Genomic DNA, 133160 nt, shown 5'->3' with positions numbered 1-133160 from the left:
GGAGGAAGTTTGAAAAAGGACTGAGGGAACTGGGCAGAACTTCCCTCACCTCCCCTGCACCTGGGTGTGGGTGTAATACTGGCCAGAGATGGAGACCCACACCCTGCCCCACCCTGTCCCACCCTGCCCCACCACACCACACCCCACTGCCACAACTGGCTCATGAACCATTTGCTGGAATCCAGCCCCATTGCTACTCCATGCTGGAGAAAGTAATTTCTGAGCATTGTTGACTACTTTCTGTAACAGCATTGTTCAGGTGCTTAATTAGCCAAGATAATTCCACTATGAGTGACATGCTGGTCACTTATCTCCTCACTATGACTAGAATGTGAGACAAAGCAAGTTCAAGGAAGGAAGGGCCTGTTGGGCTCATGGTTTGCTGGGCAGAGTTTCACACACCATTGGACTTTAGCTACGAGGCAGGAACTCAGAGATAATTATGAAGAATTTGGCTGCAGAGTTGCCTCAATGGTTAAGAGCATTGGCTGCTCTTCCAGAGGTCCAGCTCAGTCTACGTAAGTTCTGGAATAGCCAGGGAAATGCAGAGACACCCTAAATCCAAAAGCAAAAAGAAAGGAGAGAGAAGAAGAGATAGAGAGATCCCCACAGACATGCCCGCAGGCCAGTCTGATGGGGGCATTTTTCTCAGTTGAGGTTCCCTCTTTCCAGATGACTCTAGCTTGTGTCGGGTTGACAAAACACTGACCAGCCAGTACTCTGCAGCAGGAAGAGTCCCAGGCCTCAGTTTCCCCATATGTGTGTGAGGTTGTTGTGTCTATGCTCATCCTGCACGATGATGTCAGTTACTTTCCTAAAAAGCTAAAACACACAGGAAAAAGTCGGGCATTACTGTGTACCTCTGTGCATGGATAGGACATGTCCCTACCATGTTGGCTCTGTTGTCATTATCCAAATCCTAGGGGCAGGTGATTCAGAAAATAGTCTTTCTCCAGCAGGGAGTTGGCTTAGCAGGTGGAAGCAGAGAACAGACCCCCACAGGCTGTCTCCTGAACTTCACATGAACACACACACACACACACACACACACACACACACACAGAGAGAGAGAGAGAGAGAGAGAGAGAGAGAGAGAACATGTAATAAAAATAATTTTAAACTTTTCTCATATTGTGAACAATTCTTTTCAACTATGAAAAGAGTTGGTTCTTTATGAATCCCCTGGCTAGCTGATTCTGAGGATCAATCAACCTTCTCTGTGTATTTGGAATCTTCCAGCCCCTGCACACCCATTACCAACCAGGTACCAGAGAACACCATGATATGAGTCCTGAGACCCCAGAGTGAGTGTTCTCATTATTTTTCAGATTTATGATGCCTTGGCCAGTTTCCTGTGAGAGACCTAAAATAAGGCTACAGAGTTGTGCTGTTTTCTGGGGCTTGAAGGTGGCTATATACAATAGAATTGTATCTTCTGATAGTCCTAGGGGCTGAGAGACAAAAATCAGGGGATGGCTTCTTCTTGGAGTCCTAGTGGGTAAATCTACCCCTGGACTCTCACCAGTGGCGTGCAGTAACCCATGGCAGATAGAGACAGCATTTAGACCAACAACTCAACTTTCTTTTCATTTTATTTGAATTAGTTAATCAATTCATTTATTTATTCCTGCTCTCAAATGAGGTCCCCGTCACAGGTAAATGGTCTGAGACATGTGAATGCCCCTTGGCACTGGATCTGTGATTGGTGCTCTTAGAAGCTTCAGGAAGACTTGGGCTCTGTCTGTGTCCTGAATGGCTGTTCTTGCCCAGCCACAATAGGTTTTTCAGGACAGTCATGGACCTTCTCTAGGTGATAACAAAAGTGGCTTTTAAGCCAGCACCCATGGGTGCTGAGTCACCAGGCATAAGCAGGTTTGCAAAGTACTTACTCAGTTCAGCATCCCTGATGCTAAAAGTCTGAAAAGCCTTCTGTCTTGGATGTGGATGTCCAGTGCATTGTGGGAATCTCAGAAGTATATTCAGCCAGTGGCTCTGGATGTTAGTAGCACCTCCAAATTGTAACAACAGCAGGGTACAATTCTACATACTGCCAAATAGCCCAGAAGAAGCAAGATTCACCATCACCAATGTGACAGGTTTCACCATCATCAACCTTGGCTGAAAACCCTGTTTAAACATTCAAAGTCTTCAGGAACCTATTAAGGACCTTTGTGTACATTGCATTCCAGAACTTTCTGAGCCTGAGATGTCATGATAGTTTATTTAATTGTCAACTTGAAGTATCTAGAATGGGAGATAAGCCTTTTGGTATTCCAGGAAGCAATGATCCAGATTAGGTTGAGGTGAACGTGGGGGGGGGGCACCATCCCATGGACTGGGGTCCTGAACTGGATAAGAAGGAGAAAGTGAGCTGAGCGCCAGTGTTCATCTATCTGCTTCCTGACTGAGGATTTGGCGTGACCTCATAGTCTTGATCTCTACCTTCAAGCTATGAGCCAAAATGAAACCTTCCCTTCCTAAGTTGCCTTGGACAGGTATTTTGTCATAGCAATAAAATAGAACAAAAATAAATACAAGTTGCCTAATAAGGATGTAGCTATGTGAAAGATGTGTTGGGAAGTCACAGTGTACACCAGAGCCAAAAAGTAGGTACTCTATCAATGGCCTCCCAGGTACTGTTTTCACGTTTTGAAGTCAGGTGTGCATGTGTCATTTTTGTGTGCCCTGTGCCTAGCACAGCACCTGGCCCACAGAGGATGCAGGTGGGTGAGTCTGCCCCAAAACACTTTGTAGCTTGGGTCTGCCCTGGAGCCAATCACCCCAACCATGGGCAGGTCTAGTCCCTCAATCCAGGCTTCAGAGCTTGGATGCCTTTTCTAGACTTAAAGGGGCTTAAAAGGAAGCAGACACACTTCACACAGACCCCATGTTGCCTGGGTTTCTACCTCAGCTTCTTACTTTCACTGTCCATTTGAACAGCTGTTTCTGGAATGTTCTAGGCTGGCAGGGAGCCATACTCCCACTTGGGAACTGGCTGACACTACAACATGGGTAAGGGTCATGGGCAACCAAACCATTCAAGCCAGTTTTGAACTTGAGCCATGCATATCATTTTTAGAGGGATGTGGGGGGAAAGGAGGGTCTGCCTGCCTGCCTGTCTGACTGACTGACTGTGCAGTGTCCTCAGAGGACAGAAAAGGGTGTTGGATCTCCCAGAACTGGAGTTACAGATGGCAATGAGCTGCCATGTGAGAGCTGGAAACAACCTGGGTCCTCAGCAAGAGCATCCAATGCTCTTAGCCACTGAGTGGTCTCACCAGCCCCAGGGGTGTTTTGTTTTGTTTTTTAAAGACAGAGTTTCACACTGTAGCTCAGGATGGCCAGGAACTTACTCTGCAGCCAATGTCATTCTCAATGTTCCTGCTTCAGTTTCTCAAGTGTTAGGGATTACAGGCAAGACAAACCACACCTGACTTTATATAAATCTTGAACATGCTCATTCATGCCACTCTGTGGATTCTGGGAAATCTGGGATTAGCCTATGCCCCAGTCACTGAATTAAAAAAGACAAGAGAAAGATATAAATGTTCCTTAAGTAGAAAAATTCAGTGCCCTCATACTAGATGAATATTTTCTCTCTAAGTTTTACTTTCTTTTGCTGCTTGCTTATTTTGGGTCTCTCACAGTCAGGGACCTGAGCCTTTTGTTCCAGGCAATTCCTCTATCACCCTCTGGTGAGACACATGGGTCTTGCCTGGGTGTGGAGGGCTCCCTGTGCCAGAAGCCAGGCCTGTGCACACAGCATAGTTTCATTGCTTTAAACATTCCCAGGGCTCTGCCTGCTCAGCCCTCCACTCCTCACACCCTGGCAACCACGGAGCCTTTTGTGTTTCCATGCCTCTCTGGACGACTGTGCTTTGTCCCTTGATATGAACTTTAGATGCATGGCTCAGGAACATGCCCTTTTTGTCACTGGCTAGGAGCCTACTGTATCAACCCAGATAGCTTGCTTCTTCTTTTGGGTGGTTACAGACTGGCATCTTGGTGGCTTCTGGCCTTGGTGACAAGGACCAATTATGTCACCCATGAGGAGACAGTGATTTCTTTTCCTAATTTTCAATCTCTTTATTCTTAGTTCATCTGTTTTATTGTAGTAGATGGAATTTCAATATGAAATAGGATCGGAATGAAAGAGGGGCCAGCGATATGGCTCCATAGGTAAAGAGCTTGCTGTGTATCCAGACAAGCAGGCTCCAGTTTCAGGCAGGGGAAGACAGGGTCCTAGTGCCGCCTTCTCATCTGCTTCTTTGGTAAGCTCAGTGCATCTCACACTGAAAATGGACCATAGACTCCTTCCTTCCACCTATGAGAAGAGGAGGGTGGACAGAGGGAAGGTCTCCTCCTGCGGGCCTTGTGCTTCAGCACAGCTGCAGCTCTGAGGTGACAGGCCGCCCAGTCCAGCCTGGCTCTGGACCTATCAGCACCCAGTAAATATCACAGCTCCCTGGACAGTCCTTCATCTGTGTAGCTGCTGACTCTGTTCATTACATACCCATGGTGCTGGCCAGGCAGCCACCTCACCATCCTCTACATCACAACCTCTTAAAGTGTGGTACAGCAGTCACACAGCAACCACAAATAAATGCAAGTGAGTAACAGATTCAGGGTGCTGCTTGTCCTTGTCACTGCTCATCTACATCGCGTTCTGCAACCTTCCTGCCGCATGTTCCCTGTGCCCTGAGCAGGCCCCCATGCCACACAGAGCTAACTCTGCTGAAACACCACGGCTCAGAGTCAAGACTACTCTGTGTTATGAACTACAATCTTTTCACTGCACATACAAACACCTCTGCTCTTGTAGAGACACGATGGCTCACTTATGAAAACAAAGGCCTAATTTTTCTTTAAGACTTTATTTTTTAATTATGTGCACGTGAGTTTGGGGGGAGTAGGTTATGCTTGTGAGTGCAGGTCCCCACAGAAGCTTGCAGAGGGCCTGGGATCCCCTGGAGCTGGTGTTGCAAGCCTTTGTGAGCCACCATGTGGGTGCTAGGAATGAAACCCAGGTCCTCTGCAAAAGCAGCACATGCTTTTCTCCACAGATTTGCATTTTACCCTCATTCCTCAGCACACATCAAATTAACACAGCTTTGGGTCACATAGTGTCTGGGTATCTGATTTTAAAAATTGCTACCTTGAGTTCTTGTTCTGGATTGTTTTATGGCAGCTTGACACAAGCTAATGCCATTTGAGAAGAGGGAACCTCAATTAAAGATCCCATTGTGGGTTATGCCACCCCTAGGCAGGTGGTTCTGGGGTATATAAGAAAGCAATGTAGGACTGGAAAGATGGCTCAGCAGTTAAGAGCCCTGGCTGCTCTTTCAAATGTCCGGGGTTCAATTTCCAGCACCCATATGGCAGCTCATAATTATCTCTAACTCCAGTTCCAGGGGATCTGACAACTTCACACAGGCATACATGCAGGCAAAATGTCATGCACATAAAATAATAAATCATTTAAAATGCTTTTTTTAAAAGAAAGCAATGCAAGCAAGCAGCATCCTTCATGGCCTCTGCATCAGCTCTAGTCTCCAGGTTCTTGCCTTGAGTTCCTGTCCTGACTTCCCTCAGTGATGGATGGTTACTGGAAGTAGAAGAGAAATAAATCCTTCCCTCCCAAAATCACTTTTGGTTATTGTGATTGTTTGAGTGAGAATAACTCCCAAAAGACTCCTGCATTTGAATGCTTGGTCCCTGGTTGGTGAACAATTTGGGAAGAATTAAGAAAATTAAGAAGATCCAAGAAGTTGAAGTTGCTGTCTTATTGGAAGAGGTATGTCACTATGGGCAGGTTTTGATTTCAAAAGCCCACACCAGGTCCAGTCTCTCTCTCTCTCTCTCTCTCTCTCTCTCTCTCTCTCTCTCTCTCTCTCCATCTCCATCTTGCAGATCAGATGGAAGGAAGCCTTCAGCTACTACTCTAGAACCCTGCCTGCCTGCCTGCCACCATTTCTGCCACAATGATCATGGACTAGCCCTCAGAAACTATAAACAACTCCCCAGTTAAATGCTTTCTGATGGGAGATGTCATTCTGTAAATATGTTTCTCATACTGGTTAATGAATAAAGCACTGTTGGCCAATAGGAAAGCTAGATAGGCAGGACTAGGAGACAAGGAGGAGAGAGGAAGTAGTAAGGAGGAATTAAGATGGAAAGACTGGGGAGAACACAACGCCAGCCCATTCCCCGGTAAGATGAAACCACATGGAAATACATAGATTAACAGAAATGCACTAATACTTAAGACAGAGCTAGACGATAAGAAACAAGTAACTGGCCAACAGCATTATATCAAATACAGAGTCTTCTCAGTGTTTGGGGCTGGTTCGGTGGTGGGACAAGACCAGCGGTGGGAGGAAAAACCTTACTCATTACAGCTTTCTTTAATAAATTGCCTTGGCCATGGTGTTTCTTCATAGCAATGGAACAGTAACTAAGACAGCAGTTTATACCAGGGACTTGGATGCCACTATGACAGGCTTGACTAGGCTGTTGCTTTGAGGAATATGGATGGCTTTGGGGCTTTGATCTAGAAAAGCAGTTGAATACTTTAAGTGGAACTTAATGGGACATCCTAGAAGGAGCATGGAAAACAGCAGTGCTGAGAGGCATCTGGACTGTGGGGTCCAGGTCAAGAGGTTTCAGAGAGAACATTAGCAACTGATATAGAGGCTATTCTTGTGATATTTTGGCAAAGAATGTGGCTGGTTTTTGCCTTTCTCCTAAAAATCTGCCAGAGGCTAAATTGACTAATATCATTAGCAGAGGAGATTTCAAGACAGCCTAGTATTACCTGTGTCACATGGCTGTTAGTTATCACTCTTATACATATCTACAATGGAAAAAGCAAGAAGAGCAAAGAGAAACACAAAATGTACAGTTTGAGCTAGGCATGGTGGCTCATTTCTTTAATCACAGTATTCAGGAGACAAAGGCAGGCAGATCTCTGTGAGTTTCCAATATAGTGGGCTCCAGGACAACCAGGGATAAATAGAAAGACTCTGCCTCAAAACAGAAAAACAGACGAGCAAACAAACAAACCCTGTACAGTTTGAGGAGGGGAAAAGGAGCACTAGGAACTATAATGTTGAAGATAAGACCTGTGCTCAAATAGAAAAGAAATTTAAAGAAAGGCCTGATAAAATATGGAATAGAGGGAATGGTGTCCTTAAGGTCAGACCCAACCCAGCTAATCCTGTAAGATGTGAAAGGAAAAGGCCCCTCCAAAAGCTAAAAAAGCATCAAGTCAAAGGTTCCAGCTCCAAGAGGCAGCAGAACTCAGCAGCTTCAATCACATGGTTCTGGCTTTAGAGTCACGAAGGATACAGGAGTAAAGTGAGCTGAGGAATCTTCTCTGAAGTTAAGGATAACTGCCGAGATCAGACGTGTGACAGAGGAATCCTGTTCCAAGGCCCTGAGAGGCCATTGTGCAATGCTGTGAAGGTGAAGCCTGGATTACGTTGGAGACTACAAGATGTTGGAGAAGCCAGAACCATGGGATGACTGCCAAGGAGATCTACTAACAGGCATGGAACCATCCCAAGAGAGAGAAGTGCATTGCAGTCAGCAAAGCTAGAAGGAAAGAGCTAAGTCCATTGATATCATTCATACAGATACAAAATTTGGAGCTTAACCTTTCTATGTTTTGGTACTGTCTTGGTTCAGTATTTCCTATTATCCCTTTTGAAATAGCAATACATATATAGCCTGTGCCATTGCATGTTGGAAGTATTTAAATTTTCTTTTGCTTTTATGTAGGGTTATAGTCATGGAGACTGTGAAAGACTATGGAGGACTTTTGAAGTTGGACTAAATAAGTTTTACAATATGATATGTCTGCAAGCCTGTTGGAGCCAGGGAGTGAAATGGTTTGAATGAGATGTCCTCCATCAGCTCATATATTTAAATGCTTGGTCCCTGGTTGGTGAACAGTTTGGGGAGGATTAGAAGGTGTGGCCTTGTTGAAGGAAGTGTGTCACTGGGGTTGGAACTTGGTTTCAAAATCCCTCACCAGACCCATTCTCTCTCTCTCTTTCCTCCCTCTCTCCCTCCCTCTCCCTCTCTCCCTCTCTCTCCCTCTCTCTCTCCCCCCCCTCTCTCTCTCTGCTTCCATCTTGTAGATCAAATGTAAGATCTCAGCTACTGCTTCCCATCATGATGATCACGGACTAATCCTCTGAAACTGTTAAAGACGCTCCCAATTAAATGCTTTCTTTTATAAGCTGCCTTAGTCGTGGTATCTCTTTACTATAATAGAACAGTAACTAAGACAGTTGATAGTTTCCTATTGAAAGACTATACTTCCCAGCTTCCCTTGCAGACTACAGAAACTGTTTCCACCCTTACAAGGGGTGGAATCTCATCTACCCATGTAGGCATCCTCACTGTGCATAAGTATGGTCCTGCCTAAAGTCAGACCCAGCCTCTCTTTCTTTCCACCTTCTGTGTCTCTACAACTGCTTTTTGCCAATCTAACATATGATGCCAAAGACCCAGATGGGAAATCTGAGGCTACAACCCACAGACAAACCTTCCTGACTCTCATATGCTCCCCAGCCCCTGCACAAGAATGCCAGGCAGAGCCACCCTTTGCTCTCAGACAACATTTTCTTTTCACTCTGTTTCTATCCTTTCTCTCTCGCCTTACTGTCTCACTTTGACACAGTCTGACATAGGTGAGAGGCCATGCTACATTTGAGCAGAACACACATGCAGCATAGCAAAACAACACAACATGACAAGCGTGGTTTCCAAGACAGTCCAGAGATGCCCTAGTTAGGTTTCAGGGCTCACTGGAGCTTTCTTAAGATTCATTTGCCCCAAGGCCCTGGAGATGAAAGCTCTGACAACCTTCCAGTGGTTCTGTGGTTCCTTAATCCCGGGATTTTATGGGTTGGGGATGTCCCCTTATCTTCCAGGCATTTCAAGAGGACACTCTGAGAAACTAGATACTGACCTCTGTTCTTTCCTTTGTCCCTCGTCCATTTAAAAATTTTTTGTAGAGACTTGCTTGGTCCAAGCTGAGTTTTCCACTGGCTAAGACTGACAAGAATTCCTGGAATTCTCCACTGGCTCATAGACCAAAAACTCTGAGAACCTTCCACTGGCTCACAATCTTAGGTCTGGAGTTCGCTGGAGCTCCATAATTGAAATGGCTATGGCTGTCCCAAACTCAGAACTAGCAATTTTTAATATTAAAACTGATTTAAATAATTTCATAAGAAAGAATGACAATGTGGTCCAAGGCTTCCTCCCCCATAAAACTCCCAGCTTATCTTCCAGCTTACCTTCATCTTTCTCAAGAGTCTGACTTACAGCTATGCTCATAGCCATTTCTCCCGGGCCCTTAAACTTGCATCTTTTCTAGCATAGATAGCATAGAATTCTTTTGCCTTATGCTTTTGGCCTACTTGTGTTTCTATCTCTCCAAGCCTGGAAAATCCTGTTTGTATCTTCAACAACTGAGCTATAAAAGCATTTCAGGTTGTCTGCCCCATCTGCAGACAGACACAAACTGGTTATAGATATGTAGATCAATGGGTTCAGTCTTACAATGGGATATGGATAATATTGAAAAGTTGTTTCATGCTGTTCTATTCTACTGAGAAGGCTGGCTGATGGGAGATGCCATTATGTATATATGTTCCTCATACTGGTTAATGAATAAAGCACTGTTGGCCAATAGGAAAGGAAGATAGGAGGGACTAGGAGACAAGGAGGAAAGAGGAAGTAGTAAGGAGGGGTCAACATGGAGAGTCTGGAGAAAGCAGAACCGCCAGCCGCCTCTCCCTGGTAAGACCACGTGGAAATACATAGAAATGGGTTAATAATTAAGACAGAGCTAGCTGATAAGAAACTAGTACCTGGCCAACAGAATTATATCAGAGTCTTGGTGTGCATTATTTGGGGTTGGCGCAGCGGTGGGACAAAACTGGCGGCGGGAGGAAAATCCCTACTCCCTACAGCTGGCTCTGGAGTTGGATTTTGGACCATCTGCCCCAGACCCAAGCATGTTAGTTTATGAGTTTCCTTCAAAGTCTCTGTCCTGGGTCAGGTTGACCACATGACTGTGACAAGAAGAGCAAAACCGAGCAGCCCAGGAAGACACCTTGAGCTTGAGAACAGCTAAGAAGTAAACTACTTCCCATAGAGGTTACAGATACCAAGGTGTTTAACTCTGGATTCTCTCCCCTTCTTCTAGGTTTTGTTTACTACCTTTAAAGCTTCTGTTGGAACTTTAACTTCCCGTAGTTTAGGATTTGTTAGTTCACTGAGTGTGTCTTACCATGTGTGTAACTTGAACTCAACCTTTGCTTCAGAAAAGGGGATGTGCCTGATGGACTCACTTGGAGTACTGTGTGACTTGCCACCATCATGGCTGATGTCGTAGGTTCACAATGGAGTAAATAACAACCTGTGGTTTGCCACCATCTATCCTAAGGCTAAAGGAAGGGCATGCTGTGTGACCTCACTGCCATCTTAGTTACCGTGACCACGTGGTATAAATCAACTAAAACAGCATCCAAAAAACAACTAGACACACTGAGCCCTCTGCTTATCATTGTGTCTCAAAAAAACAAAACAAAACAAAACAAAACAAAACAAAAAACGGCTAAGGAGTTAACACCAGGCCTCCAAGCAAGATGATTTGTTTTATCTTATTTTCCCTACATTAAGGAGGCAATGCCAGGTCTCCAATAAATTTTGGATTAGGATGGACTTTTTATGTGATCATTTTTGCCTTGAGAATGAAAAAATAAAAGATAAGGACAAAACCATGAGCAAGATCTATCCAACATACATTTGATAATTAAGGTTTATAAATTCTTAATTTAATGGCCTAGTCAAGCTCACAGAAACTGACTTAAAGATGCACATCTGATCACTTATGTCTTTGCTAATTTTGTTAGTTTTAGATATTTGGTAAAATGGAATCATATTTTTTTAAAATGGCATTATTTTATAAAAGTACATTATGAAAGAATCAGGAAAACGAGGTTCCCAGTGTCTGTGGGCTATTATGGTTTAAAGTTTATTTTTATACAAAAGGACCCGTAGTTCAAGAATTATAACTTTTTTTAAGGCTCAAATTTAACAGGGATATAATTGTGAAATCCTAATCTTACAAAAGAGTTATTTCTAATTACAAACTGTTAAAGATAATTAACATATACAAGTTAATGGTCAGTCACGCTAAGAACAAATGACACTTATTTAAAGAGACAAGTTTGGAGAGAGAGACCAATTTTTACTTCATATCATATAGTCTTTTATTGCCTCCTAAAACTAGTAAAGCAATACAAGTTTAAAGTAAACTTATAGTTTATTTAATCTAAAATAATATTTTTAAAATTGGTTATAAAAGATTGAATGCACTGGGCAGCAGTGGCACACACTTTTAATCTCAACACTGGAGAGGCAGAGGCAGGCAGGTTTCTGTGAGTTCAAGGCCAACCTGGTCTACAGAGCAAGTTCCAAAACAGGCTCCAAAGCTACATATAAACCCTGCCTCAAAAAAAAAAAAAAAACAAAACAAAACAAAATAAATAAATGCTTGAGTAAAATGGATTAAATTTGTAATACACTTGCATGGCAGGAAACCTTCAGCTTAAGCAGTTCCCCTGGATAGAACTCAAGTTCCCTTGTGCTCTATCCCATCATAGTTAAGTTGCAGGTTAACCTCCTTATAGGACAAGGATACACGGGAGAAAAGACCTGCCAGCCTGCTGCTTCTACCTCTGGCTGCATAGGCCTGACCAACTCCAGCCATGTAGGCCAAACCGGGAAAAAAAAAAAAAAAAAAACCAACTCATTAACTACAGAGAAAAGAATGAATTACTCATCGTGTCTCACATGACAGGGACATGGATTCTCTTGCCTAGTGGAAGATCTTAGAGTCTGCACCCACACCCTAAATGTCTAAACAACAGAGAGGCAAATAGCAATTACTCTGCCCTCAATGTCCCCCTAACTGACATGTGAGGATGCTGTGAACAGGGGAATCTTGTACCTAAACTGCCACCACCCAGCTGGTATAGGACCTTCATGATCGTTCAGTTGTCATGCCCTTTACTCTGACATTCAATTCTTCCTCTTAGCAAAAGCTAATTCCAGGGTCCATGCCCTAATCATCCATATTCCCTCATTAAAAGAGGCTGTCAGACACTCTGTCATCAAACTCACAGCTTTGGAAAGTCACTCAGAATATCTAGGTAGTGTCTTTGACAGTTGGTTTTATGTCTGGAAAGTCAACAAATTATTCCCTTCAATGATAGATATCCCAAACCTTTAGACTTTTCAGGGGACGGTGACTTAGATGAAGATGACTCTCTCCAACCTGAGCTCACCTGTGATTCTTCAAGACTATAGTCTCTACCCAGACAGAGAGCTCCAGGACCAGAGCCTGCACTCTCATCTTGAAACTTACAAGGAATATGTAGGTGTTGACAGTGATGCTTGTAGATGTTTTCTGAGAAATTCCAAAAGCCCGTATTTGTTAAAGCTGTCTTATCTTGCTTAACAAATTATGTCTCTAAACAACTCATCTATTTTTAAACAAATGTTGAGAAAAATACTTACTGCTGTCAGTAGGTGATGGCCTAGAGATTTGTCCATCAGCAGGAGGAGTCAAGGGTTGGCTTTAGCCTTCTTTGTCAATTCAGTGTGTGTTACCTATAAGTTATTTATTACAGATTTGACATGACTGACTGCTCTCATCTGTCGGTTGAGTGTATGGAGTGAACATTTCATAAAGAATTTTTAAAGGGCTCTGTTAATAGGGTTAATTGTATAAAATGGATCGGTCACTCAGGAAGCAATTTAGGATGTTCCAGAGTGCTTTAGAGAAGTGCCTGTTGAAGAGAAAGCTAAAAAATCACTGTCTCTGATTTTTTTTTTAAATTGGAAACTAAAAATAATTTATTTGGATGAAGTACAATTTATAATTAAACTGCATCTTTAAGTAGCATGACAATATAAAATATATTTACTATATAATCTTGGAATATAGGCGTAATAATCTGATATTAACAAAAGTATATACTGCCATATCTTCAAATACTAGATATGTCCATTCTTATAAGGTAATAATCCCAATTCCCAATTTTTAAAAATGTATTAATTTTTATTTTCCAGGATGGGATTTCTCTGTGTATCCCTGGCTGTCCTGGATCTCACTCTGTATACCAGGCTGGCCTCGAACTCACAGAGATCTGCCTGCCTCTGCTTCCCAAGTGCTAGGACTAAAGACATGTGTCACCATCACCCAGCATAATCCCACTTTTTAAAATTTCACCCTATCAAAAATGTTTCTAACCAGAAATTTTGTTTTCTTGAGATACTCTGTTTTTGTTCATTAAATAATAGCTGGTATTGTTAATATCCAAAACAAATACACAAAGTAAATCATATGTAAAGGCAAGGAATATCAATACACATTTGGTTCAGATTCATTACCGGATGCTAACTGTAGCTGACTTCTTTTACAAAGCTTCCAGCTGCTTGTTCCTTATGCAAGAGTCTGGTGTAACAAACAGCTAAGTACAGTTGCCTCATTTCTGTAGAACTCTGGGAGGTGTTTCAGCCAGTTGTACAATTGCATTTAACTCATGTTTACCTTAATGTAAAAGTTTTCCTCCTGCAACATTGCCACTTAATGTTCCTCACAGAAATGTACAGTTATTACCTCATGACTGATGTTCTATTACCTCCTGACTGGATCTGTGCCAGCTGTTGAGTTTATCATGCCCCCTGGGTGGATTCTCTTCTGAGGTATTCTGACTATTGTTGCCCTCATCAACCATACATCAGATAGAAGCTGATATGGAGAGATCAGCACCCTCAAACACCTAAAAGCAGTTTGGGTGGCCTCTGAAAAGTGCACTAATGGGCCATCAGACTCAGCCTTCTTTTTGCCACTCTGGACGTTGTCTGGGGGACTCAGAGTTAAAGCAGTAGGACTGAAGCCTCCTTTCCATCAGTTAACCTGTCTCTCACCAGCTCAAATCAACTTAACATCCGTTAGGACCAGCTCGACTCCTTAACTGTTACAGTACTCCACCATTAAAAAGGACCAGATCTGACTGTTGCTAAGGATGGGCTCTGTGTCCTCCTCCAGAAACAGTGCTGCTTCCAGGCCAACAGATCCTAACTGGCTTGAAATGGGGCCCAAAGGTTCAGGAACCAGGAAAGTTCCTTCTGGTCCCCTCCCACTCTGACTCCTCCCCAAGATCACCCTTTTCCTCTTTATTATCTTGAACCTCTGTTTTCACCCATCTTTTAAATGTTTTACTTACTGAACGATCCCCATACCCAAACAAAATGATCCATATAAGCTCTCCCAATGTTTCTCATCCTACAACAGCTCTATTTGTTACCAATACATCTGAAAAGAGACCTTTTAAATGCTGTGAGAAACTTTGACTAAAAGGGACCTTCATCCCTTTCACCTCAGGCCAGATACAATTCTTTACACCGTCCTCTGTTTTCCCCTGCCCCTTCTTTTGATGCTCTGCACCTCCCTCCTATTTCTGCTGGCTTATTTTGGTGCAACAGTCCTGGCAATAGAACCGGTCACTGTCTGTCACCCTGAGTCAACTCTGTGCCCACTCCTCTCACTAGCCTATTTTGTTTCCTCTGGCCTCTGCTCCTCCCTATTCCTCAACACTTCTGGGAAATTTCACAGTTTTACTCTGTCACCAAATCATCTGCTTAAAGTCCTCTAATAATTATTTCCCAAGTCTCTTCAGGAATACCGCACGGCAATCGCCTGATCCATCACAGCTGATCAAGTTAAGACTCCCCCTGTTACATGACCAGAAGATCCCTCTTCAATGGACCCACAGCTACCCCCTCCAACAAAGACCTTCCTCAGAAGAAAACAGCTGTAATGCCCCTGCTCTGCATTTCTTATACCCTCTCAGAATTAGGGACAATAGTTTCCCGCTGGAAAACTGTACTTCCCTGTTTTCCTTGTGGGAAGGGGCCCAGCCCCACACATGGGTGACAAAGATGCCCCCTTGCCGTGGGTAAATACAGTCCTGCCTAAGGTTAGATCAAGCCTCTCTTTCTACTTCTGTCTTTCTACAGCTGCTCTTTGATAATCTAACAACACCCATGCTGTTTCATCACAGACAGAAACCCTAACTAAAATAGTTCCATAATAATCATTAAATTAATTCTGGCTCATGATTAAGTTAGAATTTCCAACAGTTTCTGAAAATATTCCTGCCATTTTTAAAACTACATTATTTATTTGGAGTGGCATTCTCAGGTCTGGCAAGTATAGAATAAAAATATAGGTCAACCCTTAAAGAACGTTGAAGACTGTGTCCAACAGTATCAAACTTTCACCGAGACTTAATTCTTTATGTAAATGTAACAAGCCGGTTTATCTCATTAGTATGCAAATTTGCTTTCATTTTAACAAATGTTTATATGTATATATGTATGCATTGTTTTAAAATAAATTCCCATGAAATTTATCATCTGTAGACATTTGATTTGTATACACATTTCATAAACCATAAACACAGAAAATCCTGTAGAAATTACTGGGCAAAAGTAAGTCATGAATGGAAGCCCTGTTCTCTGTGTCTGTCCCCTGGCCCCATGCTCTTGCAAGAGGAAGGGAGCCTCCAGTGTCTCTTGAAGATTGATCCAGACAAGATGTCTGGCTGTGGTTACATGGGCAATCAATGCAATGGCTCTGGGGAACTGGTTTCAGGTGCAGTGGAAGGCACAGGACAACTTGTCCCCCCAGGAGACGGAAGTATGGGCATTACAAGAAGCATGGGCCCTGAGGTCAGAATCCATCTTTCTGTCTGACCTGAGAATGTCATTTACCCTCTCTGCCTCCATTTTCCTACCCCCACGCCACCCTACTCCTGAGATTGTACTGTCCTCTAGCAATGTCAGATGATGACATCTGTACGGAATGCTTGGTACTTTTCTGAACCAATACCTGGGCTTTAGTGCCTTCTAAGAGTCAGAGTTAACTAACACTGAACCAGTGAGGCCCCACGACTAGGATGTCCAAGTGGCCCTCAGTAGGTCATACTGGAAGTCTTGGTGAGGTGAGTCAGGCCATCTTGCCCTTCTTATATTGACAATTTTGGGGATGTCTTTGGCCCCAGTGCCTCCCAGAGAATAACTCCCTCCTCATCTGCAGAGCTCTGGAAGAAAGCACAAATCTAATGTACAAACTCACCACAGAGACAGGGCTGGCAGCAAAGCGGGGACCTGGAGGTGACTGGATTTTAATTGGCTTTCGTGCAAGCGCAGCACAGATTGGATGTGTCTGACGTGGGTGACTTCTGTGCAATTAGGCAATCGATGCTGGACTATGCATTTGCCTCTGAGTTTAATTAGCTCTTTCGTACAATGTATGTATCTCCATCAGCCTGTAAGGGAGAGTTCCAAGCAGGAAAAGGCAGCCACCAGCGGCTCATGTGTCTTTTTCTTCCCCTTCCCTAGCCCTCTCATCTGACACAAAGCTGGATACTCACAGAGTCCTAAAATCAGGCTGGAGGTTCCAGGGTCACCTGAGTCATACAGACTCTCTCAGTGATGTGACAGGACCACCCAAACTCACTGGGTCAGTAATTTTTTGTCTACATGACACAAACCAGAGGTTCTTGGGAAGAGGGAACATCAACCGAGCAACTGCCTTCATCAGATTGGCATATCTGTAGGGTGTTTTCTTGGTTGCTAATTGATGGAGGAGAGTCTAATCCATGACAGGTGGGGCTACCCCAGGCAGGTGGTTCTAGGTCATATACACAGGTGGAACAAGACATGAGGAGCAAGCCAGTAAGCAGCATTCCTCCATGGCTTCTGCTTCAGTTCCTGCCTCCAGGTTCCTGCCTTTAGTTCTGGCCTTGTCTTCCTGGAAGAGGTCTGTTACTGTAACTGGAGAGTTTACAGCCCCACATACCCCTCCGCTTCTCCCTCCTTCCTGTGTGTGGATGAAAATATAGCCAGCCAGCTCCCTGTTCCTGCCCTCTAGAACCAGAAGTCAAATAACCTTTTCTACCTAGAGTTGCTTTTGGTCCTGGTGTTTTACCCCAGTCGAGGGAGAGTAACGCTTGGGGATGTCTTAGTTTCTGAGACTCTCAGAGGGAGTCTTCCTCAGCACTTCCCCTAGTCCTCAAGCTCAGGCCTAAATTAAAATAGCTTTACTAAAACCAGCTTTGCTTCATAACAACTACTCATGAAATTCTTTTCGATCTAAGGCACAAATCCTGCTTTGGCCTGAGTTGAGGTCATTAAAAGCTTACTGAGCTCCTCCAGTTGCTGAGGGTGACCACATGGAAGGGTGCTTCTGTCCCTTCTTTTTTTGACAGAAATACTTTGGGAACTTGGTGGCAGGGCCTGGAGGCTAACACAGTATGCTGGTTCACCTTAGTCACTATCCCAGGCTAGTCAAGACTTAGGAGGAGGGGTGGCAGCAGAGAGGTGACCTTAGCAATCAAGGGGGCTTGGTTAGGACGCTGGGTGATTCTCAGGGCACAGCATGATCACTCCTGATCCTTCTCTCCTGGTGGAAGGGACTAAGGCCACAGAGTGGAGCTCAATTCACAGAGTGCTGGCCTGCACAAAGCTGGGGCCCCATGCCCACCACCACAAAACCAGGTACAGTGGCATACAACGGTAATCCTAACAGAGGTGGAGACAGGGGGATGGGAAGGTCAAGATCACTCTTAGCTATATAGAGTTAGAGGTTAGTCTAGACTACATGAAAACCATCTCAAAAGAAAAAAGTAAAAGTAAAGGCTATGAGGCATATGGCCTCTGACCCAAAGACTGGTTCCCATCAATATTGGGTACAATGGGCCATGGTTTCAAAGAGGCCTGAGGACAGGGAGGAAGGCATGGTGGCCCTAGACACAGAGCTGGGAGTGATGTCAAACCTGGGGTTGGGCCCTGTGTCCTAAGGGCCCTGTGCCTTACTTTCCCCCATTTGTGAAATAGCCCACACACACCATGCTATCCACTGAAAGCCTTCCCAGCAGGATGGACTGCACTCCAGCCAGTACACAGAGAGGGATGGTGCCACCTGCTGAGCCCAGAGAAGACCCGGACACCACAGGGGTCCTATTCTGTCCACTCCTACCCATTAGCCAGTCTCCTGCAGCTTTCAGGTTCCCCCAGGTCTACTCCACCTCGGCTCCTTGCAGGGAAAGGCATCAGGCAGGCCACATGCTGTTGCCCCCCACACCAGAATCAGGAGCCTGGAAGCTCTCAAAAGGTGACTCTAACAGGGTTCACAAGCCCCTCGCCACCCCAGCCCCCACTACAGGGACCCACTGCCTCCTTCCCGAGACAACCCACCCAATGGCCAGTGTAAATCAAAGTCACCAGAAAAAAGAAAAGCCGCAGGTGAGTTTAAGATGCTAGAAGCCCGATGGCCAAAGCTCACATTAAAACCTGGCAGACCAGAACCAAATTACCTTGAGCTATTTTCAGCCCCTTCAAACACCATCCATCGCCCACCATGTCCAACCTAACAACTTTGTGATTATCAAAACCTCTCAAATGTCTCCTTAGCAGACCACTAGCTTCCACTGACCCCAAAGCTAAGAATGTGGCCAAATAGCATCTGAGGCCTATAGCAGAGAATGCCCTACTTTGCAGTAACCTAATGATGCTAAAATTGCCTCCAAGGGGAGACATAGGCAACATCTACCCCTTCTCCCAAGGTCCCAATGGCAAACCGAGGCACAATTCTGCCAAAGTTCACTCTGGGGACCCAATGAGTTCACTGGGCTTTCTTACAGGGATAAGTGAAGGGTTACTTACAGGAGTGTGGGTGCTCCCCCACCAAAAGGCTGTGTCTGGAAAGCCTTTACCCAGCAGAAATGATGGCTTTCCTGTATCCACATGGATGGAACAACAGTGTCTAGTCTTCTCCAGCCTATGTACTCCAACAATTAGGGCAGAGTTGCATACAGTAGGCAGTAGGAGCCGCTGGCTACTCAGGTGAGGGCCCCCTCATAGGGATGATCAGACTTGGCTCTGGGTTCCCTCCAGAGGGAGAGCAGTTTGAATGCTGCTACCAGCCTGGAAGCCAAGGTTGGGGCAGGAAGTGCTAGTCTCTGGGGCCACCTCCCTGGTCACTTTATCCACTATCAGCTCTTGTGGGTGAACAGTGCAGAACTTCAGACTGTGAGGCAAGTGGCTGCTCCTAGACATAGCCCATGTGTCCATTCCTCAGACTATCTTCTAGGGTCTGGTGCTAGCAGGAAAAGTTGGGGTTGTAAGCCCAGACTCCAGCTGGGCTCTCACCCCCTAGTCTTGCCAATGCAGCCTAGGGTCGGGCAGTCCTGGCCTGTGGCTGCTGGTCCAAATCCTAAAATCTACCATCTACAGACACAGAACAGCCAGCCGGCATTGTGGTCAGATGTTGGGAAGCTCTGCTGGGCATTAACTTCAGCCAGCTAGCTGTCCTCTGTGTGCAAATCTATGCTGGCCTGGTAGACAGCAGGGACCTGAGGCAGGAAGGGGACAAACTCACTTTGCAGCCGCCCCCTGAGAATAGCATAGTGAGTGAAGTGACTTCAGATCACCCTCAAAGCAGCCACCAAGGCCTCAGGGAGGGAAGTTGACTTTAAGCAAGGAAATAAGGCAATCTCAACAGAGCCTGAAGCTTGGAGAACTGTCGCAGAGACCTCTGGGCTCCAATGTGACTATTACCTTACCATATGCAATCCTAAGGAGGTCAGCTCCAGGACAAAAATGAGATTGGCCATTCTAGCAATCTAGTGGGCTTGGTCAGAAAGCAGGGCTGTGTGGAGAACCCCCCCCCCAAACAGTTCCACCAACTATGTAGAGTTCTAGAAGATTGCTAGGAGGGTGGACTCGAGGGAGCCTGGGACTAGGATGGGTCTCAAGAACATCTGCAAAGGAAGCAACTGGATACATAAACATTCTGGGAGGCCATGTCCAAGTGCATGGTGCAGAAATAGCCACACCTCCTCCTCTGTAGTGTGGCCATTGTCCTCATGGTTTGGGAGCAAGGATGAACATGTCGATAATTACAGCTGAGCATGAGGCTCCTCCTGTCCAGCATGTGTGAGGCCCTGGGTCCATCCCATAGCACTACAACATAAATAAATAAAAGTGGCACCCACGTAACAGGTGTAAGGCAGGATAGTCCTAGCAGGTGGGGACATACGGCTGCTGGCTTATCCATGTAATCAACGAAGTCCTGGGAGACTCTTACACCAGAAAGGTCCTATTACCTGGAGCAGCCCTTTGCCAGACTTTGGAATTTGTCATCACAGATGTCGGATGCTGCCATCTGTAGCTGATTCTCTCCACAGTGGCACCTGGCCATGAGTCCTGCCCCTGGGCTCTGTCCCCCGCCCCCACAGAGGAAGGAACTGGCCTATAGCCCACCACCATGGAGCTAGTTTGCATAGAGGAGCATCTGGGGAGGAAGAATGGAGCTTTAGGCTGCAGCCCCATTTGGGATTTTATTGAGAAAGTGTTTCACATGACAGCATGGGCAGGTCTGGAACACACTATGGTGCCCACCTGTCATGAACTTTCAATTTTCAGCAGTCCTGCCTCAGTATCCTGGGTGCTAAGTTTGCCGCTATGAGTTACCACAAGGGGCTGTAGGTAGGAAAACCTAACAGATTTCTGTTTTCTCACTTGGACTCTGTTTTCCCCTTACCTCAGACTAAAGAAATCTGGAAAATGAGCCACATGGTCGGGGCAATTCCCACCAGTCCTTGGGACTACCATGGTCTTCTGTGAACAGGACAAGGGTCCTCATCTACCTGATCCTCTATTGAGGACCAAGGAGCAAACATCACAGAGTGGGCACCTATGGAGGAACAGACGGGCAACAGGAGCCATGGGAGACCGCAGCATGTTGAAGTACTTGCTGGTGATAATCTCCTTTCTGTAGGAGGGAAGGTGTGGCTGCAGAGATGGGCTAGTGGGTTAAGAACTTGCCATGCAAGCATAAGGGTCACAGTTTGATTCCCCAGAACCCACATAAAAAATTCAATCACAATGGCTGCTGCAGCTTGTGATCCCAGCGCTGGGGAGGCAAAGGCAGGCAGGGCAGTGTACAGCCTACTAGGATGGCATCTGAAAAATACCCGAGTTTGCCCCCAACACACACACACACACACACACACACACACACACACACACACACACACACACACACACACGGGGGGGGGGGGGGAGGGGATGTTAAGATTTTTGCAAAAGGAACCAGAGAGATGGCTCAGAAGTTTAGAAATCTTGCTGCTCTTGCTAAGGATCTGGGTTTGGTTATCAGCGACCACATTCTACAACTCACAGCTGCCCCTAATTCCAGGCACTGCATTGCACACACACACACACACACACACACACACACACACACACACACTCTCTCTCTCTCTTTTTTAAAAGACTTTGCAAAAGCCAGAGATGGTATCCCAAGCCTATAAACCCAGCACTCTGATGGTAAAGCAGGGGCAATGAAAGCACATTTTACATAAAGGCTTTTTTCTCTGGGAAGGGTTGCCAGCTAGAACACAGGAGGACTATTGTATAGGCCTCTCAGGGGAAAAAAAAAAACCAGATTCTTTTTTTGTTTTTGTAAGCCTGAGTTTGTCCTGTGCAGTATTGGGGCATGCTTGGACTAGGGACCTGTGTTTGTTCACTGGCTTCATCTGGTCACCTGGCCCTAGGTCTGCTTGGAGCAACTGTGATATGGTTGTCCCTGGGGAGACCTGAACAAATATTTATTGCCCAGATTGGGGTGTGTGAACGACCAAAGAAAGGATTCCCCCTGGGTCTAGTTTGGTGAACTAGCTTGCCTGGGCTTATTCACAGGCTCATGTGAGAAAGTTTACAGGAACATGGGTGACTCTAAGTTCTCACCGAAAAACACACCCCTGGGTGACAGCTGGAGCTCTTCATACAACTTGCAGGCAGGTCCACCATCCAGTGTCCTCTCCCCAGCAGCCTTCACTGCTTTTCAAATCTGTGCAGGGCCTTGTGAGTCTTGAGCATTTCTTGTACCATGAGCTTCACTCTGTTCTGTCCAGGAGAGCAGCCTTCTGTCTGAAGTAAATGGCTACAAAATAGCCTCTGCCTCCTGAGTGGGTTTGGTTCTGTCTGGGAGCTCTGCTGGCCCTGAATGGGTCTCCAGCAGGCATCTATGAGCAGCCATTTCTGTAGCTGTTGAAAGCACTCTGGTGCTCTAGAATGCCCATCCTCTCAATAGCAAAATCAAAAGCATCCCCACGTACTCAAACACCCGGATTCTGGCAGGCAGGAAATGCAAACACCTGCCTGGATCATTATGGGTCATTTTGTGTTCTGAAGAGCAGGTTCACTGTCCCTGCCTGCTGCAGCCTTCACCAGTCCAGCCCATTATGTACTTTACTGCAGTCAAATCATTTTCCAAGAGGAAAGGCATTCGCTTAACAAGTGTATCATCCCAGCCCCCACTCAGAAAATACCCAAGTTTCTTATCAGTTCTAATGCATTACCAGGAAAAGCAGAAGGAAGGAGACAGCTTCCCGAACACCTGTGGTAGGAGAGTGAGGCCAGCAAGCACAGGGCATAGTTTAGGAGCCTGAGACTCCCCCTGGCTTGCACTGTGCACACATCGCCTTGTTAACAATGTACCTGGCAAACTGTTAGCAACCCAGGACTCCCTCCTGCATCATGCTGCATGTAAACTCCCCATTGCAACACCTGAAGGCTTTCTTTCTTCTGTGTGTACCACCTGGGAATGCCTGGCTCAGACCTCAACCATAAGAGGGCAGCTGCCACAGGTTTTCATAGCTATGAGGAAAACCAGGGTCCCAATGCTAGTGAACCAAACGTCTGCCCCCTGGGCTGCCTCCCAGGCTGGTGGCTACAGAGACTCCAACATGACATGCCCATCTATGAGCTTCTAGACCTGAGCTCCATTCCCTGTGCTCCTCTGGGAGCCTCGCAGGCACTGAGCTGCCTTAAATGAAATGCCTAGCTGGATAGTTGTCCCCCAGGGTGTTAGGTTAATTGTGGACATTGTTCACAGCCTCTGTTCGGTATGGTTGTTTTATTAAGGATTTCATAAAATATGTAGAGGTTTGTTCCAAAAATGGCCTCCTGCTAAGGCTGATGGGGATGTCCAGGGACCAGGTTGTGGAGAAGGCTGTGAGCTGTCTGCTGCTTGCTGAACTGGAATGATCTTCTGAGGTGGAGGTTTCTCGTCTTCAGCTAGTCTGTTCAAGAGGTGTTTGTAGCACACAGCCAGATGCTGCAACACTGGAGACTTCCAGGGGTCTTTGTCATCTCAGCCATTGCCTGAGCAGAGAGCTACTTTACAGAACCCCAATCCCACCTGGTCACTAATGAACAGATGTGCAGAGATCCCAACCCCTGTCCCACAGCTGCAGTCCTAATCTTCCCACCCCACCTGTCCCCAACTTGCTTCTGGGCTTTCTGGGTAGTCAGATCACATCATCCACACCCAAAAACAGTTTGTTCCCTTACATGGCATCTCTGAACTGCTTTCTGTGAGCTTCCAGGGTCCAGAACCTCCACCCCGAAAGGAACCAGCCAGGAAGTTGGGCTGAACTATCCCATCTACCTGGTAAACAAGTCCCACTTCTCCCTACCCTCCCCATCCATGGAGTATAGGGGAAGCAGGCTGTGAGGTAAGGAAGGAACAGGTAACCTGCTAATAACTGAGAAATGAGTTCCAGAAATATCTGTGAGTCACTAGCACTAGGGACAGAGTCTGTGCGGTGGGAAGTGTTTTTGTTTTTTCCTCTAGGGCATAAGGCCCCAGTTTTTCGGGAAAGTTCTCAGTCTGTGAAGGGAGGACTGCTGTGTAGGGAGAGAGGACTCAGATCTGGTGAGAGAGTTCTGGGGGTCTGGGGATGGAAGACTAGGGTGTGGGAGGAAACACTAGAGATGTGGAGGGGGAGGACTGGAGGTCTTGGTTTGTACAGGCTCTTGGTGAGTCCCCATGACATTCAAATCTGGAGTGTGCTCATTCAGAGAGAGGGGCTGAGGCTGTCAGGAATGCCACACTCACATGTTAGAGATAACTCCAGGTGTGCAGGGGGAAGGACAGGAGGACATCGAAGGTCACAGGGTCATTAATTACGGGAGAAGGCTACCTGTCACCAACCCACACCTGCTTCTTCATACGACCTCTCTCACTCCCATTCTGCTGTTTATCTGGGGCTTTTGCTTGTTTGGTTTGGTTTTGCTTTGAGATGGGGTCTAATGTAGCTCGGGCTGGCCTCAAGCTCACTATGTTGCAGGGATGGCCTTGAATTTCTGCTGGAATTGCAAGCGTGGGCCACCATACATGGGGGTCCCTGGGGCTTTCCCAAGAGTAGCCTCAAGCTCCAGCTCCCCACTCCCTGTTCCCTGAGGACTGGTCACCTCTAGAGTGGACATGCCTTCCAGGCAGGAGGAAAGCAGGCATGCTGGCTCAGACTGCCCTTTGCAGCCACTTCTCTGCCCAGAAGCTCCATCCAAGAACACCCTCTCATTTGGGCTCATCTCACTGTACATAGCAGAGCAGGGGCCAGGCTCTGCAGAGGCAGCTGCTGGGAAATGCAGACTTTTGGCTGGGCAGCAGGCCACCCCAGACCAGCCCCAGTGTTTTTGTTTTTGTTTTGTATGTTCATGGATAGAAGAATGTTTGTGTTTGTCTGTGTATTTATATTTATTTGTTGTATTATATTTATATGTTGTATTATATGTATGTTTTTTTTCCTTCTGAACTCAGAACACACCTGCCTACCCCCAAACAGCTACAGAAATTTCTGGGCTCTGGCCAGGTTTCCCTACCTTCACCTCCTATGCCTCCATCTCCCACATCTCTCAGACTCCACACCCCATGCTGCCCTGCCCACCCCTGCTTGCTCAGTGCTGGCCACTGAGGCTGACAGCTATTACGAGGCACAGCAGGACTCACCACAATCTGAGCTTCCAAATTCAGATTCTTGAGCTGCCACTGTCGGTGGGGTGGGGTGGGGGGGACACCTCTGCTCACTGAAGTGTGATTTTGTCTGTACACTCACCTTTGAATAAACTATCGCATCCAGGGCTTCCTCAGTGGGAATGGAGAAAGCTGAAAGAAAATTGTGCCAAGAAGAGAAGTGAGTACGTGGAAGGTTTGGGAGGGGGGAGCTCACTCAGGTTCTAGAGCCTTCCACACAGACATATCAGCCCTCTCCACCAGCACACCCAGAGAATGGGCTCCATGCCCACTGTGCAGAGAAAGAGAAAGTCAGTAGTGTATAGGACACTGAACTCTGCCATACCAAACTAATAGGGAGCTGCAACTCTGGGGACCACAATGGATGCACCAGCAATCCAAACCCATAGTCACTTGGCCAGAAGACCAAATGTCTGAGATCTCAGCAACACATCAGAAGTCATGGTCATAAATGTCCTCCACACCAACATCCTCCCAATTCTGGGAGAAACAGATCTTTGCCTTTGTTTCTTTTTTGTTTTTATTATTATTATTATTATTATTATCATTATTATTATTATAGAGTTGAGGCTGAAGTTGTAACTCAATCGATAGAGTTCTTGCCTAGGTCTGCATAAACTGTCCCTGGTGGCACATGTCTGTAATCCCCACCCACAGGAAGCTGAGGCAGGAGGATTGAGAGTTCAAGGTTATTCCTGGTTACATAGCAAGACTGGGGAATACGTGAAATTATGAAATTCTGTCTTAACAAACAAACAACGAGAGCTGGTGTGTGTGTGTGTGAGGGTGTGTGTGTGTGTGTGAGGGTGTGTGTGTGTGTGTGAGGGTGTGTGTGTGTGTTTGTGTGTGTGTGTGTGTGCTTTCATCTACCCACAGTTATGCCTTCCCTCACTTCTCACAGCCTCACCTCATTGTACCCCAGAGCCAGACTCATCAAGTACATCTTCTCCATTTCCCTTGCATCCTTTCTTCTGGGATTCTCCCTCCCCATTCCTCCACCACCCACCCCCACATCGATTTGCTTCCATCGGGTTCTTTCTAAGCCTGAGGACCAGGCTGTATACTAGGTGGAAGAGCAAGACCCTTGAATGGGGCAGTCCCCTCAGTGTGCAGCTGCTTCAGCCCCGTCAGAGCATCACTTCACCCCTACCTCAGCCTTTTCCCTTTGCACTGTTTATTCCAGGGGCTCAGCTCTATCCCCACACAAAAAAAAAAAAAAAAAAAAGTTTTTGAAGCTCTTCAAAGAATGCCAAGATCCATGCAGCCATGGTTTCCCAATCCTTTGGTCTTGCTGCACTCACCTGCCCCCTTCCCTCTCCGCTTCCTGCCTGTGTTTGTCCCCACTCTGCCCCTGCTCCCTACATTCCTTTTCCCTTCCCTGCAGAAGTGACTCTGCTACTTACCTGGGTCTTTACCTGTCTTTGGAGTGGCTCCTCCCATTCAACCTACCTCCACACCCCTGAGTGGTTTTCCCATAACTGCACACCCCAGTGTGGTTTCAAATTCCTTTTCCTCTATCAGAATAAGCCAGAATCCAAGTAGCTCCTTCTCAATTTTCCATCAAAGCCAGCATTTAATAAGTATGTTATGAAGGATGATGGACATCCTCCTGGGGGATTATCCCCCCTCCCCTGGCATGAGCTTGAGAGCCAGCCTCCCTGCTCATGGCTTTATTTGGCCAGTGTTAACTCTGTAAGCACTCCTAAATAAAGCCAGGTCTCTCAGGGAATGTCCATGAAGAGGAGAAACTGTCACCCTGAGTGACAGACCCAGGGACCTCCTGGTTTTCAGACGCTTATTGCTTGTCTTCAGCAAAAGACTGTACCTTGCTCTTAGGTGTTATTGACCAAGCACTCATAAAGACATTTAATTTCACTTGTTTCTACCAGAATTTCCCCCAAACAGCATCTAGGTTTTGTGTGTCAAACCAAACCCGGGACATAACCCTCCCTCGCTCCCCAGCTAAGTGAGGGCTATACTTGTAAACAGGATCATTCTGCAGGCCAGCCCCAGCATCCTGCCCTGAGGCTGCTGGCAACTACTGCTTCATCTTTAAAGACAATTTAGCCAGTTCTTCTCTTCATTGAGTTTGAAGCACTTAAGAGAAGATCCCAGCTTGTAGTTACTGTCTTGGTTCATGACTCTAGGGGTTTCAAACTGCAACATTAGGGACTTTTCTATTTTTATGGCCCACTTCTCAAAATAAGTGGGAACAACTCCCCATCCCACATCACCCACCCACAACCAGGGCCTCAGGTCTGAGATAGTACAACCTGAGCCTAGACATTTTGCCTGCCTCCACTCCCCACAGCCTGTGAAGGACCAAGACACTTCAGCAATCACTAGAGCCCACATGGCCAGACTGAGGTAAAGGATACAAACAGGGGCTTAGAAGAAAGGCACTCAGTCAAGTTCTATGAAAAATCTTTGAGTAGGAACTGGAGAGATGGCTTTGTGTTTAAGAACACCCAAGTTTAGTCTCAGGGTTTCTTTGCTCCAGTTAACGCACTGCAACTGAAGATCTCAGGGTGTGCTGACCTCTGTCATAGTTACACTTGGAAGAACTAGAATCTACCTCATCACACATGACACTACCCCCAAATTAATTCAACACAGACTACAGACTTAATTGTGCAAGCCTGACCTGTCAGTCTTAAAGCCAAGAGAGACAGAATGTTTCTTGGATGGTACAAAAAAAAAAAAAAAAAAAAAACCAAAAAAACACTTAAATTTGAGTTTATTAAAATTAAAAACATTATTGACTAAAAAGTCATCATTAAGAAAATTATCAAAGAGGCAGGAGAGATGGTTCAGCAAGGGAGAACTGGCTATTCCAGAAGACATGAGTTCAATTCCCAGAACTCACATAGTAGCTCAAAACCACCTGTAATGGTAGTTCCAGGAAGTCTAGTGCCCTCTTGTGGCCTCTGTGGGCACTGCGCACATGTAGTACATAAACATACATGGAGACAAATAGTTGTGTACATAAAGTCATTTTTTAATTATTAAACAAATTAAGGCAAGCCACGGACTACAAGAAAGCAATCATGAAATACATGCCCAACAAGAGACCTCTGTCAGCACCTATGAAACTTTTCATTACCCTATACTAAAAAGAGTCAAACTGTGGTTAATCTGAATTGTCAATTTGACAGAATATGAGAATGGACTAAAAGAAAAATCTCTGGGTGAGTCTGAGAGGGGAGGGTCTTGGAAGGATTAACTGAGGGGAGAAACTCCTGCCCCAGAGTGGGCAGTAGCTTCCTGCTGCATTCCAGAAAGCTCGGAGGTCCCAGAGAAATTAGATCTCACTTGTTGGTCTCGCATCTCTGCAGTGAATGTGTTTGTCATATGGTTGCTGCTACTGTCCTCTTTAGCTTCAGGTTCCATTGTGGATTAAAGACCACCAGCAATCCAGGAATCCTGCAGGCCTTCAGCACCATCCTGGGCCTGCAGAGGTGTCCAGCCTCTTGACTGAGCAAGTACCAGATTCTCTGCTTCTTCGGTGTTTGGGTGGCCATTGTTGGACTACCTGATCCATGTTGTGTGAGCCAGTTTAGGGAGTCCTTTTTTATAGCACATATTCATTCTACCCATTCCATTCCTCTGTAGACTCTTGATGTAGGACCCAAGTAATGATAGCAGGGCCACAGGAAACACTTGCATACAACCATGGATAGCAGGTTGATCCTTATCACTACCCCTGAGCATCCTCTGGCTTCTGATTGGTACCAGTCCTCTTTACTTATCCACCTTGTCCCCACTCATCCTCTGTCCACAGAATACATGGGGTCCCCTCTCTTTTCTATACCCTGAAGACCATCAAGAGCTCTGCCTTCCACCAACAGTGATACCATTAAGTGTCTATAACACAGTTCAACAATGGGAGAAGACCCAGTCAGAGTCACAAAGGGAAAATTAAGGGGCTTCCTTGAGAATAGAAGTAAGAGATAAACTTTCACCCCACTGGATAAGGTTTTAGTGGCCAGGCTCCCTGAGCTATAGGTAAGAAGCTCACTGGGCCCCAGAGTGAGTCATCTGAGAATAGATAACCCAGACAGAAGCAGTCAAGCAGGCAGTGAAACAAGTCCCTAAGATGTTGCTAAGTCCCTAGAACCAACCTAGCCTGAAGCCTGAAGCTAGGTTGCAAAAAAGGGCCACACATTCTTTCCTTCTCTTTGTTCATGAGCCATGTGTCATTTTTTATTTTTTGAGCCACTCCAGGTAGAGAGGGCACAAACAGACCAAGTTTAGCAGGTGAGCCAATGAATTTACTGAGGTTACATTCAGGAGCAATGGTCAATCAAACAGCTACATCAACAAGGAGACCCAGTGAGTGACTTATTAAGCTATATCACCAAGAAGCCTTACCTGCACCCATCAGTGATTTAACTCAGATAATCTCAGTGTGGAAGGGACCTTGTGAGTCTTTCAGAAGGCCCCAGATATTTGTGAGCACACTGAACCCACATCCATGAGGGTAACGTAAACACCTCCAACCTCATGACGGTCTAATGTGGAGCTTCACAGCTACTGAGACTCAAGATGGTCATAGTCACGTCCAATCATAGCAACAGCATTTTGTGCATGCTTCTTTGCATTGTGGCTTCACAGAACTCCCTCATGAAGGACCAAGTCCTTCATGCACCTTAACCTATCATTTATCTTTCATCTGTCTGTCATTTTCTATCCACCCATCATCTGTATGTCTACCCAGCCACCTCATCATCTATGCATCTGTCTTTCAGTAATTCTTTAGATTGACTTAAATTAGCATATTCAAGGCAAATGTCCCCAGGAATGGATTAAACAAGCAACAATGTCTTAACTTTGCCTTGGGTACCATCTCTCATGGTGCCTGACCCTTTTTGTCTTCCACCACTGACTCTCACTCAGACTTGCTTCCTGGTACTTTCTGGAAGCTTCTCCCCATTGGCTGGTGACACATGCAAACTCAGAAGAGTTATGCGCCTGCTCTGGATCAGGGCCTCCAAGAGTGACCCACTTCCTCTCCAATTCTGGAACAAGGCATATTCACCAATTAATCTTGGTGACTGCTGGTGCCTCACCCTCCTCTGACTCGGCAGAGAAGGGTACCATGTCCAGCTGGGAATCTTCCAGCCTTGCAGTCTGCAGCTCTTGCAGAGTGGTGGCAGCCTCCAAGCTCATGTATCAAGGCAGAAACTGGGCCTGGGGTGCTTGCAGGAAGGCATCTGCTTCCCTCTCAGAGGTTATCTCCCTAAACTTAGACAGAGGGTTCTCCCTAGGACCCACAGAATCTAGAAATCAAAAGGAGGCCATCCCCAGAAACTGAAGGGCCTGTCCAAGAGCTATCTTCTTTGAATCTGGATGATTAAGGTAGGCAGGAAGTGGCTGGCAAATGTCCCTAAGATCAGGGCTAGGTTGTCCGGAGATGCCCACACAAGGAAGAGATAACTAGAGGCTTCCAGGGTCACAATGATTACCACCTGTCCCCTGCATTTCCTCCAGGCACCTACATTTTGGGTCAGAACATCCCTTTGGGTCTGGTCTCCAGTGAGGTGTACAGCAGTAGCTCAGAGCCAGGCCTCTTCATGGGCCTGTGTGACTGGCCAGGCTAGTTGTGATCCCTGGCTATCAGGAGAAGGCAGGGGCTACAGGCAGCTTTCTGTATGAAGCTCCAAAAATGACTGGCAGTTGGGCTTGCCAAGAAGGCTTCCTTCAGCCCCCCCCCAAAAAAATTCAGAAGCCAGGCATAGAAATCCACTCTTGTAGGTCAGAAACACATTCTCTAGGAGTGCTGGGAACATATGACTGGTACTGGGGTCCTTCATGCCCCACTCTCCTTCAGAGCCCAGATGCCCTGCACAGTCTCTACATGTCCTCACCTGGGACTCACTACTGTTCTACCTCCATACCACAGGTTTGTCTGCTCTGAGGCACCACAGCACACTTGGGTGGGACCATTTGTTCAAGTTGGTACCCAGCCCTCACCCATAGAGTAGAGGGGGCCCTCCCTCAAAGAGTCCTGGATAAGCACACAGAGGTAGAACTGAAACCTCAACCCACAACCCTTGAGATGTTGGGAGGAAAACCCCCATGCCAAACCAAGAGATCACCCTTCTGCATTCTGCTCATTGGAGAGACAGCCAGTGCAATGGTGGACAGACAGCCCAGCTTTCCAGAGGACCTTCCCTGGAGCTGAAAATCTTATACTACCCTCAGGATGCTTTGGGAACTTTGAGCAGGGGACAAGGAGGAGGACTTGGGACCTGCAGGCACACATTCCCCCCAGGAAGTCTGTTCTCCCATCTCTATCTGCAGCAATAATTACTGTGACCCTTGGGATGTGGTGGGATAGGATGGACCAGTGTGCACAGCATGCACCCCAGTATCATGACACAGTCAACAAGCAGAAATTAACACCACTAATATCATCTCTATCAGTATCACCATCTTTACAGTTCTAATAATTTGTCCCAAGAGTCTATCACTGATGTGGTGACAGTGATGAAAATCTTTCATTTTGCCAAACACTATGAAATGTCCAGAGTGGCTCTTTTTGCTCCTAACCCCCACTCCCAGGACCTTAGTGAGGTAGCCCATTTGAATGGATAGCGGGAGTGTGGAGAAGTCAGACCCTTGGCCCCAGGTCACACAGCCAATCTGCAGCAGAGCCAGGACCAGAGCAAGCTGCAGCTTCTGTACCTATGTGGCTTGCTATGGCTCCAGCCCTGATTGGCCTGGGTTCTGAAGGGCAGCAGGCAAAGAACCTCTTAGCCCTAAGACCCATATATGCTCATTTCCTGACATGGGAGTGAGAGAGGAGATCACCAGTGAGCTGTTACCTTGCCATTAGCATTATGAGGTCGCCAAGGTGTCCCATCATCATATCCACCACAGGTGCTATGCACTGGGGGAAACAGAAGAACATCCTGAGTCTGCAGGGGAAAAAAGAGGGTAGGAAGGGCTAGACATCATCATAGATGTTAAGTACATGTCTCCAGGCCACCCACCAGCTTATCTATCTACCTACCGATCTTCTAACAGCTACTATCTATCAATAATTTACTTATATATCATCTGTCTATCAATCATCCATTATCTACCTATCCATGTACTCATCTCTATTTTCAGCAATACATCTGTGTAATACAACTTGGCATAAACTAGCCATGTGGGAAGAGAAAATCTCAGTTGAGAAATTGCCTCCATCAACTTGGCCTGTAGGCAAGACTGGGTGGAATGTTCTTGATTAATGGTTGATGTGGGAGGGCCCAACTCACTGTGGGTAGTACCATTCCTGGGCAGTGATCCTGGGGTATAAAAGAAAGCAGGCTGAGCAAGCCATGAGGAGCAAGTCAGTAAGCAGCTCCCCTCCATGACCTCTTCTTGAGTTCTTGCCCTGGCTTTCCTCAATGACAGACTGTGATAGGGGTGTTTAAGCTAAATAAATCCTTTATTCTCCAAGTTGTTTATGGTCATTGTCTTTATTGCAGCAATAGAAAGCAAACTAGAACAGCATTATCCGTCTATTCACTTACACATTCATCCCTCCATCTATCCATTCATTCACCCATCAGGCGTCCTTATGCATCCATCCATTCATCTGTCTATCCACCTACCCATCTATCTATCCATCCATCTACCATCCATCTGTCTGTCTATCTATCACTTACCCATCCAACCAATCTGTTGGTTCTCAATCCTAACTCTATGCCTGTCAATCATCTACCCCTCTTGCCTGCCCTCAGCTCCTCTTGAGCTCCTCAAGAGGCTCTTGAAGAACTGTGCCCTATCACAGAGCTCCTACAGGCAGCATGGTATCTACCTCAGCAGCAGTCCCTTGTCCTTCCTCCTGGGCAAAGGTACTTACCCTTGCAAACATTTGCTGCACACACTCCGTCATGTAACTCAAGTCCTAAGCCCTGGAACCAGATCCTTATTGCTCCCTTCCTGGCTGACTTCAAGGGCCTCTCCCACATTCTGGTCTAAACAGCCCTGCTTCTAGGTTTTCCATGGAAAACAGACCAGCTATCCTCTGCCTCAGAGGAACCATAGAACCAAGGGAGGTGCTGGCCAGTCTGTGGCTGGACTGCATCTAGTATTTCCCAGAAAAGATTTCTGTGATAGCTGAGATAGAACCTCTGTTAGCAGGTTCAGTGGCAATCAGAAAGAGGCAATCTGACTTTCTGCTAACTGTAGCTCTTACTTGCATGGCTACCTGCACATATCCAGTCTCCCTTCCCATGGGGATGTCTGCGGTCATCTTTCCTTGTTGGAGGCAGGCTGGTGAGAACCAGTGTGCTGAAATGAGGTTAGCCTGAGATGCTGAGGCAATGCTATTAGGCACCAACCTTGGGGGCTGAGTTTGTGGGCATCAAGCATATAGGGTGATTGTACCCAAGGTTTGGGGGCCCCTTGCTGTGGGCATTTGGGGTGCTGTGCATTGCAAACACTGAGGTAAGAACTCCGACATTGGAGGGTAAAGAACAGAAGGAAGCAGTGCCTTCAGAGACAGCTAGTTTATCTTTATTCTCCTAAAAAGTCCTGTTGTAGGCTGGGTGTGGGAAGCACAGCTTGAATTCCATCATTTCTATGGCACAGGGTCAGCCTCCCCTATACAGCAAAGTCAAACCAGTTTGGGCTACATGAGACCCTGACTCAAAACAAAACAAAACAAAACAAAACAAAACAAAAACCAAAAAACAAAACTAAAAACAGCACCAAAACCAAAAGAGAATGGGATTCACAATACAAAAAGCAGGAGGACCCCCAGCTTCTGAGTGGCTTGGGTTGGTGTCATGGTGAAAACCTGGACACTGCATCTATGTGATCTTGGGCGAGTTGCTTGACATTCCTGGGCCTTAGTAGAGATAAGGTACTTGCATTATTTATTACAAACACATTGACATAGATTGTTTTTTTTAAAAAAAATGATTACACAAGTCCTCAGAATAGTGCCTGCCACAAAACTGGCCATCACCAAGTGTTGGCTGCTGCCTCACGTAAGATAAGCCCTGACTTCATAAATAATAATTAAATAACTGGCTTAAGCCATGCTAGGTTTTACTTCTCGCTCATGAAAAGCAATTCAGCATTTAGGCATTCAGGATGAGACTGGTGGCACCCTAACCTGAACCCAGCTCTATCCCATTCCCCTTGGTCCTGCATCAGCCTCCACCTTGCTCCTTGAAGTTCCTGACAAGACATTGCATCTGTATCTAGATCAGAGGGAAAAGGAGGGGGAATGAATGAGCAGGGTCTGTCTCTCAGATAAGACCCTTGGGTTGCTGGGGTGGAATTGTCATCAGACAAGACACAGATCCATGTGACCATCACCACAATCCGTTCTCTCCCCCCAGCCCCCACTCTTTCTGCACTCAGCAAGCTCTCGTCTGATATCTAACGCCATACTCCATAAATCCTCTTGCTGGCGTTCTCATATCATCAGGTGTCCTTGTCACCGGCCCCCTCTCTTACTGCCCTTGGTGTCCCTGCTCCCCAGGGTCTTACCCCATCCTTCTGCCAGCACCTTCCTGGGCAGAAGCCAGTCAAGTGTTTGCATCTTAAGGCACAGATGTCTAGGAAATCATTTTCTCAGCTGAGTCCATTGCCACTGCAGGCATTAGCCAGGTCCCCTGACTGAAGATGACAAGTGAGTATGGGGAAGGCAGATCCCTGCCCCATGCAGACTTGAGGTGGATTCAGGTTTCTTCCATACCCTGTCCCAGGCTCCCCCCAGCTCCTGACCAGGGGATGAGGCTGGCAGAGGCCACACCTTCCCACCCTCAGGAGCCAGACTGGCCTGCAGCCCATCCTGTGGGGACCTCCCTATAGTGGAGAGATGAAGTGTACATAGCTGACTGTGTCCCTAGTGATCTTTCCCCACTAAATGCCAGGCCTACTCCCTCTCCTAGTCATGACAACTAAGACTGTCTGAAGACACTGCCTGCTACCCTATGGGCAGGGGACAAAATCACCCCTGAGGGAGCAGGTGCTAGGTCAGCTCAGCCTGCCCCATGAACTCACACACCTGAGACTTCCTTCCTGACATGGGGGTGCCCACATCCCTCTGTCCACAGACAAAAAGGAAAAAGCTTTCAACCAAGTGGCTCCCTGTAAACTACTTACTAGGACCAGTAGTTGGAAGGATGCCAGAACACAAGAGCCAAGAGGTGGTGAGACGGTAGAGAGGCCTGGGACAGAGAAGAAAGGCCTTTCTACAGCCCAGGAAGGGACCACCACCGGGAGCCATGGCTACAGGGACTGACTGAGTGGCTAGAGCGGAGTAGGGCATGGGCTGACAGATGGGAAAGAACAGAGAGGGTCCCTGCCCAGCCTGGCACAGCCCCAGAACTCCTGGGCCTGTCCTAGCATGGCTTCCTTCTCCTGAATGTTTGTCAGTCAGTTGCAATCTGTGCTCTTCAAGACCCCAGACCTGCCTTTGGGTATGATGCAGGCTTCTGGAGAGGTTTGGAATTGGCAGCCACCCATCCACCTTATGTATTCTGTTAATGCCACCAATTGGCCTGCCAGCCTGCCTGCCTGCCTGAGGGAGGAGCCTCCTAGGCCTGAGCTAAACTCCTTCCAACTGTGATTTTTCCTAGGAGACAGTGGTGCCGTGTCCCGGGGCCCTCTTTAGCCACCATTTAGTCTGAAGCTGCTCAGAAGCACAACCCTGCCAATGGAGCTGGAGGGGGAAGGGGTATATTCCCTTTCTCCACAATCAGCACATTTGTCTTCCAAAGCAAAGATCAGCCAGAGGCCTGCAGGTCCCCCTAGGCTCCATCACAGCTGTGGAAGCCAGCTTTATAGATGGGTACTGGACTGTCCCGAGAGGGGAACAGCTGGACATTCTGGCCTAGCTGGCAGCTCTGAAGCTTCCCTATGGACAGAGAGGGACAGATGGTGACCCTCCGCTCATCCCTCTCCCAGCTCCCAAAGGCACTTAGCTGTGCAGAGGCTCATGGCTGCAGATGGCCATGGCAGGAGGCTCCCTGCCTGCCTCCTCTGCAGACTAAGTAAGTGACTGCACAGTCCAGGAGACCCTGAGCCCAGACTCATGAAGGGGTGTTGTCTGAAGGTTTGAAATGCATAGTCCCTAGTTCCAGCATTACAGACCCTTAGGTGGAGTCCTGTTGAGTTCTGAACCAAGTAAGGGTGGGCGGGGAGTTGAGAGAATGGATTTGGACCTCTGAGTGTTTCAGGATGAGTTGGGCCACAGTTGGGTGGGAGCAAGCAGCCACATCAAGTCTCTATGCCTGTGACCCAGACTACTCTAACAGCAGTAAAAGCTACCACAAGCCACAGCACAATTCTGGTGTGGCCCCCACTCAGTGGAGTAGTCTCACCATCCCCTAATCACTAGTGAGGCCAAAAGATGGAGAAGTTTGGCTCAGGGCTGTCACGGCCTGCTCCAATAGAGCAATCTACCCTGGTAACCCTGGATACATGCCTGGACTCTTACCTACAAGTCTTCTGCAGAGAGGGGATGCTCAGGGTGGGGTATAGAAAAAGCTGCTACACGAGGCCTCAGGTGTTTGTCTTGGGACTGTGATCAGTGATGCTGGGTCCCCAGTGGGTCCTTGTCCTGGTTTGGCTTCTGTTGTCGTTTGATCAAAAGCAGCTCTGAGAGGAAAGGGATTATTTGGCTTATGTGTTACAGTCTGCCATCGAGGAACCTGGAGGCAGGGACTGAAGCAGAAGCCGTGGAGGGACACTGCTTATTGGCTTTATTCAAGATTCACACTAAACTAGCTTTCTCATATAGTCCAGATACACATGGCCATGCCTGATACCCCCCACCGTGGGCTGGGCCCTTCGACCCTAGTCAGCAATTAAGAACAAAAAGCCCCACAGACATTCCCACAAGCCAGTCTGATGGAGGTAATTCCCCAACAGAAGCACCCTCTTCTCAGTGTGTCAAAGTGACAGCCACATTGAGCTACCACAGTCCCCATCCTCAGACCTGCACTCATAGATATCCTTGCTCAAGTGAAGGGGCTCTCGGCTGCTCCCCCTACTGTGATGGAGCAAATTCCTTTCACAAAAAACCAACACCTGTACTCTGAAAGTGATACTCACCCATCTCCAACCTCCCCCTTCCCAAAGTAAACACAACAGCTGATCTCTGGACCTGGTTGTTGGTGGCTAAATGTCACAGGGACATCATTGACAGCAGGGCACAGGCTTAGAAGTCAAGTCTATCATCCTTACTTATACAGAGAGGCTCAGAAGTCAGCAAGGCTAGTGTCTACCCAGTCCCTGAAGCACAGCCACCCTGGTCTCTTTCCACTGCTTCTCACTAGTATCACCTGTACTCTCCCCCCCCCCTCTCTCTCTCTCTGTGTGTGTGTGTGTGTGTGTGTGTGTGTGTGTGTCTTCATGAGTGTATGCCTCTGCACTGGGGAGGCGTCTTAGGGTTTCTACTGCTGTGAAGAGACACCGTGACTATGGCAACTCTTATAGAGGAAAACATTTACTTGGAGCTTGCTTCCAGTTCAGAGGTTTAGCCTATTGTGATAGTGGGAAACATGGTGGCATGCAGACAAACATGGTTCTGGAGAGGTAGCTGATGGTTCTTCATCTTGACCCACAGGCAGCAGAAGGAGACTGTGTGCTGCACTGAGCATAGCTTGAGCATATGAGACCTCAAAGCCCACCTCCACAGTGGCACGCTTCCTCCAACAAGGCCACACCTCCTAATAGTACTATTCCTACTGGGTCAGCATTCAGATACATGAGGCTATGTGGGCCATTCCTAATCAAACCACCACAGCAAGCAGAGACAGAAAGATCCCTAGAACTTTTAAGACAGTCAGGCCAGCTGACTATGACCATTGCGTCAGTCAGAAACCCTGTCTGAGAAAATAAGAGAGTAGCTGAGGAAGGCACCCAACACCAGCCTCTAGCCTACAGACACACACATTCACCTACATGTGCATGTACACACATACATGCACATACAAAAAGCATTTCAAGACAAGGGGCTGGGGCTTAGTGGTTAAGAGCACCAGCTGCTCTTCCAGAGAACCCAGGTTCAGTTCCAGGGGATCCATCACCTGTAGCTACAGGGGATCCATCAGATTCTTTTCTGGTCTCAGTGAGCACTATATGGACATGATGTATAGACATCCACCCAGGCAAGCAGCCATACACAGGAAATAAAAATAATTAATATTTGAGAAGGAATTTCTGGGTGAGTCATAGTAAAGTCTAGTTGATGACTTTATTTAGACAGATATAAGGAAAACGATAGTACACATGCCCCCTTGGGTGCAGACTTCTTAAAAGAACACTACTTAGGTATGTTTACAAAGGCGATTCTATATGTTCCTACATCTTTCTGTGCCTAAGGGTGTGACTTATAAGGCTTAAAGATTAAGACAAGCTCAATACTTAAGTAAAATTTTAATATTAAGTCAGAACATTTTTCCTAAGGATCCGTAAATGGGTTTGCAAGCATCAAGCTCAAGGTTAGAAGTATCCTGGCTGGAGGCAAGCACAGCTCATCTGTTGTTTGAGTTGGCTTTGAGTTGAGCACCCTTGTCTTAGTTGGCTTTAGGAAAACACATACTATTCTGCAGGAAGTTTTGACCTGATCCGCTGAGGTCTTGTATTATGACTCTCAGTCAGCAGGAAAGGCAGGCTGGTACCAGGATGAAGGGGCTCCCCCCCCCCCCCGCCATGTCTCCTCCACTTCCACCCTGCCTCAGCTCCAGGAAAGCAGCTAGCTACCCAGACACCTGCATGGCAGGTGATGGACATGCTGCAGGGTTCCTGGCAGAGTCAGATGGGAGGTCTGTTTGGTGAAGGTCTGAGTCCTAGCCCTCCTATGACTTTTCACTAAGTAAGCAGTTCATAGACCCATGCTGAGACAAGCTACTGTCTTCTGCTGAAGACACAAGGTGCAGGGTTGTGAAGTTACTGAATTTAGCTGTGCTCTTAGAATGTCACCTGACCCAAAGAGTGTGATGAAGGCACCAGATGGCCCAGGAATCACCCTCTGGCACTGTGTCCATGGCTTTTGCCTGTCTTTCTGCTTTACTCTTTTGTCTCCCACCCTCTGGCTTGCCCCAACCCACCTCCAAGCTGTCAGTGGTATGGAGACTGTTGAAAATAGAGTGTGGCAGTTAATATTATCCACTTGAGAAGATCCAGAAACCCATGAAGACAAGCCTCTGGGCATGTCTGTGAGGAATTTTCTAGATTAGGTTAACTGAGGTGAATAGAAAGAGAAAATTGGGGCTAAAGAGATAGATCAACCAGTAAGAATACCAGTAAGAATTCTAGAGGACCCTGGTTCAATTCCCAGTAGTCAAATGGTGGCTCTTAACTGTTACTCCATCAAGTTCCATGGGATTCAGTGCCCTCATCTGGCCTTATCAGGTACTGCATGTAGTCATTTTGTACAACATACATGAAGGAAAGCACCAGTGCACATAAAGAATGGTTTCTTTGTTTAGTCTATGCTGTGTTCGTTATGTAGGGTGAACAGACATGTTTGTGCTCACATCTCCCCAGGAAAGAGTCACACCCCGGCAGGCCAGACCCATCTTGTTCCTTACAGGAAACAGAATGTGCCTGAAAATGGCTCTGTGGAGATGCCATGAAAGGATTCTATAGATGTCTGAGCAGTGCCTAGGGAAGAGAAAAACCAGGGCTCATGCCATGACCATGCTATCAGTGGATGGAGATCTGGGTTCTCAGAATCCCATGAGTTCACCTTGAGACTGGAAGGAGGGCAGAGAGAGTCACTGCCTTCCCACAACCACCTCCTCACATAGTCACTAATGTCCCAAACAGCTTCCCAATAAGACCCAAACTGAGAGGGCTGGAGTCTCCAGCTCCAGCATGATCAGAGCAAGTCATGCTTAGCAGGTATGGAGTGAGGCTGACAGTGTAAAGTGTGGGTACCACTTCAGTACCACCACCCACAGCTGATGCCACTGACTGAGGGGTGACGCTGTAGGTTCTGCAGAGCCTCCCCCCTGCCTAGCACACCCCAGTGTGATGGAGCTGCCTCTGCCTGAGGACACTTAGTGTGGTAGTTGGTTCTGATTGTCAGCTTGACAGTTTTACCTGGAAAATCAGTCTCAGTGAGGGGCTGTCAAGATCGGACTGGACTGTGGACCTGTCTGTTGGGGACTGTCTTAGTTGTGCTGACATAGGAAGCCCCAGTCTGGAAGTAGGGGCCACCATTCCCTGGGTTTGGGTCCTGAACTGTGCAAGAGTGAGAATAGTAACTGAGCCCTTGTGCAGTCCTATCTCTACTCTTAGTAGATGCCATGTGACTAGCCGCTTCAAGTACCAGCCACCTCAACTCCCCTGCAACAATTTTGTTAGGGTATTTTATCAAAGCAGCATAGACCACCCAGGGCCATACAACAGTGTTAGGGTGGAAGCTGGGGCCTGGGATTGGAATGGGATGGGATGGGGCTTAGGTTCAGTCCTCAGCTTCCAGAACAGCCCCCTTCCTGGAGTCTCTGACCTTGGACATTTGTCAAGAACAGGGTTTCTCCTGCAAAACACTATCCTCCTTATCTCTCTCTATCCCTCCCTCAAGGCAGTCTGACCACCCAGGGACATGGGCAGGCATGTAGGGAGAAGTAGCCCCTGATAATCCCCACCAAGGTGCCTCTGAGACATTCATCATCTTTGCCTTCAGGGCAGAGTGGGATCTGGCAACCAGTGTTAGGGTGACATCTGCTGGTCAACTCTAAAACTGAGGGCTTCCAACCCAAATTGGCATCTTGGATTTCTCACAATGTGGCAAGAGCACAGAGAGAGAGGGTCCTGCTGCTGGGATCTGCCTCTGGGGTGTGCGGTTCAGTAGGAAGGTCTGCTGGTGTGTGATGTCACTGACTCCCCTCAACAGGCGACAGCCCAGCTCTATCAGACAGATCCCAGGTGAGGTGTGGAAGTGTTGGTCCCGGGCTCCACAAAAAGAGGGAGTTTGGACCCACTTGTGCTCCCTGCTATCAGGGCTCACAGTCTCAGGGACTCAGAGTGAAAGTGGAGCAGTTTATTTTTTTAACTTTCTTTTTATTTATTCTTTGTGTCTCCCACACCATGCATCTCCATCCCATTCATTTTCTGGTCCCTTCATATCTGCTCTCTGCCCTTGCAACCCCTGCCCAATAAAAAAAAAAAAAAAATAAGAGAAAAAAAGAAAAGGAAACATTAATCTCGTCCTGGAAGCCGTAGTGTGACACAGTGAGTCACACAGTAAACCCTCTTATCCATACATCTTTACCTGCAAGTGTTCACTGCAAAGAGTCAGTGTCTGTTCCAGGCCTCTGGCTTCTGCTACACTGTCGGTGCTGGGCCCTCACCGGGACTCCTCTTGAATATTCTGTTGTTGCCCTGTGCCATGGACATCCTTCAGCTTTGGTTCTGTAGGATCCGCCCCTTCAAATGCTCCAGTAGATCATAGATGGGCTGGATGTTGGGGTGGCCAACACATAACCCTGGTTCTGGGCCCGCCGGCTCTGCCTTGTCCTCACCACTGGAGCATTGCCCTGGCCCTTTGCATGGATGAGCAAGGGACAGGAACAGGTCTCCCATTTTGTTTTCACATTCTTTTGGGTCAGCTCTCCCACACCTACACCTTCAGGGCCAGCTCTACTGTGTTACTCAGGTGAGGTGCAGGGGCCAGCTGCAGCCGATGGAGAACGGGGCAGCTCGCCCACTCTTACGGCCTCAGGGCCAGCTGGCCCACCTGCCTCAGGCATTGATGGGGGAGGCATCGCTCCCCCCCCAGGCCAGCTCATGCTGCCACATGACAGATGAGTAGTGGGGACAGCTCTCCCATACTCATAACTCTGACGCTGGATCACTGTCACCTGCACTAACAGGAATATGGCTCTGGCTCTATTGTTCTGCCCAGGTGAGGTGCAGGGCCCATTTTCCTGAGTGCTGCAGTTGGTAAGGGGGCGGGTCAGCTCCCTCATCTACCACAGGTGGCAGGGGTAAGGCGGGGAGGGCATCTCTCCTTCCCTCCCACTACCACATGGCAGATGGGGGGGATGTGGCTAGCTGTCCTCCTCAGGGCTATCTCACAGGGCACAGCTCAACTGTGCTGCCCAGACGAGGAACAGGGCCTGTTTCCTGAGGGCTGCAGCTCCTAAAGGTCAGCTCCCTCATCTGTTGCAGACAGTGAGGGGCGAGAGGTGGGGGGGTTTGTCTTCCTTGCATGTTGAACTCACAACTTACAGCCTGGGGTTGCCCTCCTTGTATGTTTCCACTTACATTTTACTTTCAGTCCCAGTTCTCCACTCACTCATTTCAAGTCTTCATGCAGACCTTTACAGCCTCGATCCAGTCTACCTTGGCTGCTGTGCCTGCATTTACAGTCAGACCTGATGAAACAGGCCTCACAGCAACCCCCATGAGGAGCACATTCCCTGAAGGGCTGAGGGCCCTTGAACAGTGTGTGCTGTCAGCACCCTCCCAGCCCCTGTGCCATTTAATCCACTCCTTTTCCTGTCCTCTTGGGGTTGGGGTGGGGCTTTGCGTGACTTGGATCTATTCGTTGTGATGTTTAGCCCCATGTCCTCTGATTGCCAGTGAGACCCAGCAGACGACTCCGAAGTTCAGCCAGTGGTGTTTAGATGTTACAAATCTATATGTTAATGGTATTTGGAAACTTTGGAAGGTGTCTGGGGCTAAATGAAGTCTTAAGGATGGGGCCTCTTGATAACATCAATGGCTTGATAAGAGGAGGAAGAGACTCAAACTTGCATGTTGCTGTCTCTGCCCACAATGTTCTGCACTATTTTAATGAGGTACAAGACCCTCACATAGGTTGGTGTTATATTCTTGAAACTGTGAGCTCAATAAAGCCCTGTTCTTTATAAATTACCAGGTATTGGGTACTATAGCAACAGAAAATATACTAAGAAACTCACAATGAGTGAATATGCTAAAGATGGTATCTGCTTTACCAGAAGGTCCTAAGTGAGGGTGATGACCCCTAAGTCAGAATATAGGCAGCAGAGTGATAGGCATGCCCCCACTTTGTGGCACTGGGAGCTAGGGATGCTTGTTATGTAGCATCACTAAGTTATCCTGATCAATACACAGGAAGAACCAGCACCTGCTGCACTGAGATGCTACAAGGGCCACCAAGACACCAGGCAGAGTTGCACACTTTTACTGTCTCCCAGGAGAAAAGGGGCCTTGCTGTAAGCTTGTTCTAACTGTGACCTGCTTGGTAAGGCCGAAGCTCAATCTGGGCATGGTAATGTTGGTCTAGGTGATGGGACCTGACAGCCACCAGTCAGAAGTTTCTTCTACACATGACGGAAGAGCCAATTTCCCTATATTCATGACTTGTGATCCACATGTCCTTGAACATAGGGACAGAGCACAAGATGGAGGCACCTACCCAGGCACCATACTTGGAATATGGAGAAGTGGCCACCTAGAGGGAGGAGAAGGAAACCCACATCAAACACCACTCTAGACTAATGAGAACTCTATTCAGTAAACACACCTGCCCTAAGGCTGACAATTTAGTTAATCCCTAAGACCCACACATTAGAAAGAGGAAACTGACTCCTTCAAGTGGTCCTCTGACCTCCACCAATGTGCTGTGACATGTATGCACTTACACGTATGCACACACATGCACACAAAATAAATGAGGATTAAAAAAAAATACTGTTCATGGGGCTGGTGAGATGGTTTAGTGGATAAAGACCCACCCAACCAAGCCTGTACCTTGGTTCAAATCCTGGGATCCACATACTAGAAAAAAAAAATATTGACTCCCACCAAATGTTCTCTGACATCACACACACATGGGGGGTTGTTTGGGGGGGGCTGGAGGGGTGACTCAATGGTTAAGATCACTGGTTGCTCTTCCAGAGGCCCTGAGTTCAATTCCCAGCACTTACATGGTGGCTCATTTATAACTGTAGTCCCATGAGATCTGATGCCTTCTTCTGATATGTAAATGTACATGCACACAAAACACTCATTTACATAAAGTACCTAAGTAGAAAGTATTCCTTTGGAGGCTGGAATAGTGGCTGAGTGGTTAAAAGCATCTGTTGCTCTTCTAAAGAAACTGGTTCTGTTCCCAGCACTCACCTGGCAACTTACAACCATCTGTAACTCCAGTTTCAGGGATCCTACACCCTTTTCTGGCCTCCATGGGCATTGCATGCACATGGTGCACAGACATACATGCAGGCAGACACTCATACACATACAATAAAAACAAATCTTTTAAAAAGATATTCACTGAAAAAATGTAATTGCTGTGGATAAGACAGACCCACAGTGTCCACACTTTTGTGGGCAGACATCTCTCCCCAGTGGAAAAGATAACCTTTTAATTGGGAGGTGAGGCACATACTTGTGATCCCAGCACTCAGGTGGCAGGGGAGGAGGATCTAGAACAGTCTGGTCTACACAGGTTCATATACATAGTAAGATCTGGGGAGATGGGCTCAGGTGTGAGGACCTGAGTTCAGGATCCTCAGACCCCATGAATAAAGCTGGACAAAGCCTCTGTGTCCTCGTGAACACACACATGAATTCATAAGCAAAAGGAGCCTACATACTCCTCCTGCCCCCCTCCCATAGTCCCATCCCCTTTGGAGTATTCAGTTTGATGCCACCTTCTGAGCAGCTGTTCTATATGTCAGCACCCCAGCCCTGCCACTGTCTACTCTGCAGACTTGAGCCCCTTCCCATCTGTCACTCCTGAGACACTAGCTTAGCGTTTTGTCACCACCCCACCACACACACAAAGGATGTAAATGCCAGGGACTTCTGCCACTTTTGCTATTGGTGCATCCTCAAATGGAAAGAACAATGTCTGGAGCTTTAAGCCGATCTAGAGCTATGCGTGGGTCAGCCCTGAGGCCCCTGGTGAGACTCAAGCCAATACCTTCACACAGATGTCTGGAGAGACCAGCTTTGCTATCTCTCTCTGCAGCCGGAATCGTAGACCTGAGCAGGCACCGGTGCCACCAGATAGCATGATATGACCAAAAAGAGTCTTCCAATGGGAGTAGTCACAGGACGTGATGCTCTCCTGGGCCTGCATGTGGATCCCCGGGTTGTTTCTCCCTGGGGAACAATGTACAAGAGGGCTTTGGGATCAAAGGTCCCAATTTTTAGTATTGTAGACGATACCTTCCTAGGTTCTGAATGGCCCCAAGTGCCACCAAGAACCTCAAGGCCTGTGAACTTCAAGTGGGTCACAAATCTGGCCTGCCAGCACTATCACTGACAAGAGTTGACCTCCCAGGTCTCAGATGAGGTTGGTATCAACAGTTTTGTGGGTTGATATTGTACAGCAGTGTCCAAACTCAGTCTTGGAAAGTTCCACTAAGTAACTACTTTCACTCATCATTTGTTGTATAAGCAAGCAACTGACATCACCTTTGAATGATGGATGTGAAGAGCTAATACAATGGAGCGCCATCAGGATGTGCCTAGAATAGAGCTCTGACATTAGGAACCTGAGGCTGAATTCCTCCCTGGGATCCACCTGGCATCTGAGGAGTACTTTAATGACTTCCCCACACTGGCTGTATTATGCCTTTCATACTATGTGCTCTACCATGCCTACAAACCCCCATCTTGAGAAACTGAGGCAGGAGGATCACCACAAGTTTAAGACAAGCCTAGGCTACATAACAAGTTCCAGACTAGCCTGGGCTACAGACCAAAAACCTGTCTCAAAAAGCAAAAGCAGAGAAAGACTGCATGCTTTCACTATATAGCAGGGAAGACAGAGCTAAGCCCTGCTAGCCACATTTATGGGGAAATGGACAGACAACTTCAAGAGTTTTACCTTAGGAAATACTGGCTTTCCGTGCCTTCCCTAAGCTCTCATTTTTCCTTTCCATGGAGATTTCCTAGTCTATCATTTTCCTGATGTTGAAACAATGACTCACTGTGTAGCCCAGGCTGACTATGAACTCGTGGCCATCCTCCTGCTTCTGCATCCCAGTGCTAGGTGACAGGTGTGCACCACTACAGTGAAGGTGATCCTGAGAGTTAGCATTGTCAGCCTGAAGGGTCTAGCATCCCTGTGGAGACCAGCATCTGGGCATGCCTGAGGGAGTGTCTAGACTGGGTTAACTGAGGAGGGAAGTCCCACATCTTCCCATAGGCTGCGGTCCTGTGTAATATAAAGGAGAAAGCAAGTTGAGCACCAGTGTTCCTCTCTCTACTTCCTGCCCGTGGATGCAGTGTGACCAGCTGCCGCATGCTCCTGATAGACGGTGACCTTGTACTATGAGTCAAAATTCTTTTCTTAAGCTGCTTTGTCAATAGTCAACCCAGGACTCATTAAAAATCCTCTGGATGGGATAGCCTCTAAACTATGGAAACACATCTCTGCTGTGTTGGTGCCTTGTCAATCTCTAATCCCTGATGAAGTATGCTGGGCATCTGTTTCTATACTTGCCTCCTCCGTATTTTGTTTGAAAATGCTGAAACAGTTGAACTCATAACCTCTCCGCTCTACCACCACACCCTTCTTGCCACCTGTATTCCTTCTGTGCTGCTGTTTGTTCATTTTATAAGCCAGATTGTTTTCCGATTATTTGATCTTAAGGTCCTCTTACATGTTTTGGAGCCATTGTTTATCAGATTTTATCCTATTCTCTGGTCTGTCCTCTCATTGTTGACAGTTGCTTGAAGCTGAAGTTTTTTGCTTTTAATAAAATCGTGCTTCTCAATTATTTAAAAAAGAAACTCCATGGAGCCAGGCAGTGGTGGCACACACTTTAATCCCAGAACTTGGGAGTCAGAGGCAGGAGGATCTCTGTGAGTTTGAAGCCAACCTGGTCTACAGAGTGAGTTACAGCACAGCCAAACTACACAGTGAAATCCTTTCTTCAATAATAATAATAATAATAATAATAATAATAATAATAATAAAATACAAAACCCTCTGGCCATTTAGATGCTTAAAGCACTCACAAACTCTGGTTGCTTGTGTTTCTGCCTCCACCATCTTCATTGTTCCATTTCAAAGTGTCCTGTACAGTGACAGAGTTATAAATAGCACTCTACTGAAGAGAGTGGTGCTGTTGCTCTCCGTCTCATTTGTGATTAGGTGGAGTCAAAGGGTCAGCAAAGTGACAGGAGTGTAGGAAGCAGTTGAGCGAGTGGCAGCCAATACCAGGAAAAGGTTAGAGCAGGAAGAATTGCTCCTGAAGCTAAATGCCCTGCAGGCACACTCCGGGCACCTTTCTTCCCATGGCATGCTATGTGAGTGTCCATTGACCTGCTGTCCCCTGATCCTGGACTCACCTATGAGGCTGGTGTTGAAGAGTGCCTCTGAACACATGAAAGCCTCCTTCCCCAGACTGACATTTTTTCCATCAGGCAACTGGAATTTCTTCTGGCTGGAGGATGCTGCAGTTTTTGACATTTCCATATCATAGTCCAATGCCACATAGGAATGTTTCTCTTTCAGGTCCCGGACATACTCACGGTCAGCTGCAGGATAAGGGAAACCAAAAAGCAGGGACGTGTAGGGTGCAACTCATTAGAGTGGGCATAGGAAGGGGGCCCCGCTCCAAACAGCCACTGTGTCCATGCAACCCCTTCAGCATGGTCTTGGCCAGGCTATGGGCCAGGCTTTATAAGGGGGAGAGCATGAGGAAGTAACCCTCATGCTGGGTATCTTCAGCATTGCCTAAAATGCAACCTTGCTGTGTGTGATGTTTGTGGGCCTACAAAAATCCAATTTACATTTATTACCTGGGCATTTTGAACCACCACCATGTCCCTGACTGCAGAACAGTCTTTGTACACTGTAAATATGTATTACTCTCATTAGTTAATAAAAGAGCTGACTGGCCAATAGCCAGACAACAAGTAGGTTAAGCAGGACTTGCAGACAAAAAAAAAAAAAAAAAAAAAAAAAAAAATCCCAAAGAGGAAGAAGGGAAGGAGTCTCAGGAGTCATGAGGAGATAAGAAGAAAAACAAGATGAACAGTCCTGAAGGGTTCCTGCTTCATGGAAGAGTCTGCCAGACATTCTGCAGGACACAGAGAAAAATAACTGACAAACTGCTAATACAGATGCCCAGTTTAAAATTCCCTGCTTCACTGAGAAGTCTGACAGGCACACTATGGCCTATGGGCTGAAGATGGATACCCCAACATTACAGAAGAACTTCGGGGGACTGTCCAGGTAGCAAATGTCTCTGTCAACTCTAGAATTTGTATATTATCCTTCTGTGGTCTTTGATGGAGTTGAAGACACATAGTTATGGTTATAGTTTTCCTTAGGATTAAAGTAAGTTACTTATAAGACTTTAGAATCACAGAGAGAGCATAGATGATAAAATACTTTTTTTAATTCTTTGTAATGATAATGGACTAAGTATTGTAATTATAGTTCTTGCTTAATAACTTTTGTTATATGTAATTTTACTATGCTAAAGCTAAAACCCTTACTTTTATTTAAACGGAAAAGACGAGATGATGGGGAATGTTCCTCTGTATATATATTTGTCTTATTGGTTGATGAATAAAACACTGATTGGCCAAACAGGAAGTGACATACCATGGCAGATACTGCCACTAGCTAACCATAGAAGTCTGGAGGTCTGTACAGACAGGCAGGAAGTGATGTAGCTGAGCATAATCAAAATATAAGCAGGGACAGACAGGAAATTGCTCTCTTCTCTGCAGAGATGTAGTAGGCAAAGGAGATGGAGGGTCAGCATTCCCGGTAAGCAAAGACCATGTGGAAACACTTAGATTGATAGAAATGGGTTAATGTTTAAGACAGAGCTAGCCAATAAGAAACGCTAGTAACAGACCAATAGATTTATAACAAAACAACAACAAAAAAATGGGTTAATTTAAAATGCAAGATCTAGTTAGTAATAAGCCTGAGCATTTATAATTAATATTAAGTCTCTGTGTGGTTATTTAGGAACTCGCTGGTGGGACAGAAAAGTCCGCCTACCCCCTTCCCTTCCCCGCCCAACCCCACCTTGTGCCAGCTGGTCCTCTGGAGGACTGGCAGTGACCTGTGAGACCCCTTTTCTTCCTAGGTTTCTGACAACAGGTTTTAAGATCAGATATGTCTTTTGATTAGGCTTTTATGTTTTATCTGATGTCATCAAGGGACTTCTCTGTGCTGCTTACCTGGAGACCTCACCTGCTCTCCAGCCTGCCAGGGTGAATCACCTGAATCACCCACCACCATATCCTTTTCTTCCAACTACTCCTCCCACATCTTCTCCTTCAACTCACCCATCTCCTCTAGCCCCTCTTCCAACTCTTCCTCTACTTCATCTTCCTTCAGCTCTCCTTCCTCTTCCAACCCCTCCACCATCTTCTCCAATTCTTCCAACTTCTCCATTTCTCCCTCCAACTCCTCCACTTCCTCCCCTCCTGACTTCATTCCTCCCTCTCTTTCCTTCTTCTCCTCCCTCCTCTTCTTATTCATCTTCTCCTCCCCCTTCCTCCCTCTTCCTTTTATTCCAATTGCACACTCCTCTTTTTTCATCTCCTACCTTTTCCTCTTCTTCTTCTGAAACAGGGTCTCATGTAGCTCAGGCTGGCCTCCAATATACTTGTAGCTGAAGATGTTCTCAAGCTCCTAATCCTTATGCCTCCAACTTTAAGCACTATGATTACACATGTATGCCGCCACCCCTGGCCTAACCCAACCTCCTTGCCCGTGTCTCCTCCATCCTCTTTCCAGAGCCTGGGGGCCCCTCTATTCTTTCCCTCCAGCAAATGGTGCTGTCTGCGGCTCCCTTCTCTGTCCCTGGCTTCTGTGACTCTGCTGCATCCCAGTATTTCCCTCCTTCACCTGGTTTGGGTTTGGGTGAAACAATTCTGGGTCACATCCCACTTCTGTCATTTACTTGGCTAACTAATTAATTATTACTTAGAGGTGAATTAGTTATTCTTTTCATTTTGTCTTTTTGTGGTTTTTTTTCTTTTTTTATTTTGTTTTTATCCTTTTTTAAGCTTCCACTTCCTTCATCTGCACAGCATGGGAGTGTGCTGGGAGGAGAGGCAGATAGTGCACTCATGGATCCTGCTAAGAGTGGGCAGCCAGGAACAAGCAAGCACTCTAGCCTGACCAGTTTTCGCCATCCTCCTAGTTGATGCTATTCTTTAGGGCTCCAGGACTCAGCCTTCCACTCCTTGTCTAAGACCAGAAAGACCAATGACCTACTGGGAACAGGTGTCATACACACTGTATAAACTAAAAATCTAGCCCAGGAAGAGGGCACAAAGAGGGGCCAAGCATTATCCTGTCTACGCCCTTAATCAAAGACCCAAGGCCCTTGATCCTTATGGGGTGCTGGTCAAATCTCCTCTGCGATAGAGTAATTACATACACCCTGTTTCAAAAAAGGTGGATGGCATTAAGGCTGAAACCTGAGACTTTCCTTCAGCCTCTGAATGCACGTGCATGCGCACGCATGCGCGCGCTCGCGCACACACACATACATCTATACATACATGCACTGAAAATGAAGGACCTTATACACAGCACTGGTTTATGTGTCTGAAAATTGTTTCCTACCTGTGCTCACTAACAAGTTCCCACTGTCTGACAGCAGTCGCAGGAGGTACACGGTCAGATCTTGGCCAGCTATGTCCAGCTTGGTGGTAGACAGTTGCAGAGGATAGCCATTAATGATAGGCACGAAGTATGTCATCCCTTCTCCAGATTCAATAGTCATTCCTACATAAGAGAACATTCTGTCACCATGTGGGATACATAGCACCCCTTGACAATTGTTAGTTCTGTAGGAATGGATGGTGGAGGGAGAAATAACAGAAGAGAAGGGAAAGGGGTCAAGGAGCTGGCTTCTTTCTAAAGGACATGAACTAGAATGAAGGCCGACCACCCAGTTTGGATATAAGCCTGTAGGTTTTCTTGCTAAACCAAACATGCAATTTTACTAGTAGCTGCCAAAGAGACAAGAGAGGAAGTGTTGTCTGTGTCTGGGTTGACACTGGAACTCTCTGGGGGGTGTCCTGTATTGGGAAAGCCTGAACACAATGCCAGAGGTGTGTGCTTTAGTTTGCAAGGACCCCAGGTGTGCTAGTTCAGAGAGGGTGTGACATGGTAAGGGGCCTACTGCATATGACACAGTGGCTTCTGGGGCAGACTGGGGTCTGGGTGGTTATCAGCTCTTTCCTTTTCTGTAATGAGCCTGGGGATCAAGAAATGCACATTTCAATTAAGCCAAGTAAAATATATGGGGGCTTCCCTTTCTAGCTGTGACAGGGGACAGAGTTGGGCCTCTCTCACCCACAACAGCTGAGAATGACAGAATTTATTCCCAAATATTAGCCATCGTGCACCCATACACCATGGTCCCTGGGAGATGGGAGAAGAACACAGTAGGCCATTGTCATTCATGACCACAGACACAAAACTCCAAAGTGAAATTTTAGCAAATTGATTTCAACAACATGCATTTTAAAAGAATTAAATGGCCTTTGTTTCACAGCTCAAAATCAATATTAATTTATATGATTGCACCAATAGATACATGTTCTAGCTTCATTTCTGTTGCTGTGATAAAAAAAAAAAAAAACACCCTGACAGGAGCAGCTTAGGAGAAAAGGGGGTTTATTTTAGTTTACAATTCCAAGTCATAGTCCATCGTATGAGGAAGTTAAGGCAGGAGCTTCAGACAGCTAGTCAAATCAAATCCACAGTCAAAAACAGGGAAGCAAATACTTGCATGCTTGCATCCTTGCTTGTTCCCAGTCCATTTCCCCATTCATACAGTTCAGGACATCCTGCCTAGAGAATGTAGACACCACCTACAGTGGGCTGGGTCTTTCCCACATCAATTAACTTAGTTAAGATAACCCCTCACAGATACACTCTAAACAAACCCAACATTAGAGAATCCCTCACTGAGACTCCCTTCCCGGGCAATTCTAAGTTATAGCAAGTTGTCAAATCTAATATCACTATTCATAAATTGCACTTTGACAAAATCCAATATCTAGTCCTGATTAAAATAAGAAATTCTCAGTAAATAAGAACACAAGATAAATTACTTAAATTAATGAAGAAAATATGAAACCCACAGCTGATATAGTGTAAGGCTGAATTATCACCCTCTAAAACTGGGGGAAACACGAGGATTTATATCCTCACCACCTTCACTCAGAACAGTGAGGCCGGGGCAGTCAGTAGAAAAGAATGAAACAATTAAGAAAAACACCTGGCTTAGAAATAGTAAAGAAAATGTTAGTTGTCAAAAATATATTTACCACGGGGCTGGCCAGATGGCTTGGGCAGGTTTAAGGCACTTGCAACCAAGCCTAATGACCGAGTTCAATTCCTGGGACCTACATGATATAAAGAGAGAATCAAATCCCAAAAGTTGTCCTCCAATCCCACACATACACCATGGCACACACAATAAATAATGTAATTAAAAAATTTTAAGGTTATACATTTACCAGGCGGTGGTGGCACACACCTCTAATCCCAGCTCAAGGACAGCCTGGTCTACATAGTGAGTTCCAGGGCAGCTAGCTCTATACACAAGACCCTGTCTAAAAAAAATTATATATATATATATGTATATATATATATATATATATATAGAGAGAGAGAGAGAGAGCAATAAATCCTACAAAAATTAGAGTTTTAAGATACAATATCAATGTACAAAAATCAGTTGCTATCTGTGCAATAGCAAGGAGCAATCAGAAATGAAGAGATGGCCAGTTGGCCAGTGCCTATAGCACATAAATGCTGGGGATGGGGGCACATCTCTATAACCCTAGCTCCGGGTGGCTAGGGTTGGGGGAGAGAGAGAGGTGGGTCCCTGAAGTGCATTGGCTAATCAGCCTAGCCAATTGGTTAGCTCTAGTCTAGGTTCTGTGAGCCAAGACGCTGTCTTACAGTTCTAAGGCTTTTGATGTCAACCTCTATCTTTCATATGCACATATACAAGTACACAAACACACACTTGCATGCATGCACATGCAGCAACAAAAACTTGTGTGCACACACAATCACTGTATTAGTCTTTTCATCCTGTGACAATTACTTGAGAGAAACCATTTAAAAGGAGGGAGGACTTTTGGCTGATAGTCTATGCAATTGACCCGTGTTGAGAGGCTGAGCATTGTAGCAAGATCATGGGCTTGAGCAGATGCACTAACAAATGGAAGGCAGGAAACAGGAAATAAAGACAGGTCACAGACCGACCCTATAAGGACATGCCACCATGACTGCCCCCTCCAACTAGACCCTGCTTTCAGTTCCCATTGCCCACTAACCACTGTAGAATTGTGACTCCAACAAAATCAGAGCCCTCGGGATCAGTCACCACTGGAAACCTATGAGCAACAGCCCCACAATAACTCGAGCCTGCAGGGGACATTTCACCCTCAAAAACAACAAATACATCTACTTTCAACAGCATCAGAATGTGTGAGATGAAAGAGGCATGGCCTGGACACTGCGAGTGCTATCCCAGTGCCAGGAGGGACCTAGAGAGCTCTCAGACGCGCCATATGGTCCATGGTTTCTAGACTAGATGCCTCTAAGATTCCTGCTCTTTCAAAAGTGATCCATGCTTCCAACACAGCCTCAAACAAAATCCAAAGATGTGTGGGGCTGAGGATTTTTGTTTGTTTAGTTTTAGGATTTGGTTGTTTTCAGATTCCTTGTGAAAGACCTAGCAGAGCCCACATCTCAAACTCAAGAAATCCAGAGGGTAGGACAAACCACCTCATTTCAAGATTCGTATGAGCCATGGTCATCAAGACCATATGGTATTGACCTAGAATCAGATTAAAAAAAAAAAAAAGTGATGGGACAGGGCCATGAGCTCAGAAGTCAGCTGGGGCATACATGGAAAAGTAATTTTCAAAAAGCTCACAAAGGCATTTCAAGGAAGGAAAAGGAATCTTATCTCTTTTTAGTTTACAAAATGTGATGATGATCATGATGCTGCTGCTGATGATTTTATAGTGTTTAATAATGGCACAAAATGACAGGTTTTCCTGGGGCAGCTTTATACTTGTTAGTTTAGTCATGTCTATTATATACTTCCTCTTGTCAGCATCCTGGTTCCAAATAGGCCCCTTCTACTTCCTTTCTCTTAAAAAAAAAATCTATTTTTATGTTATATGTATAGATGTGTTGCCTTCCCCTCCCCCCCCCCGTGTGTGTGTGTGTGTGTGTGTGTGTGTGTGTGTGTGTGTGTGTGTGTGTGTGTGTACCACATGCCTACTTGATGCCCTTGCTTGAAAGACAGAAGAGGGTGTCAGGCCCTCTGGAACTGGATTTACAGATGGTCATGAGCTTCCACGAGGGTGCTAGGAATTGAACCTAGGTCCTTTGAAAAAGCAGCCAGTGTTCTTAACTGTTGAGACATCTCTCCAGCTCCTACTTTCTTTTCTTAATATTTTTGTTTATTTGAAATGTTGTATATTTATACAATGTATTTTGATCATATCCCCAGTTCCCTCCCTCCAGATCCCTTCATGGCTCACCCCATTACTCCCAACATCATGTCCTCATTATTTTTTGTTATTATTGATGACCCTCTGAGTCCAGTTAATGCTGCCCTTATGCACATAGGTATGGACATGCACTGAGGGACTAGGAGCCTAATAGCAGCCACATCCCCTATGAACGAGAACTTCTGGGAAGACGCTGTCTGCAGAGGATCACTGACTAACCAGAACTTCATTACTGAGGAAAGATTGGAATGTTGCAGGTCCAGAGACTAATTACCTTATCTCAGACTAGCTTTAGCTCCTGGAAAGCTAGCCTAACGCTCTGTTGGAACTAAAGTCCTGTGACTAATAGAAATTTTGGGGATCTATTGACTTAGAAGACCCACTCACTGGCTTCCACCAACCTAAAAGCTAAGAATATCATCTGGTAGCACCTTGAGCCCATAGAAAAACATCCCTATCTGTGGCCATACCACCCTGAACATGCCCAATCTCGTCTGATCTCGGAAGCTAAGCAAGGCCAGGCCTGGTTAGTACTTGGATGGGAGAAAAGTGTCCCCCATCTTGCTGTAACCGCCTCTCTGATGTACCCACTAAGGTGTTTTAAACTTGAACTTGCCCTGGTTTGTTTCCACAATGGAAGATAGGATTTGGGGTAACCTAAATCTGTGCTCCTGAGACATTGTCACTTAAAATGACTCCATAATAAACTATTTCATCTCTTTAAGGGGCTCTCTCTCTCTCTCTCTCTCTCTCTCTGTGTGTGTGTGTGTGTGTGTGTGTGTGTGTGTTGACACCCCAAAGGAGAGTGACCTTCCCTGCCTCAGCACTCATCCATTGTCCACAGCTAAGAGGGGCCTTTTCAATAAACACCACAGGAATACCAACACAAGTGCTTCATTCCTATCTTACGTGATACATTAAAAATCCACTCAAAATGGACCATAGAGCAGAATGTTAAACTAAAAATCTATAAATGTCTAGGAGGAAGCAGAAAGCCTTTGGATCCAGAAAAAATGAATTTTAGATGTGGCACCAAACAAGAAAACATTGATAAATGGGACTTTATTGAAAAGACCGTGGGAAGGGAAGTGGAACCTGGGTGGGCTTGTACCTCTGCATAGCACACATCTGATAAAAGACCTACAAGCAGAACTGGAAAGAGAGTGGTTGCAACATACAGGCAAGCTCATGAGAATCTGGTAAAACACCTGAGGATCGCTGTGCCACCGAGGTAGACACAGAGAGCCAACAAACACAAAGAGGGCATGCTCAGAGTCCTCGGCTCTGAGGGGAGCACATATTTAAAGCAGAAGGGGACACTGTGGCACTTCTAAGAGAATGGCCACAATAAGAAGACTAATCATTCCAAGAACTGGCAAGTGAGATGGTTAGTATCGTCAACTTAACAGGATCTAGACTCGCCAAGACCACAAACCTCTGGGCATGTCTGTGGTGGAGATTCCAGGTTGTGTTAGTAGAAGAGGGAGGACCCACCCTGAATGCTGGTGACACTATCCCATGGGCTGGGGTCCTGGGATGAACACAAAGTGAGCTGAGCACCAGCGTTATCTGTCTGCTCCTTGACTGTGGCTGCAATGTGGCCCAGTTGCCGTTTGCTGCTTCCCTGCCATGACAGACTGTGCCCTCAAACTGTGAGCCAAACTTTCCTTAAGCTGTCCTGTCAGGTGTCTTGTCACAGCAGTGAGGCGGGTGATACAGCTGAACTGGGGAAGAGCCATGGAGAGCCACTGCTGTTCCATATGCTACAGGAAGATCCACTCAGGCGTGCAAATGTTCATAAACCCCCAGACTGGAAACTTCCATCCACAGAGAAGCAAGCAAAGGCTTGGCTCACTGCCACACTACCAGGGGTCAGCAAGAGGAAGTGACCTGTTGGTGGTGATGACAGCATGGAAAGGACCTCCACACAGTGAACAGAGTGAAAAAGCAAGCGATGGCCACCTGCTGGATGCACTGTTCCATTCACAGAGTCTAAAAAACTGGGAGGGGCAGAATGGCACAGTGGGATCCTTGGGGGTGATTGTGGCGGTGGTTTGTGAGCACGTGCAAGCCCTGTTAATTTTATTCAGGAACACCTTAGCAAATCGGTTAAGAAAACCATGAGCATGCATTTTGGGAGCATTCTGTGTCACCAAGAGAAAGAAGGGAAGGAGTGAGAACAAGAGCCAGCTAGCTATGTGTAAGAAATAATTCATTACGGTCCATTTCTGGAGTATGGTGTATTCAGAGCTCCCCGGAGGACCACAGGTAAGGACTCCATTAGGCCCCTGCTGGCAACTGCTAGTTTTTAGTTTCTCTTGGGTTGAAAAGTTATGGTCTGCCAGGTGACTGAGATGAGTATCTGGAGGTGGGAGGGGATCTGGAGGGGACTAGGCTAAAGGAGAGGAAGATTTTAACTCTTTGGAGAACCAGCTTATGGGAAACAGGGCAAGGGTGTTTTTTGCAATCAGGGACCATAAAACCACTGCTTGAGGGCTAAAGCAGTTAAGAGTCTCTACTGCCTTTGCAGAGGATCCATCAAGTGACCCACTACTGCCTGTAACTCAAACTTAAAAAATGATTCCTAAAAAACAAAACAAAGACCAGTTTTTCAACAAATCATAGTCATTTTGCATTTTCTTCAGGCTGACACCCAGCTATAAAAGGTCAAAAAATAAATTGCCTTGCTGTTCACTACGAGTCTCCAGTGCTCTTATTATGAAGTGAGGATCACTGGTGTGTGTGTGTGTGTGTGTGTGTGTGTGTGTGTGTGTGTGTGTGTGTGTGTGTGTGTGAATGTGTAGTGCTTCCTCACATGCCTGCACATATGCAGGAGTTAGAGGACAATCCTCAAGAGTCAGTTCTTTCCTTCTGCCACGTGGGTCCTTGGGATTGAATTTGTATCATTAAACTTGGCACCATTACCTACTGACCCATCTTGCCAGCCCCTTCCTATGCTTTTATTTGTCAGGGAGAGGCTGCTTGCTGTGCTAAGCATCCCCAACCCTGAGAACTAGACAGTGTCTGGGAAGGATGGGGATCCCACAGGGCCACTCACCAGAGGTTCTGCCAGCTGCATACATGGAGAGGACCCCTTGATTAGCCATGTACATGGCAGGGACGTTGAAGGTTTCAAATAGGATCTGGGGAGGAAGATTGGCATGCTGGCTAGCCATGTGGCACACACTGCCCGGGTGCTCATGAGTGCCTCTTACAACAGGCTGTGGATCCAGGGGGACTAAGCCTGAGGTGGCCAGCACCTATCCCCAGATGGCTCTGCTGTGATGTGGCTGTTCCAGTTCATTCTGCAGCTGTGATAAAACACTCTGACCTAAAGCAGCTTAGGGGAGGAAAGGGTTTATTTGGTGACTACCTGCTGATCATGGGTCATTGTTGAGGGAAGTCAATGATGCATCAGGGCAGAAATCAAGGAGGAACAATGTTTCCTAGCTCACTCAAAGGTTTATGCTCAAGCTAGCTTTCTTATATAACCTAGAACCACCTGCAGGGATGATGCTGCCTGTAGTGAGCTGGACCCTCCTACATTAATTAGTAATCAAGACGATCTCTCATGTACATGTGCACAGGCTAACCTGATAATGGCAATTAATTGAGACTTTTTTTCAGGTGGCTGTGGGCTGTGTCAAATTGACAGTTATTGCTAATTAGGACACTGGTGCCCAGTTCCTTCTAGATACTTTTATAATGGATGGTGAGGAGACTGGATGAATCAGGACATAATAGTGAGACCCACTGGGGGCCCTACCTCTCCCTGGTCACTGGACAGGTGTCAGCATTGTGAAAGGGTTTGTGTTAAGGTCTGTGAGTTCATATTGTCAGCATGCTTTGGAGTGTATCTTCCTGTCACTAGGCACTTCAGTCTAACTCCTTAATTAGTGGCTCTTGGATACTCTGTTCCTGCTTGTGCTTGGCTGTCAGTCAAATAGCTAGTCTGACAAAGCCCTTGGCTTGTACCAGCATCTTTACACTCCACAGACACCTTGCAACAACTGGACAAACTGTCATTGCTGATCACCTTCATGGCAGAAAGTGCGGCCCCAGAAAGGGCTGCTTGAAATTGTTTATAGGAATCACTTTGCTGTGAGTATACCTGCTAGTATCTATCTAGACAAGTGATATTGAGTCAGGAGCTGAGGAGGTCAGGTGGTTGGTCCAAGGAGGAGGAAAAGACAGGATAGAGGAAGAGAGGGTAGCTCTAGCCATGGGAGCCAATCATTTGCTTTTCTGATCAGACTAGACTTGAACCTTCATCTCTTTGTGTCTCCATCCTACTGGGTTCCACAGGAGCACACCCTCAGCTCCAGCCAGTAGAGGTTGAGCTCAGCTACACAGCCCCTGCCTTCACAGTTCCTCATAGGCCTCTTTCTTGGTGCACTCACACTCTTATTCCTGTTCGGTTGTCTGCTACAGTTGAGGAGAGGACAGGCAGTTGGGCTGGGGACAGTCTCGCCCCTCTCTTGTCCCACTCTATCTAGTTTGCTGAAACTCTCATGGACATTGGATACTTTGGGGATGAAACCAGTCATACCCAGTCTTCAGGGTAGCCAGCCATGGCCATTTTCATGATCTTTCTGTCTACCTGGGGTGGGGGGTCAGTGGCCAGTTCATAGTTTGTCACTTGTAAACTCACACCCGCACTCTGATGGGTAGAACTGCTGCTTCCAGGTCTAGGTGGTCTAGGCAGATCATGCCTTGGCTCTGGGTCTGCATATGGGGGACTACTCACTGCAGGAGATCCCACTGAGCTCCAGGGTTGCTAGCCAGATGAGCCAGCTTCATCACCTGCTTAGTTAGCTTTCCTGTGTCCTCTATAGGAGAAGCTGAGCCTCAGGATGAGAAGAACTCTGACAGCTGGGGAGGGGCAGCTTCCCGCAGCCACTGCACTTAACCCCACTGCATCCTAAGGAGGACTCTGCCATCTGTACTCTGGCTGGAGTACTCACAGACAGGGATCCATCCTTAAACTCCATCAGCCCCCCACCAACTCCATCACGGCAGGAAGGACCAGCATGAGGCCAAAGACAGGGAACTTTTAAGTCAGGATGGAACAGCAGTCTCCCTTCCTTCCTCACCTGGCCCCAGGCCCCATTACCTGAGTTATTCTTGATTTAACTTCTGTGCTGTTTAACGGTGGCTCTGTTATCATTACAGGGTGCTGCTCAGGGGCAATGTGGAGGACCTGGTAGAAGGAGTGATGCAAAATCTGCAGAGAGAGGACAGTAGGCCAGATGTATGCTGTTCAGAGACATGCTGACTGTTACCTATCACCTATCTATTGATCTACATATCAGATACATGGATTAGCTACTTAAATCATCTTTCTGTCTTCTGTGTAACAATTAGTCTCTATAGACATCATCTACACCTATCTGTTCACCTCACTACCTGTTTATTGTCTATTATCTGTGCGTCTGTTTCTGTCTACTCTGCATCTGCCTGTCTATGTCCATCATCAATCTGTCACTCTGTCATCTATCTACCTATCAATCATCTACCCATCTAACTCAGTGGTTCTCAACCTTTCTAATGCTGTGACCCTTTAATATTGTGTTGATCACCCAACCATAAAATTACTTTGTTGATAAACCATAACTGTAAGTTTGCTACTATTAAGAACCACAGTGTAAATATCTAACATGCAGTATATCTGATAAGTGTGAGCCATGCGTTGAGAACCACTGGTCTAACAGCCTCCTATCTATGCCCATTATTTATTACCTACCTATCGTCTATCATCTCTATTATATATTCCTCCCTCCATCTGACAAATTGGTACAGTTGAGCTCCAGATATGTAGATTTCAAATCTAAAGATTTAGCCAACAAAGAATCAAAACTGTTTGGGGAAAAACTGGGGGCATGGACTGTAACTCAGTTGGTGGAATGTTTCCCTAGCATTCACAAGGCCCTGAGTTCCATCCCCAACACTATATAAACCAGGAATAGCAGTGTACACCTGAAATCCTAGCACTCAAGAAGTAGGGGCAGGAGAGTCAAAGGCCATCTTAAACTACCTAACAAGTTGGAGGCCAGCCTGGGCTACACGAGATCCTATCTCAAAAAAAAAAAAAAAAAAAAAAAAAAAAAAAAGCTGTGCTTGCAGTGAACATATTCAGACTTACTTCCTTGTCACTGTTCTTTAAGCAATTCAGTCCCCAGTAATTTGTGTGGTAACAGTGAAGTTTTGTAGCCCATCTAGAGATGAAATGGGCTTGTTTGGCACCTTGCAAGTACTGCAATTGCACATAGAAATCCAGGGATGTGGTTGTCTAAAATGCCCCTGGACCAGACTCCTTGTTTCCAAAGATGACTGAATTATAGACAGTACCTCTGGCTCACCATCAAAGCAAGATGTAGCATGATCCAGCCTCCAATGATACACCAAGCCTGAAGTTAGGGCATGGAGCTGTCAAGGGTTGGCAGAGGCTGTTAGGGGTTGGCAGGCCCGGGGATTGGCAGGCCCAGTGCTGTCTAAGGGTCTCTCAGGTCTGATGGGTGACAAATACATGCACCAGAACTCAGAGATTAGGTGGAAACAAAGGTGGTTTGGGTGTCACAGAGAAAGCCCAGCAATAATGGAAGTTTGCCACATAACATGTACCTGCCCAGGACCATCAAGATGACCTTAGTTAGCCTCCATCCTCATTTTTAAATGGGAAGAGACTGTCCACCACCTCATGAAGTTCAGGTCTCAGATGACAGGCTGACTGTTCACTCCTGTTGTAAGGTTCTGTCCTCTGAACTAAACTGCCATCATCTTCACTAGATCAGCTGTGCCTGCTTGTAAAAGTCCATCAGGACCAGCTTGTACACTGCTGACATTCCCTCCAGAGAGGATGGACAAGGTCATTAGAGTATCTAGCCACTCATGCCAATGACTTATATAATATTCTGCCCTAATTGCATTGGTCTTGGTGTTTCTGGAGAAGCTGGAGTATATAGGCTAGGATGGGTAGAGGATAGCTCCATCCACTCAGCCATGGGAGTAATGGTTATTTTTTGTTGTCAGCCTGACTATATCTGGAATTAAGTAAAACCCAAAAACTGGCTGGCACTACTTTGGAAGTTTTTTGCTTAGATAATTTGAAGTGGGAAAATCCACTTTTATTCCATTTATTTTGAGATGGGAAGACCCACCTCTAATCTGGGCTACACCTTCTGCTGGAAGCCTATATAAAGGACATGGAAAAAGGAAGCTTATAGTCAGACTTGCTTTGGTCTTCCAGCTCCCAAATAATGACACGGAGACTTTTTATTAATTGTGAAAGTTTAGCCTTAGCTTAGGCTTCTTCCCAATTAGCTTTTATAACTTAAAGTAACCCGTTTATATTAATCTACATTCTGCCATGTGACTCATTACCTCTCCTTAGTATTGTATGACCTACTTCCTCTGTGTCTTGTGGGTGAATTCCCCATGCCAGATTCTAACCCAGAGTTCCTATCTATGCCCTGAAGACCTGCCTATCCTCTTCCCGCCTAGCTATTGGCCATTCAGATCTTTATTAAACCAATTAGAAAGTGCCTAGGCAGGTGAGGTAAAACAGCAACTTATCTTCTGTTGTGGGATATTTGATATCCCGCAACAGAAGCTCTTGCTCTTGCTTGCTTGCTCTTGCTCTCATTGGAAGTCCATTCCTTCACTGGCATTAGAGCCTACTTGAGGATTCCAGAATGCACTGGAGACCAGCTGAGACATCCAACCTCAGGAACTGAACAACTACTGGTTTCTTGGACCTTCCGTTCATAGGCAGCCATGTTGGATTAGCTGGACCACAGCCTGTAAGTCATTTTAACAAATCCCCTTTTTAGACATAGAAAGACTAATTTTATATTTTTGTTACTCTAGAGACCCTGACTAATATACTGGGGAAGCCATCATCCATGCTGATTGAAGGCATTCAGTGTGGCTGTTTTTGGGTCCCCTGTGCTCCTTTTAGTAACCCCTCCTCTATGTTGTATAAGTCAGGCCAGTAAATTCACTGGTTTCCCAGGATGAACTTTTGTTTGTCCTTGGGAGAGGGTTGGCATTCACACCTCGACTGGCGATCTGAGATGGAAGGATATATCACCACTGGCAGCCCTCGAGGCTTGTCTCTTTGGCTTGCTGATGTCATCTTCTCATATGGTCATGCCTTGAACTCCTGACTCTTCTGCTTCTCTCACCCTGGAGCTGGGATGGTAGATGAATACCTCCACACAGCCTAGCCTTAATGGTCTCTGTAAGGGCCTGTCTTGAGCTGGATAACTCAGTGGTCAAGAGTACTATGTGCTCTTGCAGAGGACCTGAATTTGATTCCCAGTAGCCACTTGGTGGCTCACAATATGTAACTCCATTTCCAGAGGATTTGATTATCTCTTCTGGCCTCACAGCCACCAGGCATGCAGGTGGTGCATATACAGACATGTTGACAAAACAGTCATATACATAAAACATAAAAGTTAAATGTAAGCCCAATACTAGCTAGTTTTTTGTCAACACAAAACTAGAGTCATTAGAGAAGAGAACCTCAATTGTTAATCAATTGAGAAAATGTCTGCATAAGATCCAGCTAGAGCCGGGTGGTGGTGGCACATGCCTTTAGTGCAACATTTAGGAGGCAGAGGCAGGAGGATCTCTGTAAATTCAAGGCTAGCCTGGTCTACAAAACAGTTTCCAGGATAACCAGGACTGTCCCATAGAGAAACCCTGTCTCAAACAAATAAACAAAACAAACAAACAAACAAACAAAGGTCCTGCTGTAGGGTATTAATTAGTGATTGATGGGATGGCCTGGTCCATTGTGGGTGGAGCCATCCCTGGGCTGGTGGTCCTGGATTCTATAAGAAATCAGGCTGAGCAAGCCATGAGGAACAAGCCAGTAAACACCCTTCCATGACCTCTGTATCAGCTCCTGCATCCAGGTCCCTGCCCCATGTGAATTCGTGCCCTTATTCCTTTTGATAATGAACTGTTATATAGAACTTTGAGCAAAACAAACTTGCTTTTGGTCATGGTGTTTCTTCACAGCAATGGTAACCCTAAAATAATTCCTGTCTCAAAGCATTCTGAGAATAGGGCTAGAGACTCCAATATAAAAACTTTGGGGAGAGCCAAGTGGTGGTGGCACATGCCTTTAATCCTAGCACTCAGGAGGCCGAGGCAGGTAGATCTCTGAGTTAGAGGCCATCTTAGTCTACGGAGCCAGGGCTGTACAGTAAAACCCTTTCTTGAAAAACAAACAAACAAAAAAACCTTTGGGAACATATTGTGACCACCTACTACAGTAGCACACAGCAGGTTCATAACAAACAGTCCTAGTTATCCTGTATGAAGCTCCTGCCTTCCCAGTCAAGGGGAGGCCACATAGCACTCTGGGAGAGCAACTAGGGACAGCTCCATGGTTAAAGGAGAGTAGAGGACCCAGGAAGCAGATGGTATCTGTGAAGCCACAAAAGCCAGACAGGCTTATTCTTTGATACCCAGCCACTAACAACCCGGAACAGGAGAGTGACATAAGGTACTGTGCTGGGGATGAGTGAGGGACAGGATTGTGGATAAAGGATGGCCCCTCAGAGATGCTGGTATGTGGGTGGATACTTGAAACTATATCTAGAGGCTTAGGAAGAGCCAGGAACAGTGCCACAAAGGATTGGGAAGGCAGTTTGAATCACCCAAAAAACTACCGAGTGGACTGGTGACAAAGGCCTTTATCAAAATCTGTCCACCAGTGTGTGCTTCTCCTGCCCTGGTAGAATCAGCCACCATGATATGGCTTCATGTACCCTCAGAAGCCCAGGGGATATTGTATGAGGAACATGAGGGACATGTCTTGCTGCTGATGGCATAGTCCTTTCTAGCGTTTGTTAGTTCTTGGGCTCAATATGTCTATAAATGAATTCAAGCTGAACTATAGAAGGATTTCTGGCAGTTAGATTAAAAACTCAGGAACTTTTTGAAACTGGTTCCCAACTGTCAAAAGAAGTCATTTCCCTCGTCTGTGGCAGAAGAGACATGGCTCTCCATTGACATGTACTTACGGTAGCATATCAAAGTCCCCGCTGGCCTCCAGGCTCCCTCAGCCCTTACTCACAAATCCTTGTTAGAGATTTCAAAGCTTCCACGCTAGCATCCAGTCCCTTCTCACCTCTTAAGGCTTCCCTCCTCCCAGATACCTGTTTGCTCTCTATACAATGGTAAGAATTTCCCCCTGCTATCACAAGCAGTCTCCCTATCTCCACTATCTAGTCTCTCTCTTGCAGACAGCCCTGGTCATGCCCAGTCTGTTTCTTTTTCTCTGTTCTGGATTCTTCCAGATGCCTCTGCATATTCTCTCTCTCTCTCTCTCTCTCTCTCTCTCTCTCTTTCTCTCTCTCTCTCTCTCTCTCTCTCACACACACACACACACCAAAAAAAAAAAAAAAAAAAACCTTCCCCTTAACCATACCATAGGGCAGCCATTTTGGTGGTTTCTTTACTACACACACACACACCACACACACACACACACACAGAGTGCCACCTTCAGGACCCAAGCTGTGCCCACATTCCTGATCCACAGAAACTGTGAGGTTAGAAGGAGCATCATTGTTTCAAGCCTCTGAACTTGGAACTGACTGGTTAATCTGTGTTAGTGCATTGCTTTTTATCTGAGTTATGATCCCCACAACTCCTGTGTGGAAGCCCCAAGACCTCAGAGGGTCACCATCTCTGGAATACACTGCAGTGGGTGTCACTAGAAACACTGAGAGGAGCTGATATGGGAGTAGTGTGTCCCTGAGCTAATTCAGGTACTACACTAATAAAATAGGGAATTCTGAACCAAACACATATAAGAGGATACCCTGTGGAGATGAGAGCAGAGACTGAGGTAATACTCCACAAGTGAAAGAGTCCCCAAACATTGTCAGCAAGACTTCCAGAAGCCAGGGAGCAGCCTGAGGCAGGCTCTCCCTCAGAGCCCTCAGTAGCAGTCCTTGACCTTGAAGGCTGTGAGGCAACAGATGTCTGAGACTTTTGCTGCTTTGCTGTGGGATTTCATTGCAGCTGCCTCAAGTGCTCAGATCATAAGCAACACACCCTCAAGTGCAGGTGTCATGGACAGCTGTTTAGACCATTCTCTGTGTGTTAACTTATCCACCATTCCCTACCAGCCATGACAGCATAAGAACAATCATATCATCTTATTATAGACAAGGAATCTAAGGCTCCCAAAGGCCATGCCACATGTTCTGGTGGTGTAGGCACTAAGTAGAGGAGGCAGGACTAGAAGAAGTCTCCTGACTAGGACTCCCGAGGCTGTGACTATGGAGCCCTCACCAGAGCTAAGCCCCAACAGCAGATTCTCCCCTCAGTGCTGAGGCAGTGGCTTGACATGACAAGTCCCCTTCCCCAGGGGCTGTAGCTCACCTTCTCCACATTGTCCCAGTTGGTGATGGCTCCCCGGATGATAGGATAGTTTAGGTTCAGTTTTGCTAGATTATTCTGGGTCTCTCCTCCAATGAAACATTCTTCTTCTTCCACCCCCACCAGCAGGTTCTGGAAAACACAGGCAGGACAGGACAGTCCTTGAGAGTGGCAGGCTAGGGCTGGGCCCACTGCACCTGGCCTTCATCTATGGACATGAGCCAGTGTTGTGAGGCTGCTGGAAGCTGGCCCCAATCACTAGCCCAGACATGGAGGCTTTCCAAGCATACACACTTTCAGCAGGGTTACTAGCAAAGGGGCCATTGCCTGAAAGGTCCAGGGCTGCTGAGGGTCACTGTGGGGACACTCACACTGCAGGTGTGGAACTGAGGTCAGCAGAGAAAAACTGAGAGAGGAAAGGCATGGAGGCATATCCTGCACAATTGTTCTGCAAGGCTTGCTGGAAAAGGACCTGTAGCATGAGCTGGCTCTGGGGTTTCAGAAAGATGGCCTACTTTCAAGGTGGACTGAACTTTCCATGCTGTCAGAGGTGGCTGGGCATCTACCTCAGTCCACTAAGAAACAGACATTAAGATCAGAGCTGTGAAGATTTAGTAGGGAACTTGCCTGGTTAGATGAGAAGGGGCAGGGAGCCCAGCAAAGACAGAAGAGCCATCAGGCTATGCCCATGTCTGAGCCTGAGCACAGGAAAAGAAGGAAACAGGAAGGTGGGTGTGTCGGTGTACACGGACTGGCTCAGCAAGGTCATGGAGGAATCCCAGAGTCCCGCCCACTCATCAGAGGAGTCTAGGATCTCCAGGATAAGCTCATGCTTGAGCTAGATGGAAGCAATGTGCATGAGGCAGTAGTGCAACAGGGAAGAGGGGCAAGAGAAGTTGGGAGATATGGTGCAAGTGTGACAGGACAGTCATAGAGTTGGGCAATGTCGCCATGCTGCGATGCTGCGATGCTGCAATGCTGCGATGCTGCATGGGTGCATGGTAGCATCTATTGTCATGTAGCTATGTGGTGGTACTATGCTGCAGTACTACAGTGGTGCATGGTACATAGTGCAATGGTGCCTTGCTGCAGTGGAGCAGCACAGCAATGCTATAGGGCTGCATGGGTGCATGGTGCCATGGTGCAGCCATGCAGCCGTGTGGCAATGCCATGTTGCAGTATTGCAGTGCTATGGTGGTGCATGACACACGAAGAATGACACAATGGTACCTTGCTGCAGTGGAGCATCACAGTGATGCTGTAGGGCTACAGTAGCACCATGCTGCTGGCATGCTGCAGTAGAATAGTAGTTTTTTTTAGTCAGGCCTGTGTGCAAGGTAGCCACATCCAGCTGTACAAAGTGTGGTGTCCTCAGCTATCTTGTCTTTTCCACAGCTTTGGCCTTGGTCAGAGCCAAGATCCCTCCCGAAAGCCCTACCCACTTCTGTCAAGTGGAAGCAATTCCTTCTGTGCTCAGTGACCCCCATGCGCTGCTGGAAGCATGAAGATTGAGATCTCCCAGACTGGAAGACCAGTGGTTCATGGCATTGCCAATGTGTGCCTCCTTGGTGCTTTTCAGAGTGTGGTGATATGAGTGTGGGGACCAGGTCTGATTACCCAGCTTTGAAGCCATTTACTGCAACGAGGTAGACAGGGCTGAGCCTGGTTCCTGTCCCTGGGTGGCCTATGGGCCAGGACTGCAATGGAAAGAATAAATTTGTCCTTGTTCAGCCTCTCCATCCCCTCCAAACCTCCCACCAGAGACTAACCCCACTGCCCTCACACTGCCAGTCACCAGGCCTGGGTAGGGATCAGGGTCACGGAGCCCAGAGGACAGCTGAGTCTCATGCCTGGGAAAGGAAGGAAAAGAACTCTATTGAACATGGGAGCCACTCCTGCTGCCCAGGGCTGGGGAATATGGATGATGGAAGGCCAACAGAGCATATGGATAATGGAAGGCAAAAAGGGGGAGGAGGCAGGCCCAGTAGAGCTGCTTATAGCCTTCATGGAGAGTTGGACTTTTCCCATGCTATGACCCTCTGCTTCGTCCCACATAACTGACCCATGAGCACCGCTGGCCACATGTTCTTTGCACAGTGAGCCCCTTGCTCATGGTTCTGCATTCAAGGGTTCTGTGAACCCATATTCTGCAAATAGCATCTGCCATGACTTTCTCACTCACTGCCATGACACACAACCAACACTGCAACACCTCTCCTCTCTCTCTCTCTCTCTCTCTCTCTCTCTCTCTCACTGTACATGGGTACTTGGTTTATAACTCACACGCTACATAGGTCTGAGTAAGACTGAGTATGAAGATAAAGATTCAGGACTCTCCAGAGTTCCAGGCATCCACTGGGGTTCTCAGGACACACCCACAGATGAGAGGCTCAACTGCACAGTTAATGTACTTCCCCTCCCCTGGGGCTATGGGATGACTGTAGGTACAGTCCACATTAAGATCCTACGCTACAGAAAAAGAGACACTGAACTTCAGAGGAAGCTGGTGGCTATCAGGATAACAGAGGAGGAAGCCACTACCTGTGGGGAGGGGTGCTGCCAATCAACTTCAGAGGAGGGGTTCCTGAAGTGGGAGGAAGTCTGCCAGTAGCTCCCATTGGGACTAGAGGTACTAGACACAAAGAGGCTGCACCCAGAGACAGCGGCCAGTTATGAAGGGTATTGAAATGCCTGCAACCAGAATGGGAGCTGCTTGCTTATGTCCTCTAGTCTGTCCCTAAGGCCACCTTCTTGAGACATCTAACAGAGAGCAGTCAGTATGGAAGTCAGAGCATTGGGAGCTGTGATAGTCACAGTAACCAAAGCAACACAGGAGACTGGAGGATGAAGCCAGGTGTTACTCACGTTATGTTTCAGTTTCCCAATGATGGTGGGGAAGACACCCAGAGGTGCCTCACTTCCTGCAAAGCCCACCTTGCTGAAGCCAGAACCGTAGTCACAGATGAGGGGTGTGCGGTCCATCGTGCTGTGGTGATCTGGACACGCCTGCAGGGAGAGACCACTTCGGCCCTTGTCCCAATGGGTACTGTGTCAGCAACAAGATATGGGCTCCATGTACCTAGAGCAAGGTCTGCCTGAGCAGGAGCCACTCTGCAGGTGCTGTGATTTAGGAATGGAGAGCTTTAAACAGCTGTGTGCACACAGTCATGGGACAGACCCTGTGGTCTGGACAAGGCCAGGCCTCCCTAAGCAGAGCATCATGCATATGGGTGGGGATGAGGCAGCTGGCTTCCTTCCAGCGTGGAAGAACACCACAAGAGTTGCTGCTGGGCTGCAGAGCAATCAAGCAGCTCCAAGCACCCACACTGACAGCTCACAATCACCTGTGACTCCAGGGGGTCTAGTGCCCTCTTCTAGCCTCCTTGGGCACCTACATGCATGTGTTACACATAAATTCATACACATGCACGTACACGTAAATAAAAATAATCCTCAAAATAACTTCTCCCTCATAAAGGTTACAACTGGGCAACACATGAGGTTTCATTTCCACATGTGTAATTACCACCTCACCTAGAACCCTAGGAGCTAGAGGGCCCACAGGGGCATCTTGATCAGCACTCCTGGGTCTCCTACAGAATCAAGTTAATAAAAGCTGGCAAGAAACAAGCCAAGCTAAGGCCAGGAACTCATAATTAATTAAAGTCTCTCTGTGTGATTTATTTGGTAGCTGGGTGAAGGGCCTTCCCAAAAGTCCAAAAAGCTAAAAGAGTAAAACATTCACACTTCATGGGAATACGTTCCATCAACAGGGGTATAAAGGGTTATCATGGCCACGCTTCTCCTGCCTTCTATTTGGAAACCAGAGAACCTGCTGTGAAAACTTCCTCTTTCTTGGTGAGCTTTAACAAGAGGCCTACCTGTGGGTCCCAATTTCTCTCTTCAAAGCATGCTGTTCTGTCTGCCCATGTCCTTAACAACTCTTCTATTAGATTCCTTACCCCATCTGTCCACCTCAGTGTTCCCTGTGAGCCCACATCTGAGAACTTTCATTTGCATATTCCTCTTCTGGAGATCCTAACCTGCTGCTGGGAGTAACTGGTTCATTTTTCATCTTTGTATAGTATTGGTGCTCACTATGTAGATACAAGAACATCTCAAAGACACTTGGTTCCTCTCAAAGATACAACAGTAAATCAGAGTAAAGAGAGTAATTGGCACTTTTGGGATTTTCCAGGGCTTTGATGAACCATCTTTTTGCCAGTGGGGATCCAGCCTCTGGGCCTCTGGACTGACAGTCCAGAGCAGGCAGTGGCTGCTGGAGGCTGGAACGACAGTGACAATTTTTTAAAAATAAGGACAGATACCATGTTGCCCAGTTCTTCCTTCCATGCACAGTCTCTCCCTAGCGTGTGGTACCATGTGATTGCATCTTACCAACAGACAAGGGGGTTCACTCTGTAGCCCAGGCTAGACTCAAACTAATAGCAGTCCTGACTCAGCCTCCTCCAGAGCGCTGGAATTGCAGGTGTGAACCACTATACCTGGCTAGAATTTCTTTCAAATGTCACATGTACACCTGTGAAGCTGCTGGTCTCCACGTGTGCTGAAAAGACTCAACGTGGCCTTCACAGGGAACAGGCCCTCAGGCCCCATTCTCCTCTTACAAGCACAGACAATTAGTGTCATCTTCCAGGTATGGAGAGTTAGTTATCCACCCCCATACAATGCCACCAGCTGCATCTGCCCTGACTGGAGAGGCAGCCTTGGTTTCAATGACAGACAAGGCCTATCCTCTCCATGGAGAACTGAAATTTCCAGGGGGGGAAAAAAGCAAAAAACAAAAAACAAAAACCACACTTGTGTTCAAGATTGTCCAAGGCTGGCTGACTGTGGTTCTCAACCTTCCTAAGCTTCCACTCTTCAATCAGTTCTTCATGCTGTGGTAACCCCCCTAACCATAAAATTATTCTCATTGCTACTTCATAACTGTTAATTTTGATACTTTTATGAATCATAATGTAAATATCTGATATGCAGGATATCTGATGTGTGACCCTGTGGGGTCATGGCCCACAGGTTGAGAACTGCTGGAGTAGACCTTGATGATTATGGAAATTCGAAATGCTACAGTTCAGAGCCTAATTATCCAGGGCTATCGTGAGTCCCATAAGTAGTCACTAATGGCTGGCCCAACTTCCTTGTGCCTATGAGGAGAAGGAAACCTTTGGAAACATTCATTTAGCAGACTACCAGTTTCCACAAACCCCAAAGTAAGAGTGTGATCAGACAGGGTGGGAGGGAGAACTGTGGTTGGAATGTAAAGATCAAAAAAAAAAAAAAAAAAAGGGGGGGTGGGTGGGGGGAGTTAAAAGAAGAATGTGGTCAGAGAGCATCAAAAGCTTTGGGCTGGGATTTCTCCATGCTCTGCTGGCAGAGCTAATCAACTACACACTCTGGCCCTTTCCAGAAGTTTGCCTACTGCTGGCAGAATGACCCAGTGAGACCCCATGACAGGAGTTACTATCAGCCTGGGAGGAAGCATGACTTGGTTTCTAGTCATTTACTCATTTAAAACATATGTTTGTAGCTAGGTATGACTACTCATGCCCAGCACTGAGTAGGTAGAGGCAAACAGATCTAAGTTCAAGCCCAACACTGGCTACATAGTGAGTTCCAGGCCATCCAGGCCTACATAGAAAGACTCTATCTTAAAACCTAACAAAAAAAAAAAAAAAACAGACAACTCCTGGTTTTGGCCAGAAGTAGTTTTGTATATGTCACCATTTCAGGCTTCACAGGGCTTCCTGCTTTCCAAGAATAAACAAAGTCACAGAGATGACCTGGCTCCATTTCCACCTAGAAAGAAATCTTTCTCTCCCCAGAGCACAAAACCATTCATTTTTGCTTAGAAGAAACCAGAAACCTGTCAGACCTGGCTCAGGGTTCTGGAAACAGCTGGGCAGGAGGCTAGGGTCTCCTCGAGGTCTGCGTGCTCCTTGGGGACAGCCTGGGCATCTGTGGCCGATCCCAAGTGTGTTTACTCAGAATCAGCTGATCTTGCTTGGGAACATGTCCCTTTCCTAGTAAAAAGAAAGAAGATTCCAAGACACTTAAGGAGCTGGGACATCCAAGCCAAGCCCAAGAGCCCGAGTGACAGAATGACAGAACCCATGAAGCACAACCTGCCCTCCATTGGGGAGAGCCTCCCCTTCCCCCTTGGCCAGAACCAAATCATGAAGTTAGTGGGAAATGGAACTCACTGCTGTCTCTGAGGGAGACCACAGACCTTCCTCCCACCCCACCCTACCCCCTGCAAGGACAGAGTCCCTGGGTGCTGAAGGCCTTTCCCTGTTGCTGGGACATTTGGACATTGTGACACAGCAGTGACTTCAGGGCCTCACCCAGTCAGGGACATCAGACCCCACTTGAAATGACCTTGTGAGAGAAGCTTCTGGGTTTACACCTGTTCCTCACTGTCCCTGAGTTCATTCTTAATTGTGGTTGTGTGCCATCTGGGATGGCAAGGGATCCAAAAGTCAGATAGTGAAACCTCCTGTAGAGGCGCTGCCCTCAGCTCAGTTTGGTGACCCAGGGCATGATGGGAGATGAAAAGGGATACTCCACTTACAGGGGAAGGAGGAACCCAGGGCTTTGGGCAGGTCCAAGCGATGTCAGAGAAAGAACCTGGTACATTTGCCATGTGGAACCACAGTACAGAGTTGATTCCAGCATTCCAGAAGGGTGTGGCCAGGCAGTGTAGCTTAGAGTGCTTGCTGAGGTGCTGGGTTCCACCACCTGCACCACATAAACCAGCATGGTGCTGAGTACTTGTGCCTTCATTCTAGCACTTGGAAGGTGGAGGCAGGACCTGCACGGCAAGCCTGGGCTATGTGAGATCCTGTCTCACAAAATAAAACAAAACAGAGAAACTGGGTCTTGAAACTGAGCTTCCTCAGAGGCCTTTTGCCATTGCCTTGGTGAGTCAGGACACAAGGGGTCCACAATGGACTACCAGTTATTCATTTTTAACTGGACCTGAGGTGGCTCAAGGCACTTTGGAAAACACCATTATTTCTTACAATCCCATGTGACAATGCCTGCAGTGGATCCTGTCCAAGGTTCCAGTTGAGAGAGGCCACAGACATACAGCCAGGACCTGTTGGCTGGGTAGACATAGTTGCTAGATAACCAGGGTCCAAGGCATGGAAACAGATGGGGACAAATAGAAGGCTTTCTAACAGAACTTTCTAGACTCTGGTTCACGAGTCACAAAGCCATTGCTCGAAGAACAGGTTATCTATTTTGTGGCTATGGGTAGGAGACCTCTACTCTGTCTGCTGAGTGTCCTAGGGATATGGTGGTGGCTCCCAGAGGCCATGGGCTGGAGTACTGTGACCTCCATGCAGATCTGGAAAATGGACTCCCATTTGGTGTTACTACAGTGTGTTGATTACACAGGTCAGTGCTATGCTGGGTGAAGAGCCCTTCAGAGGTACCATCTAGGAGGCTGCTGCAGAAGAATCCAGAGCAAGGAGACTTAGGAAGTCCCTCTAGGAGAAGAGGCTTGTCACCGGGACCATAGTTCTAGGAACTGCAATCTGATTATCCTCCAATGACTGTGGGAGTAGGATTGAGATCAGGGCCTCCCAGTTTCTCAAAGTTCCTTCCTGGTTCCTGGTTCCTGGTTCCTGGTTCCTGGTTCCTGGTTCCTGGTCCAGCACTTGGGAGAGTTCTCAACCAAGGTGCTGAAGCCAGGTAACATGGTTGCAAAACAGAACCATGGCAAGAAAATCTGAAGATGGGGGAGTTTGAAGGCATCAAAGACAGATGATCTTGATGCCCTAAGATGTGGCATCTGTGACTTCTGGCTCACACCTGCCTGTCTGCAAGTCTGCCTGGGAAGGCAGAGGCCTGGGCTTCTCAGAAAACAAATTACTCAAACCAAAGCCACGAGCAAGGCAGCTTTCTGACAACTAACATCCGTGGTTTGTGGAGGAGGCTTGGGGGGGGGGACTAGATGGAGGCTACCATCCCTGAGCCTCTGAGGGCAGGAACAATGGACCCCAGTGTATGGCTTAAATCATCCTTTTTTTCTGGGGGATGATGGGGACAACCTCAGGTATTAGTCCTCACCTTCACCTTCTTTGAGACAGGGTTCTCTGCTGTCTGTCTACAAGCTTCTGGCTCCCATTTTGAAATGAACTGGGATTATAAATGCTCAGATCTGGCTTTTTGTAGATGAGGACTCAGGTCCTTAATCTTATATAGCAGTCACTTCACCCAGTGAACCTGGAGTTCACCAATGCAACTAGGCTGGCCAGCCAGCAAGCCCCAGTAACTCACTTGGCTCTAGTCTCCCCAGGGTATTACCAGCTCACACCACCACACCCAGCTTTTTTGTGTGGGTTCTGAAAAGTAGAACTCAGTCCTCGTGGTTGCATAGCCCTCAAACGAAATTCTTTTAAAATTTATTTAAAGCAGGGGCTGAAGGAACGGTTCAGTGGATAAGAGCACTGGCCCATATTCCAAAGGGCTGGTTTCAACTCCCAGCACCCACATGGCAGCTTACAACCATCTGTAACTCCAGTCTCGGGGATCCAGCTCCTCCTCCTGGTCTCTTACATTCTGTGGTAATTTGAATGTAATTGGCCCCCATAATCTCATAGGAAGTGTCACTACTAGGAGGTGTGGCTTTGTTGGAGTGGGTATGGCCTGGTTGTGGGAAGTGTGTCACTGTGGGGGTGGGATTTGAGGTTTCCTATGCTCAGGATACTGCCCCGTGTATCAGTTGACTTCCTGTTTTCTCTAAGATGTAGCAGTCTCAGCTCCAACACATCTGCCTGCACATTGCCATTTTCTCCATCATGATGATAATAGACGGAACCTCTGGAACTGAAAGGGAGACACCCCAATTTAATATTTTCTTTATAAGAGTTGCTGTGGTCATGGTGTCTCTTCACAGCAATAGAAACCCTAAGACACATATACTGGTAAAGCACCCATACATATAAAATAAAAATAAATAAATCTAAAACAACTTTTAAAAACATTTCCAATCCAGGCAAGCATGGGAATACATGTCTGTAACCCCAGGACTTGGGGGCTGAGGCAAAAGGATTGCCATAGGTTCTGGGCCAGCCTGAACTACATGGGAGACTTTACCTTTTCAGGAAAAAAAAACAAAAAACACAAAAACCTAAAAAGGAAAGACAGTGTGTTCTTAACACTGGCTCCCGTGTTGCATGACAGATCTCAAAATAATGGTCCTGTGTGCAAGGACTCCAAGCATTCTGCCCCAGGTCTCTGGGCCTGTCCCCTGCAGTGGAGCTGGAAAGAAGACATATACCTTTAAACCTGGTCTCAGCTACTTGCCAGGCACATTTTTCAGGGCAAATTCCTTCAATCCCCTCATCTTATAGACTCATTTGGCAGTCACCCAATGTTGTCACAGAAGGTCCCAGTAACCAAGGGCTCTACCTGGAACATGGGTTAAGTTTGTTACACTGCTGTGAAGTTGTGTTCTGAGGGTGGGTTGTAAAACAGGTTTGGGGGTGTCTTGGCCCTGTCACTGGAGCCAACAAGGTAGATCCTGTTATCTCAAGGGTCACAGGACAAATGACCCCTCCAGCCACTCTTAATGTGCCCATGGTTTCTAACACTAAATCTGTCTGGGTCTGTCTAATGCCTGATGGGGAGTTAGGAAACTGTTAGGGTGGCTCCACCCAGAGCACAGTTCATCTGGCCCCACCTTGGAAGTACCACGAAAAGCCTGGTTCAAGGCTGCTCTAAGAACTATAGCTGGTGAGTGGCAGAGGCTAACATAGTCTACGGTCCTGGGCTCTGTGGCTTACTCATCTTCACTCCAGAGACGGAGAAGAGGGCTTCATCTGCTGGAGGCAGGGTAGGCAAGACTGACAGGCCCATAGCAGGCAGAGATCTGGGAGCAGCAAGCACTGAGCACCAGCGGTAAGGGCACCAAGCACCAAAGTCCCAAACCATAGCTGGGATCCCAGGCTAAAACAAACTAGAACCACAGGCAAGCATTACTGACCCTACCACACAAGCTTGAAAGTCTTTCTCCAACAATTCAGAAAGACTGAATTCTGACCTTCAGCACACACAAATGAGGAGGCTGGGGCCAGGAGAGGGTGGGGTCAAGGCTTTACAGCCTTCAGAAGGCAGAGGCAGAGTTCACACATGAACAGTGGGACCTGGTATCTAAGTTTATAGCCACAACACCCTAGTCTCCTTAGGACTTTGTTCGAGCAAGAAATGAAGGTGGCCAATGGAGATGCTTGAAACCCCAGTGACCGCATTCTCAGACAGGCCAGAGGAATACCAAGTTAGGCCGCTGGGATCCAAGCTCTCTCTCCAGGAGCAGCTGTCAATGGCCAACCAGCTCTAACTGGAAGAAGACCAGTTGTGCCCAGGCTGTGGGCACCACTCACCTCTCATTCACCTCTACTTCTCCAGAAACAAAAGTCCAGGCCCAGCTGTGTGGCTTCTCCATTTGTCTGGGGCAGGTAACTATGCTGGCTATCACTGGTAAATAGAATGGACTCCTCACCTCTAATAAGCAAATGGCCCAGCAAAATTCTGGAGTGATGGGAGATTATAGAGGGTTGGGGCACAGTTCACCCCAAATCCCAACAGAACATGATGCTTTGATAGTGCCCTATGCACTGGCTCTGATACTTCCGTCCTATGCCACATAATAACACCCTCACCCCAAACCCTGGACCTGGTCAGGCCCATTCAGGAGACAGCAGTGTGACACATTTAAAAATGCAGATTTAATACAAAGAATTATCCGCAGGGCTAAGAGGATCCTATCTAATTTTACAGAATACCCTGAGTTTTGGGGGCCAGTGTCCCTAATGAAAATGGTTTGGCTGAGGCCAATGGCTGGTGATACATTCTGGGTTGTCTAAGCCAAATCTGTTTACCCCGAACCAAGTGTCTTGGGATGAACAAGAAGCACCTTCCAGAAGAGGGCAGATGGCTGAGCTGCTAAGGGGCTCCTCCGGGAGTCCTGTACTGGAAACCCTGTCATGTCACAAAGACTTTACCAGATTATCAAGGGACTGTGAAGTAGGCAGTGTCCCTGCATATCCCAATGCACAGCCTGGCATTCCTGGGGTAAGAACAAGAAACAACAAGAACCTAAACAAAAAGCCTTTCTCTCGCAGTGGCCTCTGAGCCCTCTGCTGATCAATAATACTGCACATGCCTACAGACAAAAATGACCCAGGGGCCCAGCCCACCATGGCAGAGCAGGAGGGCAAAAGTGGCATAATCAAAATCCTTAGATCCCACACTGTCTTAAGTTTAACAGGAAGGCCCAGTGCTGGGAGACATATGGTAAGCCTAAGCCATCTGGGCAGCAAAGATCATGGGCTCCCAACATAAAGATAGATTTAAAGGGCCGAGGTCCTGGGACCTCAGGATACTGAATAGAGAAAAAGTCAGTCTGCTGGGGGTTCTGTGTGAACTCAGCTTTCCAGCTGCCGCCAGCCAGACAATGTTGGCTCTCCATTCTCCAGATGAGCAAATTCACACCCCTACAGGGGGAAACAGGGATGCCAACCTCCATGCATCCAACTCCACATACTCAATAAAGCCTCCCTATGCCTCCTAGGATGGTCCTCAGAAGATTCCAGGCAGTAGGCGGTAGGGCACTGCGGCAGTGTAGCGCTCCCAGTCGCTGCCATACTTGTTGGCACAACGGTGTTCATCACGAAGGCAGCGGTGGGTGAGCAGGATAGTCATGTAGATGATGTAGAAGTAGGGGAGGAGGTGGCTGCCACCACAAGCCAGGCAGTAGGCCAGGCTGCCCATCAGATCACCAGTATAGTTCAAGTGGCGGGCCATACCCCAGAAACCCGACACCAACAGCTTGCTGTGGTGTTTCTGCCCATCAGCTGATACATAGGAGCACTCGATGGCCTTAGGCTTCTTGCCCCAGATGAGGCAGCGCCCATCTGTCCTGCGGAACAGGTCCTTCTGATGGTTGGCCATTCGGAAGATATAGTAACCCACCAGGCCAAGCAGCAGGATGCCCACAGCATTGGGAGTGGAGAGCTGCACAGGGTGGTATACCAAGTACAGGCCCTGTGGGGAGAGAGGGTAAAAGGAGAGAGGTGAAGGGTAGTCCATCACAGAGCACAGTGGGAGGCAGTGTGGGCTGAGGGTAGGCCCTGGCCCTGCCCCAGGCACATCACACCAGTTTCTTTTTCTGTTAAGGTGTATGCCATACATCTGTAATCCCAGGATTCAGGGGGATGAGGCAGGAGGACTGCAAGTTCAGGACATGTTTGGACAGTTTATGGAAGCCTCAACTCATTTCAAAATAAGTAAGAGAGGGCAGAAGATGTGGTTCAGTGATAGAGCAGTTGCTTAGCGTGTACAAGGTTCAACTCCAAGGACTGGCAAGCAGATGGAGAGAAAAGGAAGGGAAAGGAGGGGAGGAGGAAAACAGGTTGAATACTCCCAGCCCCAGAACACCCTCCCTGATTACAGGGTAAACTGCTTTCTAATCACTTGACTGACTGGGGTCTGCAGCTGCTACATTCTGTGTGCCATGAAGACAACCGTGTTTACATCATCATAAGGTCTAAAAACCGTTTGTTGGATCACCATTGGTTGGAGCTGGTAAATCACATACTATTTACAAAAGTAAACTACACAACACATGAGATAATCTGAATATATTGTGACAACAATTGATTTTACTTATCAACTCAGGTACACATATCTACACAACCACAAGTTGTGGGGATGAGACTAATGTGTGTGTGTGTGTGTGTGTGTGTGTGTGTGTGTGTGTGCGCGCGCAATACATATTGCACCCAGGACACATGAAGCAATCAGAAGAAAGTGTCTGGTGTCTTCCTCTGTTCCTTTGAGGCTAGGTCTCTCCCTGAACCTGGGGCTCAAGGTTTCTTGGCTAGACTAGAAGCTGAGCAAACTTAGTCATCCTGCTGTCTCTGCCCTAGGGTTACAGGCATGCATGAGGCTCCCAGTTTGTTCTCTGGGTGCTGGGATCTGAACTCTGGTCCTCTTGATGGTACAGCACACACTCTTAACCCCTGAAGTTATCTCTCCAGATGATATTAACATTAAATAAGCACTGAGTAAAGCAGATGAACACCCACTATGTGAATGGATCTCATTTAATACACTAAGACCGACCTCCCTTAGGAAAAGGGGATGCTGCCAGTAGGCAGCCTTCCTTCCACCTTGAACTGCAGCAGCAGCCCTCTCCTGGCTTCCAGCTCCCCATTAAAAGTTTGGGACTTACCAGGCCCCATCATCACCCTGACTCCTATTTATCTGCACCTTGAGAGACTCTAAATACAGAATGAAGAATATATTGATGTACACACATCTCATAGCCATATGGCTGTGTCTCCAAACACAAAGGCTAGGTTTCAGGATGCCCCCATGGATACCTGAATCCACGGTGCTCAATCCCTCTAAGTGAGACAGGTATATAGACAGATGTGGTGGCTCTCACCCATAATCCCAGCAGTCAGGCTGAGGCCCAACAGCAAGTTTTTTGAAAAATACTTCCAATGCAAATTTGGCTTAATCTGTGGGCCTTTCAACCCAGAAGCCACTATATTCTGAGGCTGAAACAAGGCCTGCTAGATAAAAAGACTTGTGTTAGTGTGGCCTCTGTCACCAGTTCACACACTGGCACTGCAGATACAATGAGACCACCCGTGAGCAGATGCCCAAACAGTGCAAAACCCTGACCATGTGAGCTGCGCATGGCTCGTGACCTAACAATTAGTGTAAGTCTGGGGCTACACCTATCCAAGTCCTTACTCTCCAACTGCTTTCCCAGTACCCTTGCATAGGTAGCCAGACCACTTCCACAGCCCCTGTCACCTTCAGCAATGCAACCAGCTGCCAGAGGCCCACCTCACTGATTCCCACCAGGAGAGGCCAGCAACAGCCTTCTGTACTGCTCTGAACACCTTCCAGACTCTGATGAGCAGGCGCACTGCTACCACAGGCGCCGACATATCCAAGAAGTGGGGCTTAAGACATACAGCCCAACTTGAGTCACTGCTGGCCACCCTGATGGCTCCATCCTGCCTGGTTAAGTTGGGAGTTCTGCCCTGACTGAAGGGATGACTAGGGACATGTTCACATGGGTGCAATCCCAGGTCCTCCCCAGAGCAACTACAGCTGGCTACAGTGGCTCAGCCTAAGATGGTTCAAAAGCCATTCCATACCATCTGCTGCTCAATTTCTTTACAGTTCAGTCCTCCAAGCCTTATAGATACATTTGCCCAGCTGTGGCTATGTGTGTACTAAGAAAGGCAAGGCTAAGCTATAGTTGGTATAGATGTGTTAAGTGTACTTTCTACTTTTGGTACTTTTCAGTGCAGAGTGGGTGAAGTAGGAACCAGATCCCATGATGGGTCAAAGGTAAACTTTCCCCTCATGGGAGAAGACATTGGTCCAGTGAGCCCCAGGAATTAATACCTCAGCAAGCTTAGCATATGTGTCTGCTCAAGGTCAGCCAGGAGCAACTAAGACCACACAGTCAATGCCCACCAGGCTGGGCATTCTGTCCCACCACCCTGGCTCCTCACCTGCAGAGTGTAGAGATAGGGCAGCCACACGCAGTCACCCCAGCCCAGGTACCACCCAAAGTGGTCATGGCAAATGTCAATGGTCTTCAGGTACCAGGTTTCATTCCAGAAGAAGTCTAACACGTAGATGGCCTACAAGACAGAATTACCACTGTTACTGCCACAGCCCCATGCAAAGGAAGGATGGGCAGTTGGGATACTGCTAAGTAAATTGATTAAGTGACTGTGGGAAAAATCAATGGGTGGAGGGGGCCACTGTCCTTCAGCAGGAAGGGCTCCCAGTTATGGCTCCCATAGGTGACATGAGATGTGGAGCTCAGAGCAGATGTGACTCAGGACAGGGTGAGTATCCCAGCTTTAGCCCCTGACAGCTGCCCTGTGTCAAAGGAGACTGAGGTCCATTTACAGAGATGGGCAAAAAGCAAAGACCCTGTTTGTCACTTCCCACCTCAAGGGAAATGAGGCCACAACCTGTGGCTATGTCTGGGAAACATAGAGAGCCTTCCAGAGACTCCAGACTCACCACTAAGGTGCTAAGTGTGTTAGCCACAGTTGTATAAGCAACAGTGTCAGAGCATTCTGCCCCAGCCAATCCTAAATAAAGGGGAAGTGGCACCTCACACAGGCATGCTGGGATTTGCTTGCAACACCCCCACACAGCCCCAGCTTCCTGAGCCTTGGCTGTGACAGGAAGCCTGAGGAGGCCAGACGACAGTGCTCTGTGAAAAAGTGGACCTCTTTTGTATCCACCTCTGCTCCAACACAGGAGGAACTTCATAGAGGACCACAGAGAGGACCCTTCCAAGAGGCTAATGTCCTGGCCATATCAACTACACCTCAGGTCCACTGGTGCAACTGACCAGAGTCTGTGGGAGGCAGGAACTTAGCCCATCCAGTCTGGTCCCAACCCAGCAGTCAGCCTGCCTGAGCTGTGCCTATGGCCTCCTGCTGGCCTCCTCCTCTGCAATCTCTCTTACCTGGCACTCTGCAGCCCTGTTGGACATACCAGATCCAGGCCACACCCCGACACCACTGGGCATTTTTCTCACTACTTTATTATTACTGTTTTTTTTTTTCTTTTTTGCACATGTGTGTGGGCACATATATATGTAGGTGCATGTGCCTGTCTAGTCTCAATAGTCAGCCTGCTCTGGGAACCCCCTGACTCTGTCTTCTGAGGCTGGAATTACAGGGAGCCACCATGCCCACCAAGCATTTACATGAGTTCTAGGATCTTAACCTTGGCCTTCATGCTTTTAGGGGCAAGCGCTTTAACCACAGAGCCATCTTCCTACTCTTGTTCTTGAAATAGGGTCTCACCCCCTGGTCCAGGCAGCCTTAAACTCCCAACAATCCTTCTGCTGGAGCCTCCTAAGTGATAACTGCTCAGGCATGGATGGAAATCCCCCAAAGGGCCCATGTTGGTCCCTAGTTCTCGATGCTCCAGACAGGCCCTTCCTCAGTGTCTCAACCTCTCCCACTGTGTGAACTACACAAGCCACTGCTTGTGGTCTCCCTTCTCTAGCTGGTTAACAAAGCCCATGTACTCTCAGATCCTATCCTAAGAGTCCAACTGTGCCAGGCCAGATGGCATGGTGTCCACCTTCTCCCTCCTGGGGCTAGCACAACGGCAGTGGCATCCATGTAACAGTAGATTCTCAGCATGTGCTCACTGTGACCTGGGACCCAGCTCTGAACAATGGCATGCTGGGAACTCTCCTAGAGCCCAGCAGGTGTGATGTCCCACCCTCCCTGGCTGCAAAAACATAAAGTTACCTGCAGGACATTGACCAAAATCATGGAGTTGGTCACATGGCCATAAAGCTCCTGTTGCTTGGCAGCAAAGGACAGGTTGATAAGGGTCCAGGCCACAATTCCTGGGCGTCCATTGAAGAATAGCTTGAAGTCAAACCACTTTCCAATACGGGGGTTGAACTCAATACCCATCATATAGTTATAGAAGAAATTGCCTGTGAATTTGCTTAAAAACATCAACAAAAGACACATTAAAAATTTGTTTTAGATTTACTTAATGTGTATGACTGTTTTACCTGCATGCTTGTCTATGTACCATATGTGTACAGTGTCCTCAGAGGCCAGAAGGCCTAGGGATCCCCTGGAACTGGAGTTACAGACAGTTGTGAACTGTCATATGAGTGCTAGGAATCAAACCCAGGTCCTCTGCAAGAGCAGCCAGTGTTCTTAACCACTGAGCCATATTCCCCACCCTCCAAAGACACATTTAATTAACCAGCACATCTTGCTACAGCATGGATACAGCTGTGATCACAAAGCGTCCACTCAGAGGAGAACACAGGCAGCCCTGCCCTTAGCCCCACATCTGCATTTGTTCTCACTCAGTGTGCACTATACACAGCAGAAACACAGAACACAGGATTAAGGGGCAAGTGTCTGGTGCTCACACCCTAAGCTCCAGGGTCCATTTTTCTCCCTGTACCACAAATTCAGAAATCTTGGCCACCTGGCCTCCCAGCAGACCCCTTATTCCAGGTTGGGGATGAGATAATCTGGGTGAAGACCCTTCCTGGGTACAGCCTACTATGCATGCACAGGGATTATTGCTAGCTAAGACATCAGGTTCTCATGTCTACTGCCCACAGTCAGGCTAAGCAGAAAGAACTAAAACATCACATCTGCAAAAGCAGCAACGGCTCTGGGAGCCACAAAAGGCTGTAAACCAGTAACCTGCAGGGCAGGGAAACACAAGCCACACAGCATCCTCATCTGAGGCTGATTCCCCAAAGCCAAAACCATCAGCTAAGGAAGAGATGTTCTGTTTTCATCTGGATTCCTAGGCAAAAGTAAGAACTTCAGAAGACCTCGCAAAGTATCTGTTGATGGTTGGATGGGTGGATGGACGGGTAGATGGGTAGATGGATGGATGGGTGGGTGGGTGGGTGGATGGGTGAGTAGTGGGTGGAAGGACAGATAGACAGATAGGTAAGTAGATGGTTGAGTATATGTGTAGATAGGAGGGTAGGTAGATGGATAAATAGATATATGAGTGAGTGTATGGTGGGTGGATGGATGAATGAATAGATGGGTTGGTATATAGGTTAATGAATGGATAGATGGGTAGATAGATAGATGGGTGTATGGTTGGGTAGGTGGGTAGATAAGTGTGGGGGAGAGATGGATGAGTAAATAGATGTTAGGTAGGTAGGGGGATGGACAGATGGGCAGATGAGTAAATGGATAGGTAGGTAGATGGGATGGAACTGGATGGTTGGAATCTAACGCAAAGTTTCCATGCTTCAAGCAAGCAGGGCTTCTCCTGTCAAACAACTATGGTAACAGTAACAAGATTCTTTTCTAAGGCTAAGGCTGTTTCACAAGAGATAATCCAAAGAAAGAGGCAATGATCTACCTCTGCTGCAGCCAGAAGTTCTGGTTTAGCTGCTCCCATGGCAGCTTTGGTTATTTCTAAAGCAAGGAAATCCAGACTTCCAAAAGGCTGATTCCAGAACTCACTTCTCAGGGCTTCTCAACTTGGGTGGAGGTATCTACCATCCATTCTAGGCTTGAGTAGCCACCAAGGAACCTACCGGTCTTCAGCACTGGTGGGGAACAGGTAGCTCTTGATCATTGCGAATGTGGACACAGCATAGCCCAGAATGTTGGCACACCATAGCAGTGGGATCCAGTTGTCAAAGATGATGGTGGGGGAGAACCAGGATAGGAGGTAAGCATTCAAAAACCAGAGGAGGTGAGTAATGAGCCAGGCTTGCAGCCCATTCACCTCATACTTGTTTACAACCCCTGCAGAAGGAGAATCAAACAGAGCACTCTTGTTGGATCACATGGCCTGGCTGTGTATCTGCCTCACGTCCTACCTGCTCCTTGGCTTCTGTTGCTATAGACCCCTGGCTGGAACCTCTGGGTACTATTCCAGAAGGGGGCGTCTTCTGTAGCATACCTAGGCTTTCCAGCCAGTGGCATCCCTTACACAGTGAGCAAGTGGCTACTCCTACAAAAGTCAGAGTGGGGCACCTCTACAAGTTGTTTCTCATGGTCTTTAGGTAGCAAAGTCAATCAACTGGCAAGTAAGGCAAGGCCAACCCTATGTTCTCCCAGGCTTCACTTGTGTTTGCTGTAGTGCTCCTCTGAAAGATCTCTGCTAGAGAAATAGGCAGGATTCCAACCCATGTCATTAGCACTGGGTAGCTGGACTCCTTGAGGGTTCTTAGAGATGACTCATAGGTTAGTGATAGGGTTGGGCTTGTCACACTGCTATGAAGCAATGGGACTAGAAGACAGCAGAGTCAGGGATTGCCTTCCTGAGTGAAGAAGCTCCATGTCTATAATGGCATGGATGCATGGTGGACAACATCCAAAGCAAATTAGTTCTTATCTGGGACATAGTGTGGGAGAACAGCTCTGAGAGCCAGGGACAAGAGGTGGTCAGGGCAAGACACCTACCAACTCAAAGGCAAAGGTTACCTGCTGGAGTTATGGCACCTTCTTGGACACCTCCCACATAGCCTGGTAAAAATCTGTGGCAGAAGTCAGGAAGCCAGGAGTAAAGAAGCACCTGAAACAGAATTTTAGTCAAAAAATTGGCAGCCTACAGGGGATAGGCTTGTGTGATTTGACCTGTCCTGGTTTTATTGGACAGATATGAACATAAAACACTGAGCTTAGTGTGCCAGGAGCTGAGCAGGCTTCCCACTGAATGTGCAAAATCCTACTCCTGGACGTAACCTTGTAACCTCCCAAGATGAATACATGGGTCCTCCCAACCCATTTCCAAGGCCACTTAAAAATACTGAGGTTTGATCTACACCCCATGAAGCCCACCCTTTCTGTATCATTTAATAGGTTCAAAGTCATGTAATAGGTTCATATGACCTGGCAACCATCACTACAGTCTGATTTTAGAACACTCCCAAAGAGAACCCTAGGATGGGAGAGAAACAACTTGGCTGTTAAGAGCACGGGCTGCTCATCCATGGGAACTGGGTTCGATTCCCAGCACCACCACCCACATGCTCACAACTGTCTATAATCCCAGCTCTAGCTGATCCTATACCATACTCTTCTGTCGTAAGCACAGTGTACATACATACATGTAGGAAAAACATCCATATACATAAAATGAAGAAATTCTTTTTTTTTTTTTTTTTTTTTTTTTTTTTTGGCTTTTTGAGACAGGTTTTTTTCTGTGTAGCCCTGGCTATCCTGGAACTCACTCTGTAGACCAGGCTGGCCTCAAACTCAGAGATCCACCTGCCTCTTCCTCCTGAATGTTAATATTAAAGTCATTTGTCAACACCACCCAGCAAAAAATAAATAAATAAATAAATCTTTATTTTTTTAATTTTAAAAAAGGAGAAGCTCTGTTCCCATTGTCAATTGCTTCTCATCCTTCTCCCACAGTCCCTGGTGACCACCAAATTTCCAGCTGGTTAACATGGTCTAGACGATTCACATAAATGCAATCTTGGCATCTTCCATTTGGCAGCTGTTTCCAACACCAATCTAAAGAGTGGCCTGTATCAGAGCTCTTTCCTGCCTATAGTCTAATAGTATTTGACTTATGGACAGACCACATTATTTATCCTGTCCTCTATTGGACAGTTGGGCTGTTTCTATGTTTTGGCTACCATGACTTATCCTTCTCACCCGAAGGACCAGTGGAATGAAAAGGAGGGCACCCTGTAACACAAAAGCTTGGACCCTGGGAGAGACAAGTCTCAACATAAAATTCTGCCTAGGGAAAAGCAAGATGACTTGTGTCTCATGTGGTTCCCTAACAATCCTATCCTAGGTGTAGACTTAATACACCCTGCCCAACACCCAACCTGTGAAGGCTGCTCCTGCCCAATGAGCAGATCAGAGAGGCTCCATCACAGACAAAAACACCTTTGACCAGGACTATCTGGCAACCTGTGGAAGCAGTAGCCCTGGTTTTACCAAGAGTCTAGAACATCCCTTCCCAGGGGCTACTGTGAGAAAGATTCCAGTTGTGTGTAGGGTCTCCCTAGGCCAGCCTATGCCCTCCCATGCAGTCTTGTTCACTGCTTGGTAGGGCATACTGCTGAGCTATAGCCAGGTGCTACAAATCATGAAGGATACAATGTGAGACACAGATGCTTCCTGCTCTGTATCTATTTCTAGGTAACTGCTGCATCCTGAGAATGTAAGCATCACTCTGAATCAGAAGCCTGCATCTCAGACAAGACCCTAGCAGCAGAACATGTTCCTCATCTACTGAACCCCAGCTCCAAGACAGAGGACTGACCTGGAAGCTGACCCACAAGGTGTACAGTTGAACAGCTTTAGCTGTCACAGGTGGTGTCTTGGCCCAGATGTCTGCCAGACTAGCATGGCCGGTGGCTATGTCCACTATGGGAGTGGTCAACGAGCAGCTGTACTGGTCACATGCCATGATGAAGTAGTACACAATGAATGGTGCAAAGAGCAGCAGAAAAATGATGCTGGCTAGGGAGAACCAGTCCACTTCCCTGAGAGAAGAACAAAGAGTGGTCACATGAGACATCCTGTTCTCAAGCCCCTCGGGACTTACAGACTTCCTTCTGTCTTTGGATTCCATAATAGGGGTTTTTAAGACACCCTTCCAGACCAGGGATCTCTGAAATGTTCCTCCCATCCCTTGGGCCCTATGGGGGACTCTGAGATTCCCTTTTGTCCCTCAGACCCCATGGTGGGATACCTAAGACACCCTTCCATCCCTCCGAGACTCTTCTGTCCCTTGAGCCCCATAGGGGTCTCTGACATGCCCTCCAATCCCCGTGGGTCACATGGGGGTCTCCAAGGTATCCTCATATGTGTGGGACTGTCCTTCACACCACTCAGAAAGGGTATCTGTTCAGCAAACCCTCCAGCCAAGGCAGGTCACTCTTGCTGCTCATATGTCATCACCAGAAAATGTCCTATCTTGTGGCCACCAACAAAAAGCCCAGGCATGAGTACAGAGGGCAGTTTACAACCCTCAAGGCCAGTAGCTTCCCTAGTCCTTAGCCAGGGAGGATACTTAACACACAAGGTACTCACATTGCTCAAGGGCAGAGAGAGCACCAAGACATCAACACAGCTAGGTGGCAGGGCTCCAGATGACCCCTAGGCCATCTGAACTACCTAGTGTCCTGGCAGGGTAAGGTAGAGGAAAGTCACACACCTGAGCTCAGGTAACAAGTTTCATTTAAAACATAGGCATGCTGAAAATGGGTTTGCAAATTACCGTTAGGCCATGAGCGTGGGGTGCTTATTTATGAGTCCTCTCCCTAAGATACCTCAGGATATACACACAGATATCTCAATATACAAGCAAAAGAATTAGTCAGACACGAGACAATTCCCAGCCCCAAGCATTTTGGACAAGGGATACCCAAAATGGTTCCTAGGGTTTTCTTTCCAATTCTTTACTTTGTAGAATGGGAAACAGCTTACCTTTCATTTGTCTTTAAATAAAAGTTTTTTTTCTAGATCCATAACATCTCTGAGGCTGAAACCCTTGAGATCCCAGCTTACTCTCTAGCTGGTAAAACATATGAACCACTTACCAGGCCCGGCCCCATTGTCCTTGAGATTCAGCCTTGCCATTGGGACTCTTGGTTTTAGGGATGCTGTGCTGGGATTTTGAAGCCATCAGGTCCTGTTGGTAGAAAAGAGCTTTAGACTCTCCCACAAAGCCAGACCCCACCAGGACCTGAGCTCTGAGCAGAACAGGTATCTTTTACAGTTTACTGGGACCTACCTGACCACCCATACCAGATTCTGGGGTGTGGGGAGGGGAAGAAGAAGGTTTTAGGCTCCTTCCTGAGCCTGCACTCCCTCCACTTCTGACCTCTCCTATTAATTCATTTCCCAGCTGTGGCAGATGTCCTTCCTATGCAAGGACTAGCTCTGCCTGCCTATCCCTGCTCCGCCAGACCCTAGGGGTCCTTACAATCTTTCAATATGGCTCTCAGCCTTCTTGGTGGCTCTGCTCTGAGCATCTTTACAGGGATTCTTGTCTGGCATTGGTGTGAAAGGCCCCCTTCTCAGTAGACTGTGACTAGCAATGGCAAGTGGCTTCCCTCTCAGGTAACATGTTCCTTTAATTTCTGAGTAACTCTGCTCACAGTGCAGGCATGTTTTGTCTGTGTTCCTGTGCACTGTCCATCTCCCTCCAGTATAAGGCAGCTCCCTTTTCATCCCTCCACCACCAGGGCCTAGAACAGTACCCGGGGTCGGGGAGAGCACTTCAAAGATAAGGTCTCCAGATATCTCCTCCATCCCAGTGCATGAGGACCTGAGGTCAGTGGTGGGGGAAAAAAAAAAAAAAGATCCAGGCTCAGCAGCACAGGCCTTGCAAACCCAGTGCTAGGAAGAAAGCAGAGACAAGAGGAGCCCTGGGGTTCTGTGGCAGGCAGTCTAGCCAAATCAGCCAACTAAAAGTTCAGCATGAGATGCTGTCTCAAAAGCTAAGGTGGAGAGCCAGTAAAGAGAACGCCCAACCTTTACCTCCACATGCACACACACACACACGTACACATGTACACACATATTGCACACACACAAATACACACACATAAAAGCTATCAGAGAAACCAGGATTAAGAGCCATAGCAGGGATGTCAGGATGGCTCAGCAGATTAGGAAAGATGTCTGTCACCAAATCCAACAACCTGAGTTTGATCCCCAGAACTAACTACATGGCAGATGAAAACCAACTTCCAAAAGTTGTCTTCTGACCTCCACTCACACACTCAAGTGACACATGGTCACCCATCCACACACACACACACATGCACACAAAATAATGTTTAAATGAAATGAAAATATAAAAGGGAGCACAGTAGGCTTGGCTGTCTTAAGAGTCAACTAAATGACAGAGGCAGTAGATGAAAAATTCTAGAACAATTTTTTTCTTGATTAGAATTCTGTTCCTTCCTGGGCTTGGTGGCACCTGTCTTTAATCCCAGCCCTCAAGAGGCAGAAGCGGGTTTGAGGCCAACCTAGCCAACATAATGAGGTCTAGGCCAGCCAGCCCTAAATAGTGAAACCCTGCCTCAAACAAACAAACAAACAAACAAAAAAGGAACTATGTTCCCAGACCATTATGGAGTAAAACCAGCATTAGACCTAGGAAATGGTTTTAAGAGCTGCTCAAGGGGGCTGGAGACATGGCTCAAGGATTAGGGGCACTGACATTTATCCCCAGCACCCACATGGCAGCTCACAACCATCTTTAACTCCAGTTCCAGGAGAACCAATGCCCTCTCCTGGCCTCCATGGGCACTGCATGAATGTGCTAAACAGACACACAGGCAAGTAAATACACAAAAAATAAAACTGCCAAGGGATTGCCCAGTGCAAGGGCAGTGCCCAGGATAATGGCTACACATCTACCCAGACAGAAACCGCCCCACACTCGTATAGAGGGAATAAAATGAGTGTTCAGAAAAACTGTTGATATGCTAGAAAGTTCTATGAGACATTTGGGGGAAAAAATTACAACAGATACACTGAAATCTTAGCCAATTTGGACAGTGAGGAGACTAAAACAGAAAGTTACATGAAGGGAAAATGAAGCCATAATTACACTAAGTATTTGAATGTCTATGCCAAAATTGCCCAAACATAATCTGTCATGAAGGATTAAGAGGATGAGCACTCAATCGAACCCTGCAGCTGGGAGGAGAGACCTTCCAGAGGTGATTAGAATTAGGTTATATCACAAATGTGAGAACCTACCACTGGGATTATGGCTTTATAAGGGAACAAGACCTGAGCTGGGTCTGTGTCACAATGATGTCCTGAGCCACTTTTAGAACAAATTCAGGTCCTCAGGCTCACATGGCAAGCATTTTACCCACTGGGTCCATCTCCTTAGTCCAAACCTTCATTCATTATTTATTATCCATCTGTGGTATTCTGTTACAGCCACTAAGGCAGAGCATTATTTGGCTCAAAAGTAAGAGTGATTCTGCCATAACAGCATAAACTCTGTGTGTCTGTGTATGTAAAATTGAAAATTCCTTAGAGATAAGCAGGTACAGATGGGAACAAAAATGTAGATAAGAGGACAAAAAGAATTTGCTACAATGTAAGATACAGTAAGGGACTGGTGTGGTCAGAAGGATGGCAGAAGTCCCACAGTATTACTCTTCCAAGGCTTGCCATTTCAGTTAGGCTGGCTGGCCAGCAAGCTCCTGGGTCCACATGTTTCCGTCCCCAATGATGGGATTATAGTCACATGTGTTGTGGTATATTACTTTAACTATGTAAAGGTGTGTTACATTTGTTTATGCTGTACTTGTTTAATTATGTAAAGATGTGTTGCTGTTTCACCTTGCCTGCCTAAGGCACCCACCTGACCTAATAAAGAGCTGAACAGCCAACAGCTAAGCAGAGAAAGGATAGGCAGGACTGGAGGGCAAAGAGAATAAATAGGAGAAATCCAGGCTGAAGAAGAGTGAGAGAAGAGAAGAGAATGAAGGAGAAAGAGAAGGAGACAACAGGGCCAGTCAGCTGCCAGCCAGACACAGAGTAGGACATACAGAATGGAAGGTAAATGCCCCAAGGCAAAATGCAGATGAAGAGAAACATGATAATATAAGAACTAGAGGGACAAGCATAAGATAAGGCTGAGCATTCATAACTAATGATAAGCCTCCATGTCATGATTTGGGAGCTGGTTGGTAGCCCAAAGGGAAGCCTGATAGACACATTCATCCATTCTATTTTCTATTAGTGTTGGGGCTTTGGACCCTGTTCCCCACACTTGCACAGCAGCAAGCAGTCTTACCCAGTGAGTTGTCTTCTTAGCTCCTAGGACCAACTTTAAAAAAAAAAAAAAATCTTTTGACACCTTAGTTTTTCAGTGAGAGAATAATAAATCACTGTTCTAATCCACACTCGTGTCAAAATTTTCCATGGGGAAAGGCATGTTGCCACATAATACAAGAGCTACAGCAGCTTCCAACATGGAAGCTTCTACAGGAAGGCTGGAGAACAAAACAGCCAGGCCCCTCTGTGCAGTCCTATCATGTTGCATGCTCTCCAAGTACTCCCTACTTATATCTGTAGAATTGATGTAGAGAAAGATTATTACCTCCGGCTGGGGAGAGGACTCTGAGGTTAGAACATTTGCTTGCTCATAAGCCTAAAGACCAGAGTTTGGACCTCTATGACCCACACAAATGCCAGGTAAGCATAGCAGCTTCACCTGTAATTCCAGCCTCAGAAAGCAGAGACAGGGTCCCCAGAGCAAGCTCGATGGTGACACTAGCTCTTATAAGAGCTTCAGGTTTAATGAAAAGACTGCCTCCTACCTTGAAGAAAACAGAGAGCCACTGGGAAACTCCACAAGTGTGGGGGCGGGGGGGGGGACATATGCAAAAAGAAAAGGGGGCAAGAGGGAGAGATCTGCCTCTAAGAAGTCTTTGCTCTCCAGCAACTCTGGCTTCAGAACCTGTGCTGCCTGGGTATGTCAGCCTGCCTTTGACAGCCCAACTCCAGAAGCTGTCACATTGCTTCGCACACACAGCGTACATGATGTATGGCCCCATTTGCAGGCCCACGCAGCAGCCAACGGTACCACTATCTCCTCCATCTCTGGTGCCTACACTAATGAAAGTAAACCCAGGACCACGTGCCCACATGCCTTCCAGCAGGCTCAGCAGAGGGAACTAGCATTCTTCTTGCCCTGACTCACAGATAAGCCTCAAGGATATAAAGCTTGGCACCAACATTACTTTCTGATAATCTAACGCGCTAGAAAATTGCGAAAGCCAATGAGGAAAGAACTTCAGACCTAAACGTTGAAGATGATAAGGAATGGTGCCCGCTGAATGCACATCTTCCTTCCTTCCTTCCTTCCTTCCTTCCTTCCTTCCTTCCTTCCTTCCTTCCTTCCTTTTGCTGAAGCTCATAGCCTGAGTGCAATTCCTAAGACCCAGGTGGTAAAGGGAGAACTAACTCCTAAATGTTATCCTCTGACCTCTATGCACTACGGCACACCCCCTCCCTCTAAAAAAAGTAAATAAAATGTAATTAAAATAACTAGTGGGGCTGTACTGTGGCTCAGTTGGTAGAGTTGGACACAAAGCCCTGGATTCAATCTCCAACACCACATAAACTGGGTGAGGTAGTGCACACCTATAATCCCAGCACTTGGGAGATGGAGGCAGGAGGATTAGGAGTTCAAAGCCATCCTAAACTACACAGACAGTTCAAGGCCAGCTTGGACTACATGAGACTCTGAAAAAATACAAAAGTATTTAAAATTTATTTGGAGGTCATGTATCTGGCCATACCTCTGTCACAGGCACCAAATTCTGTGAAAAAATACAGCCTGTCCAGAGCATCTGGGTAGAGACCAAGGGTAGAGGGGATCCCCTTCTACTCCTGAACCTCACAGAGCAACTGACACATGACTGCTGCACTGATTTCTTCTTTTAGGGGTTGCTTTTTGGAGGTTTTATGTTTATCTTATGTGTATGGGGATTTTGCCTGTGTATATGTCTGTATACCACATGCATGCAGTACTCACAAAGGGCTGAAGAGAATGTCAGGTCCCCTGGAACTACAAGGAGTTACAGCTGGTTTGAGCCACCATGTGGGTGCTTGGCATCAAACCCAGGTCCTCTGGGAGAGCAGCCAGTACTCTTTGCCACAGAGCCACCTCTCCAGCCCATTCTTCAGTTTTTAAAACACAGGCATCGTGAGCAGCATACTTTTGACCTCTGGGCCAGAGGTTTCACAACAGAATGAAGTTGCCTTTCTTAGAAGTGGCTCTAGAAATGTCCAGGCACAGAAGTCCCCCAAGGTCCATATACTGAGCAACACCCTGCCACAGAGACCACAAAGTCACCCAGGCAGCTGAAATGTCAAGGTCAAAGGCAGGAAGGATCCACACTGCATATATCAAGGTCACTGCTGATATAAAGCAGGAGACAAGCTCAGGGTTTGTCACTCAACACTCAACAGAGTCCATCTAGGGATGACTAAACCATGTCAGCAAGGAGCGTAGAGGTCTACACTGGGGTGGTTGGGTGGATATTTTCATCCAACCCACTCAGAGGTGCTGGACCCAGCACAGGCAGGCCACAGATGTTAACAGAACCTCCTAGCATGCTAACAACTGCAATATGTAAAACCATTCTGGCACATCCCTTACCCTGAGGCTGACACATCCCCATGGAACATACTAGAAGCCACTGAGATGCCAAAACCACAGAGTAGCTCACAAAACCAGTATCTATGGGAATGCAAGAGAATGGAGGACCTATTGAGTATCCCATGGCATGTAAGTCTATGTCCCCAAGGATTTGTGTCAGTCATCATTATAAACAACAGATGAAGAAGGTTCACTGGTGTCCCACATGTTAAATAAACCAATGGACCAGGCATAGTGATGCTCATCTTTAGTCCCAGCACTTCGGAGGCAAAGCAGACCTGTGAATTTCAGGCCTTACTGATCTACATAATGAGTTCTAGGCTAGCAGAGCAACAACAACAAGAAAGAGTGGGGGGAAGGAGGGAAAAAAGGAGAGAGGGAGAGAGGGAGGGAGGGAGGGAAGAAAATAATATAACGCAGGTCAAGAAGGCCAAAGGTTTTCTTCAGTCAAATAGACATAAGCCAAAGTCAAGAGACAGTCAAAGGACACACTAAGATACCATCTGTAGCCTGGCCACACAGCAACTGGAAAAACATCTGCCACACCTAAGGCAGTGCAATGATTTCAATGACATTTCAGGAGGAGAAAAGCAAATAGTGCTCACAATGAACCTCCATGGCCATAAGATCTGAAGGGAGGGTCCTGTGGGAAGCCAACATCTGACATGGAAACAACTGTAAAGGAAACTACTGCTACTTAGAGCAGAATGCCTGTGGCCTTGAGAGGTGACACCCAGCCACCCTTCCTTCTGGATTGTCACGTAGCCTTGAACTTGCTATGTAGTCAAGAATGACCTTGAATTTCTGATACTTCAGCCTTCACCTCCTAAGTACTAGGGTTATAGGTGTATGCCACCTCAGTTTTTAATTATTATTATTATTATTTATCCCATGGAGGGGAGCATGCGTGGAGGTCAGCAGACAGCAACTAAATCAGCAAAAACTTGTGATACTGCACTGTACAGACTAACCTTCTGGTTACTGGGGCATGGTAAAGCAAAACAAACCTTTCAGTATCTCTCATGGTTTCTGCAGGTCAGAAATTAGGGGAGAGATGGATTGGTTTTGAGGATGTGTCATGGGAGTAGCCAGCTGTACATTAGTTTCAGGTGCCCAGACTCTCCTCCCACAGGCCCATGTAGGCTCACTTGGCCTAGCTTATGAGTAGCCTCGAGGCAGTGACAGCGCTCACAAGGACAGTGCTGGGAAAAGGGAAACCTTCCAGATCCCGCGTTGGAAGGTATAAGACATCATCAGACCCTAGTGGCTACAGTTCAGCCCACATCCTGAAGGGGCAGCAGGACAGTATAGCTAGAGGAGCTGCTGCTGGGACTGTCCTGGGATGACACAGCCTGTCCCCAGCAGCTACCATCCAGTCAGCATCCACCAAGAGCGCAGTGACCAGCCCACCTAAAGAATGAGCAATGTTACAGCCACCTACTTCATACACTGGGGAAGAAGGCAAGGCAACATGCTAAGTGCTAACATGGCCTAAGAGACAAGGCTGGGTCTTGTGCTCCACTTTTGGCACAATGGGAGGCTGTGGAGTAATGATGACATGGATAACTCTGCATATCAAACTCCAGTGACCTTCCATGTAGGGAGGCATCTATGTTGCTGGAATTTTCCAGAAGCAATAGGGTGTCCAAACTGGAGATTTGTTATCCCCTAGTATGGTGTTGGATTTGGTAGGAAATCCCGGAAATGGGAACATGGTGAGAAGCATGTCCCCTTGCATGTACTGACAGGAATTTGTCCTGGGTAATACTCAGGGCACTGGCAACGGGCAAAAGCAAGAACTTCCTGCAGTGCCTTGTACAGACACGAAAAGTGGTATCACACCCACTGACAATCATCAGAGAAATCAGATGCTGTGGCACCCAGTGCTACAAAGAGCAGGCTCTGCAGGTGTCAGCAGCGCCAGCCCCTACCATATCATGGAAGGACCCAGAAGACAAAGGGTTCCACTTGGCTCCTCTGGAAGCATTACAATGGGGGCACATTGGATTTTCCTCTTTTTCTATCAGACAAGCTTCAGTGATTAAATGACATCTGTGAGTCTACTGTGTCCCACCCCTTTCCCCAGGTCAAATGAGGCTGGGCTCTGGAATGATCCAAAGCTGCAGAACTCTGGTCTGACTTGTCTTGAAAGCTTGGGGTACCTGTAGAGGAACTGTGGTTCCTGAAGCCCCCAGAAATAAGCATGAGCCCAACAAGGAAGGGAATGACCTGACACCCTAATTCTTTGGAATAATTTCTGGTTCTAACCAAAGCTACAGGTCCCCTGCTTTTCAGAAGTTCCAAAATATACATCAAATGTGAAACTTTTCTCCTCCTTCAAGTCCATCGCAGGCCTCATTACCCTCCCAGATTGTTCCACAGATCATTTACACAATCTTCTGTCCCATCTTTCTGTCCAAAAGCTATTCTTCACCTAATTCTTTGGCAGCATGGCTTTACTGTACTCTACTCAGTGCACTTCTTCCTGACATGCAGACCCACTATGCCCATCGGCTACTTTGGCTTTTTGTTTTGTTTTAAGGAGCATATTCAGGAAGATTCTACCAAAAGTAGCTCAAAACTTAAAGATGTTCTGTTGTTTCAATTCTTCCTCTGAAAACCGTCTTGATCTTTAGCAGGATGGGGGACTCTCCACAACCTGGGGAGGCCAGATATGCCTATATCTTCCCAGGACCCTCATGCCAGCAGGCAATCCATCTGTCTCCTGGGAGATTAAATAGAATCATTCAAATTCTACTTTAGAGATTCACCAAAATGAATGTACCCTGGAGTAGGAGCATGGGTCAATGGTTGTATCTACACTTAACCCTCTACACCTGAACATTTGCAAGTCTCCCAGGGAGCTGGGTATTCGTCTCACCAGAGATACCTGACTCTCCCACCTACAGGCCCCAGCTAAACTAAGCAAGGTCCACCTCTGTACTTGCTCGCAGATTCACCTGCCCATCCGAATGAGCAAGCACCCCATCCCTGCCCTGCCACCACCGTCGCCACCACCGGGCCCATAGTCCCCTTCCCCAAGCACACATCTCTCCAAACTCGAGCACACAGCTCCCTCTCCTGTGCACATGTCTCTGATCTGCACACTGGTCCCCTCACCTGCGCACACGCCTCCAAATCTGCACATTTATTCCCCAATCTCCCCCAAAACCTGTGCAAATGCGCATGCCCCAATCGACATACACATTCACATCACACGCACATCCTCCCATGTCACACATCATCTCCTTTCCTGAAAACTCGCTCAACCCCCCCCCCCCCGCCAATTGTACATACGGCCCCCTCTCCTGCGTTCTCGACGACCCCCTATCCCCAGTCTGTGTGTATGGTCCCACTCCCTCACTCTGTCCTGGTCAATGGACACAGAACCTCACCTGCTCGTGGGATCCAGGCGTTGACCCGCGATCTGCTGCGGTGCCTAAGTGTCCGCCTGAAGCTCCTCCCCCAAGTGACGTATTTCACGGACGACCAATTGGGAGTGGATTTCGCAAGCCGCGTCCTGCGATTGGTGAAGGCAGTGAGCTGACTCGGAGCCCACCGGGCCCGCCAGTCGGTGGCGGCGGGCTTAAGATTGACAGCAGGGCCGGCCCCGCCCCGCCCACGCCCCCCCCGGGGGTTCTCGGGTCCCACCCAGCTTGGTGAAAAAAGGATGCAAATTTGCCCTCCACCACGCAGGCTCCGAGCCCGCCCCTCCAAAGCCTCCATTTACCCTGCTGCAAAGCCCCTACCTAAAGGAGCATCTGGTGCACAGCGGCAGGACCAGGAGACCTGACTAACCCATAAAGGAGGGGGCAGCTAGCGAAGGGGTGAAGGCAGCTGAGGCCCTAGCCTGACAGCCCAACAGGCCCCCTCGTGGGCAGGACTCAGTCACACCTCCGTCCCCAGGAAGGTATTTGGGGAAAGCCCAGCCTCATTCAAGCCAGCGGAGTCTTAACACAGCAGCTGTGAACAACTGCAGAGGTTTCATTCTCTTCAACTCTTTCCTCCCCGCCACCTGACATTAGTAACATTCACCCCATCCCACCCCTCCAACCCCGCCCAGCGACAGTCTCCTCTGCTGCCACGACAAAAGAAACGGAAAACGGAAATGACTTCAGCACTATTAGCCACTGCCTGCATGCTAGTGCCCCAGCTGGCCAAAAATGTCCTTTATTACTCTTTTTCTCAAACCCCAGGATCTAGTCATTTGAACAGGATAATAGGAGTCGGGGCTGGAGAGATGGCTCAGGAGTTAAGAGTGTTCGCTAATATTCCAGAGGATCGGGGTAACAAACCCCAGCACCCACATCACTAACTCCAGTTCCAGGGCATCTGGTGCCCTTGGCATATATACATATGCACATACACACACACATACATACATACATACATACATACATACATACATACATACATTGTCACCCCTGGAACTGGAGTTGTTCCAGCCAACCTGTAGGTGCTGAGAATTGAACCTGGATCCTCTTCAAGAGCAGCCAGTGTTCTTACTCTCTAAACCATCTCTCCAGCCCCCATCTTTCTCTTGATTAATAAGTAAATAAGTGGAGACTGGTAAATACAATGTTCCCTAGCAACCTTTGACCCTGGTGACATAGCATTCAATGAGGACAACTGGGACATTGGTTACTTCTTGGTACAAAGGGCTGACTTGATTTTATCATTCCTTCAGCTCTTTAACTTTTGAGATTTTTAAGAATTTCTGCCTGGCAGTGGTGGCATACACCTTTCTTTAATCCCAGCACTCCAGAGGCAGGGACAGGCAGATGCCTGTGAGTTTGAGGCCAGCTTGATCTACAGAGGAGGTAACAGAACAACCAAAGCTACACAGAGAAACACTGTCTCAAAAAAAAAAACAAAAAAAAAAAACAAACAGAAAACAGAAACAAATTCATATTTATTACTGCAGTGCAGTGGTCCTCAACCTTCCTACTGCTGTGACCCTCTAACACAGTCCCTCATGTTGCAGTGACCCCCAACCATAAAATTACTTCATTGCTACCTCATAACTGTAATTTTGCTACTGTTATGAATCGTAATGGGAACATCTGGTATGCAGAATGTGTGGTTGAGAACCACTGTGTGTCCATTGGATGGGACACATGCTGTGATCCATGTGTGGAGATCAGAGAACAACTTTGTGGAGTCAGTTCTCTCTCTCTCCCTTTATGTGAGTTTCAGAGATTGAACCCAGAAAGCCAGCCAGGCTTACACTACAAGCACTTTACCTGCTGACTCATCTTGCCAACCCATTTACTTTTATCAAGATAGACCAGTGGGTTTCTTTCTTTTCTTTACGGACCCTGTGTTGTATGACCTCATATTTGATCAGTACAGCCCTTTCAAATTGGATCATGGGGACTGGGGGTGCATGCTGTGCCTGTGCATGCTTGTGTGTGGAAACCAGAGGCCTACATCAGTAGTATTCCCCATCTCTCTTCATCTTGCCATTCCCCAGGTCGTTTTTGTTTTGTTTTGTTTTGTTTTGTAATGAGCTCTTACCAGCATGGACCTTGTGCTAAGTAGACTAGGCTGGTAGGGTTGAGGACACCAGAGATCTATGGTCTCTGTCTCCCCACAGCTAGAATTATGAGCAGTTGTCACCATGCCAGCTTTTTTTTTTTTTTTTTTTAACTTGTGTTCTAGGGATGAACTTCATGTCCTCCTGCTTGCAAGGCAAGCATTTGATCAACTGAGTCACCTTCCCGGTCTAGGAGCTAAGTGTTTTTGATAAAAAGCAACAACACAAAACTGCCTGGTCTCTGAAAAGTAATGTAGCAGACACTGTCCTCATACTTCACATGTCAGATGGGCCTTCTGTGGCAAAGCGAATTGATACAGCGCAGCTGTGTGACTGCAGAGACTTGGTCACATTTAAAGTCAGATTCAAGAAAGTCACACAAAAGATCATAGGGGAGGGGTGTCTCGGGGGTTAGAGAAGTGGAAGGAAACAAAGGTTCTTGAGAAACTTCCATAATGGAAGTGTTACAGCTCAGGAGAAAGGTTTCCCCAGGGGGGGTTGTATTAGGGTTTTTATTGCTGTGAAGAGACACCATGACCACAGCAACTCTTATAAAGAAAACATTTAATGAGGTATGGGGGGGTGCTCCCTTGCAGTTCCAGAAGTTCAGTCCATTATCATCATGGCAGGGAGCATGATGGCATGCAGGAAAACATGATGCTGGAGAAATGGCTGAGAGTTCTATATCTTGCAGGCATCAGAAAGTCAACTGCCTGTCACACTGGGTGAAGCTTGAGAAAAAAAGAGACCTTAGAGCCCGCCCCCACAGTGACAAGTGACACACTTCCTCCAACAAGGCCACACCTCCTAAGATTGTCACTCCCTTTGGGGTTCATTTTCTCTCAAACCACGGCAGAGATGTTGCTTCTCTGAGGGCGAAAGTTTCCCAAGTGGAAGTGTTACAATCTGCCCTGAGAGGGAAAGTTTCCCTAATGCAGATGTTACAGCACTGAAGGGGAAATTATCCTGGCAGACACAAGAACGTGGTTGTATCTCCTGGGGGTGAGAAGCAGCAAGAACCTGAGCAGGAGACAGGCCTATACAGGGTTTCTTGGGGGAAGAGTTTTCCAGGATGAGATTCCCAGGGTGGGGATTGGTGACATTTCAAGACAAGCCAGGAACTGCTGGGATTTCATGCTCAGGGTTTGGTGGGGTTTGGTAGCTTTTCAAACCTGGAAGTGGCCTTGAACATTTTACCTTACAGGTTCAGTTTGCCTCAGTCCAGGCCATCAGAGTTTGTTGTCTGGTGGTTTCCAAAGAAGAGGGCTGTCCTCCTATGGAGACAGATTTTCCCAGGCTCCTGAGAATTGCTTCTGAACTGTTAATGATTGACATGTGCAAGCATAGTATAAGGTTAAAAGGTCCACATTCCCTTCCTGGTTTTGAAAACCCACCAACTTCTGAGCTTGAAAGTCCACCAATCCCTGGGAGCGCCCCAGGCTCAGGCCTTGAAATCCCACCAATTCTCACCCTGGAAAGCTCCCTGCAAGCCAGTAAGCAGTGGTCATCTTTGGTCTCTGCTTCAGCTTCTGCCTCAACTCCCCTGCATAACAGACTAGGAGCTATAAAGTGAAGAGAGCCCTTTCCACCCTACCTTTTGGTCATGTGTTTATCACAGCGACAGAAAGCAAACCAGACACCACCTTTGGCGGCAGGAACTAGCCTTTCATGATACATCAATATCAAACGTGGCTAAGGAGACAATGGAAATGGTGCAGGACAAACCAGTGGGGGCGTGGCTCTGCGTTCTGACTTCGGGCACAGGCGGGCTCCGTGACAACCTCCTTGCGCAAGCGCTACTAGGCGGCCCGAGAGGCGGGACCTCGCCAAAGGAGGATTTGCACAGGCGCGCTGCTGAAGAAAGAGGAGAGGCGTGGTTGTGCAGAGCATAGAAGGGAAGCTTCCAGGTAAAACGCTCTGCGCCGGCGCACTTCTCGAGAGGGAGGCAAAAGCTGGGCTATGAGGAGCGGAGGGGAGGAGCTATGGCGGTCCGAAGGGCGGGGCCTCTACGAAGAACACGCTGCGCAGGCGTAGCCCGGCAGTGGCGCTATAGACTGCTGTGCAGTGTCTATTCAGCGTCCCAACCAGGAGCCTGAAAGCCAGGATGGGCCGGAAGGTGACCGTGGCTACCTGTGCACTCAACCAATGGGCCCTGGATTTTGAGGGCAATTTCCAGAGGATTTTAAAGAGTGAGTCTGGGGATGGCTGGGGACAGGAAGAAGCCAAAGCCCACAATGATCAGGGTATGGCACTCAAGTGCACAGCTTTGCCCAGGAGAGACTCACAGCGCTAGGCGTGGGGACAGTTAAAGGGTAATGACCTGGCCCTTGTGAGCTATCGGGGGACTTCCCAGTTTGGGGGACACATGGAGTAGCAAGGCAGGAATGGAGATGGGTGTGACCTACTTAGCTAGACAGACACTGCCCTCAGCCATCTTCTAGGATCTGGTGGGTCTGTGGTGTTCCCTGCAGAGCTGCCCGTCCTTAGAACTGTGATCTGATCTGTGAGTGTTTGCAGAGACTAGAGGTCTATGGGCAAGGGACCCTAAGGACATTCCTGGTAGATGAGCATTGGGAAAATGCATACTGAACCGAGAAAGCAGGTAAAGAGTGAGCTCTCAGCTCGGAGGAGAGTGTCTCTATTGAATATCCCTATATTGTTGACATTCATGTCAGCTTACTGTAAAGATAGCACAGTTTCTACCATGCCCAAACTGGGGCTGCTCTGGGCAGAGCTACAGATTTCCCACTTCAGCAGGTTGTCCTGCTGAGCTGCCTCTGTAAGAAGACTAAACAGAACAAGAGGGAGCAAGTCAGCTTTAAAAACCCACAAAGCCCTACATTTACCATTATTTATTGCATGTACACATGTTGTCATGATGTGCATGTGGAGATCAGAGGACAACTTGCAGGAGTCATTTGCCTCCTTCTACCATGTGAGTTTCAATCATCAGCAGTTCTCAACCTGTCAGCTGCAAACCCTTTAGGGTTGAACAACCCTTTCACAGGGGTCATATATCAGATACCCTGCATATCAGATATTTGTATTATTATTTGTAGCACGAATAATAAAAAGCCAGAGACATACTGGGGTTCAAGCTGAGGATCAGAGAAGCAAAGCAGCCAACCACTAGAGAGTTCTTACCTCTACCAAGGCTGGAGTGATCCTGTCCTCAGCGTGACTGCAGGACACTGCACTCCTGTCTCCACCCCACCCCCCTTATATTCTTCTCTAGTGCTGGTATTAAAGGCGTGCACCACCACCACCCAGCTTCTATGGTTAACTAGTGTGGCTGCTAGAATTAAAGGTGTATACTACCAATGCCTGGCCTGTATGGCTGACTAGTGTGGCTAGCTTTGCACTCTGATCTCTAGGCAAGCTTCATTTGTTAGATCATAAACAATGATTCATAATAGTAGCAAATTGCAGTTGTGAAGTAACAATGAAAATAATTTTGCGGTTGGGAGTCATACACTGTATTAAAGCATAACAGCATTAGGAAGGTTGAGAACCACTGATCTAAGTAAACTCAGGTTATCAGGCTTTGCAGAAAACACCTTTACCTACTGAGCCATCTCGCCAGCCCAGATGTTTTTATTTCTTCAAGTATATATTGGCCTGCTTTTGTTGTCAGAGTATGTGTCTTTGGGGTGAAGATGGGCTGCCTTGCTGTTGGCAGCAGCTATCATCCTGGTGTGAGTGTTGGATGCTGGCACCATTCTTGAGTTGGAAGCCTTCATGTCCTGTCTTCAGCTTTTTTCTATAGCTGATCGTGATGACTTTATTGATTACCTACCACGGTGTTACTTACCCCTCCCCAGTGCTAAGGTCACTCTACCCTGATGCAGAATACTTGTGTATACTTTGTGAAGATGTGTTGCTGTTCGCTGTGATTGGTTCAATTAAGAGCTGAATAGTCAGTGCTAGGCAGGAAAGGATAGGTGGGATTTCCAGGAAGAGAGAGAACTCTGGAATGAAGAGGTAGGCAGACACCAGCTAGAGGCAGAACAAGAGACATACCATACAGAGGAGAGGTAACTGAGCCAGTTGGCAGAACATAGATTAATAGAAACAGGTTAATTTAAGTTATAAGAGTTAGTTGGGGGAAAGCCTAAGCTAAGGCCAAGCTTCCATAATTAATAATAAATCTCTGTGTTGTTATTTGTGGCCTAGCAGTCCATGAAAGTCTGATAAGAAAGTACTACTACACTACCCTCTCTGTTTCTGATTTTCTGCACATGTATGCAAATGTGTGCATGTGTGTCTGCTGTCCTCTGCTGTTAACACAACGGGCTGCAGGGGGCTGTGGACACCAGAGCCTGCAGCACCCTGCTTTTCCTGCCTTTGATTGTGTCCTAGCTGCTGAGTGCTTTCTCCTTCCCTCTCTCTCCATTTAGGTATTCAAATTGCCAAAGCCAAAGGTGCAAGATACAGGCTTGGACCAGAACTGGAAATATGGTATGGCTAAGCATACTGGCGTCCCACCCCTGGGAGGGAAGATGGTGGTATCAAAAGATGGGAAGAAAAGGGGCCTGAGAGTGGGCCTGGATCAGGGGAGGTGGTGGAGGCTGGATAACTCCAAGCTTCTGGTGGGCAAATAGAGGGACAAGATTGGACCAGGCTGGGGCAGAATTCAAAGCCAGGCTATCTCACCTTCCCTGATGCTTTGCTTTCAATGTCCCTCCAACATTCTTCTGCAGAAAGCCGGTCCCAGGGTGATGGTGCTGAGAGACAGGGATTGGTAGAGCGGATTAAATCACTATGAGTGACATCTTACATAAAGGCGAGTGACATCTTATATAAAGGCCTCAGGAAGCCTGTTTGCCTCCTCCATATGAGGCCAGCTGCAAGGTGTCCTCTTTGCAACTACTCTGAGCCAAAATGCTGAGGAGAGATGAAGGTGCCATATTGAAGCAGAGAGCAGTCTATAGCAGACACTAGTCCTACAGATGCCTTGATTTTGTATCTGCAGCCCCAAAGCTATGTGCAGTGGGCTCCTGTGGTATCTTACATGGGAGGTCAATGCACTGAGACACCTCCCTAGGCTTTCATTTTCTTTCTTTTTTTGTTAAAATTTTTAAAATTTATTTATTTTATGTATGTGGGTGTTTTGCTTGCATCTCTCTCTGTGCAGCACGTTCATGACTGTTGGCCGCAGAGGCAGGAAGAGCATGTTGGCTCCCCTGAAATTGGTAGTTGTGAGCCAGATGGTTGTAAGCCACCACGTGGGTTCAGGAATTGAACCCAGGTCCTCTGCAAGAACAAGTGAGCTATCTCTCCAATCCGTTAAAAAAAAAAAAAAGTTACTGCATTTATTTGGGAACATGCACATTTTGGTGTGTAGGGTGTGGGTGTCTGGGTATCAAACCCAGGCCATCAGACTTGATGGTAAGTGCCTCGACCCACTGAGCCAAGATCTTGCTAATCCTGTGTTTTCATTTACCTATTTGTCCATAAAGAAGTTTCATCCCATCATCTCAACGTCTATTAATCGTTGCTCCCTGATGCCCTTTTCATGAGACTAGAGAAACTGATGACTTGATTTCTTCTGCCCTCTTGCTGGGCCACCCCCTTGTGTTACCCTTGCCAGCTACAGTTCCTCTCTAGTTTGATGTACCTGTCTGTTTTGAGGCTTCTGACCAGCTGTGGGTTCCAGATTGTCCTCTCCTTTTGTCCCCCTCCCTACTTTGCTCTAATGCAATAGCTCTCCATCTGTGGGTCGAGACCCCTTTGGAGGGTTCGCATACAGATATTTATAATTACAATTCATAGCATAACATACAGTTCAATTCATAATAACAAAATTACAGTTATGAAGTAGCAGTGAAGTTATTTTATGGTTGGGGTCACCACAACAGTAGGAACTGTATTAAAGGATTGCAGCATCAGAAAGGTTGAGAACCACTGCTCTAATATCTGGACATAAGGGAAGCAGACACGTATTTCTTTCCTGAACTTTTATATTAGTCCCAAGGCATCCTCTTCATTATCCTCCTGGATGAACCTGCTTCACTAGTCTAATGTCTCTCCATAGAATCCTGACTCTGCCTCCCATGCCATCCAAGAGAATCTGTGCCCCTCATTGAATTTGTTCATAACAACTTACTCACTTGGGAGGCTCTGGAAAAGCTGGCGCCTGACACAACCATCATGGTAGCCCTGGGCCACTCCCGGCTGCTCCTGGCCCCTCACTGGCCTGCTCCCACTCTCTTTAGTGGCTATGGATGCTGGGATCATTATCACGAGTCAGACACACTCCTGCATTCGCTCCAAGTCCTGGCTGCCCTTCTGGAATCTTCGATCACTCAGGACATCATCTGTGACGTGGGCATGTAAGTGCCAGTGTGAGGGTACAGAAGGGGAAGCTGGGAGGAAAGGCAAATGCACCCAGCACCCCTTCATTCGGGGCCATGGAGTCCAAGTGGGACACTAAACCCTTTTGTTGAATGTGGATTCTTTTCAGCCCTATATCCACTTAACCTCCCCAAGGCAATTGGAAGCAATTTTTGAGTTCTTCCAGGAGATTCTGGGTACCCATGAGCACACTCTGCACAAAAGCAAGCAAAATATTCACCCTGCCACATGGTTTTCTTCATAGTAAATTTAGAGGAGCTGCCGCTGGGGATATGCCATCCATGAAGCCTTGAGTGGCATGGGTTCCTCAAGTATGTCTCCACCTAGCATACTTGCCTAGAACCTTCTGGTTGTGTGTCTAACCATGCTGTGCATAGTGGTCCCTGTCTGTGGGCCTCTGTAAGAACAGCAAGTGCAGTTCACCATGGAGCCTCTTCCCCAGTGCTGATTTGCCCTATTACTGAAGGAGTTCAGTAATATGTGGCGGTCGGTGTATAGTGTTATGAAGTTGCCTAGACAATTTGCTTGAAGGGTTCTTTGTATATGAATGGTCACACCATGCTCCCACATGAAGAAAATGTTTCCTTGTGTGCTACCTGATGTTTAATTTTGCTTCCTGGTTAAATGTCCGTGTGGGGATAACTCTGATCATTATGTTGTGGTGCTGTTTTTGTTTAAATACCTCCTCTAGCTAGAAAACCCTATTATTTTTGTGTGTTTTTGTTGTTTGGTTTGGTTCAGGGTTTTTGTTTCATTTTTCTAATTTTTTAAATTTCATCTGTTTGTGTGTGCTTGTATACCACAGCATGCATGTGGGTCCTGAGGATGGAACTCAGCTAGTCTGCCTTGGCAGCAAGTTCCTTACCCCTCAGAGCCATTTCACCACCAACCAGGTTTGGTTTCTTTGAGACAGGGTCTTATATAAGCCAGGTTAACCTTGAACTCTATGTAGCTGATCCTCCTGCCTCCACCTCCAGAATACTGGGATGAGATGTGCTGTCTGAGGCTGCCACTTTATGTAAATCATGCAGTACTCTGCACACCCATTGCACAAATGGAAACACGGTGTTCCCATCCTCAAATGTGTTTTACTTGGCTTAAGAGAGGACTAGAAACCATGATTACATGAGTTGCATACAGTGGTTGTGCATGAGCCATGGCTAGGCTAGGAGGTGTTGACAGATGAAGGACGGGGTGCCCCTGTATGTATCTTACCTCTGATACTGTTTGGGAGGAAACATTAGAGTAGGTGGGCTTCTGGCTAGGGGAGGAGGCAAGCAGTGATGGAAGTAGTCATCTAAGCTCTGGAACAATTTAGAAAAGGGTTCTTGTTTCAGAACACTTTTTAGTTTAATTGGAAAGCTGCAAAAGAGCACTGGGAGTCTCTAAAGATCTGAGGAAACCTTATACCAATACAAAGCATCCAGGGACTGGGGGACTGGTCTGAACATAAAGGTTTACTGTGCAAGTCTGAGGACCCAAGTTGAATCTCCAGGACCCATGTAAAAAAACATATGCGTCAGGATGTCTTTGAAACCCCAGTGCTGGGAGATAGGATAGAAAGGTCCTGGGGCTGGATCTTTGAGCCCCAAGTTAAGTGAGAGACCCTATCTCAAAAAACAAAGTGGAGGGGCTTGAGAGATGGCTTAATAGTTAAGAGCACATGCTATGTACACTCTGAGTTCAGTTCTAAGTATTCATGCCCCAACCACCTGTAACTTCAGCTCCAAGAGATCTGTCACCTCTTGCCTCATGCACTCAAATGTACACACCTGCACAAGTGTATGTAGATGTGTGTCCAAATACATGCACGTGCATGTATGAACATATACATACAAAATCAAAAGTAAAAGTCAATCCTAAAAGAATAAGATGGAGCTGGATAAGAGGGACTTCCCATGTTGACCGTCTGTGCATGCACGGGAGTGCACCTGTATATACACAACAAAAGAACACATGACTCTGTACGTTATTCTTTAGTTACAGTTATAAGAAAGAATAAAAGCTGGAGAAGGGGGGTAAGTGGTTCTGGGTGGGGTCCCAAGGTAAGGGACCACATGGGAGAGCATAGCAGGTGAGGGTGACCGAGGCAGGAGGGAATAACACCCCAGGCAGATAGAGCTCGAATGAGGAGTTTATTTAAAAAGGGGAATGAGGGAGAAGGAAAGAGACATAGAGGCACCGGGAACAGAGGAGGAGAGGAGGGTGTGGGGAGAGAAGAAGAAGGCGGTCGTTGGTTGCCAACCGAAAGCAGGAGAGGAAGAGAAAGCAAAAAAAAGAGAGTGTAAGTGGGCAGGGGTCTGACTTTTAAAGGGGTCCTTTACACCTGCCTGCAGACTAGCACTCCTGGAACCCTGGGCTGACCAGAGTACTGCCTGAGTGCATTCTGCCAGGTGACAGGGGCAGGCCAGCGTAATGCCTGAATCCTTACACTGTAGTTAGTGCCACCACTTCTGCTTGCTGTGCTCTTGTGACAAGGCAGGCATGTGTCCTCCCTCCTGTTTACAGGCCTGTAATGCACCGGAATGTTCGCTACAACTGCAGGGTCATCTTTCTCAACCGGTAAGTGAGATGGGAGGAGGGCAGCTGGCATGTCTGTGCCTGGCTCTGGTGGGGGATATCTTGCAGGGTGCCCTTAGTGACTGCAGCACACTGTGCCGGCAACTCTAATGAGTCCCCTTCTCTGGGCCTCAGTCACCCTCACTCAGGCTAGAGGAGGAGACCCATGGTTGGGTTTTGGGGCTTTTCATCCTTGTTGCTTAAACAATAAAGAAGAGGATAGTCTTCTGGCCATCCCTCCCCTAACACGCACACACACACACACACACACACACCTACCTTCCAGAAACACACACACACACACACACACACACACACACACACACACACACACACACCTACCTTCCAGAAAAGTGTACTTGTTGGCTAATGAAAGCTTAAGCCTAGAGAATGGAAAAAAAAAAAACAAAAAACAAAAAACAAAAAAACAAAAAACAGGTTTGCTCAGGGCCTTCTTGAACCAGTTATGAGGCCTCACCTTAACCTATGGCAGAAGCCTGCTTGTCCCCGGAGGATAGTGTGATCGGTCTTTTTACCTGCTATAGGAAGATCCTGCTCATCAGACCCAAGATGGCCTTGGCCAATGAAGGCAACTACCGGGAGCTGCGCTGGTTCACCCCCTGGTCCAGAAGCCGGTGAGTGGAAGGTGCCTCAGCTGCAGTGTGTTGGGCCAACACACCAAGTGTTCACTAAATGTCCCCGGCACATGCAGCCTCAGTTGGGAGGTAAGCCACAGAACACTGTGGGAGGTTGGAAGACTGTTCCTGCCATTCAGATATGACCGATTCCATCCTGTCAGTTCAAGTCTAAGCCAGGAGACACCACAAGACCTTGCCATCAGCCAGTGGTCACTGGTCACTCTTAAATGAAGGGACACTGTTTCTCAAATTGTCCTTAATGGCAAGGACTCTCACCATAGCCCATTTGACCTTTTAGAACAGTTCATTCTTTGAGGGGAGGAGGTACATCCTGTGCAGTGTATGGTGGTCAGAGGCACCCCAACCTCTTGAGTAGAGTTTATTTAACAAAATTACCCCTAAGCTAGGTAGACAAGGTGATGTACACCCGACATCCCAGTGCTTGGAGGTGAGGATGAAGAATCAGGACTTCAAAGATATCTTTGACTATGTAATGCCCCAGGTCAGCCTGGGGAACATGGGCCCTGTCACAGAGCAAAAATCAATCACCCCAGTCTTTACTAAATGTTTACTAAGTGCCCCCAGTTTGGAAGCCCAGTTCTGTGTTTTAGGTTACTGTCTTAGTGTTCTATTGCTTTGAAGAGACGCCCTGCATGGCAATTCATATAAAAGAAAACGTTTAATTGGGGCTTGCTTACAGTTTCAGAGGTTCAGTCCATTTTCATCATGGCAGGGAGCATGGCAGCATGCAGGCAGACATGGTACTGGAGTAGTTGAGAGTTCTACATCCAGATCCACCAGTATCAAGAAGAGAGCCATTGAACCTGGCTTGGGCTTTTGTAATCCCAAAGTGACACACTGCCTCCACAAGGCCACACCTCCTAATCCTTTCTATTGTGCAACTCCCTAAGCATATGTAAACCTATGGGGACCATTCTTATTCAAACCACCACAGTTACCCCCATTTATAATTGGCTATTGCCCTTGTGATCAGGGTCTTTAGCATTATACTTTAAGTGGTTGACAGCTGACATAGGAAAACCACTGACTTCTGAGAGTTGCTGTGTGTTTGCAGGCCTTATGAATTCTGGTCCTGTCTTCTAATTGTGTTGACTTCCTTCGCTTTTCCATCAAGTACAACTTCTACATAATGTTCACCTGATGTGATTTCTTTCTGTGTTTGCATTTCTCAGCCCATCTTCTTCACGTTTGCTGGTCAGCATTTTTACAACATTCTAAAATATTCCTAGGACAGAAGGCTTAGATTTTTGCCTTCCTCCTAGTTAACCAGAAATCTCCTTGAGTTTCTCCATTTGGCTTCAGACCTACATCTCACCACCCTTTGTTTTCACTGTGAATTAAAAAGTTTATATTTGACAGATGTTGGTGGCACACACCTTTGATCCCAGCACTGGGAAGACAGAGGCAGGCAGATTTCTGTGAGTTCGAGGACAGCCTCAAACTAGTTCCAGGACAGGCTCCAAAACAATACAGAGAAATCCTGTCTTGTAAATTCAAAACATGTATGTGTGTGTGTGTGTGTGTGTGTGTGTGTGTGTGTGTGTGTGTGATGTATATGTATATATTTTATTTTTATTTATGTCTTTGTGTCTGTGTGAGGTTATATGCATATAAATGTAGTGCCTACAGAGGCCAGAAAAGAGCAGTGATGGATCCTCTGGAGCTGAAGTTATGCCTAGTTGTTAACTGCCATTCACAACTGCTGGGACAGAACTCACTTCTTGACTGCTCAGTCATTTCTCCAGCTGCCTTTTTTAAATGGGTAGTAAATGTTGAATCCCAGTGTGTTTCCCATATATGTCAAGGTGAATAGAGAGAGTAAACCTTTGTATCCTTGCTTAAATTCCAAGTGAATATGGGATATTAAGCTTGGATAAATCCAAGTTTAATCCTATCACTCAGGAGGCAGAGGCAGGTAAATCTCTGAGTTTGAGGCCATTCTGGTCTACAGAGATAGTTCCAGGACAGCCAAGGCTACACAGAGAAATCCTGACTCAAAAAACAAAACAACAAAACAACAAACAAAAAGCTTGGATTGAGTTTGTTAAGGTTTATTCAGAAATTGGCTCACTTTCTAGAATTGTGTACCAGTGCTGTTAGAGTTTTTTTTGCTTTGTTTTGTTGAGAGGGAGTGTATCACTTATGTTTTGTTTTGTTCTTAATATTATGAAGTTGTTTTCTTTTTCTGTGCTCTGGATGTGTTATGAGAGTGCTATATTATCCAGTTGTAAATGGTTAAAATTTTCCTTGACACTTAAGAATAGGTAGCACATAACTTTGATCCCAGCACCCAGGAGGCAGAAGCAGACTAAGGTCTGTGTATTCAAGGCCAACCTAGTCTGCATGGTTCCAGGCTAACTAGGGCTACACAGTGAGACTGTCTAAAGAAAAATAATAATCAATTAAGAGTGAGGGGCTGGAGAGATGGTTCAGGGGTTAAGAGCACTTGCTGTTCTTTTAGAGGACTTGGGTTCAGTTTCCAGTACTCACAAGCAGCTCACAACTGTCTGTAACTGCAGTTCCAGGGAATCTGATACCCTCTTCTGGCCTCTGTGAGCACCTGCCCTCATGTGCACATACCTACACACAGACAGACACACATATAAACTTATGCACATAAATACAAATTTTTAAAATAACCAGAAGGAGCCGGCTCCTGAAAATTGTCCTCTAACCTCTGCATGTGCACCATGGCATGTGCTTACCCACATACTTACACACACACACAATGAATAAATTAATATAAAATAAAATGAAAATAAGTGGTTTTTCTAGCGCTTTCCTGCACTTCCTGGGACTTGTTTGGCCCATTCTTAGATGTCACATAAATGGGACAGAGTTCAGAGCGTGCATTCTCCTATAATGTATCTTGGTCCATTCACCCATTAGCTTTTTATTTCATATAATAATATGGGTATTTTGTTAGTGTTTTGTTTTGTGGTTTGTTGAGATAAGATCTTATACTATAGTCCAGTGCTGGGGTAATTGGCCAGTATGGAGTGGATCTTTGCATGAGTTGATAAAGGTGAACACACTGGTGGCTCACCAACATTTTGGTTTAGTGACATTGTGCTTCCTAACCTACAGATGGGGATAGAAGACTCCTCTAGGACAGTGTGGCCATGAGGGGGTCTGTACGTATCTTGTGGGAGAGGCTTGGTCCACTCAGCTTCATGACTTCTGTCATTGTGTTTAAGTAGAAGAACCACTGGCAGTGTGCCCTCAGGCCATGAATTCTAAGAATGCAAATAGAATAGTCTGTTTTTGATGTCTAAGCAGTGTACTGTGCAGTGGCTTGAAGTCAGAAGTGTTAGCTTTTTATTTTATGTTTTTTATAATTAAGTCCACTGGAGTAGAGACTACCAAACCAAAGCTGTGTGTGGTAAATACTCTGCCTGTCAAAGGCTGTGAACTATGACCTTATTGTCTCATTGGTAAGGTAGGTGTGGTCATGTCTGTGGGTGAACATCACGGGACTTTTCCAGGGTTGGGGGAAGCCCTGATTTCTCCCTTGGAATGGTGACTTGATTCCCTTCTCCCCTCCCTCAGTCTCTCAGAAAACACTGAGGGGCAGAGACACTCCAGTATGCATGAGTACTGTAGTCTCTGTCATAGGCCTCAGTATGAATGGGTGGCATTGCCTCTGAGGACACAACACTCTCAGGAGCCTGGCATGGTTAGACTGAGGGCCCCTGCCTGTGCCATGCTTCCTGTTTCCCAGGACCCCATCTCAGCTTTGCCATGCTTTGACTCTTTCCTTTCAGGCAAACTGAGGAATATGTCCTCCCTCGGATGTTACAGGACCTGACAAAGCAGGTGCATCCTCCCCAGGGCCTCCTGCCAGCGCAGGCTGAGGGTGGGCACAGGAGGAGCTCTTGGGTGGACTCAAAGCATAGCTAGGTAGATGGGAAGCACAGAGCAGAACTTCCGTGGTGAGTACAGGAGGGCTGGTTGCAAGCCAGGCTGTAGGAGTCAACCCTGAGCGGAGGCAAACTCTGAATCAGGGACAGTTGTAGGAAACTACAGTCAGCTGGTCATAGGCGTCCCTCCCTCTTGTTGCACTGTGGACCTGGTCCTCCCTCTACTTGTAGCCTTGTTGAATGGTGACACTGTTGGTGCCAGGAAATGGAGTGGAGGAAAGGACCTCTTGCAGCCATAGTAAAGCTATGTGGCTTGTGGTCATGAGTAGGGAAAAGGGGAAGCCTGGAGTCAGCAGAAGTCAAATATGCTTGGGCTGGGCACACTCATGGTGAGGAAAGCCTTAGCGAGGGCCTGGAACAGTATGGTAGCCTTCAAGATGTTGGAGACCAGTGTGTAGCCCAGGAAGCAGCTCTGGGATCTGAAGTGGTCTTTTCTTTTCACTGCAGAAAACTGTGCCCTTTGGAGATGTGGTACTGGCCACCCAGGACACCTGCATTGGGAGTGAGGTCTGTGAGGAGCTCTGGACACCACGCAGGTCAGCTGGCTCTCTATGCCCTCCATTCCCCATCCTGGGCCAGCCAATGGGAGAACCCAGGCTTTGCAGCTTCCTCTTGAGGTCATGGCCTTACCCATGGAGATCCCCCTAGATAGCAGAGGGACCACAGGAGACCAGCAGTCACTCCACCTGCCTCTTTCCACAGCCCCCACATCGACATGAGCCTGGATGGTGTGGAGATCATCACCAATGCCTCTGGCAGCCACCACATGCTACGCAAAGCCCACACCAGGGTGGATCTGGTAACCATGGCCACCTCCAAGGTGGGCACTGAGCAGGGTGGTTAGAGCAGCATCACAAGTTAATGATCCATCAGAGGAACCCCAGAAGCAATGGCACCTGAGGCAGGGCTCAGCCACCTCTGGTGCATACTTATGGCTGTGGTTTCAGGCTGTATTCCATAGCCATGCTTGGTCCCTCCCAAGGTTCTCTTCCTATATGACCAGGCCCTAACTGCCATCATTCAAAGCAGATTCTGTTGACACTGCTGTGACAGGGAACCAAGATGTATTTCAATCCGTGGTTGTCATGGAGACACATACCAACTTGCATGCACCTGCCGTTGACCTTAAACACAGTGCAGCAGTACTGTTAGTCCTTGGTGCGGATAGACATGCCCCAGGTTGAAGATAGGCACAGATAGGAGGTAACATCCAGCCCTCACAGAGGTCACCCAAGATCACCAGTGCTTCTAGTGGCCCTGAAGCCCCATGCTGCCCCATCACACTGTCCTAACTGTAGTGACCCTGTCAAATAGAGGCAGCAGCATTATACTGAAAGCTGAGGGAAAGTAAACGTTGATGTTCTATGGGATGCCTGACACCTGGGGTCATGTGACATTATTTGGGGAAGACCCAGCATAGGTCTACTCACCCCAGAGAGGGAACCAGAGAGACCAAAGTAATAATACCACCAAAATTCAGCATGGTAAACCAATGAGTTTATTGGAGTTGCTCAGCAGTAGGTAAGGGGTTACAGACCTGAGCGGGGATGAGCCAAAGGCTGCTGCATCACCATAGTCCCATGGACAGCTCATAGAAGCTGGAACCCTGGAGTTCTCTTCACATTTTACAGGCAGTTTGACAGATCTCTCCCAGCAGCTTGGCTGGTGTGAGAGCCTTTCAGCAGTCCTTATTGCTTATGTGACCTTGAAGAGGAAGGGCCTTGTGCATCTGCTAAATTTCAGGAACTTCCTGAGACTTGTACATTATTGATTCCTGATGTTTCAATTTTGGGGAAATTGTAGCACATCTGGCAAGGCCACATGAACTGGAGTCATGGGGCTTTGTGTCCCCACCTGCACCTGTCTCTGTCAGAGTTTAGATGCCAGTGGCAACTTGGAACCAGGTGGAGAATGGCAGTCTGGCACATCTAGGTGTCTGTTCAGGACTAGTGGCAGTCATAGGTTATATAAATCACTGATAGCCCTACTGTCACCTCTGCTTCTAGAATGGTGGCATCTACCTGCTAGCCAACCAGAAGGGCTGTGACGGTGACCGTCTCTACTATGATGGCTGCGCCATGATTGCTATGAATGGGAGCATCTTTGCCCAGGGCACCCAGTTCTCGTTGGATGATGTGGTAATGAACCAAGCATGGGGATAGGGAATGGCCTACACACTGCCCAGTCCATCTGTATAGTTCTCCCTCCCATGGTTGTGAGGAGGGAACCCCTTAAGGCGGGTTCTGGCTGAACACAGAGCAGAGGAAAATGTCCATGCTGAGCATGAGTTAGCGGGGAGAACCCCAGGCTGTAGTGAGCACATTAGGGCAGATACCATAGTGTCTTGAACACAGGGCCACCTGGCTTTATGCAGGGGCTAGTGAGCTTGTTTGGCTCATTTTGGAGGTTAGCCGGATGAAGCCCCCCGAATCAGGGATTAGCAGACACTAGGCCTGGTCCTAGCATAAGGGATGGTGACTGTCAGGCTTAACTGGGGATATTATCCTCAGGGACATCTGGCCTGTCTGTAACCTATCAGTTTCCCCATGGCCTGGACAACACATGTTAAAGGGGGGGCTGTATCCTACATTAGTAACTTTTCTGACTCATATGACAAAATAACTGTCAGAGTTCTTTAGGAAGGAAGGGTTTACTTTGACTCACAGTTGGATGCTAGCAGTTCATCTTGGTGGAAAGGTGCAGTGGCAGGAATGTGAGCCAGCCAATCATATCGCATCCAGAGTCAGAAGCATAGAGGTGAAGGCTACTGCTCAGCTCATTTTCAATTTTTTTTTTTTGTGGGGGTGGGGGTTAGAGGAGTTGTGGGGGGAATTCCAGTCAGGGTTTCTCTGTGTGGCCCTAGAACTCACTCTGTAGACCAGGCTGGCCTTGAACTCCCAGAGATTTACCTGTCTGCCTCCAAGTGCTGGGATAAAAGGCCTGTGCCACCACTGCCCTGTTCACTTTCTACTTTTTATTCAGTCTGGGACCCCAACCCACAGGCTGGTGCCATCCACATTCAGAGTGCATCTATCTCAGTAAACCCAATCTAGACACTCCCTCACAGATATACCCAGAGATTTGTTCATGGTGAGTCTAGATTGTATCAGGCTGACAATCAAAGCTAACCATTACATCGCACTTGGGTCCTGAGTGAAACACAGAGGAAACCCCTTACCTCCTGTAGGGAGGGGCTTTATGAGGCTAGCCAGGCAAGAGACAGGGTGGAAGTGTCATCACAATTCTTTAGTGGGAGGTATGAGGACACAGGGAAGAGACAGGAAAGCAGAGGGCAGCCCCACACAAACCCACTGCTTCACCTCAGGGGTCACACAGTCCTCAGGGGCTGGTGAGCTGCATGCTCAGTGCCTGAAAGATGTGGGTATGGACTGCCATGTTACTCCCCATGCTATTCTCCTCCTCTGTCTTCCTCTGTGTTGGCTTCATTTTCTGGTCATAGAATGGCTGCAGTGGCTCCAGCCATCCCATCTGTAAGTCACTGTGTTCAGAGCTGGAAAAAGAGTCATTGCTTTCTGTATATCTTTTACGTAAAAAAGAACCTTTCCTGAAACTCCCCCAGTTACTGACAGAGTTATGCCTCCTGCTATAACTGGTAATATCACTGGGAAATGTCTAAATGTAGTTGAGGTTCTGGTGTCAGCCAGACAGAGATGCAGCTGGGGAGATAGTTCAGGTCAACAGCATTGATGTCAGGTAGCTCCCAACTACCTGTTACTTCAGCACCAGGAAACCAGCACCCTCTTCTGGCCTCTACAGAAACTGCCCTCACATGCACATACACATAGACACACATACTCATAATTTAAAATACTTTTTTTTTTTTAAGGAGAAAAAGTTCAGGAGGGTAGTGTTACCATTCACCCTGCTAGGGGCGGCAGGTGCCCAGCCCCTGCTGTGAAGTCTGACCCATTCATGTGGGACAGCAGTCCTGTGCTTTCCCTCTGCTTCCCCATCCAGGAGGTCCTCACTGCCACCCTGGACCTGGAGGATGTCCAGAGCTACAGGGCAGAGATCTCATCTAGGAACCTGGAGGTGAGTGCCCTGGGAAACACCAGCCTAAGTGCTCAGCCAGGCCTTGATGGTGGCCCCAGGATGCTGTGGGCTTGACTAAGACTGTAGGACCAGAGATGGTGCTGAACTCTGGGTGCTGTTGTGTGCCCAGCTCCTAAGTATAACATCCTTGGGGTCCACCATGCTTGGGGAAGCATAATGGAGCTCTGCTCCTTTTCAGGGTATAATAGTTCTCTACCCAGTGGCCATACCACTGGGTACCCACCCCCTCCTCCCGAGTTTTGAGTAAGCATGAGTTCCTTTTTCCTGGGTATATCTGTCCAGGAGTAAATCCTCTGGCTCACATGGGGCCCTCATGTTCAGGCTGTTGAGCTATCAGACTGCTTTCCTGAGTGGCTGCTCCCCTTCCCATTCCCACAGTACCAGGAAAGATCTGTAATGTCTCTGCCCTTGCAAGCACCTGTCAGCCCCTATCAACTTTGATCAGTCCATCATGTTTCCCCATGGGTGTAAGGAGTACGGTTTTTCCTCCTGCCGCCGCCCGCGGTCTTGTCCTGCTGCTGCGCCAGCCCCAAATAATACACAGAGACTCTGTATTTGATACAATGCTGTTGGCCTGGTTACTTGTTTCTTATCGGCTAGCTCTGCCTTAATTATTAACCCATTTCTGTTGATCTATGTATTTTCACATGGCCTTCTCTTACCGGGGAGGTGGCTGGCGTCCAGCTCTCTCCAGACTCTCCATCTTGACTCTCCTTACTACTTCCTATTTCCTCCTTGTCTCCTCGTCCCTCCTATCTTCCTTTCCTATTGGCCAACAGTACTTTATTATTAACCAGTATGAGAAACATATACAGAATGACATCTCCCATCATCTCCTCTTTTCTGTCTAAATAAAAACAAGGGTTTTAACCTTAACATAGCAAAATATATCACATAACAGTTATCAAATAAGAATCACAGTTAACAATATTTAGTCCATTAACATTTAGCAAGATTTGAAGAAAATATTCCATCATCCATCCTATCTTTGTATGTCTAAAGTCTATGTAACTTATCTTTAATACTAAGGAAAACTATAACCATAACTATCTGTCTTCAACTCCTTCAAAGACCACAGAAGGATAATATATAAACTCTACAAATGACAGAGACATCTTGCCTTTGTCAGTCACCTGAAGTTCTTCTGTAATCTTCCATCTTCAGCCCATAGGCCATAGTGTGTCTGGCCGACTCTTCAGCAAAGCAGGAAACTTTAAACTGTCTTCTTGTATTGGCAGTTTGTCAGTCACTTTCCTCTGTGTCCTGCAGACTGTCTGGCAGACTCTTCCATGAAGCAGGAACTCTATAGCAATGTCCATCTTGAATCAGCAATCACTTTTCTATGGGTCCTGCATGTCCAGTTTATATAGCACAAAGTCAAACAGTCCAGACAAGAGCAGTATCTTGTCCACATGGCTAGTCTTGCCATATTGAAAGCAAACTCCATAACGAGTTTCTTCAATGTCCATCTTCCTTTCTGTTGCAGGTGGTATTGCCAAGAGCAATTATGTCTCACTGTCACAAAAACCCTAAACCACTTTAAATGCCATATTCTGTAGGTCTTTGAAAGGTTTGAAGAATTCCTATCCATCTCAAATACATCTCTGTGTATCTTGAAAAACCTAACTAACTTAACTCTAAGCTTTGACTATCATAGGTAATTATCTATAATCTGTACTACATTATATTTCTATATAAACACAATACCTAAACAAGAGGAGAAATACACATCTCACAAAATTGACATTAAATTGTATCAATAAATGAAAATCGATTCCAAAACAAAGTAATCATATCAATACCATAATTCCCTTTTTACCTTTAAAAAGATATTGGTTGTGATCATTAACCATTTATAACCAAATCCATTTAAATGAAAACAAACATTTATAAGCAATATTTGGGAATTTGGGCGTCGTTCTTTCCAAACTACTTCCTGCTGATAGGGGGCGCTGTCATGGGGATCCTAAGAAGTTGTAGAAATCTTGGCTGTAGTCTGCGAGGCTGCTTTGTCCAAGCTGTTTTGAATGTTGGATCACCAGCGACTGTTTCAGGGGGCCTGGCTTGATCAAACCATATTAGTCTGGAAGGAATCCACAGCTTTTTATTTCCTGTTGAAACAAAAATAGAAATCCTTTTCCCCAGTAACTTGTCCTTGAACTTAAATGTTTGAGTCAAAGCATTTTTAAAATATATAAATTGAATTAATGCAGCAGCATTTCCTTTATCAGTTGTTGTTATTTTCTCAGTAGTCAAACAATGCAGAGACAACACAATAGCATACAGTAACCAGATTCTCTCTGAGCTTTTCATCTTTACGTGGCTTTATTATTACTCCGTTTCTTTTATTTTTTATTTTTTTGAGACAGGTTTCTCTGTGTAACTCTTATCTGTCCTGGAATTCACTCTGCATACCAGGTTTACTTTGAAATCACAAGAGATCTGCTTGCCTCTGTCTCCTGAGCACTGGGATTAAAGGCGTGTGCTACAACACCTAGTTCCTCTTTGTCTCTTTAAAACCATTTTTCTTTTCATGTCTACGTATATTTTAAAACACACTGTAAACCTTTAGAGGTTTTTCTTAATATGAATCTGTCTTTACTGTAAATCTTTATCTTCGTCTGGCCACAAGTCTTTTATCTGGTAAACAACAACATTGCTAAAACGAAAGTCATAGCTGTGTCAGCCCCGGTTTACCAAAGATGGTGGCGGGTACTTTTACCGCCAGCATGGAAAGCTGTGCTCACCGCCTTGGTCTGCGCTGCCACCCAGAAAACATTCTGCCGGCTTGGAGATATGGTCACTGACATTGCCATCTCTCATACACACCAATAAATTGTTAGCAGAGTTATTTAAAAGCTGTGCGGTTTTTTGCCGCTTATGCTGAGTCAGGAATCTTCCCTTAAAGGAGCCGCGCGAATATCTGCTTGTCTCTAGCAAAGCAGAGTTCAACTGAGAAAAATGCTGCTACCAAGAAACCTTGCTTGTCTCTGTTCTTTTGCTTCTAAAACCCATTTTTAACCTTTTGTTAAATTTTAAGTGGAAGTTCTTACTAGCCACGTGGGCGCCATTTGTAAGGAGTACGGTTTTTCCTCCTGCCGCCGCCCGCGGTCTTGTCCTGCTGCTGCGCCAGCCCCAAATAATACACAGAGACTCTGTATTTGATACAATGCTGTTGGCCTGGTTACTTGTTTCTTATCGGCTAGCTCTGCCTTAATTATTAACCCATTTCTGTTGATCTATGTATTTTCACATGGCCTTCTCTTACCGGGGAGGTGGCTGGCGTCCAGCTCTCTCCAGACTCTCCATCTTGACTCTCCTTACTACTTCCTATTTCCTCCTTGTCATGGGCTTGTCTGTGTCCCCAATGGCTGCTAGAGTCCTGTTCCTCACCGGGGAAAGTTCCCAACTGCAGTTGTCACTGTGTCCTGATGTCCTCCCCTTACAGGCAAGCAGGGTGAGCCCATACCCCAGGGTGAATGTGGATTTTGCCCTCTCTGTCAGTGAGGACTTGTTAGAATCGGTGTCAGAACCTATGAAGTGGACATACCACAGTCCCGAGGAAGAGATAAGGTGGGTGCTCCCTGGGTCCAGTTGCTTTGTGGCCACCACCATCCCAGTGGCTGCCAAGGTTTGTCAGGTGGGGGGGGCTGCAAGGATTCCCAAAGTCTGCCTAGGGTAGACCCTCTGCTTCACTGGAGTTAAAGATACAGTGGCTGCTACATAGTGAGAGACTGTACAAAAAAAAAAGTCACGGTGGTTGATCAGGCCAGGCTGCCTGGTTCTTCCCAGGGTGGTCTCCCTGTCCTGTGTCCTTAAGTTCTGAATCCCTGTGTCAGGCCTCAGAGTCCACATTTCTTGTGGGATATCCCCAGGGGTTTTTCCCACATTTGTTTCAGAACTGAAAGGCCCAGATTGACATGAAGTGCTTATAGCAGATGGCCCATAGAGAGCCCAGGCTCAGGTCTGTGCTGCCTTCTGGGGGCCCCATGCAGAGCCACTGTACAGGTGCAGTGAGCCAGGCTAGTGCCTCCAGACTCAACACTGTTATCTCCTGCAGCCGCGGACCTGCCTGCTGGCTCTGGGACTTTCTTCGACGGAGCAAACAGGTAGGGTGTTTCATTCCTAACTACCCCCGTGTGCTCTTCTGGTTGGCATGTGAGTATAGGGTGGGATAGTGATGTTCTTTTTGGGGGAGTGTATCTGAACTGGCCAGATGAGTGAAGCCCATTTTGAAGCCATGTGGTAGACTATGGAGCTGTTAAAGGCTGAGGAATTTCTATGTCTCCCAATGTGTGTTTATCTAGGGCCACAAAGGTAGCCTAGGGTCCAGTGGTGTCTTCTTCCCTTTAGGAAACCTGTCATACAGTTGGGTCATTTGTCCACCCCAGAGATGGGTGCTGAGCCTGTGTTCCTGCAGGACTCTGGGACTCACACAGTGGTGCTAGGCTGGAGACTGGGTAGGGCAGAGCCTGTCCGCAGCTCAGTTCACACAGTTCTTGGTCGGCCCCTTCCAGGCTGGGTTTTTCCTGCCCCTGAGTGGCGGTGTGGATAGTGCAGCCAGCGCCTGTATCGTCTACTCCATGTGCTGCCTGGTCTGCGAGGCTGTGAAAAACGGAAGTAGGTGATGTGACGTCCATTGGTCTGAGGAGGGATTTGGGTTGGAAATCAGGCACAGAGCAGAGGACAAACCCAGGTCATGGGTGCTGCGGGTGAGGGAGCCTTCATGGCTGGGCTCAGATGATGTCTGTCATATTCAAGTCCCAGAACTCAAGCCAGTAACAGTTTTTCCTGTCAAGTTAGTAGATGTGGCCTTGTCTGCCTGCCACTGTCTGTCAACAGTGCAACCCTGGGGGAAGGGCATGGGTTTTGGGGTCTGGCAATCTATGTGAAGTCCTTATCTCACCATGGGTGCAGTGGCACTAAGAATAGCCTGAGTAGTGTAGGAGCAGAGGGATAGCCCAGGGCAGAACACAGGCTACCCCAACACAGACCACAGCCTGCAGAGCAGTAGGTTAGTACAGTGGAGAGCAGAGGGTTAGAACTGCACAGACCATAGGTTGTCTTAAAACAGGTCAGTAAGTCAGTACAACTAGCCCTGTGGGCACAGGGGCCAGTATGCAAGCACCTGGGAGAAAGGCCTGCTCATTTTTTTTATGACCCTGGGCAGTGGACCAGACTAGATTTGTGGTCTCTAGGGTGAGCAATGGAAGCTAGATGCAAGGGAACTTGGGAGGTGGACTGTGGGAACTGAACATCAGAGTGGAGGATAGCTAAGTGGGCTCCAGGGATAGACTGAGACCAATGTGTGGGAGCTTAAGACCAGACCAGGATACCTGGTACCTATGTGGGCCCCAGGGAGGTGGACGGAGGCTGACACTTGGAAGATTTGAGCTGGCTTCATGGGCATTTGGGAGGGAAGCCAGGACTTTGTGCACAGTCAGTGGTTCTCACCCTGCCATTGTGGCTCCAGATCAACAAGTGCTGGCAGACATCCAAAGCCTAGTGGACGAAAAGAGCTACACCCCACAAGATCCCCAGGAGCTCTGTGGACGCCTCCTCACCACTTGCTACATGGCCAGTGAGAATTCCTCCCAGGAGACCCAGAGCAGGGCCACAGAGCTGGCTCAGCAGATTGGAAGGTAGGACTCCATCCTGTGCTGAGCTCAGGCTGGCACTGTGGCAAGGATCAGAACTGGTGACAAGCCTGTGGCTGCAGTGTCTTTGTGCAGTGTCTGGCAGCAGAGTGAAATGCTGCTGTGGGTTTGAGCCCACACTGTACAGTTCACATGCACATGCATGTACACACATAAACATCCATCACCCAGCCTTGCCCCTAGATACAGTTTCAGGTCACATATTCCTATCAGCCGGATACCATAGAGCTGGTTCAGCAGGCTATGCGGGGAGAGGGGAGAGGGTCAAGAAGTCTTTTCCAGGAGGCATGACTCTGCTCATCTAGAATATTCTTTTATTCTGGCTCTTTGGAAAATCAAGAAACTGCTGGTTGTCACATTTCTGGGTATAGCCAAAAGCCTCCCTACCAGCAGTTCCGTACCTGGGCTTATGCCTACAGGAGTTAGCTCTAGAGGATGTTCCTGGTTGTCAGCTTTGTCACAGTAGTGAGAGGAGGAAATGGGCCAAACATCTATTGGCTGATGGAGAGCTGAAAAAAGATGTCATCTGCCCACACTGGAGTATTACTTTGATGTGAGAGAGTGTAGAGTGCCTGCCTCCAAAGCATAAGTGACCCTTGGAACTGTTACAGGCGTGTGAGCCACCAAGAGAGTGTGGCATCAAATCCAGGTCCTCTGGAAGAGCAGTCAGTGCTCTTAATTGCTGAACCATCTTTCCAGCCATCTTTTCTTTTTTTTAAACAGGTCTCACTCTGTGGCTCTGGCTGACCTGGAGCGCATAGAAATCCACCTGCCTCTGTCTCCCAAGTGCTAGAATTAAAGGCATGCACCACTATACCCAGGCCCAGGCCCAAGAAATGTTTTTCAAAGGTAATTAAGAGCGTGTCTTCGCACACCTGTACTGACCCCTCTCACCCCCGCCCTTCCAGCTACCACATCCGTCTGAGCATTGACCCTGCTGTGAAGGCTGTCCTGGGCATCTTCAGCCTGGTGACTGGGAAGTTCCCTCAGTTTTCAGCACATGGAGGCAGCAGCAGGGAGAACCTGGCCTTGCAGAATGTGCAGGTAGGTGTTTGATCCTGGCCCTGCTCCTCACAGGGATGTGGAGAGGAAGGCAGTGAAAGGCGGGGAGCCTGAGGATGGGATGGGCAGTGCTGGGTTAACTGCCTATACACCTTGCCACACAGCCATGCTTTGGGTTGCATGTCGTGAGTATAGATGCCTGGGAAAGTGTGTGCGGAGTGTGTGCCCATCTGATCCTTGATGAGGCTGTATGCTGGAGCATGACCACACACAGGTGTATGTGGGAATCTGTACATTTCATTCAGCCCTAGCCCACTGGCCCTGCCCTACCCCTGGGCTACTTTGGTTAGCTTACATGCTGTGTATGTCAACAGGGAGAGGAAAGGTCCCAGGGCATGTCTATTGGTGTGTCAGCATGCCATCTGTGTTTGCCCCTTGTGTTCATGGCCACCTCTTAAATGGTAAATAGTGTCAAGGGCACTGCTGAGCATCTACCTGGGTGCCCCTATGCAGTGCCTGCCTCCTGTCACTCTTGGCACTATGACCCTACTGTGAACTGGTGCAAGATAGTGTGGGAGGCTTTTCCCCAGCACAGGACAGCTTGATTAGACTTGTTTGTGTTCTGACTTGGTTGCTCCAGCACTAGGATTTCATTGTAGTGTGGCTGCTTCCTGGGTCCTGGCACAGAGTAACTGCCTTCTTCCCTCATCCAGGCTCGGATAAGGATGGTTCTCGCCTACCTGTTTGCGCAGCTGAGCCTCTGGTCCCGGGGTGTTCAAGGGGGCCTTCTTGTGCTTGGATCCGCCAATGTGGATGAGAGGTGCGTGTGGCTGGGAACTTGCCTTGATGACAATCTAAATCTCTGAGGGAAGATTGGTCCTTTCAAGATACAGTTTCCCTGTAATATCAGGATATGCAGAGACTGCTGACCAAGAAACTGTTCCCAGCCCAGCCCATTCTCATCCAGCTCAGGCTGCTTCTGTCCCTGACTGCCTCTAGCTCCTGTCAGCCACACAGGGGCACCCACCTCCTCCTCCTTTCCTGTTCCACGCATCATAGGTCATTTCATTGCAAACCATTTCCACTCCAAACAAGATAGCTGTTTTCCTATGTGAACTGAAGACAAATCTCGTTTTCTCTTGCTTAAAAAACATCCAGTAATCCTCTTGTTTCCAGGTAAACTCCACCTAGTAGTAGAGACTGATAGATCCCCTTCCCAGGCTCAGTTTCCCTGCTTCCCTTAGGTGAACGCCTAAAACCTCCTAACTGTTCTCATATGCTCCTCATTAGCTGAAGAATTTTTAAAACATCATTGATTCATCCGTTAGTCTTTTCACCAGTCTGTCTATCTGTAAGTTGAGTAACCCATCTGTCTATCCATTACTGTGACCACCCAACCATCTACCCATCTACCTGCCAGTCCATCTGTCTACTACAAACATCCGCCCACCTATCCATCCACCCACATATCTGTATATTCACTGACATATTCATCCATCCACCCACCCATACATATATACATACATCCCCAATCATCTATCCATCCATCCATCCACCCATACATACATGCATACACCCACCCATACATACATGCATACACCACCACCCATCCATGCATACATACATACTTACGTATATACATACATATACCACCCATCTACCAACCACACACACACATACATACATACATACATACATACATACACCCACCTATCTATCCATGCAACCACCCACATATGCATATATCCCTCCCATCTGTAATTTCATCTGGTTTGATTTTGAGACAGCTTCTTACTCTGAAGCACAAGGCAGCTTCAAACTTACTATGTAATCTAGGCTGCTGTCAAACTGGAAACAATCCTCCTGCCTCTGCCTTCTGAGACTGGGATTATAGGATTATAGTCACCACATCTAGTGTTTGTGTGTGTGTGTGTGTAGGTGGGTGGGTGGGTGTGGGTGTGGGTACATGTGTGCACACACAGCCCACAGGTGCCATAGCATGTAATGGAGAGCAGAGGACAACTTCCAGTGTCAGTCCTTACCTTATATATTATTTGAAGCAGGCTGTCGTAGTTCATTACTATATACTCCAGGTTAGCTGTCCTGCAAGGTTCTGGGAATTCTGTCTCTATCTCTGCATAGAGTGCTGGGATCATAGATAGTACTGTTGTGCCCAGCTATATGTGGGTGGTAGGGATCTGAACTCAGGTTGTGGTCTATAATGAGCCCTTTTCTGTGTGGCCAGCCAGCTCCCAAGTAATGAAAGCTTGTCCTACTAGCTCTTATATCTTAAATGAACCAGCTTTTATTGATCTGTATTTTACCATGTGACTTTTTACCTATGTCCAACTCCCTCCATGTCTCATTGGCATCTCCCTGGTGCCTCTGTTATCTCCTACACCTACCTCTCTCTGCCCTGAAGTCCTGCCTATGCCTCCTGCCTAGCTATTGGCCAGTCCGCTCTTTATTAAACCAATCACAGCAATGTATCTTCACACAGTGTACAAACATCCCACAACACTTGTCCCCAGTGCCCAAGACTGGAGTCATCAGTGGGAGTGGGGTCGAGAGGATGACACAGGGGCACTGTGGTCTTGCCATCCCTCTTCAGCAACACTAGCTACTGGTGCTCATGCAGTCGGGAAATGCTGGGTGAAACAGCTGGAGTTTTTGCCAAGAGATGGTGCCAAAAGAAGCAGTGAGAGAAGAGCTTGAGGAGAGATGATCAGATACAGCCGTAAGGATGATGGATGGGTGCCTGTGGTGTCTTGGGCCCAGTGAGTTACGTAAGAGTGTGTTTGATGACTTGCTAAGAGGACTTGGAACTTGGTATTGAGTTGTACTGGGGCTGTAGCCTGTACTGCAAACAGACTGTCAGTGAGGTTGGGTAAGGACAGAGCAGCCTGGCACAGTTTGCCAAGCCTGCTCCCAGGGATGTTACAAGAGATAAATCCAGTTCCACATCCTGGCCCACTGATCACTCAGTATTTGGGGTACAGGTAAGCCCAGGCTGGCAGGCACCTTCTGTTGATACCTGCAGAAACCCCATCTCCCAGGAGGAATCCAAGGCTTCAGCACCAGCCATGTCATTGACACACACAGCTTAGGCCCAGGGACCTCCAACAGGGAGGGACAGGGAAGCCTACAAGTCTGGGTTCCCAACATCAGGCAAGCTGCTTAGCTGCCTTCTGAAGGAGCACCGTCATCCCAGGCCTGTGGGTGATACACAGGTGAGTGAGGGTGGAGTGGGATGGCATGTGTTCTTGCTAACAGAAGGTCAAGGTGAGACCTTAACAGTGGACAGGAACACACTGTAGGCTGATGGTCAGTGTCAGCTAGCAGGAGGTAGAGGAAGGAAGGCCAGAGTCCTGCCATGGTCCTTGAGGCCATGGGGAGTGTTCTATACCATGGAACAACATGGAGATTAGGATGTGTTGTGGGCCCCTCCCCAAGGCAGGTGTCTCTGCTGGTGGTAAACCAAGTTCCTCAGCAGTTTCACCATCCTCTGTTTTACCTGAAGACACTTACCTGAGGCGAGTAGCTTCGCCTCTACTTGCCAATTTAGCCTGGAGCCGCTGGGTCAGCAGAAACACCTGTGTGGCCAGGAATGGATGGTCTCACCAAGAAACACGGTGACCTGTGGCAGAGCTGTGGCAGGTGGGCGGGGTTGGGAGGTGTGTGAGCCCTGAGTTGTTTGTTCTCATGGTCACTGCTGGGCAGCGACTTCAAGTCCTCAAAGTGCTGAGGCGCATGGTCCTCCAGCCCTCTGGAGGCTCTCCCCATACCCACCACCAACCCAACCCTCCCTGTATCCTCACAGCTATCAGCTTCTTGACAGCAGCCATTGGCCATGACTCTATTCTTACTCCCTTTGAGACCTGGGGCTGTTTCTCAAACCCACCCTGTAACTCTGGTCCATCTCTGGGTGGAGATAGTACGTCTGCAGGGCCCTTTTGCCATGTGAGGTCACAGAGCTCTACATCGGAGCTCTATAGCAGGCCGGGTGTGCACTTGCTCAAGGTCCTGTCTCCTCTTCTGAGCCTCTGTCTCTGTGCTCCACCTAGCTGACCCTGGCCTTCTAGACAAGCTTCCCAGTGGGATGATGGTGCTACCCAAGCATTCTGAGCCAAGATAGATGTCTACACAGTGTGCCCAATGTCACCCTGCTGGTCTCTTCCAGGGCCTGGATTATGCTGGGCTCTGGTTTCTGGGCTCCTTGGCCAGCACTGGTGGACCCCAAAACCCTTAACACCCCAGAAACCATGGGAACACTATGCTTTTTCCCTGGCAGTCTCCTCGGCTACCTGACCAAGTATGACTGCTCCAGTGCGGACATCAACCCCATAGGTGGCATCAGCAAGACAGACCTGAGAGCCTTCGTCCAGTTCTGCGCTGAGCGCTTCCAGCTTCCTGCTCTGCAGACGTGAGTGCTCGTGTGGTTCATGGGCCACCAAGGCCACCCTCCTTAGTTCCCCATGCCCCACCCTTCAGCTGGGAGCATGAGGTCATGACCCCACCCGCTCCTGTTCCTGCACCGGCAGTTCTAAGTGTCTTAGGTGACCATTCCTCCCAGACTGGCCTTTCTCCTGCTGCCATCTCAAGGCAAAGAGACTGGTGCTGGCACCTGACTGGCCTGATCTCCAGGGTGCCTGTTAAGGACACCCACAGCTTATCAACCTATCAGGCCACTGCAGCATCATTCCTGGTACCAGGAAAACTGTGTCCTTACTATCCTTGCAGTCGGTCCTGTCCACAGGGGACCTCTGACAATATGTGGAGATCCATTTGGTTGTCACAAAGAGTTTGTTGCTGACAGGTCACAGTCACAGGCTGGGGATCCTCCCAAGTGTCCTGCAGTATGTCTAACTACTCCACTGTACCCTCTCTGTCAAGTCTCCTGACCCCCAACTACTAACAGTCCTGCAGCAGAAGGCCCCTCCCTGAACTCTTCACCTTCTTACCACCCTTGATCCACTGTCCTTTGGATCATGAAGCCCCAGGACCATGAGTCCAGGCATGGTCCTGCCAGTCATGGCCAGCCCCACTGCAGTTAGTCTAGGGACGTCCTGCCAGAGTTCACAAACACATTAGCAGCCCTGGTGACTGACTCCGTATGTCCTCCTGCAGCATCCTGTCAGCACCGGCCACTGCAGAGCTGGAACCCTTAGACAACGGACAGGTGTCTCAAACAGATGAGGTAACAATGGTGGCTTTGTCATGGTGGATGTGTCTCCCTTCCCAATGGGTCCCTTTACAACCTCCTTCTGCTTTGTGCCATGGGACCCTGGCTCAACTCAGGCCGTCGGAATCACTAACCTCAGACACTTGACTTAGCTTTCTCATTGTGGTTAGGGCTGAAGAAGAAGGATAACAAGGTAGGGTCAGAGGCAGAATGAGGATGATGAGCTAGGAAACAGAGCAGGTTCTCTACCTCGTAACAGCCTTGGAGTAGAGTCAGTCACCTCCCCTGTCTTTCAGGGTTTTGGTCACTTTTCCAAACCTGCATCTCCTGGCACCCAGTGAGTTCTGAGAAGCCTGACTGGGAACCCACTTCTGACCATTGTTGAGCCTCACCTCCCTGGACATTTGGTCCCCAGCTGCAAGAGGCTCTGAGGTCCCTCCTGGCATTATCCCACTGTGCTTTGAACACACTTCTGTCCCCACAGGAAGACATGGGGATGACGTACTCAGAACTCTCCATCTTCGGCAGACTCCGGAAGGTTGCCAAGGCAGGGCCCTACAGCATGTTCTGCAAACTGCTCAACATGTGGAAAGACAGCTGTACACCAAGACAGGTAAAGCCATATATGACATTAGACCGAGCCAAAATGGTAAATTCATTTCCTACACAGTAACATTTTACACTATCATCTTCACCAGCTTGAGATTCCTGGCTGCCCTGAGTTAGAGTGAACCTGGTGAACCTGAGTTAGTGTGGGCCAGTCATGTGCACATGCTGGTGCATTATAGAGGATTTGGAATAGTTAGGTCTGCTGGCCAGAGTGCCTACTAGGCCCATCGACCCACCTGGAGGCCTCCAGGAGCACAGCATTGGGCTGTCAGAACCAGGAGTCTACAGTTCTGCAGCTCAGACCGTGTCAGCCCAACATGGGTCTCCATGCTGCTCTCCAGAAAAGCCAGGGGCAGGGCTGGCACCTGCTGGCCATTTATGTCCCCCAAAAGGAGGACTCTTAGCCTCAAGTGTTTCCTGCTTTTTTAATCTGAAGCCCATGTGTCCCTTGCCCACCAGGTGGCTGAGAAGGTGAAGCGATTTTTCTCAAAGTACTCCATGAACAGGCACAAGATGACAACCCTCACACCAGCATATCATGCTGAAAGCTACAGTCCTGACGACAACAGGTTTGACCTGAGGCCCTTTCTATACAACACGATGTGGCCCTGGCAGTTCCACTACATTGATAACCAGGTGAGCCCTACAGAGGGTTGGGCCTGGGAAAACATCCAAGGGGCTTCCCTTGAGGAGAAAAACTTTTTTATATGTAAAATAACATGGCATGCTACTGTCCTTGCTTCAGCAATGGAGTTATTTTAATATTTATATAATTATTATATAATGAGTATATATATATTGAATATATAATGAAAACAATATATAATAATATACATATATAATATACACGTGTGTGTGTGTGTGTTTGGTTTTGGTTTTGGTTTTTCAAGACAGGGTTTCTCTGTGTAACTGTCCTGGCTATCCTGGAATTCTCTGAGTTTCTCTGAGTGCTAGGATTAAAGGCATGCACAACCACAAGCTCTTTTTTTTTTTTTTTTTTTTTTTTTTTTTTAATATTTTTGAGACAGGTTCTCTCCATGTAGCTCTGTAGAACTTGCTGTGTAAACCAGCTGGCCTCAAACTCACAGAGGTCCTCCCTCCCACCTCTGCCTCTGGAGTGCTGGGGTTGAGGGCACCACACCTTTAATTAAAGCAAGCTTAGCTCTTCCCACCCCTGTCCTTTTCTGAAGACCATAGCCGAGACACCTACAGCTGGCAAGTTAGACGAGGCTCTTTCCCGGCCCGGCTCTGCTCTGCTGAAGGGAGAGACAGCTGCTTCAGCACAGGGACAACAATTGAAGGTGGCAAACCATGGACAGTGCTCTGTCCCAGCTGCAGAACCCAAGGGACCAAAGGAGCTGTTAGGAACCCTGGCTACGGCAAGGACCCCTGAGCAGCTAGCATACACTTTGAGGGTACCGGGTGTCCTTGCCACATCCTCATGGTTAGGTGTCCAGCGGGGACATCATGACTGGGCTGGAGTCAGTGCTTCTGACATCCAGAAGACAAAGCAGGGATGGTTCCCCTGCCTCTGAGAGAGCCATCTGGTCCCTTTGGTCAGCAGCGCCCAGGCCAGAGAAAGCTAGTGTGGGGCTGAAGATTCTCTGGGCTTCCCCTTGCAAGGAAGTGACCCTATCCAGCTGACTTTGGGGACCACCCACACCCCATCCCTAGTAACTCAGAAAACTCAGTAGAAGTTAGTGGGAGGTAGAGTGGCCCCTGGGAAGCAGGTGGTAGCCACTAGGAAGCTGAGATGTGGATCAGGATGCTATTGTCCTGTGCCCCACTGGCTGGGCAGACCCTGCATCCTGTATAGCTGATACCCCAATGCTTTGACCCTGACTCCTGCTGTCACCGAGCCACAGGGATGGAACAGTCTGGCCACCAAGGGTAGAAGGTGGGAGCTGCATCAGCTCTGATGTTTAATTTGTTGTTGTTTTCTGTAACTGTGTGTGAATCTATGTGTATGGATATGTACATGTGAATAAAGTGCCCGTGGAGGCTAGAGACAGAATCCTCTGGAGCTGGAGTTATAAAAAGTTGTGATCCACTTGACATAGATCCTGGGATCTGAACTCAGGACCCCTGGAAGAGCAGCAAGTGCTCTCAACCGCTAAGTTATCTCTCTGGCCCCAAGCTTTAGCTTCTTTAGTGGTAACAAGGGCTTGGTCACTCTACCTCCCCCCCCAAGACCGGCTTGGCAGCAGTTCCTATAGATCGGCAAGGGATTTTGATGCTGTGTGGCCTCACAGTGGGCAGAAATAGAAGCACCCAGAATCTCGCCACCCCCAGTGGCCACCAGGAACTCCCGGACCAAGCCTTTCCCTCTGCACTCTGTCCCTGGGTGACCCATAACCTTCACAGCTGTCAGTTTCAGCAGTTGCTTCTCTGAAGGTGATGGAGACAGTTCTGATGGGCTTCTCTCTCCAGGTTCTAAAGCTCGAGCAGAAGGAACAGCAGGGCCCGGAAGGCGGGATTTAGGAGCGGTTGGAAGAGCCATCATCTATGTGGAAGCACCTCCTCGCTGGGGATCCCTAGTGTGATTTCAAATCAGCAGAGGTCAGAAATAGAGGCCCTGCCACTGCCCTCCTGGAGCCAGGTTTTGTTTACCTTTCAAGGGAAAGAGAGAAGTTCAATCTAATGCCGTTAAAAAAATAGTCTTTAAAAAATGTATTTTATTATTTTATATGCATGATCTCTTGCCTACTTGTATGTCTGTGTACCACATGCATGGCTGATGCCCATGGAGGCCAGAAAAGAGCATCAGGTCCATTGGGACTAGAGTTACAGATGGTTGAACCATGCTGGCTGGGAATTAGACCTGGGTCCTCTCTTGAGCAGCCAGTGTGGTTCACAGACATGCATTCAGGCAAAAATAAGTCATACACATAAAAATAAAATGAATAAAACTGTAAAGACTAAAAAATGTTTTCATGTGTACATACATGTGTTTGTGTGCATGGGTGCCCACAGAGGCCAAAAGAGGTCATCAGATAATCTGGAGCTGCAGTTACAGGCAGCTGTGAGCCATTTGGTGTGTGTAACAAGCACTGTACCCACTGAGCATCAGGTGTGCTCTGACATGTTCGGTCATAGTAATTTCCACCGTGGATATGGCTGTTGTGGGTTAGCAGATGCCCCCATGTGGGAATGGGCCTATGTAGGCAGAGCCGTGACTTGGCTTCTGACCAAGGAGACACAGGAGGAACCCCCCCTCACCCACACCTGCCCACCCCCCTCCTGGGTTCTACGGATCCTGGATGGATCTGCCAAGTTTGCTTATATGGAGTCTGGGAGCCAGCCATCCTTACCTTGTCCCGCGGGGAGCTGCATGGTCTGTGATAGCATCTGGCCCCTTTCTCTGTCTAAAGGGCCCTTCAGGGCTTCCCTTTCCCCTGCATCTCTATCTCCTGCCCAAGGGCAGCTGCATCTGCCTGGCTCATAGGCTTGCCTTCTTCCTGCCAGGTGTGCCCTGGCTGGCTGTCCAAGTGGGTAATAGGGGCTATAGTAGTTAGACCCAAAGATGAACACATTTGTCGTTCCACAGTGTCAGAATTCATTGAATAACAATTCACAAGATACAGCCTCTTTAGTGGCAACATTGTGCTAGATAACCCTACTTTCCTTGATAGCCTGGCCAAGGCAAACACAGTTTCTTTCATCCCAATCTTAATTACTAATACAGATAACACATCATATAGCAAACATGTGAGTAAGTTAGGGTAACCACAAAAGGTTGACAAGGAGTTTCAAAGAGGCATGAGAAGTCAAAACTGGAAAAAACAGTAGAAGGTGCAGGGGTCTCTATTGACAAGATAACAAAAGGGAAGCTGGGGACACCATGACAACCACTGCAGGTGGAAGGGCAGGATTAGGTCTAGGCAAAATATCCAGCAGGTGGACAGCAGATCCAGACAAAAGGAAGGGACAGACAGACAGCAATTCAGGTAGGCTGCATGCAAGGGGAACAAGCCAAGCTGAGGCCCCTGGGAGAGTCCGGAGTTCTCTGCCTGTCTGTCCTTGATGGGCACACGCTGGCTGATCAGGTGACAGGTCAGTTAAGGGCT

The 133160-nt window shown here is 47.4% G+C and overlaps 3 protein-coding genes across 4 annotated transcripts; 1 reads left to right on the top strand and 2 right to left on the bottom strand.

Annotated features, from left to right (window-relative positions):
• Positions 1-43099: 43099 nt before the first annotated feature.
• On the bottom strand, positions 43100-68827 carry LOC127227741 (uncharacterized). The gene is made up of 9 exons (XM_051192087.1): positions 68690-68827; position 67861; positions 65828-65985; positions 59535-59645; positions 57480-57564; positions 50496-50657; positions 47243-47431; positions 44862-45043; positions 43100-43385 (listed from the first exon to the last, which is right to left on the bottom strand). Exons 1-9 carry the CDS (start codon positions 68804-68806, stop codon positions 43242-43244), a joined length of 1149 nt encoding a protein of 382 aa, XP_051048044.1. The 5' UTR covers positions 68807-68827; the 3' UTR covers positions 43100-43241.
• A 7735-nt stretch (positions 68828-76562) lies between these two features.
• Dhcr7 (7-dehydrocholesterol reductase) lies at positions 76563-96955 on the bottom strand. The gene is made up of 8 exons (XM_051193478.1): positions 96937-96955; positions 87939-88030; positions 86657-86879; positions 84856-84946; positions 83961-84174; positions 82171-82375; positions 80395-80526; positions 76563-77899 (listed from the first exon to the last, which is right to left on the bottom strand). The coding sequence occupies exons 2-8, from the start codon at positions 88022-88024 to the stop codon at positions 77435-77437; spliced, it is 1416 nt and encodes a 471-aa protein (XP_051049435.1). The 5' UTR covers positions 88025-88030; positions 96937-96955; the 3' UTR covers positions 76563-77434.
• A 4182-nt stretch (positions 96956-101137) lies between these two features.
• Positions 101138-132021, top strand: Nadsyn1 (NAD synthetase 1). Of its 2 annotated transcripts, XM_051193476.1 has the most exons (21): positions 101138-101266; positions 103475-103535; positions 105293-105409; positions 107940-107993; positions 108536-108625; positions 112414-112465; positions 113017-113105; positions 113272-113389; positions 114576-114707; positions 116548-116622; positions 120092-120216; positions 120704-120752; positions 121161-121263; positions 122117-122285; positions 123209-123344; positions 124016-124122; positions 127594-127725; positions 128430-128499; positions 128969-129097; positions 129553-129729; positions 131524-132021. In XM_051193476.1, exons 1-21 carry the CDS (start codon positions 101182-101184, stop codon positions 131572-131574), a joined length of 2121 nt encoding a protein of 706 aa, XP_051049433.1. In that variant the 5' UTR covers positions 101138-101181; the 3' UTR covers positions 131575-132021. The 2 variants fall into 2 exon arrangements, with proteins under 2 accessions (XP_051049433.1, XP_051049434.1); XM_051193477.1 differs by lacking the exon at positions 105293-105409.
• Positions 132022-133160: the final 1139 nt, after the last annotated feature.

This window comes from Phodopus roborovskii, unplaced genomic scaffold (assembly GCF_943737965.1).
Source record: "Phodopus roborovskii unplaced genomic scaffold, PHOROB, whole genome shotgun sequence".
NCBI classification, from domain to species: Eukaryota; Metazoa; Chordata; class Mammalia; order Rodentia; family Cricetidae; genus Phodopus; species Phodopus roborovskii.
Note: the sequence above shows the minus strand (reverse complement) of the source record. Positions and strands in the feature narration are given on the sequence as shown.

Excerpts from the sequence above, each read along its gene's own strand:
- Dhcr7 (XM_051193478.1), bottom strand. The coding sequence starts at position 88,024 with ATGGCTTCAAAATCCCAGCACAGCATCCCTAAAACCAAGAGTCCCAAT. Across the intron at positions 86,880-87,938 it reads GGACAATGGGGCCGGGCCTG|GGAAGTGGACTGGTTCTCCC; the intron begins GTAAGTGGTTCA and ends TTCTTCTCTCAG. Across the intron at positions 77,900-80,394 it reads CCTATCTCTACACTCTGCAG|GGCCTGTACTTGGTATACCA; the intron begins GTGAGGAGCCAG and ends CTCTCCCCACAG.
- LOC127227741 (XM_051192087.1), bottom strand. The coding sequence starts at position 68,806 with ATGGACCGCACACCCCTCATCTGTGACTACGGTTCTGGCTTCAGCAAG. Across the intron at positions 59,646-65,827 it reads ACTGGGACAATGTGGAGAAG|ATTTTGCATCACTCCTTCTA; the intron begins GTGAGCTACAGC and ends CTCTCTCTGCAG. Across the intron at positions 50,658-57,479 it reads TGCAGCTGGCAGAACCTCTG|GAATGACTATTGAATCTGGA; the intron begins GTGAGTGGCCCT and ends TCTCTTATGTAG.
- Nadsyn1 (XM_051193476.1), top strand. The coding sequence starts at position 101,182 with ATGGGCCGGAAGGTGACCGTGGCTACCTGTGCACTCAACCAATGGGCC. Across the intron at positions 108,626-112,413 it reads ACCCCCTGGTCCAGAAGCCG|GCAAACTGAGGAATATGTCC; the intron begins GTGAGTGGAAGG and ends CTTTCCTTTCAG. Across the intron at positions 114,708-116,547 it reads AGTTCTCGTTGGATGATGTG|GAGGTCCTCACTGCCACCCT; the intron begins GTAATGAACCAA and ends TTCCCCATCCAG.